A 141212-nucleotide genomic window follows, 5' to 3' on the forward strand; every position below is an offset into this window, starting at 1 on the left:
CAGTGGCTTATGACTTGATCTGGTAGAACTGTAGTGGCAGGCAACATTTTTTTTCTCTTTACAGGGGTTACTGGCACCTCCACTGGCACAGGAGTAAGGCACGCTCCTCTGCCTTCCAGGCACTTCCAGTGCAAAGACATCACTTGATTCATCTTCCTTACTGACCCTTTCCTCAACAGTCCACAGGGCTTAACTGGTGAAGACACCGCGGTGTCTACGTCCAAGTCCCATTGCACACACTCACTCTGCAGTCCCAGTTTCAAGTTCACAGGCTGCGCCCCCCCACTGTGAGTGGGCACATCCAAGGACTCCAGCAGTTCCCCCCTCTCCGTCTGCCTTAATGGTACGCCCCACCCGTGGGTTCCCGGGCGGCGGAAGTGAGTGGTGGGGGGGCGGGACCCGTTGCTCCGGGTAACGGAAGTGTGGAGGCGGCTAGTTGAGCGGGCTTTTTTGGAAGTTCGTGGCGGCGGGCAAGCTGAGGTGAGGGTACAGAGGGGCTTCGCGCGCTGCAGAGGCGGTGGGACTCAGCCCCGGGAGGGAGCGGGTCTGGGAGGGCGCCCCTTCCGCGGTGGCGTTCTGGCGTTTTCCCGGACCTGGGAGGGTCGCCGTGCCCCGCTGTCCCCGCGTGCCCCGGGGCTTTCGCGGCTCCCTGCTCCCAGGCGCCGTGCACTCACGGCCTTCCCGTTAAAGTCTTCCTCTCCGTCGGGGTTCTGCCCTGCGTCTGAGAAATTTCTCTTAACCCCGTGTCACCTTTGTGGTTCGGTCCCAGCCCACTTCGCTGGCTGCCTCGTGTTTTTTCGTTATTTGTGTTTCCTTCTTGCTCTCCGGGCAGTTTCCCTTTGGGGGCTCCTTGATAAGGAATCTGCTGTACGCACAGGGGCTTCACAGCCACCTGTCTGTCTCCGGTTTTAGGGCGAATTTAGAGAGGTATCTGCTGAAATATGAGGAGTTTAGCATATTCCCCTTAGGGCTAGGCGTCTCTTTTGGTCGGGAGGCCTTTTCTGCATCTTTTAGGACCACCCAGGCCCTAACAGGAGGTAATAGGTGAAAGGATGGGATGTGGGGTCTAGAGCTAGACAGACTTAGGTTTCAGTTGTATCTCTGCCACTTACTAGCCTTCTAACCGTAGGGAAGTTTCTCAGACTTTCTGAATCCCAAAAGATCTTTATCTAATTGGGGGTAATAACACCAACCTCATAGAGTAGGGGTGAGGATCAAAGTAATGCATGTAAAGTGTAAACAGGGTCTTGCCTGTTGTGGTGGTTCGATAGTTCATTTGTTCAGCAAATACTTATTGGACTCCCTATTATGAGCTAGGCTAAGTACTGGAGGGTCAGTGATAAAACCAGACAAGCCCCTCCAACCCACCCCGCCCTCGCCCTCCTGGAGTTTGTAGTAGTGTGGGAGATAGAATTCTTAATCTAATAATTCTTAATCTAATAATAATATAATGTTAAAAGTGTGGTTTTGGAAAGAGCCGTTCCAGTTGCCTTGAAAGGATGTAGAAGGGGAGCGTTTAACCTCGACTGAGCTTCTAAGGATGTGTAGATTGAGCTGAGATCTGACGGATTTGTAGGAATTGACAATAAAAGATTGGTGAGCAAGGGATGAAAGGAGGTGTATTTATGGAAGTTCCAGTTAGAAAATCATATGTAAGGGTCTGTGGCAGAATGAAGTTGAGGGTTTGAAGGACTGAAAGTAATTGAGTGTGCTGGAGTATAGAGTGATGAGTGGGGGGTTAGTCACGAACCAGACTTTTTTATCCTGACTTCAGGATTTTGAACTGATAGGACAGCAGTGGAAAGCCACTGAAGAGTTTTGGGGTTGTTTTGTTTGTTTGTTTTTTGCTTTTTAGGGCTACACCCGCCACATATGGAGGTTCCCAGGCTAGGGGTCTAATCAGAGCTGTAGCTGCAGGCCTACACCACAGCCATAGCAGCACAGGATCTGAGCCTTATCTTTAACCTACATGACAGCTCACAGCAACACCGTATCCTTAACCCACTGTATCCTTAACCCACTGAGCGAGGCCAGGGATCGAACCCGCAGCCACATGGTTTGTAGTCGGATTTGTTTCTGCTGCGCCACAACAGGAACTCCCAGTGACAAGTTTCAAGATGGGGATGAAAATGGAGAAGGGAGGATATGGCACGTAATCTGATTTGTGTTTCAAAAACGTTTTAGCTGCTGTGTGGGGGACAAGAGAGGAAGCTGTGCAGTAGTTCAGGTGCGAGATGTTGGTGGCTTTGGAGTGATGTGGTAGTAGTGGGTCTCAGAAAGAAGTGACCTTGAGAGATGTTTGGGGGTAATATTTGACAAGGTTTGTTAGTGGGTGTAGGGGATGAAGGTGAAGTGGTTAAGAATGTTGCCCAGGTTTCTGGTTTCAGCAGCTGAGTGGATTGATGGTGCAATTTATAGAGATGGGAAACAGGAGGAAATAGAGGAGGAGCAGGTTTTCTTTCCTCCAGGCTGCTTTTCTCCCTTCCCATAATACTTCCATAGCTACTCACTAAGTCCTATCCACCTAATGTGCTTCCCTGTCACCTTTTCCTTTCCACTCCGCAGGGTTGCACCCTAACACAGGCCTTTGTCACTACACTCAGATTGCCCCCAGTAACCTCTGAGCCTCTGCTCTTCCTCCTTACATCTTGCCTACTTTTTTTATTTTATTTTATTTTTGCCTTTTAGGGCCATACCCGCAGCATATGGAAGTTCCCAGGCTAGGGGTTGAATCAGAGCTGCAGCTGCCGGCCTACGCCACAGCCACAGCCACGCCAGACCCAAGCTGCATCTGCGACCTACACCACAGCTCAAGGCAACGCTGGATCCTTAACCCACTGAGCAAGGCCAGCGATCAAACCTGGGTCCTCATGGATGCTAGTCAGATTCATTACCTGCTGAGCCACGACGGGAGCTCCAACACCTTCCCTACTTTAATCTGCACATTGATACCGTATTCACTTTCCTCAAATATCCTTTTAATCTTGTCAGATTCTTTTTTACTCCAAAAACTTTCGCTATTATCTGTTACTTACAGAATAAAATCTTAAATTCCTTAAACTGACGTTTAAGTTCTTGTACAGTTTATTCTCAGCCTTTCTTTCCAGATTTCCTACTCACTAATCCCCTCCTTGACTGCTGTACTTCAGTTTACTCATTTTCCCTAAGTAAGTTTTTCAAATTCACTTCTGGATGTCTTTCTCCATGGTATGCTCCTTCCCAATAATGTATACCATTTGGTTATCTTGACTTTCTGAACGTAATCTTTAAGTTCCAGTTCAAGCTTTCCTCTGCTGAGAAGCCTTCTTGATTTATTTCTTGGCCTTGTTAAATTCTCGTTTGTTTTTATATCATTTACTTGTTATAAATGCATTTACAGTGCTGTTTATTTGTCAAATATTCCTTTATTATGTTATAATCTTATTATATGTTGATAATAATTTGTTATATGTTTGCTGTACTGTTAAATGACAGATTTGTTCTAGGCAGGATGCTAAGTAGATGCTAAAAAAATTGGATAAGGAGTTCCCTTCGTGGCGCAGTGGTTAACGAATCCGACTAGGAACCATGAGGTTTCGGGTTCGGTCCCTGGCCTTGCTCAGTGGGTTAACGATCCGGTGTTGCCGTGAGCTGTGGTGTAGGTTGCAGACGCGGCTCGGATCCCGCGTTGCTGTGGCTCTGGCGTAGGCCGGTGGCTACAGCTCGGATTAGACCCCTAGCCTGGGAACCTTCATATGCCGCGGGAGCGGCCCAAGAAATAGCAAAAAAGACAAAAAAAAAAAAAAAAAAAAAAAAAAATTGGATAAAAATGTGGGCAAAAGTTATGAAACCACTTGCTTACAACACAGCTTTCTAATAAGGAAATTCCAGGAAATTGTCAAGATTATTTTGATTCGGTTAAGGCAGTCCTTAGCCTATTGAACACCCACTGCATACATTGTAATATGTATCAGATACTCAGCAGGTAGAGGAGGGAAAAAATCAAACTCTTTGCTTCTGGAAGTTTCATCTAGCTCTGACATTTCCCCCTTACAGTTCCTTGAGGTGAGCAACAATGGACCAGAAAATTTTATCTCTAGCAACAGAAAAAACAGCAGACAGACTGCAGGCGTTTCTTCAAACCCTGAGAGAAGATGATGTGAGTATTAGGACCATGTTCTGCCAAAAGCAAATGTCAAGCATGATGACAAATTCAAGGGACATGTTAGAAAAATTAATTCTGTCATTTCGTCTACCCCATACTCTCCTTAGGAGACAAGGATTTATTTGATAACAACTCACAGATATAAGGAAATGGGAAGAGGAGGAGAAATGTATATATTTATACTATATATATACACACACGCATACATACACATATATATATAAAGAACTAGGAAATTATGTATATACTTAGAACAATCCTATTTGAAGATAATATCCAGCCTGTAGTTATTGATGGGAGATGTTAGATTTGCCCGTTGATGCTTCTTGTCTTTTTTTTTTTTTTTTTTAGGGCTTCTTTTTTTTTAAGGACCTCTACCGTTGCATCTGGAGGTTCCCAGGCTAGGGGTTGAATCAGAACTGTAGCTGCCAGCCTACACCACAGCCATAGCTATAGCCTGGCAACTTAGGATCTGAGCCACATCTGCGACCTACACCACACACAGCTAGCTCACAACGATGCCAGATCTTTTAACCCACTGAGCAAGGCCAGGGATCAAACCCACATCCTCATGGATACTCATCTGGTTCGTTACTCTGAGCCATGAAGAGAACTTCTGATGTTTCTTTATGTCTTTCCTTAGAGAAGCTAAATTCTTAAGCAGTAAAATATTTTGATATTATTATAAAAGCAAAAACCAATCCATGGTGTGTCTTCACTATATAGGATTATAAAATGGGACAATAATTACCTACATGTTAGGCTGTTTATTCTTTCTAATCCTACTCTCTTGATAATATTCTTTTCTTCATAACTGATTTCAGCTTATTCAGATTCCTAACATGGAAAATAATCCCTCAAGATTAATTTTAAACATAAATATGTATGTATAGACAGGTTAAGACCTTGAGTGTTTTTGTTTTTTTGTCTTTTTTGCCATTTCTTGGGCCGCTCCTGTGGCATATGGAGGTTCCCAGCCTAGGGGTCCAATCAGAGCCATAGCCGCCGGCCTACACCAGAGCCACAGCAATGCAGGATCCGAGCTGCGTCTGCGACGTACACCACAGCTCATGGCAACGCTAGATTCTTAACCCACCGAGCAAGGCCAGGGCTTGAACCTGCAACCTCCTGGTTCCTAGTCGGATTCGTTAACCACTGAGCCACAGTGGGAACTCCTTGAGTGTTGTTTTTAAGGAAATTTTTATATGCTAGTTTTGTGATCATTGAAGTTAGGTGTATCTTAATATTTGTTATCTGACACTAATTGGTAATTGATGTAGGGATGTGCTCTGATTTTTCTTTTCTTTGAAATTATCCAGAAACTGCTTTTGTGACATTTTTTGAAACAGCCATTGCATGAATTGCAGGTCAGATCATCCTATAGACAATTTAAAATTTGAAACCAGCTTTCAATTTATGTATTTATTTAGAATTTATATTTTACCTGCTTCCTAAAGGAATTTGAGAAGACTTTACCATTACAGTATAAAATAAGCACAAATAAGAACCAGGACAAAATCAATGATAGATGCTATAAATTACTTCTCTGATTGATGCTCATCACAAAAAAAAAAATCCTATCTTGGCTTTCGTGAGGATGAAATGAGATAATGTATGCATCTGATATCTAATAGATTCAGTGGGCATCCAGTAGACACTGAATAAATGTTAGGAAAGTTCCTTCAGCTCTTTCTGGTTTTAAGTTTCTTTGCCCATATCAACACAGTCCTCAACATTTTCTGTTTTGTTAACATTTCCTTTAAAAGTTTTATACCTCAGAGTGAACACAGTGCTCATGTGTGTTCTGCATGGGAGTAGAGGGGTACTGATATTTCCTTCAATCTTCTATTAATGCAGAATCAACTTTTTGGCAGCAATGTCATATTTTTGTTTCATTGCTCTTAAAAACAACTAAAAACCCTAAGTCATTTTTGCACATGGGCTAAATTTCCTTCATCTCTGACTATAATTAGTTTTTAGAACCCCCATTAAAATTTTTATTTATTTTATTTATTCTTTTTTAGAGCTATACCCGCAGCATATGGAAGTTCCCAGGCTAGGGGGCAAATCATAGCTGCCGCCGGCCTACATCACAGCCACAGCAACACGGGATCTGAGCCACTTGTGCGACCGATGCCACAGCTCACGGCAATGCCAGATCCTTACTTAACCCACTGCGTGAGGCCTGGGATCAAACCTGCATCCTCATGGATACTAGTCAGGTTCGTTACCGCTGAGCCACGACAGGATCTCCCCACATTAAAATTTTTTCTTTAAGTCTGTTATTTATCTTTTTAGATTAATTTCATTTCACTCCATCAAGATCCTTCTTTTCTGTCCTGATTCTGTTGACCGTTGTGTTAATCATCTTTTTATATCCTTGCAAATTTGATAAGCATTCCAGCAAAATGTACATTCAATGCATTTGATAAAATGTCCATAATTTTTCTTAGAATAAAAAATTATAAAACAGTAAGGAAGACCATGATGAAGACTGACATATTCAGCAATGGGAAAATTTACATTCAAGGATTTAGAGAGAATGGAAGAATCTAAAAAGGACTGCTAATATAAAAGGGGAAGTTACTAAAGTGGAGAACAGAAAACCAGTAGATCAAATTAATGCATCAGAATCATGGTTCTTTGAAAAAATAGGAAGACAGTGGAGTAAACACAAATATTCTAAATAAGAAATGACAGGAGTTCCCTGGTGGCTCAGTGGGTTAAGGATCCAGTGTTAACACTGCTGTGGTGTGGGCTTGATCTCTGGCCCAGGAACTTCATATGCTGAGGGTGGCCAAAAAAAAAAAAAAAAAAGACAAGGAGGAAGTAACTGTTAATACATAGAGAAATCTCAAAAAATACTAAGAGACTTCTACTCTGCAAGTGTCTAATATATAGAGATATAAATTTGAGAATCTAGAGAAAGTGGTTCTTAGGAATGTACAGCTTAATAAAATTGACTCAGTTTGAGATGGAAAGCTTAACCAGATCAATTTCCATAGAAGAAAAGAAGAATTATCAAGCAATTTACACAAAAACACCAGGCCCAGGTAGGTATAGTTTCAGAGGAGACTTCTACCAAACCTTTCAACATCAGAGGTAAAAGGTAGCGTCCCAATACTATGTAAGTTGCTTTAGAGCATGTATAGTATGTAAGGAAATGTACATACTAGGGAAAACTTCCAGATGCTTGCTATGAAGTATAGCGCTGATACCCTACACCTGGGAAGGGGGAGCTGGGGTGGGGGTGGGGGCTTCCATTGGTTAAATCTGGGACTCTTTGAACATCACATAATGAGACTTTTATCTGAAAGGCCCTCCTTTCCCCTCTTGGCATAACTGGCTGTTTCTCATCCTCCACGTCTCTGGAGATGTCATCTACCTCAGGGACACTCTCTCCCTCACTACGCTGTCTGGAGTTCGCTTCCCTCCTCAGTTACCGTCTATCCTGGCCGTTCGTTTCCTTTACAGAAATGGTTTTTCTGCATCATTTTTCCTCCTGCTCTACTGTAAACTGAGTCAAATGATCATGTCCATCTTGTGTCCCTAATGCCTAGGAAGAAGAACATGTTCCAAGAGTATTTGTTGAGTGAATGTGTATCCCCCGAAACATAGCTCGATACTTAGTGGTGATTAAATACTTAATAAATATTTGCAGAATGAATGTGTGGAGACATTTTAGTCTTGACAGGCCAACCTCATATTAAGATCTACCCTGCTGCATGTAAATAAACATGTTATTTGTGATACCTCGAGTCTCCGAAGGATGGGAACCCGACAGTTGAGGGGTTTTTACATTGGGGGTTAAGGTTGTTTGGTTGGGGAAATTGTTACCTGGGCCTGGAGCTTTTTCTTTCCTTGTTTGCAGCTGGCTAATCTCCTACAGAATCAGGCCGTGAAAGGAAGAGCTGCTGGAGCCCTCCTGAGAGCCATCTTCAAAGGTAATAGTAACACCACTTCTGTCTCTCTGGGGTCATTGGTGTATTTGTTAACTCATGGCCCCCATTGCTGCCTTTCTTACTGTTTGAAGCCCCACTGAGACTTTTCTCTTTGGGGGATTTTACAGAATCAGCTAAGGCAGCAATCAACCGCTGGTCTTGTGGACTTAAATAATTTTGCTGAAGGGGATTGAAGTGGCTACTTGAGATTGTATTGCTGGTTTTGGAGCCTGTAAAGGATGCATTTCTAAAATCTGCCTTGGTTTACTTGTGCTTTTAAAATTGTGGAGAAGAAAATAGTTTAATACTTAATCTGTGCTTAGCAAGAGCCTAGGGAGCTCTGGGTTTTAATGAAATGGAGTATCGTAGATGATTTATATAGGGATTCTTAATTCCCAGTGGGGCATATTTGTTTCTGTATCTTGGATAATACACATACTAAAAAATTCACCCCTTTAAAGTGCACAATTTTTGAAATTCAGATATAATTGACATACAATTCACCTACTTAAAATATTTTCTTGGAGTTCCCATCATGGTTTAGGATAACGAATTCAGCTAGTGTCCATGAGAGGATGCAGGTTCGATCCCTGGCCTCTCTCAGTGGGTTAAGGATCCAACATTGCTGTGAGCTGTGGTGTAGGCCAGCAGCTGCAGCTCCGATTTGGCCCCTAGCCTGGGAACTTTCATATGCCTCGGGTGAGGCCCTAAAAAGACCAAAAAAAATATATTTTTGGGGAGTATTACCTATAAGCAAGATTATGTCATCTGTGAATAGATATAATTTTACTTTTTTTTCTGTTTAGATGCCTTTTATTTCTTTTTCTTTTTCTTTTTTTTTTTTAATTGGGTTGTTTTTTTTTTTTGTTATTGAGTTCTGTGATCTGTTTGTATATTTTGGAAATTAACGTCTTGCTAGTTGCAACATTCTAGTATTTTTTTTTTTTTTTTTTTTTTTTGTTGTTGTTGTTGTTGCTATTTCTTGGGCCGCTCCCGTGGCATATGGAGGTTCCCAGGCTAGGGGTTGAATCGGAGCTGTAGCCACCGGCCTACGCCAGAGCCACAGCAACACGGGATCCGAGCCGCGTCTGCAACCTACACCACAGCTCACGGCAACGCCGGATCGTTAACCCACTGAGCAAGGGCAGGGACCGAACCGGCAACCTCATGGTTCCTAGTCGGATTCGTTAACCACTGCACCACGACGGGAACTCCTATTTCTTTTTCTTACCTAATTACCCTGATTGGAACCTTCAGTACATCATTGAATAGAAACGGTGACAGTGAGCATCCTTGTCTTGTTCCTGATCTTAGGCAAAAATCAATTATTTATTATTGAGTATGATACTAGCTGCGGGGTTTTCATGGATGCCCTTTATCAGGTTAAGGAAGTCCCTCTATTCCTAGTTTGTTGAGTGTTTTTTAACATGAAAGTGTATTGGAATTTTCAAATGCTTTTTCTGTGTCTGCTGACATGATCGTGTGGTTTTTATCCTTTATTTTATTTATGTGGTATATTACATTGATTTTCATACATGAACCAATCTTGTAGTCTTGGGTTAAGTCCACTTTGTCATAGGGTATAATTCTTATATGTTGCTGGATTCAGTTGGCTAGTATTTTGCTGAAGGTTTTTGCATCTGTAGTCACAAGGATATTGGTCCATGGTTTTCTTAGGATGCTCTTTTATGGTTTTGATATAAAGATAATATTGGCCTCGTAGAATAAGTTGGAAAGTATTCCCTCCCCTTCTGTTTTTTTTTGGGGGGGAAGAGTCTGTTAATTCTTTAAATGTTTGGTGAATTCCCCAGTGAAGCTATCTGGTTCTGGGCCTTCTTTGTGGAAAAGTTTTGTTTGCTAATTTAGTCTCTTTATCTATAAATCTGTTGAGATTTGCTGTTATCTTTTTGAGTGAATTTGGATAGTTTGTTTCTTTCTAGGGATTTATCCATTTCATACAAGTTATCTAATTTATTGGTATACAGTTGTTCATTGTATTCCTTTATTCTTTTTATTTCTGTAACATTGGTAGTAATGCTCCTCTTTGGTTCCTGATTTTAGTAATTTGATTCTTCTCCCCTTTTTCAGTCTAAGGATTTTTCAATTTCGTTGATCTTTTCAAAGAAAAATATTTAGTTTCCTTATTTTTCTCTATTCTTGTATTCACTATTTCATTTATGTCTGATTTTACTTTGATATTCTTTTCATTTGCTTTGAATTTAGTTCTTTTTACAATTTCTTACAGTGGGTGATTGGGTTATTGATTTGAGACCTTTTTTAATATAGGCATTTGCATCTATAGGTTTTCTTTTAAGCACTGCTGTCACTGTATTGGATAACTTTTGGAATGTGTTGTTTTCATTTATCTCAAGGTATTTTTCTCATTTCCCTGTGTTTTCTTCTTTGACCCACTGGTATTTAAAATTATGTTAATTTCCATATATTTGTGAATTTTCCAGATTTCCTCTGTTATTGATTTCTAGTTTCATTTTACTGTGGTCACAGAACATAAATGGTATATGATTACAGTCCTTTTAAATTTATTGAGAATTTTTTTATGGCCTAATGTGTGGTTTAATCCTGGAGAATGCTCCCTGTGCACTTGAATGTGTCTTCTGCTTTTGTTGTGTATAGTGTTCTGTGTAGCTGTGTTAGATCTAATATGTTGTTTGGGTCTATTTCCTTGTTGATCTTTTTTTTTTTTTTCTTTTTTCTTTTTCCTTTGCACTTGTGGCACCTGCAAGTTCCTGGGCCAGTGATCAAATCCAAGCCACAGCTTTGACCTACACTGCAGAGACAAACTGGACCATTAACCAACTGTACCACATTGGGAGCTCCTTACTTGTTGATCTTCCTTTTTGTTTGTTTGTTTTTTGTTTTGTTTTGCTTTTTAGGGCCACACCCGTGGCATATGAAGGTTCCCAGGCCAGGGGTCTAATGGGAGCTACAAATAGACCCCTGCTAGTCTATACCACAGCCACAGCAACTCAGGGTCCAAGCTGCATCTGTGACCTACACCACAGCTCACCGAAACGTCGGCTTCTTAACCCACTGAATGAGGCCAGGGATCCAACCCATAATTTCATGGTTCCTAGTTGCATTCATTTCTGCTGTGCCATGACAGGAACTCCCCTTGTTGATCTTCTAATTATTCTATTGATTATTGAAAGTGTGATGTTGAAGTCTCCAATTGTTGAATTTTCTATTCTTTCAGTTTTATCATTTGTTGCTTTGTGTATTTTGGATTGCTTTTATTAGGTGCTTATATGTTTATAATTGTTATGTTTTAATTCATTTATTATTATAAAGTGCCCCTTTATTCCCTTTAAGGTCTTTTTTTCCCTGATATTGTATAGCTACATCAGGTTTCTTTGATTACTATTTCCATGGTATGTTTTTTCCCATCCTTTAATTTTCAAACTATTTGTGATTTTGAATCTAAATTGTGTCTCTGGTTGAGGGCATAATTGGATTTTAAGAAATCTGTTTCACCCCCAATCTTTGCCTTTTGATTGGAGTGTCTAATCCCTTTACATTTACTGTAATTGCTGATAAGGTAGGATTTACATCTGCTCTTTTGCTGTTTGTTTTCTTTATGTTGTGTCTTTTTGTTCTTCTGTTACTGCCTTATATATTATGTGTTAAGTAGATATTTTCTAGTGAACTTAATTCTTTTGTCACCTTTTGTACTATATTTTGAGTTATCAGTGCTTGCCTTGGTGATTACAACTGATGTGCTAATTTATAACAATCTAGTTCAGATTAATACCAACTTAGATTTAATAGTTAGAAAACTTTGCTCTACTTCATTCTCCATCTTCCTCCTTTGTGCTATTATTGTCATACAAATTACATCTTTACACATTTGTTTCCATCAACACAAATTTATAGTTTTCGCTTTAGGCGGTGTCTTATTAAAATCAGCTAGGAGAAAAAATAATCACAAATGAAAAGCATGGAAGTTCCCTGGTGGCTCAGTGGGTTAAGGACCCAGCATTGTCACTGCTGTGGCTTGGGCTGCTGCTGTGGCACAGGTTCAGTTCCTGTCCCAGGAACCTCTGCATGTCATGGGTGTGGCCAAAAATAAGTACATTTACACTGACTTTTATATTTTCCTATGTAGTTACCTTTAGTGTTGTTCTCCATTTCATGTGGATTTAAGGTACTGTTTGGTTTCCTTTCATTCCAACCTGAAAGACTCCCTTTAGGGCAGGTCTTCTAGCAGCAAATTCTCTTATTTATGTAGAGTTCTTGGTTGACACTCTTTTAGCATGTCAACTATGTTATCCCAGTTCCTCCTGTTCCTCAGTGATGTTTTTAGTGAGAAATCAGCTGTTAATCCTATTGGGTACAGGTGTGTTACTTTCCTCATGTTGCTTTCAAAGTTGTCTTTTTGTCTTAGGCTTTTTTTAAGTGTATAGTTCAGTGGCACTAAACACAATTGCCCTGTCTAGTACTTCCAGTATTATGTTTGAATAAAGTGGCAGATGTGGGCATCCTTGTATTTTTCCTGGTCTTATGGAAAGGCTTTCAGTCTTTACTCATTGAGTATGCTGTTAACTGTGGGTTTTTCACATGTAGTGTTTTTTTTGTTTTTTCTTAATGATGAGATGTCTTTGATTTTGGTACTTTGCAATGGTATGCTTAAGTGTGAATCTCTTGGGTTTATCCTGCTTGAAGTTCATTGAGCTTCTTGAATGTGTAGATTAGTGTTCTCATTAACGTTGGGAAGTTTTTGGCCATTCCTTCTCCTTTTCTTCTCCTTTCTGTCTTTCCTCTCCTTCTGGGACTTTAATTACATCTATGTTGGTACTCATGATAGTATCCTGAAGGTCTCTGAAACTCTGTTCGCTTTTTTCCTTTTTCATTTTTCCCCTCAGACTGGATAATATCAATTGTTCTATCTTCAAGTTCTTGGATTCTTCCTTCTACCAGGTCTGATCTCCTATTGAGCACTTACAGTGGATTTTTCATTTCAGTTGTTGTACTTTTTAATTCCAGAATTTTTACTTGGTTCTTTTTTATAATTTCCATCTCTTTATATCTTTATATTAATATTCTCTACTTGGTGAGACACCATCCTTCCCCCCCCCCCTGCTTTTTAGGGCACCACCTGCAGCATATGGAAGTTCCCAGGCTAGGGGTCAAATTGGAGCTACAGCTGCTGGCCTGCACCACAGCCACAGCAACACGGAATCTGAGCTAACCATAGCTCACAGCAACACAGATCCTTAAGACACTGGGCAAGGCCAGGGATTGAATCCACATGCATCCTCATGGATACTAGTTGGATTTGTTTCCATTGTGCTACAGCAAGGACTCCGGTGAGACACCATTCTTATGTTTTCCTTTAGTTCTTTAAACATGGTTTCCTTTTGTTCTTTGAACATATTTTAAATAGCTGATTTCAAATCTTTGTCTAGTAAATGTAATATCTGGGCTTTCAAAGACAGTTTCTGTTGGTTCTTTTTTTTTCCTGTGTATAAGCCATGCTCTTGTTTCCCTGTGTGTCTTATTTTTTGTTTTCATTGAAAACTGGACATTTTAAATACTGTTTTGTGGAAATTCTGGAAAGCAGATACAGTTTTCCTCCCCCAGATCTGTTTTTGCTGTTCTGGTGTTCCTTTTGTTTTGATGGCTCTTCTGAACTAATTTTGTAAAATACGTATTGTTTGTTATGTAGGGGCAATGTTCTGTGTGTCCACTGAGATTTCTTCTTGGTTAGCTTTGTGGTCAGCTAATGATTTGGCAGAGATATCCTTTTTTTTTGTTGTTGTTGTTGTTGTTGTTGTTGTTGTTGTTGTTGTTGTTGTTGTTGTTGTTGCTATTTCTTGGGCCGCTCCCGTGGCATATGGAGGTTCCCAGGCTAGGCGTTGAATCGGAGCTGTAGCCACCGGCCTACGCCAGAGCCACAGCAACGCGGGATCCGAGCTGCGTCTGCAACCTACACCACAGCTCACGGCAACACCGGATCGTTAACCCACTGAGCAAGGGCAGGGACCGAACCCGCAACCTCATGGTTCCTAGTCGGATTCATTAACCACTGCGCCACGACGGGAACTCCTCAGAGATATCCTTTAATGCCTGGAACCAGTGAGTTTCCTAGCCTTTGCTAAGGGGCCCTTGCCTGTCAGGGGCACATCTTCAATTCTCAGGCAGGTACTTCATGACTCCTCCTTAGCCTCTCTGCTGTGCAGAGCCTAAAAGTCAGCCAGAGGTGAGAGGTGAGAGAGCATCCTCTCGGGTGTTGCCCAGCCACACACACAGCCTTGTCCTCGTGCACAGCCCTGAGTGTTTGTATGGCTTTCTAGATTCCCAAGAGTATGATAGATTATTTCAGAGTTCTTATGCACATATTCTTCACGGTTTCCTTAAATTTTTTGGTCACCTTGTTGCTTACCCAACTGTCATTGCTGTCAAGGTAGCTGAAATAGGAATCAGTTGCAACTCATCCAGACAGAGGTCCCTGGTAAAAGGCTAATTGTAGCTAAGTTACATCACATAAAGACAAGCTTTGCTTGTGAAAATTTCTAGAGGATAGCTAGACATTTATCCGGGAATTGGGCTTTGGCGGAGCTCCAGTCGTAATCTGCCAGGCTGATGGCTTTTACCATGAGTGTGAACTGTTGGTTTTAAAGACTGCTGGGTTGGTAGGGGTGGGGTAGGAAGGGGAATAGGACATGTTAAAACACCACAAAGCTTGTTGTTCTTTCTGAGATTCAGCTGTTTATCTTAAGTAAACTCTTCCTGGATTACTGCAAGTCTTTGGTTAATTTCCAAGTTTGTTTTCACTATTCTTTTCAGTGTTCTTTTTTTTATGGAGGAGAGCATTTTCTGAGGTCTTTATGACTCCCATTCCTGCTGGCATCACTCGGTGATGATGTTTCGAAATATGTTAAAAAAAAGCACTTGCTTTGGGTTATTGGATCCCAGAAAAGCTGTAAGATATATATTAGGTTTTCCTTCTTCTGCACCTATGAAATTATTTTAAAAATTAATGTCATAGGTAGAAGTAGGAAAGGTGGTATTTCAGTTTTCCGTCTAAAATATTTTTCAAAGCTCCTAAATACTGCTGTTCCAAACACCATAGTTATCAGTAATTTGATAATTCTGTATCTATTCAACTACAAAGCTGCTTGTTTTTCCTACTTGCCCTTCGACCTTGTAAGACTTTTCCCTTTTCTTTTTCTTTGTTTCTGTACCACCTGTTTAAAACAATAGGTTCCCCCTGTTCTGAGGAAGCTGGAGCTCTTAGGAGACTTAAGATATACAGTTGTTGTATCCGGTTATTGGAATCAGGGGATTTGCAGAAAGAAGTCTCATCTGAAATTATAGGAATACTAATGCTGGAGGTGAGATGAAAAACAGAAACTTTTTTGGTGTTGGGTGGATTTTGGGGGTGTTTGTAATTTGTTGAGGGAGGGAAACTTAAATGTGCCTAACCTAGCATGGTTCCTATTTATAAATCAGAACTACTGTTATAAAACAAAATAGTTGATGAATGAAACCACCTCAATGTTTACATTACGTTTTGATATCATGGCCATGTATCTCTTTGAAGAGGTGATATATTTGAAAACATCTGGGAAGTGGTGGAGGACTTTTAAAATTAAAAGTTTACACCAGAGCAGAATGATTCCCTGAACCATTTATAGGACCAAGCAAAAGACTATTTCTTGGAAAGAGATATCAAATATTTCAGTTTCTACTTAACATTTTTTTAATCCCATGTACTTGTAGGTTCACAATTTTCCTGGACCATCATTGGTTGAATTAGCCAATGAATTTGTTGGTGCTATCAAAGAGGGCAACCTAACAAATGGAAAATCTTTGGAGCTATTACCCATCATTCTCACTGCGCTTGCTACCGAAAAGGCTTATGGAAAAGGTAATTTTCTTTCAATCTTAGTGGCTTTTTCTCTCTTTACTTAATCAAATTATTTCTCAGTATATTTTGTATTTCTAGGTGAACTAAGTGGGGAAGACTATAAGAAGCAGTTGATTAAGACCCTCTGTTCTGTCAGGTGAGTATTTCTCATTAATATGTAGAGCTTTCTCAGGACTACGAGTAACCAAAAATAGAATTACAGTTTGTTTCAGGAATTTATATCATTGAAGCTTTTTTTTTTTTTTGCTTTTTTAGGGCCAAACTTACAGCATATGGAAGTTCCCAGACTAGAGGTCGAATCAGAGCTACAGCTGCTGGCCTACACCACAGCTCATGGCAACACCGTATCCTTAAGCCAGTGAGTGAGCCCAGGGATCATACTGCATCCTCATGGATCCTAGTCATGTTCGTTAACCACTGAGCCACGAAGGGAACTCTGTGTGTGTGTGTGTGTGTGTGTGTTTGTGTGTGTTTAGGGCTGCACGACATGTGTAGATTCCCAGGCTTAGGGTGGAATCGGAGCTATAGCTGCTGGCCTACACCACAGCTACAGCAACGCAGGATCCAAGCCTTGTCTGTGGCCTACACCGAAGTTCACGACAACACTGCATCCTTAATCCATTGAGTGAGGCCAGAGATCAAACCTTCGTCCTCAAGGATACTAGTCAGACTTGTTTCTGCTGAGCCATGGCAGGAGCTCCCTTGCTGAAGTTTTTATTCCATTTTTTTGTTTACGATGTACCACTATAAAACTGTTTAATCCTTGATGAGTTTTTGTGAGATTTACTGTATTTTCTGTTCTAAGACTGTACATATAATGTCTACTTATTTATCTATGTTAACATAGCAATTTAGTCTTATAGCATTATTTGGAGTCCCAAGGTCCCTAAGACTGGAAAGTCACTATGCTTCTATCTTTTATGCTTTTTTTGTAAGTGATAATTATATCTTTAAAGCAGAAATATGAGAATCTGCAAAGACTAAGGAAAGACTACATCGTACAAGAAATTTCTTGTACATGAACATTTCAACACAGAAATTAATGCTCAACTTAAGCATACAATAATAGAGATAAGTAAGTTGAGGTTTGTCAAATATGTATAGTCAGTGAAATAAAAAGAATACTAAGTTATATAATACCGTGATCACACTTCAGTATGTTAAAAAGAACTAGAAGGGCATACCCAAGATTATCAAAACCAGAGGTAACTGCTTTTGTGGTTCCTTGCATAAGATCTCTTACAGAAATAATTTTAGGCATGTATCAGCACATGTATATTTATCTACTCATTTATTTTTAATTATACAAAAGAGTCCATTCATAACATTGTATATACCTTGCATTTTTCATTTAACACAACTGTTCATGTCAGCCTGTACCACTTTGCATCATTCTTTTTAATAGTTCCATATATTCTGTTGTATTATTTGGCTAATTCCAGTTGTTGCATTATTTATTTTTGCCAGTAAATAATATTTGGTTATTTGGGAATTCCTATTGTGGCTCAGTGGGTTTAGGACCCGATGTTGTCCCTGTGAGAATATGGGTTCGATCTTTGGCCTTGATCAGTGTATTAAGGATCCAGCATTGCCATAAGCTCTGGCACAGGTTGCAGATGTGACTCAGGTCCAGTATTGCTGTGGCTGAGGTATAGGCCATAGCTGCAGCTCCAATTCGACCCCTGGCCCGGAACTTCCATATGCTGCAGGTGCAGTTGTGAAAAGAAAAAAAATCTTGGTTATTTGGTTTTTTGCTGTTATAAAAATTATTGCTGGAGTTCCAGTTCCCTGGTGGCCTAGCAGTTAAGGACCCAGCAGGACCCAGCATTGTCACTGCTGTGGCTTGGATACAGTCCCTGGCCTGGGAGCTTCCACATGCTTTGGGTGTGGCCGAAATAATAAAAAAGGGTTGCAGTGACCCTCTTTATGTATCCATACTTATATATCTAGGTGACCTTTATTTTTTATTTTATTTTTTGTCTTTCTCTTTTCTAGGGCTGCACCCGTGGCAAGTAGAGATTCCCAGGTGAGGGGTCTAATTGGAGCTGTAGCCACTGGCCTACACCACAGCTCACAGCAACGCCGGATCCTTAACCCACTAAGCAAGGCCAGGGATCGAACCTGCAACTTCATGGTTCCTAGTCAGATTTGTTAACCAGTGAGCCATGACAGGAACTCCTAGGTGACCTTTTATAAGCGTGTACATGGGATATATTTCTAATAGTAAGTTGGGTGGGTCTATGGTTATGTGCATTCTTATTTATTTATTTTTATTTTTTATTTTTATTTATTTATTTATTTTGGTCTTTTTGCCTTTTCTAGGGCCACTTCCAGCGGCATATGGAGGTTCCCAGCCTAGGGGTCTAATTGGAGCTGTAGCCGCTGGCCTACGCCGGAGCCACAGCCACGCCAGATCTGAGCCACGTCTGTGACCTACACCACAGCTCGCGGCAACGCCGGATCGTTAACCCACTGAGCAAGGGCAGGGACCGAACCCGCAACCTCATGGTTCCTAGTCGGATTCGTTAACCACTGCGCCACAACGGGAACTCCGGTTATGTGCATTTTTAAAGATGATAAGTAGTTGATAAGACTGTCAACTTGTCTTCCCAAAAGGGTCATCGCATTTGTGTACTTCCCCTAAAACAGTATGTAGAATGTTTCCCAAGATATCACCAGCATTGCATATCAACAGACTTTGATTTTGCCAGTCTGACAGGTTAAAAGCTGTTATTTCCTTGTTTTCAGTGTCATTTCTGTGGTCTTGTTTCCCAGTGGTACTGAATCAAACTTAAAATGGCCCTAATTTTTTTCCTCCTTACTAATTTTACAAAATAATATGTAAATAAGTTAAAAATGACAAAGTTTCTTTGTCATTTTCTTTCATCAGATGGGATCTTCAGTATGTAATCCAGCTCACCTCCATGTTCAAGTAAGCATCATCATTCCGTTTTCTTTTTATATCCTGCTGTGAGAACTTACCTTCTAGAAACTGAAGTGTAGCAAGCTCAGTACCACTCTCCCCCGAGTAAGAGTATTGGTACCTCTTTTCTGTTACAGGATTTCCCTCCACTCTTTTTTACTTTAATTTCCCTTTCTTTTTTTCTTAATTTCTTATTTAAAGTGTAACTTTGTGATTTTTTTTTTTCCCCAAGATAACTTAGCTTAGGTAAGGTTATTGGTCCCCTTTATTTTATTTTTACCAAAGATAAGCCAACATTTAATGAGGGCAAATAAAGTCACACTTCAGGTGGACACAGGGCTTCCTTACAATGCCCCTTGAGTCTCAGTCTGTCTCTCTCTTCCCTCTCTCCTGCCCCAGCACTCCTGTTGTCTGTTCCTTTTTTCTTATCTTGCCTTTTAGTTTCTGGTGTCTCACTTTTTGCAACGGATTTGCTCTGTTCTTCTCCTCCATTTTTCTTTTCTGCTTTTCTTTTTTCTTTTCTTTGCTCCTGTCGATTATACTCCAAGAAAATAACAAAATGGGAAATTGCATTGTAATGGGAACTGGAGTTTAGCAGATGAGACCATAGAAAAGTAAGAGGCAACTGCAGAAATAAAATTAGAGTTGCAGTTTTTGAAGAAATAATGATGCCAACAGCATAAAGCGATCTTGTTCAGAGGAAGAATTATCCTAGTTTTTCCTTTTGTTGGGGAATTGTGAGGTGAACCACATTTTCAGCTACTGACATGAGTCTTAATAGATGTTCTCTTTTCCTGGCTCAAGTATTGGTCCCCTTTAGGTAAGGCTATTGGCCTCTAATATTTCCATTAGAGACATATCAAAAGAGGTAGTTATAATATTCTAACATCTCCCAAGTCAGGCTCTCACCTTTGGAATGTTGGATCCACAGGGATGTTCCCCTGACTGCAGAAGAGATGGAATTTGTGGTGGAAAAAGTGTTGAGCATGTTCTCCAAGTTGAATCTTCAAGAAATACCACCTTTGGTCTATCAGCTTCTGGTGCTCACCTCAAAGGTATAAATAAAAAATTATTTCTTCTCAGTTCTAGTAAAATGACTAGTTGGCACTATTCGGCTTATTCATATTGTTGGTTTACATACCAGAGCATAGATGCTTTCATTTCATATATAATAATTTGATCTAGTAAAAAGATCATGGTCCTCAGCCAAAGTAAACATACGTTCTCTCTTACAGTACCACATTTTGTATGTGTGTGTGTGGTCGTAAAATCGATAAAGATGGAGTTCCCGTCGTGGCGCAGTGGTTAATGAATTCGACTAGGAACCATGAGGTTGTCGGTCCCTGGCCTTGCTCAGTGGGTTAAGGATCCAGCGTTGCTGTGAACTGTGGTGTAGGTTGCAGATGCAGCTCAGATCCTGTGTTTCTGTGTCTCTGGTGTAGGCCAGTGGTTACAGCTCTGATTCGACCCCTAGCCTGGGAACCTCCATATGCCGCGGGAGCGGCCCTAGAAAAAGCAAAAAAAAAAAAAAAAAGCGATACAGATATCAGAAAGGGTGGACTCTAGGCCCCTTAAAGTCTGACATTAAGATGTATTTCAAGCTCAGTTTCAACATGAAAGTATTCTTTAAATTCTTAGTGTGATTCTAGGTTATAATTTATTTAAATTCATGCTTGAGGAATTCCCTGCTGGTCTGGTGGTTAGGATTTGGCACTTGCACCACTGCAACCCAGGTTCATTCCCTGGTCTGGGAACTGAGATCCCACATCAAGCCACTGCGTGCTGTGGTAAAAAAAATAAAAAGAAAAAAGAAAAGAAAGAAAAAGAAAAAAATTCATACTTGAAAATTCTTTAAGCTGAAAAGCACTTTAAGTTCAACTTGTCCTTTATGGGGAGAGCTTACTTATGTACTTTTTTTTAGGGATGCCGAAAGAGGGTTTTGGACGGAATCATAGCTTTTTTCAGCAAGCTGGATAAGCAGCACAGTGAGGAGGAGAGTGGTGATGAGTGAGTAATTCAGAAATGAAATCAGTTTTCCAAATTCTCATTGTTGATCTAACCCTTCAGCCTCTATCTTCACCTCAGCATGGGTTTCCCTGGTCCTCTTAGCTGCTCAGTAATGAAATTATAAAAGTATAGTATAGTGCAGTCTCTTCAACTCTTTCATTTTAATCTTTCAGGAAAATAGCAATAATTGTTTTGTAAGTTGTGAGCTTAAAAGCTATTTATTAAGTGTCGGGAACTCTTGAGCGTTCCTGTCATGGCGCAGCGGAAATGAACCTGACTAGGAACCATGAGGTTGTGGGTTTGAGCCCTAGCCTTGCTCAGCGGGTTAAGGATCCAGCATTGCTGTGAGCTGTGGTGTAGGCTGGCAGCTGTAGCTCTGATTAGACCCCTAGCCTGGGAACTTCCATGTGCTCTAGGTGCAGCCCTAAAAAGGAAAAAAAAAAAAAAAAAAAAGTGTCAGAAACTCTTTGGTCCTGGGACTACGGTGATGAATCACTCAGACAAGGTCCTTGCTGTCATGGAGCTTAAGTTTTAGTGAGAAGAGAAAATAAAGTAAGCAACAAGAAAAAGATTCCTGTGGAAGATGCTGTGCAGATATTTCAAATGGATGATGTGGTAATGACAGCATAGCTAATTGAGATTGGGTGGTCAGAGAAGATCTCTCTGAGAATGTGCTGTTTTAACTGAAGCCTGCATGATAAGAGCCACCAATGTAGGTCAGGGAAAACAATATTCTCTGTTGGTGGAACAGTGAGTACAAAGGCAGGACACAGCATAGTGTGACTGAAAAAGAGGATTTTTTTGAAGCAAATATTTCTACAGTGCTCATTCTGTGCCAGGTGCTGTTCTGAGCACTTTAAACCTTACAGCAACCCTATTTTGCCTCTATTTTATGCATGTGGAAGCCAAGGCACAAAGAAATTAAAAGATTACCCAAGGTTATATAGTCATAAATTGGTGAACCTAGGATTTGAATTCAGGCAGTTTGACTGCACAATTCAGGCTTTTAATCCTATTTCAGTTTACTGCTTCTAATCTAGAATAACTTTTAGTTATTTGGCTTGAACAGTTGATTAGAAGGTAGTCTTGTATACAGAGTTAGGAAAGACTGACGGAAAAGCTGGTTTAGGGGAAAATAAGCTCATTTTTGCCCATGTACGTTTGAGATGTATATTAGTATCCCATGTGGAGGGATGATCAGGCAGTCTAGGGTTTTAGGGAGAGGCCAGGACTGGAGATACAGAGTAGAAGGGACTAAAGCCTTTGGACTGGATAGGGTCACTGAGGGAACACGTGAGGAGAACGAGATCCAAGACCGAGCTCAGAGGCATTCTGCTGTTTAAAGGGCGGATGAGCCAGCAAAAATAATTAAGAGGCCAATGACAATGCCCTAGAAACTAAGGCTTTAATTAAGATGGGACTTGATTATTGGTTTTGACAGTATAGAGGTCATTTGTAACCCTTGCAAGAATAAGCAAATAGCGTTGGAAGGGAGGTTAGGGAGGGGGCAGAAGCCTGTTGAACTGGATTGAGCTGGAAAGAGGTAAAGAAGTGGAAATAATGACTATAGACGTTCTTTCAAGAAGTTTTGTAAAAAAGGAGCAGAAAATGAAGCGGTAGATGTCGTACTTTCTGCCTGCCTCTGGTGATCGTGTTAGTTCAGCTTATGTTTTTCTGTTTGTTCATATGAGCATATGCACTATGGTCTCTTGCTCAAACCATAGCTCCTACCTTTCCATTGAATCTTTTAGGCTGTTGGATCTTGTTACCGTGCCATCAGGTGAACTTCGTCATGTGGAAGGCACCGTTATTCTACACATTGTGTTTGCCATCAAATTGGACTGTGAACTAGGCAGAGAACTACTGAAACACTTAAAGGTAGCACCAAACTCTTAATTATCCAGGATCTCTCTACGAAACAGGAATGTTTGAGCTCAGACCTCTTTTATGCTTGCTATTGACAGGAAATGACATAGAAATATTGTAAAATGACCTTGGGTCTAGAGGATCTCTTTGAAGATATATGACGTCACTACATTCTTAAGTTCTATTTTAAAATCATACCTTAAATGTTCTAGTTTAAAAAGAAAAAAAAAGATGAAGACTGTTCAGGAAACTCAAAATTTAATCTTAACTCCATCATTATCTTAAGTGAGCTTCAGTCTTGACCTCTGTTTTCCTATTTGTGAATCAGGGAAATTGCCTATATCTAGTAGTATCTTAGGGTGTTTCTTGAAGCCAAGTCATTTGTCATTAAATATTTGTGAATATAAAAAAATAACTTTTTAAGTATTTTGTTACATTTACCTTATCTTACTTTCTCTCAAGTATATATATTTTTTCTGAACCATTGAAGAAATTGACACTTCATTGCTTGAATACTTCCATATATGTCTCCTAAGAATAAGGATTAATACATTTTAATTGAATTTTTTGAAGCTTCCAGCCCAGTTTTCTTGGGTCTCACGTCTGATTTGTCTGATTGTTTCCTTATGATTAGATTCAATTTAAACCTTGTTGGCAAGAATGGTAAGTGATGTATACTCTATCTTATAGGGATCACCCAATTTTCTCTAACGGGCCAGATACCATTCTTAGGCTTTGCAGGCAATGTGGTCTCTGTCACTGCTGCTCTGCTCCACTGTTGTAAGCAAGAAAGTAACCAGAGACAGCACGTACGTGAATGAGTGTGGCTGTATGCCATCGAAACTAGATGGGCACTGAAATTTGGATTTTATTTAATTTTCATGTGTTACAAGAATATTATTCTTACTTTGATTTTTTTCCCCCCTCAGCAATTAAAAATGTGAAAACCAGTCTTAGCTCCTGGGCTGTACAAGAATAGGTGATGGGCTAGATTTGACCCAGAGTCTGTAGGTTGCCAACCACTATTCTATTAGGGTACATTAGAAGGCTCATAGTATTAGGCAGTCTTAGCCAAATCATTTGGTTAAGACAATGACCATCAGTTTTCTTTATTGCAGAGATATACATTTCCCTTTGTAATTAGGAAGTAATCCATGGGATCATTCATAATTTGGGATCATGGGAAAATCCTTTTCCTCAGCAACTTTTCACAGAGTAGATTTTGTTTTCTCATCTACTGATGATTCTTGGCCTAAATCAGTAATTATACTGGGAGTTGCAAGACGGGTTTTAATTCTGTCATTCCTTCTACGTTATTAGCTAGTTTTCTGCTGTGAAGAGAGCCTCCCCTCTATTTTTTTTGGATATTGTCATGCAACAATGAACCTTTTAAAATTCATGGTACTCGTATGCAGTACTCAAAGGGACCCATATTTGGACAGCTGGGCCCTTCAGGTTGGTTTATGTGTCCTTCTGACATGACCCCATTAGTTTTTGAGCACTTTGGTGGCATAAGCTCTCCAAGACCCACCTTTGCTTTTCTTGCCCCATCCTGGTATCTCCAAAAAGCCTTGGGTCCCTTTTGTAGGAAAGGATGTTTTAAAGCCCATGATGTGGGAGCTAGTCTTTTAAGCTCCTTTATCTTGTCTTTATCTGTTCACTCTTTTTTATTTAAGTTTATAGTCACTATTATTGGTCTTTTCAAAGAACCAGCTTTGTATTTGTTTACCATTTTATTTTTGTTTGTTGGTTTTCTATTTTATTCATCTTTGATTTTAGATTTATTTTTTTTTTCTTTTGTTTCTTGGCTATCATTTCTTTTATGGCTCAAAGACCTTTTTTTTTTTTTTTTAAACTTTGTTTTTGGTGTTATATACCTAAGAAATCTTTAATCCAAAGTCTTGATGATTTTTGGCTATATCTCTTTTTAAAAGTTTTATAGTTTTAGCTCTTAGGTTTCTGATCCATTTAAGGACCTGTTTAAGTAAGCTGTGTTATACTTTTAAGATGTAAGTAATGATTCCTTTTTGGTTTATCTGTTCTAGGCAGGACAGCAAGGAGATTTCAGTAGTAATATATGTCCTTTCAGCATTGCCCTCTTGCTCTCTGTGACAAGGGTACAGAGGTTTGAGGAACAGGTATTTATGAAACTATGGTTTCTTCTGTAGTTGATAAAGGGTACAAGAGCCTCTTTTTTTAATCCTTTTCTAAACTATTCCTCTCCCATCCTACCAGCAGCAAATTCCCCTATAAGACATGTAGGCCCGCACTGTTTTCTGGGGGCTGCTTAAAAACATCTTCAGATACTTGGTTTATACCTCCATTCCCTGTTGTGTGGTAAGCCAGGTGGTGAGATAGATGGGAATAAGAGTGGAAGCATCACACAGTCCATGTAGCAAAATTGGGAAGTGTCGCTGGGTGTTCACAGCAGTTTTATTATGTTGCTGCTTTTTAAGACATTGTCCCTAACGGGGTTGAAATTAATGGGACTAGGTTATTTGCAAGAATGAAAATGTAAAGTCCTTTACCCTTTTTCTCACATGTGTTTCCTAGGTTGTGGGTAATATTAGTGCTGATTTTTAGCTTTTTTTCTCTCAAAGAAGGCCTGTCTTCAACTCTTTTAAGTTCCCACTGAAAGTCATAATTTTCGAATCATATTTGTTTAGTGAGACCGTTGTCATAGGGATGTGAGTGTATGGCAGCGAGTAGGAATAGTTACAGGGTTAAGGGTCTATATAGAGTACAGGCTATCATTTTTTGCTTCATTTTCCTATTTTTTGCATTATGTTAGGTGTTTGACCTTTTAAAGTCTTCGGTTATAAAAAACTTCAAGGATCTTCAGCTTCTCCAAGGCTCAAAATTTCTTCAGAATCTGGTTCCTCATAGATGTTGTGTTTCAACTATGATATTGGAAGTGGTAAAGAATAGGTAAGTTCATGACCCATGCCCCTAGTAGGTTCATAATGTATTTAATGTCAGAAAATGTGATATGGTACTATACTTACAGCCCATCAGAAAACTGATGACTACACCTGTTGCCTCACATATTAAGGTTTAAATCTCTTAAAATTGGTCAACCAAGCTTTCCTGTATCAGAAAATCCTTGAATCCCAAAGGTCTGATTTCTTGGCCACCTTCGTCGTAAGAATACAAAACTGAAGCATGTACCTTTGCTCCTTTCACAATACTTTAACTCTTTATGACCTGAGTCTTCATTGGCTCTTTAGGTGAGTGGAAAACAAAGTGTTATTTACTTTGGACTGATGGAATTGAATTAGCAGTTTAATGTTTGCTGTTGTATTTCAGAATATACATTCACTATTCTAACAGTCTTTACTGTGCCATGCTTTGTCTGTGGTTCGTCTGCATGGTTTGCTACGTTCAGCTCCGTTGATAGACTTTGTGTATACCTGCAAGTAGTTGGAGGTGCAAAATATTAATATACTAGGGGAAAAAAATCACCTGTGAACCAATACAACTCCCAGGTTATACTTACTCCTCTGTTTACCAACTGTGTTTGCACTCTTCCTTGTTAGGTAGACATTTGTAGCAAACCCACTGTAACTGTGTCTTCCCTCCAAGATGGGAACCTTAGCACACAGCATACACTTTTTCTCCACTTCCTTCCTGTTAAGATTATTATTAACAAACACTGCTTTAGACTGTGCAATTTTACCGTTTTCTACGCTTATATCTATCTTTTGAATCTCATACTTTCCACTTAGAAATATACCTTATATATGTGATTTTCGCAGTAATTCTTTCTGATAGGGTTTACAGATAGTAAACTTTGCATATCTGAAAATGTCTTTGTTTTTTGTTCTTCCACTTGAACAATAATAGTTGGAGCATGTATAAGATTCTATGTTGGAGTTCCTGTTGTGGCGCAGTGGGAACGAATCTGACTGGTATCCCTGAGGCTGCGGGTTCAATCCCTGGCCTTGCTCAGTGGATCGGGGATCTGGCGTTGCTATGAGCTGTGGTGTAGGCTGGCAGCTGTATCTCCAATTCAACCCCTATCCTGGGACCCTCCATATGCTGCCCATGCAGCCCTAAAAAGCAAAAAATAAAAAATAAAAAGATTCTATGTTTGTAATCAGTTTTCATTGTCTTTTTGCATCTAGAATTGCTGATGAAAAGTCTGATGATTATCTGATTCTTGTATTATTTTAGATAATCTGTTATTTTCTTCATGGGAAAGTTAAGACTTTGTTTTTTATCCTTGACATTCTGAAATTTAGCGCAATTTATGTAAGTAACTTTTCAGTTTATTTCTGCTTTTTGTATTTGTGTCATTTTATGTCAAGGTCTACAAAAATCCCTTACTTTTCTCAGTAATTATTTCTTCAGCTCTGCCCCTTTTATTCTTATGTCCATCTGTAGTTTTTCACTCTAACTGTTGAATTTTTTTTACTTATAAAATTGTTTTTTGTTTCAGTTTTTTTATAGTAGTTTATTTTTTGTTTCACGCTACAGTATTTTTTCTTGATTCATTGACTTTATTTTCAAAATCTTCTGTTTGTTTCATTAATCTTTTCCCTTAGGGATTAATTCTCTTTCTTTAACTTTGGTGCTTTTATGGTGGAATTATTTTCTTGTATTTGGTATTTATTGGTTGTCTCCTTATTGGTTTGTGGTGTTCCCATTAGTTTGTCGCTGAGTGCCGTATCTATTTAGCATATTCTACCTCTGTCGTTTGAGGATAGTGGTAGGATATACAAAGGGCACAGGGTGTGGGGCCTTCCTAATCCTCCAGCACGTTGTCATCTTCTCAGAGTGCCATTCTGCCTCTCAGGCCCAAGCTCCTCTGTGCACAGGGAAGCCTCATGGTTGAGCCTTCTTGGTATAAACTGCAGGTACATGGGAGTCTTGGAGAAAAAGAGAAGGCTGCTGTGTACCGGACTTTTCATGCTGAGGTGTCCCAACCATCACCACAAAAATTTCCCCAGGGTTCCTTGGAATTCACAATATATCTGCCCTTGGTATCTGCTTTTATAGGCAGTCCTTCATTTTGCACTGTGTTCTGGGGCTTCCTCTTTCATTCTTATATTCCTTGCACTTTTTAAGGATTCTTCCTAATTTCTAGTCAGTCGAAAACACCTTATTTTTCCACATTGTCATGTATATATACACATATAAACACACACACACACACACACACACACACAGGCGTGTGTATCTTTTCTGTCATTTGTAGGTATTTGGGGTGGGAAGAATGGCACATGTGCTCAGTCTGTTAAATCTTGACCTCAGATCTCCAGAGTGTGACTATTAAAATCTCTCAAAATGTCATGAGAATCTATTTACAACAACCTCCTTCGTTCTTTATAGTGTTGCATTTTAATTTGTTGCTACTTATAGGTAGATATAATGATATAAAGGTTATTATGAACATACCATTTCTACTGTAGTGGGTAACATTAAGTGGTATAAAATCACCAACGAGTCTACTGCTTTACAAAAGGTTATTTCTAGTTTTAGCTCATGCTTTTGAAACCCACTCATTCATCAGTTTATACTCTAAAAATGAATATATAAATATCCCTACTATAAATATTTACTCTATGCCAGCTTTGTGCTAGGCCACAGAGGTAAAAATATGACTACAATGTGCCCTCCACCACAGAGAATCTCAGTCTAGAGAGGGAAGCAAACTTATAAGCATATATATAATATGAGTGTTGTTCGTGTCAGGAGGGGAATAGATGAAGCAGCAGTTCTAGTCTGAAACTCTCTAATGTTCAGCACATTGAAATATTCCAGTTTCTTCGAATGTTTTTTACTATTGTATAGTTTCTGGATTTCCTCAGGGTTCTCTCAGTGAGATTCCTTGCCTACTATTCCTATGACTGTACATCTAGGAATTCAGGATTTTGCTAGATAAGGCTACATGAAGAGAAGAACTTCATATGGAGTGTTGGTTATCCAGGTCAGGTCTATAATGGGAAGGTATCTTACTAAGTTTTTCTTCGTAATTAATCTTTGTTTTCTTGCAGTGTTCATAGTTGGGATCATGTTACTCAGGGCCTGGTGGAACTCGGCTTCATTTTAATGGACTCCTATGGCCCAAAGAAGATTCTTGATGGAAAAGCTATTGACACCAGCTCAGGTCTTTCTAGAGTGTCTAACCAGCATGCCTGTAAGCTGGGAGCCAATATCCTGTTGGAAACTTTCAAGGTAAGACTCTAGTTTGGCAACCATTTCCTAATTTTGTTAAATTACAAATAGGGCATTAACCTGAGAGTTTAGGAGACAGGGCAGTTTAAGAATGTAGTAGTCTCCCAGAACAGAGATTGGGGTAGTAATTGAAATGTTATACACCCAGTTTAATGGAATGCTTATTTTCTCACTATAACAATTTTCCATTTACTCTAATTTCTGTTCTTTGGGACTATTTCTTAGAAATTTAAATATAAGTTAGCTTCCTCATGGCTTTCTCTTCTTCCTCCAAGCAGTGAAATTATTTCTGGGTTTAATTCCCTTATATAAAAAATAATCTTTAATTTTTTGTCTTTTTAGGGCTGTACCCGCGGCATATGGAGGTTCCCAGGCTAGGGGTCTAATCGTAACTGTACCTGCTGGCCTATTCTGCAGCTACAGTAACTCCAGATCCAAGCTGCATCTGTGACCTATACCGCAGCTCACGGCAATCCTGGATCCTTAACCCACTGAGCGAGACCAAGGATCAAACCCTTAACCTCATGGTTCCTGGTCGGATTCGTTTCCACTGCACCACGAGGGGAACTCCCAAAAAATAATCTGTTAGATCACAGTAGTACATCAAGCTTGAAGAATCATGCTATGGATTCATTGTTTTTGAAGAATCCAAAATGGGAATTTATAATGTTTTAATTCATTGCCATATTACAACTGTCATCTCAATCTTAATTTCTGAAATAGCTTTAAAAAATCATTTCCTTTCAAGTGAAAAAAAAATCATATCTGAGGCTAAACAAATTTGCTGTACTAGTGATTTCTCTAAGTAACAGTCTTCACATTCAGTTGTTCAGTGTATCTATACACTGAAAGTGTCTGCTGAAAATTTGGAGGCCAATTTAAAGGTAAATCTAGTGGATTTTTTTTTTTTTTTTTGGTGGGGGGGCCCACATGTGGCATATGGAAGATCCCAGGCTAGGGGTTGAATTGGAGCTGCAGCTGCCTGCCTTCACCATAGCTACAGCAGCGCAGGATCCAAGCCATATCTGTGACCTATGCCACAGCTCACAGCAATGCTGGATCCTTAACCCACTAAGCGGGCCAAGGATCAAACCCTTATGGATATTAGTTTTGTTACCACTGAGCCACAACAAGAACTAATGTTTTGATCCAGAAATGTGAAGTGAACGCCATGTCCTTAAGTGTTGTAAGTGTGTAGATACATATGCCTCTTCTTAATAGTAATCTAATTAGAAACATTCTTAGAATAAGAGTTTTTAATAGTTTTTGTTTCTAAATTAGTCTTTTTTAAAACTAAGAAGATTCCACTTGATTTCACACAGATGTTGGCTTTATCAGGGTATCTGTAGAACATATAGTTTACTAATAATCTAATTATTAATCTGAGGTCTGGAAGAAATTAGTCTGTACCTCAGAGTAATGATGTTCAGGTAAGAAATGTAGCTAAAATTCAAGTAAAAATTCAGGTCTTTTAGGCAACTCCTCTGCTTCTAGAAACTGAAGAAGCGGTTGGTGAATATAGATTTTTAGGAATTTTCATAGGCTTTTACATTTTAAATTAAATTTGTGCTTACTATCAAATATGGATGTTGGCGTATAATGGGTACCTAAGTAGAATTATTTCTGTTTGATGCTGGGCCTTATATGTAGTTTCATGTGGTCCTCTTTTAGGCTCATAAATGTTTGCCCTGCTAATGAATTGTCTGAGCACTGAATGAGGGTAGAATTGAGTGATGTTTTCCAGATGATTCACACTATTATTTGTCTTTGAAATAAGTTTTCACAGTTTTACCCACATTCAAACTGTTCTTCATGCTGCCTAACACGCATTGATAAAATTGTAAGCTGAAACTCACCAAGGAATATTTTATTGGTTCTTCTGTTCTTTTTAGATCCATGAGATGATCAGACAAGAAATTCTAGAGCAAGTCCTGAACAGGGTTATTACCAGAGCATCGTCCCCGATCAGTCGCTTCTTAGGTATTGAATTTGGAAAAGGTGGATCAGCTTGTCAGGAGTATGTTCATTTAAATGTCAGAATGCTTTCGGTCCTAGGAAAAAAATTAATACATAATATTAAAAGTAATTTTATAAAAGATACTTTATAAAGTCTCTGATTATGATGCCAGTGAAACATAAATGCATTTATATTGTCTGGTTGTCAGGAAGGAATGAAGCGTAAAGAGTGAAACTTCTCTCGCATCAACATTCCCTCTTTTTTGTTTTCATACCTCTCAAGTGAGTGCTGTCCTCCTGCCACCACTAATGGACCTCCCATTCTCTTGACCCTTGATATTTTGACTTCAGTACTGGTTTCTTTGGTGACCTCTGAATTCTTTGCTCTTTTCACACGTATCTCCTAACGCCTCAATCCACTGGTCTTAACTTGGTCATCAGCATTCTTAGGTTCTCTGTCATTCTACACTGTTTGCAACTCCCCTGACGCTTTCTTAGGTAGATTCTCTGATAATTGTAATAGTTTACATCTTATGCTTGTGACCAGTTTTTCTTTTTCCTTTTCTCTCTTCTACCCTTAAATATCAGGGTTCTTCAAAGCTCTGTAGCTGACATTTTATTCTACTTTTTTCTTTCTTTACAGCTTAATGGACATATAATTGAAGTACAGTTATGTCCACATATTTAAAGTACGAAAGTTTGGTGGCTTTCACATGTATGCACCTGTGAAATGGGAACCATCCCCACAGTCAAAATGAACGTTTTCCTGATGCCTCTTTAGTTTGCTCTCCATCTTCTCTCCCTCCTCACTTCATCTCTAGTGTGGTTTGCTTTCTCTCAGTATGAATTAAATGCCATCTTAAAAATTTTATATAAATGGAATCCTTCCGTATGCACTCCCTTTTTGGTTGTGGTGTTCTGGGTTCTTTCACTTGGCATAATTCTTTTGAGATTTTTCAGTGAGCATCGCATGTATCAGTAGTTGACTTCTTTTTATTGTTAGTAATATTTCCTAATAATGAATATAACCACAATTTATTTGTCCACTCACCTGTGAATAGGTCTTTAGATTGTTTCTAGTTTGGGGCTATCATGAATAAAGCTGCTGTAAACATGGATGTGTAAGTCTTTCTGAAGACATATGCTTTCATTTCTATATAGAAACGCAGTGTCATAGAATGGGTACCCCATATGGTAGGTGTATGTTTAATAGTTTAAGAAACTGCTAGACTAGTTTCCAAAGTGGTTGTACCACTTTATATTCCTATCAGCAGTGTTTGTAGTTGACAAACTCTTTTTTTAGGGGAGCAGGGGGCATGGATATAACAGTTGATTTATTTCTTAGTAATGGCATCACTGAGGGGAAGAAGAAAGTGAGTATGGGGGAAATCAAATCCCTTTGTGGGAAGAGGCTCAAGCTGCCCAGATCCCTTGTTCCCTCCACACTTTGGGCGAGTGGGCGAGTAAAAGGGAAGAAGCAGGGGGTGATTGTTCAAGCTGAGTCAGCAAACGTACTGGTGGGTTATAGCCTGGGCCTGTGGAGAGAGGCCTCTGAGTGAATGCAAGTGATATACAAGTGACAACTGTCTATCATTTGAATATCATCTTTTTTAAATGTCCGCTCAAATCTTTTGTCTGTTTTTAAAAATTGAGTTGTTTGCCTTTTCATTATTGAGTTGTATGGCTTATTTATATATTCTAAATACAGGTTCTTTGTCCGATAAATGTTTTGTAAATGTTTTCTCCCAATCCGTGGGTTTTTTTTTAACTCAATAAGTTTTATTATATTTATAGTTGTACAATGACCATCACAACTCAATTTTATGGCATTTCCATCCCGAACCCCCAGCCTATCCCTCCCCCCACCCCAACCTGTCTCTTTTGGTAACCGTAACTTTTTCAAAGTCAATGAGTCATTTTCTCTTCTGCAAAGAAGTTCGTTGTATCTTTTTTTAGACTCCACATATAAGTGATAGCATATGATGTTTGTGCCGCACTGTCTGATTAACTTGACTTAGCACGATAATTTCTAGCTCCATCCATATTGCTACAAACATCATTATTTCATTCCTTTTTATGGCCGAGTAATATTCCATTGAGTATATATGTATGACATATTCTTACTCCACTCCTCGGTCAACTGACATTTGGGTTGCTTCCACATCTCGGTCAACTGACATTTAGGTTGCTTTCACATCTTGGCGATTGTATACAGTGCTGCAATGAACACTGGGGTATGTGTACATTTTTGAGTCATGGTTTTCTCTGGATAGATGCCCAGGAGTGGGAGTGGTGGATCAAATGGTAATTCCATTTTTAGTTTTTTGAGGAATCTCCATACTGGTTTCCATAGTGGTTGCACCAATTTACATTCCCTCCAACAGTGTAAGAGGATTTTTTTCCACACCCTCTCCAGCACTTTTTGTTTGTAGATTTTTTGACGATGGCCATTCTGGCTGGTGTAAGGTGGTACCTCACAGTAGTTATGGTTTGCATTTCTCTAATAATTAGTGATGTTGAACATTTTTTCATGTGTTTTTTGGCCGTCTCTATGTCTTCTTTAGAGAACTGTTTAGATCTCTGCCCATTTTTTGATGGGGTTGTTTATATTTTTTGGTATTGAGCTGCAGAAGGTGTTTATAAATTTTGGAGATTAATCCCTTGTCATTCACTTCATTTGCAAATATTTTCTCCCATTCTGTGGATTGTCTTTTTGTTTTGTTTTGGGTTTCCTTTGCTGTGCAGAAACTTTTAAGTTTAATTAGATCCCATTGTATTTATTGTCATTACTCTAGGAGTAATGCTGTGGATTTGAGAAGATAATTGCTGTGGTTTATGTCAGTGTTCAGCCTGTGTTTTCCTCTAAGAGTTTTATAGTGTCTGGTCTTATATCTAGGTCTTTAATCCATTTTGAGTTTATTTTTGTGTCTGGTGTTAGGGATGTTCTCATTTCATTCTTTTACATGTAGCTGTCCAGTTTTCCCAGCACCACTTATTTAAGGGGCTGTCTTTTCTCCATCATATTTTCTTGCCTCCTTTGTCATAGATTAGTTGACTGTAGGTATGTGGGTTTAATCCTGGGCTCTCTATCCTGTTCCACTGATCTACGTTTCTGTCTTTGTGCCAGTGCCATACTGTTTTGATGACCAGCTTTGTAGTGTAGTCTAAAGTCAGGGAACCTGATTCATCCAGCTCCATTTGTCTTTCTCCGGATGGCTTTGGCTATACTGGGTCTTCTGTGCTTACAAACAAACTAAAATATTTTCTTCTGGTTCTGGAGTTCCCGTCGTGGCACAGTGGTTAACGAATCCGACTAGGAACCATGATGAGGTTGTGGGTTCAATCCCTGCCCTTGCTTAGTGGGTTAAGGATCTGGCATTGCCATGAGCTGTGGTGTAGGTTGCAGATGCGGCTCGGATCCTGTGTTGCTGTGGCTCTGGCGTAGGCCGTTGGCTACAGCTCTGATTCGACCCCTAACCTGGGAACCTTCATATGCCGCGAGAGCAGCCCAAGAAATGGCAAAAAGACAAAAAAAAATTTTTTCTTGTGGTTCTGGACCCAACAATGTTCTTGGTAATTTGATAGGGATTGCATTGAATCTGTAGATTGCCTTGGGTGGTATAGTCATTTTGACAATATTGATTCTTCCAACCCAAGAGCATGGTTATGTCTTTCCATCTGTTTGTGGCATCTTTGATTTTGTTCATCAGCGTCTTACAGTTTTCAGAGTACAGGTCTTTTGTCTCTTTAGGTAGGTGTATTCCTAGGTGTTTTATTCTTTTTGATGTGATGGTAAATGGGATCGTTTCCCTAATTTCTCTTTCTGATCTTTTGTTGTTAGTATCTAGAAATGCAGTGCCTTTCTGTGTATCCTGCAACTTTACCAAATTCGTTGATGAGCTCTAACAGTTTTCTGGTAGCATCTTTAGGATTTTCTAGGTATAGATCATGTCATCTGCAGATAGTGATAGGTTTACTTCTTTCTTTCCAATTTGGATTCTTTTTATTTCTTTTTCTTCTCTGATTGCTGTGACTAGGACTTCCAAAACTATATTGAATAGTAGTGAAAGTGGACATACTTGTCTTATCCCTGATCTCGGCAGGAATTCTTTCACCTTTTCACCATTGAGAATGATGTTAGCTGTGGGTTTGTCATGTATAGCCTTTATTATGTTGAGGTAGGTTCCCTCTATGCCCATTTTCTGAAGGGTTTTTATCAGAAATGGGTGTTGGATTTTGCCAAAGGCTTTTTCTGCATCTATTGAGAGGATCATATGGTTTTTATTCTTCAGTTTGTTAATGTGGTGTATCACACTGATGGATTTGTGGATATTGAAGAACCCTTGCATCCCTGGCATGAATCCCACTTGATCCTGATGTACAATCCTTTTAATGTATTGTTGGATGGGGTTTGCTAGTATTTTGTTGAGGATTTTTGCATCTATGTTCATCAGTGAAATTGGCCTGTGATTTTCTTTTTTTTGTGGCGCCTTTGTCTGGTTTTGGTATCAGGGTGCTGGTGGCCTTATAGAATGAGTTTGGGAGTGTTCCTTCCTCTGCAATTTTTTGGAATCATTTCAAAAGGATAGTTGTTGGCTCTTTAAATGTTTGATAGAATTTGCCTGTGAAACCATTTGGTCCTGGACTTTTGTTTGTTGAAAGTTTGTGTTTTTTGGTTTTTTTTTTGTTTTTTTGCTTTCTAAGGCTGCGCTCGTGGCATATAGAGGTTCACAGACTAGGGGTTGAATTGGAGCTGCAGCTGCCAGCCTACACCACAGCCATAGCAGTGTGGTATCTGAGCTGTGTCCGCAACCTACACCACTGCTCATGGCAACACGGGATCCCCAACCCACTGAGTGAGGCCAGGGATCAAACCCACATCCTCATGGATACTAGTCAGATTCGTTTCCACTACGCCACAATGGGAACTCCTGTTGGAAATTTTATAATCAGTTTCAGTTTCAGAACTTGTGATTGTTCTGTTCATCTTTTCTGTTTCATCTTGGTTTAGTCTTGAAAGATTGTACTTTTCTAAGAATTTGTCCATTTCTTCTAGGTTGTCCATTTTATTGGCATGTAGTCACTTGTAGTAGTCTCTTATGATCCTTTGTGTTTCTGTGATGGCTGTTGTAACTTCTTTTTCATTTCTAATTTTATTGATTTGAGTCCTCTCTTTTTTTTCTTGATTGGTCTGGCTAAGGGTTTATCAATTTTGTTGATCTTTTCAAAGAACCACCTTTTAGTTTCATTGATCTTTTCTATGGTTTTCTTCATTTCTATTTCATTTATTGCTGCTCTAATCTTTATGATTTCTTCCGCTAACTTTGAGTTTCGGCTCTTCTCTCTCTGGTTGCTTTAGGTATAAAGTTAGGTTGTTTATCTGAGCTTTTTCTAGTTTCCTGAGGTAGCCTTGTATTCCTGTAAACTTCCCTCTTAGAACTGTTTTTGCTGCATTCCATAGGTTTTGGATTATTGTGTCTTTGTTGTCATTTGCTTCTAGGTAATTTTTAATTTCTTCTCTGATTTCTTCAGTGATGCATTGGTTGTTTAGTAGCATATTGTTTTGTCTCCACGTGTTTGTATTTTTTGCAATTTTTTTTCTCTTTGTCTTTAATTTTGGTCAGTTTGATTAATATGTGTTTTGGGGTGTTTCTCTTTGGGTTTATTTTATATGGTGCTCATTGTGCTTCCTGGATTTGAGTGAGTGATTCCTTTCCCATAATAGGGAAGTTTTTGGCTGTTACCTCTTAAAATAAAATATTGTCTCTGGCCCTTTCTCTTTCTTCTCCTTCTGGCACCCCTATAATACGGATATTGGTGCATCTAAAAGTTGTCCCAGGAGTTCCTGTCGTGGCTCAGCAGAAACGAATCCGACTAGGAACCATGAGGTTGTGGGTTCGATCCCTGGCCTGGCTCAGTAGGTTAAGGATCCAGCATTGCCATGAGCTGTGTGGCGTAGGTCACACACGTGGCTCGGATCCCACGTTGCTGTGGCTTTGGTGTAGGCTGGCAGCTGTAGCTCCGATCAGACCCCTAGCCTGGGAACCTCCACATGCCTCTAGTGCAGCCCTAAAAAAAAATAAATAAATAAAAATAAAAGTTGTCCCAGAGTTCTCCTGTCTTCATTTCTTTGCAGTCTTTTTTCTCTCTTCTGTTCCACGTCAGTGATTTCCACCAGTCTATCTTGCACCTTGCTTATTTGTTCTTCTGCCTCCTCTATTCTGCTATTGGTTGCTTTTAATGAATTTTTTATTTCAGTTATTGTGTTTTGCATCTCTGCTTGCTTAATCTTTGCTCAGTGTTTCTTGCTCAGCCTTTTGTATCTCTGCTTGCTTAGTCTTTTCTCAGTGTTTCTTGCTCAGCCTTTGCTTCCAGTTGGTTTCCATGATCTTGAATTATCTTTACTATCATCAGTCTAATGTCTTCAGGTCACTTAGCTATTTTTCTGTTTTTTTTTTTTTTTTTCTTGCTCCCTTATGAGTCATAATTTTCTGCCTTTTCATTTTGTATAGATTTTTGCTGTGGTCTCCTTTTTGCAGACAATAGAATTGTAGCCTCTCTTGCTTCTGATGTCTGTCCCCCTTGTGACTGAAGTTGGTACAGGGGCTTGCTATAGGCTTCCTGACAGGAAGGACTGGTCCTGCCCACTGGATTCTTATCCCTCTGGTGGGTGGGGCTTTGTCTCTGGGTGAGATTAGAGGGCTGTGTGCCTTGGGGTCTTCAGGCAGCCTGTTTGCTGATGGGTGGTGTTGTGTTCCCACCTGGTTTGTTCCCACCTGGGGCTTCTCAGTCCTGATGGGTGGGGCCATGTTTTTCCAAAGTGGTCATCTCTAGAGGAGCTCACACTGATGATTATTCCAGAGACCTTTGCTTCCAATGTCCTTCCCCACAGTGAACCACAGTCACCCCGTTTTCCCAGGGATTCTCCAAGAACCGCAGTCAGATCTGAACCAGATCCCTTTGGAATCTCTGATTTGCCCTGGGACCCAGTGCCCATGAAAGCCTGTGTGCACCTTTCAAGAATGGGGTCTCTGTGTTCCCCAGTCCCATGGGGGTCCTGTGCACAAGCCCCTCTGGCCCTCAACACCAAATGCTCTAGGGGTTCCTTCTTCCCAGTGCCAGATCCCCAGGCATGGGCACTGGACATGGACCTTGGAACTCTCACTCCTGAGGTTGAGCCTCTGTGATATAGTTACTTTCCAGTCTGTGGCCTGCCCACCCTGTGGATATGGGGTTTCTTATATCGTATAATCATTCCTCCGACTGTCTTTTTTTTTTTTTAACTCAGTGAATTTTACTATGTTTGTAGTTGTACAACCATCATCACATCCCAATTTTACAACATTCCCATCCCTCCACCCCTCAACATGTCTCCCTGGGAAACCATAAGTTTTTCAAAGTCTGTAAGTCAGTTTCTGTTCTTCAAATAGGTTTGTTGTGTCCTTTTTTTAGATTCCACATACAAGTGATAGCATATGATATTTGTGTCTCATCATCTAACTTCACTTAGCATGATAATTTCTAGGTCCATCCATGTTGCTGCAAATGCCATTATTTCATTCCTTTTTATGGCTGGGTAATATTCTGTCGAATATATGCACCACATCTTCTTTATCCACTCCTCTGTCAGTGGACATTTAGGTTGCTTCTGTGTCTTGGCTATTGCATAGAGTGCTGCAGTGAATATTGGAGTACATGTCCCTCCTACCGTCTTTTTTTTTCTGCCTTTTCTAGGGCCACACCCATGGCATATGGAGGTTCCCAGGCTAGGGGTCCAATTGGAACTGTAGCCACCAGCCTACACCACAGCCACAGCAACTTGGGATCTGAGCCATGTCTGCAACCTACACCACAGCTCACGACAACACCAGATCCTTAACCTACTGAGCAAGGCCAGAAATTGAACCTGCATCCCCAGGGGTCCTAGTCAGGTTGCTTAGCTGCTGAGCCACAAAGGGAACTCCCCTCCTACCGTCTTGATGCAGCCTTCTTTTTGTCTTCCTGAGTAAGATATCTTTCCTGGTTGTAGGATATCTGTTTGGTTGAAGGTTGTTCAGCACTTGGATGTAATTGTGTTGCTTTTATGAGAGAAGGTACACTCCAGTCCTCCTCCTCTACCATCTTAATCTCGTCTCCCCCCGCATCACTGTTTCTTGACTGCTCTTCCTTTGTTTCTTCCCCTGTCTGTGGTTTGACTTTAATTTTTGTAGCAGTGTCATATGAAGAGCAAAATAAATTTCTTTCTTGCTGCACCTGCATGTGGAAGTTCCTAGGCCAGGGATCAAACCTGTCCCACAGTAGTAACCGAGCCACAGCAGTGACAATGCCAGATCCTTAATCCCTAAGCCACCAAGGAACTCCCAAGAGCACATATTTTTAATTTATCTGTTAACGGTTCATCAGTTTCTTTGTATAGTTCTTGCTTTTTATGTCATGTATTAAAACCTTTGCCAAACCCAAGATCACTACAATTTTCTCCTATGTTTTCTACTAGAAGCTTTACGGTTTCAGTTCCTATACTTAGATCTGTGACACGTTTTTGGTAAATTTTGTATATGGTGTGAGGTAACAGGGTTCACTTTTTTGCTTGTGGCTAGCTGGTTGGTTCAGCACAATTTTATGATGATTACCTTTTCTTCATTGAGTACCATGGCATTGTTACTGAAACCACTACCATATGTGTGTGGGTCTATTTTATTTTATTTTTTTGCTTTTTCTTAGGGCTGCACCCACGGCATATGGAGGTTCCCAGGCTAGGGGTCTAATTGGAGCTATAGCTGTCGGCCTGTGCCACAGCCACAGAAACGCAGGATCCGAGCTGTGTCTGCAGGGTACACCACAGCTTGTGGTAACGGCGGATCCTTAGCCCACTGAACGAGGCCAGGGATTGAACCTGCAACCTCATGGTTCCTAGTCGGATTTGTTTTTGCTGCGCCATGACAGGAGCTCAATGTGGATTTATTTTAAGAATGTCTTCTGTTCCAATGAACTGCGTGTCTCTTCGTGTCTTGATTACTGTAGCTTTATATTGAGACTTAAAATATTGTAAAAATTCTTTAACTTTGTTCGTTTTCAAAATGGTTTTGTCTATTCTAGGTCTTTTGCATTTCCAAATAAATTTTCTAATCAGTAAGTTTTTTAAAACGTCTGCTCAAGTTTTCGTGGAGATTGCCTCACATCTGTGAATTGATTTGGGAGAGAACTGGCATCTTAACAATATTGAGCCTTCTAACTGATGAACACAACATATCTCTCCTTTTATTTAGATCTGTCTTCAGTTTCAGCAGTGTTTTGTAGTTTTCAGTGTATGGAACTTGCATATCTTTTGTCAGTTTAGCTCTAAGTAATTCATTTTTTTAGACACAGTTATAAGTGGCATTTTAAAAAAAATTCAATTTCTGATTATTTGCTACCATGTAGAAATAGTTGCATTTTTAATATTGACCTTATATTCTGCAGCCATGCTAAGCCCACTTACTAGTTGTAGTAGCTTTTTGGCAATTCATTAGGATTTTCTACATAGAAATCATATCATCTGTAAATCTAGACATTCCTCATATCAGTAATTTGTCTTTTTTCTTTTTCTTTTTTTTTTTTTCCTTTTCTAGGGCCACTTCCCGCGGCATATGGAGGTTCCCAGGCAAGGGGTCTAATCAGAGCTGTAGCCGCCGGCCTACGCCACAGCCACAGCAACAGCAACACGGGGTCCGAGCCACATCTGTGATCTACACCACAGCTCATGGCAATGCCGGATCGTTAACCCACCGAGCAAGGCCAGGGATCGAACCCACCACCTCATGGTTTCTAGTCAGGTTCGTTAACCACTACGCCACGGCGGGAACTCCTTCTTTTTTCTTTTTCAATCTGGCTTAGAAGCTTGTCAATTTTCCTAATTTTCCAGAAATAAGATTTTAGTTTGAATTTTCTCAGTTGCTTTTTGTTTTCAACTTCACCAGATTCTGCTTTTTATTACTTCTTTTGCTTGCTTTGGGTTTATCTTGCTGTTTTAAGTGGTTGGAAAAAAATCAAAAGAAGAATTGATACATGAAAATGTTAGTTTTCAGAGTTCATAAAATACAGTATTATTGGAATGCAGCCATGCTCAATTGTTCATGTGTTGTCTATCTTGCTTATACATACACTGTACCAGCAGAGTTGAGTTGTGACACATACCACATGGCCCCTTACGCCTAAAAAGTTATTGTATGGCCTTTGTTAGAAAAAAATGTGCCAGGAGTTCCCGTCGTGGCGCAGTGGTTAACGAATCCGACTAGGAACCATGAGGTTGCGGGTTCGGTCCCTGCCCTTGCTCAGTGGGTTAACGATCCGGTGTTGCCGTGAGCTGTGGTGTAGGTTGCAGATGCGGCTCGGATCCCGCGTTGCTGTGGCTCTGGCGTAGGCGGGTGGCTACAGCTCCGATTCGACCCCTAGCCTGGGAACCTCCATATGCCGCGGGAGCGGCCCAAGAAATAGCAACAACAACAACAACAACAAAAAAGACAAAAGACAAAAAAAAAAAAAAAGTGCCATCTTCTGGTCTATTATATTTTACCTAGATAATTCATATTGCTATTTTTTCCTTCCTGATGTATGAAGGTTCCTTTTGTTTGTGTGAAGAGTTTTGGCTACAAATTCCATTCTTTTAATAGAAGTTGGGCTATTCAGGTTACCTGAATCTTCTGAGTGAACTTTGGTAATTTATGTCTTTCAAGGAATTTGACCATTTCATCTTAGCAAATTTATTATGACGAAGTTGTTCAGAATATTCCTTTTTATGTCTCCAGGATCTCTATTTATGTTCCCTTTCTTACTGCTGAAAGTCGTTATTTGCATCTTCTCTCTTTTTCCTGATGAGTCTAACAAGAGATTTATCAGTTTTATTGATTTTTCTCCAAGAATCAGTTTTTGGTTTCATAAAATTTCTCTGCTTTTTCCTGTTTTCAGTTTTACCAATTTGTGCTCTTTTTTGTTTCCTTTCTGCTGCTTACTTTGGGTTTAATCTGTGCTTTCTTGGGTTAAAAGCTTATGTCATTAATTTGAGGCCTTTGTTTCTTTTCAATACAAGCATTAAACTGTAAATTTCCCTCTAAACATTGCTTTAGCTGCATCCCATAAATTTTATTTTTATTCCATCCAGTCACTCAATTTCCCACGTGATTTGTTCTGTAACCTGTGCATTATTTAGAAGTGTTTTGTTTAGTTTTCAAGGATTTGGATTTTCCAGATTTCCTGTTATTGATTTTTATTTGTTACTTTAAAACATACTTTATATGATGTGACGTTTTAAAAATTTGTTGGAACTTATTTTATTCTTAGAATATGGTCCATTTTGATAAATACTCTACATGTTATTGAAAATAATATGTGTTCTGTTGTTAGGTAGTTTTCTATATCACTGAAGTCAGATTATTCAAGTCTTCCATATTCTTGCTGATTTTCTAATTTTTCTGTTAACTATTAAGAAAGGAGTGTTGACAGAGAACTGTGTTCAATATCCTGTGATAAGCCATAAAGGAAAAGAATATGAGAAAGAATATATATGTATAAGTGAGTCACTTTGCTGTACAACAGAAATTAACACAACATTGTAAATCAACTATACTTTAATAAAGTTAAAAAAAAAAGAGGAATTCCCGTTGTGGCGCAGTGGTTAACGAATCCGACTAGGAACCATGAGGTTGCGGGTTCGATCCCTGCCCTTGCTCAGTGGGTTAAGGATCCAGCGTTGCTGTGAGCTGTGGTGAAGGTTGCAGACGCAGCTTGGATCCTGCGTTGCTGTGGCTCTGGCATAGGCCGGTGGCTCCAGCTCCGATACAACCCCTAGCCTGGGAACTTCCATATGCCGCTGGAGCGGCCCAAGAAATAGCAAAAAGACGAAAAAAGAAAAGAAAAAAAAAGGAGTGTCGAAATTTCTGACTTCGTATTTATAGAAATGTCTATTTCTTTCAGTTCTATCAGTTTTTGCTTCAGGTATTTTAAAACTGTTACTGGGGCATCCATTTAGGATTGTAATGTCTCTTGGTTAATGGATCCACTAATTGTTATGAAATGACCTTTTCGTTCTTGGTAATATTCTTTACTCTGAAGTCTACTTTGATATTAATATAACTTCTTCAGCTTTGTTTTGATCAGTATTAACATGGTATATTTTTTGCATCTTTTTAGTTTTAACTATTTATGTCTTTATAGTTATAAGTAATGTACAATTTTATTTTGCCTTTTTTTTTTTTTTTGGTTGCACCCATGACATGTAGACATTTCCTGGCCAGGGACTGAATCTGCACCAGAGCTGTGACCCAGCTTGCTATAGTGACAACACTGGAACCTTAATCCACAGTGCCACACAACCACTCCTCGTGTTACTTTTTAGAAGACATTTTCACTGGGCATAGAATTCTGGATTAACATTTTTTTCTTTTTAGTACTTTGAAGATTTTAAGATTGCTCAACCGTCTTTGGGCTTTCATCATTTCCAGTGAAAAGGCTGCTTTCACTCTCATCTTGGGTCCTTTATATGTTTTTTCTTTTTAGATTTTCTCTTTTTCAGTGGTTTTATGCAATTTGATTATGTGCTTTAGGGTAGTTTCCTTCGTGCTTCTTGTGGTTGGGGTTTGTCAGCCTTCTTGGATCTCTTAAGTTATGGTTTTCATCAAGTTTGAAAATTCTGAAGGTATTTTTTCTTCAAAATTTGTTTTATGTCATCTTCATCCTTACCTTTTTTTTTTTGTCTTTTTTTTTTTTTTTGTCTTTTGTTGTTGTTGCTATTTCTTGGGCCGCTCCCGCGGCATATGGAGGTTCCCAGGCTAGGGGTTGAATCGGACTGTAGCCACCGGCCTACGCCAGAGCCACAGCAACACGGGATCCGAGCTGCGTCTGCAACCTACACCACAGCTCACAGCAACGCCGGATCGTTAACCCACTGAGCAAGGGCAGGGACCGAACCCGCAACCTCATGGTTCCTAGTCGGATTCGTTAACCACTGCGCCATGACGGGAACTCCCCATCCTTACCTTTATAGTTAACATGGGTTACCTATGGGTTACTTTCTCTCTCTCTCTCTCTCACATGCAGAGGCTTCTGGGACTCTGCTTACACATATGTTAAGTAGCCTTAAGTTGTCATGCAGTTCACAGATGACCTCTTTTTCATCTTTTTTACTCTGTGTTTTATCTTAGTTTATATTGCTATAAATGCAGATTCCCAGATCTTCTGCTTTTGATCTCATCCAATAAAATTTCATTTTTAGACGTTTGATTTGTCTTTCATATCTTCCCTCCCTCTTGTTATCATGCCTCCCTGACCTTCTTGAACATGACATGTATTTATTTTGGTTCTTTTAATGTCCTTCTCTACTAATTCTATCACTTCTGATCTGTTTTTATTGGTGTACTTCCTCTTCATCTTGAGTTGTGTTTTCCTGCTTCTTTGCATCAATAATTTTTGATAGGGTGGCAGACACTGTGAATTTCACATTGTTGGTTTGCTGGATTTTTTTCTTGTCTTTTCTATAGGGCCGTACCCGAGGCATATAAGGGTCCAATTGGGGCTATAGCTGCCAGCCTACGCCAGAGCCACAGCAATGCAGGATCCCAGCCATGTCTGCGACCTATACCACAGCTCACGGCAACGCCGAATCCTTAGCCCACTGAGCAAGGCCAGGGATCAAAGCCGAAACCTCATGGTTCCTCGTTGGATTATTTAACCACTGAGCCATGACGGGAACTCCTGGATTTTTTTTTCTTCAATATTCTTGAGCTTTAAATTTTGGGGGGAGTTCCCATTGCAGCTCAGTGGTAATGAACCCGAGTAGTATTCATGAGGACACAGGCTTGATCCCTGGCCTTGCTCAGTGGGTTAAAGGATCTGGTGTGGTATAGGTTGCAGACAGGCTTGGATCCCATGTTGCCGTGGCTGTGGTGTAGGCCAGTGGCTACAGCTACAATTCAGCCCATAGTCTGGGAATTTCTACAGCCCATATACCTCAGGTGCGGCCCTTAAAAAAAAAAAAAAATTTTTTTTTTCTTTTTTGAAAGCATTTAACCCTTTTGATGATTGTGTTTGTGTTGTATTAGGTAAGACCAGACAACCTTTAATCTAGGCCTAATTTGGTTCTACAACTAAAGCAGTGCCTTTCTGAATATTCATCCTTGTATATTATGAGGTGTCTCCACTGTGGTTGTTGTAAATGTGGATTATTTCCTGTCCTCTTTGACCTCTGAGAATGGATTTGCCTGCTCCTTGACAGCAATTCTTCCCTCGGCTTCAGGTAGTTTTCTCACACACATGCACTGACAAGCACGCAGCTGACATACAAGGGTAGCTCCCTGTACATCTCCAGCATGCTTTCCATACAGCGCTCTGTCCTGTAAATTCTCGCTGTCTTGGCTTTCCTGAATTCTCACCTCTGTCCCTTTGGCTCAGGAAGACTACTGGATTCTGAGTTTCCCCTCTCTGTGATGCTGCCTAGAAACTCTCTGGGTGGTAAAATGGGCCAGTTATAAGACTCCTCGTTTATTTTCCTTTCCTCAGGGATCATTGTCTGTAGTGCTTTTTGTCTAGTGCCTAAAAAGTATTGTTTCATATACTTTGGCTTATAGATGTTTAAAGTGGGAAGATAAATCTGGTCACTGTTACTCCATAAAAAGTGTCTGTTCTCTTTTTATGTTTTTTTACTTGTAGATATCATACCTGTTCTCACGATTTCAGTTATTTTCGTGGACTTTTGTGGGCATGGCTCCCAAATCTTTATGTCAAGACTCTCCTCTTTCCTTAGTTTCAAATCTTTCATTCCTGCTAAATGATTATTTCCATTTAGTTTTCCTTTCTTTCCTTTTATTTCAAATGTAGTATAGTTTCCCTTAAACAAATTCCCCTTTCCATTGTCCCTATTTCTGTTATCTGAAATGCAACTCTCGGAGTCCCAGAGCCTGAAATTCCTTCTAATATTCTAAAATGCACTTGGTACCTAAGTGTCATCTTTTTTCCCCCCTCATAATGTTGTCTTTTTTATACCCTCCTCCCACACACACCTATTGCCTGTAACCTTGCATGTAGACTACTGCCACAGCTTCCGAACTGGTTTCCCTGCTTTCTTTTCTCTCTGTAGCAATTCATTTGCATGTTGCTACCAGATCAGTATTGCTGAAATAACACTCGGTCACTCAGAAATCACCAATACCTTCTTTTGTAAATTATCAGCTCTTTATCTTGGTATTTAAAGTCCTTGACGATTTGATCCAACCCACCTTTCCAACATTAGCTTCCGTAATTTACTTTCCTGAATCCTTCCCCCTATGTCCACTGAGTTCCCCACCATCCTCTGAGAATGCCTTACACTCATCTTTCCTGTTCTCTTACTCATACTCTTCCCTTTCCAGGTGGTAGTCCTTTCCAGTTCTCCGTGCATCTAAATGTTACCCATGTTGTAGAATCCAGCTGAAGTTCCTTCTCTTTGCTCTCCTAAAGCAACTCACAATGATCTCTTCTTTTGAACTCCTTTTTTAAACTCTTTTCTTTACCTTTTGCTAGATAATAAACTATGTTTGGAATTATTAGATATTTGATATCCTTATATTATTCTTTCATTCTTTTAAAATATTTTTTTCTTGACTTCCAACTAAATTAATATTCTTGAAGGAAAAGAGACCATGTTTTTCACTTTTATATATTCCTTATAGGACCATATTATGCTTGCACATAGTAAAAATTCATAAAAAAGTATTGATTTATTTCAACTTGGAAATAAGACAGTGTGTGCTGCTTGTTCAGGCAGTATATAATAGGTTTCTTCCTTTCCTTTAGACTTTAATTTTTGTAGTCCTATACTATTGCTGGAAGAAATTTTAAAGTATCACTAAAATTTCATTGACCTTAAAAGTATTAGGATCAGTAAAAATCTGTATTGCAGTGTACTTGAATTATTTGAGAAACAAAAAATTTTTACTATTTCTTTCCCCATATTTATGTTACTTTACTTGAAACCCTTAGTTATTTGAGGCAACTGATTCTAGATTTTGTTTTTCAGACCTGCTTTCAGATATCATCGTGCATTCACCCTTAGTTCTTCAGAGTTGTTCTTCTAAAATCACAGAAACTTTTGACTATCTGTCCTTCCTGCCCCTTCAGACTGTACAGGGGCTGCTGAAGGCAGTGCAGGTAAGTCTTCTGACTCCTAAGGAGCTTTGCCACAGCAGAAGTGGAACTGTCTAGTAGAAGTCCAATGTGTTTCTTCATAAACATGATATCTGTTTCCCTTCACTGTAAAACACAAAACTGAATTAAAAGGGCAGGAGCACTGAGCTAGACCCTGTGTTCCAAGTTTACCCCCTTCATAGTATTATTATTCTCTCTCATTTGGTTCATTTCAGTGAACCAAAGTTAGTGAAGTAATTGAAAGGCTCTTAGAAATTTTTTTGTTTGTTTGTTTGTTTTTTAGGGTCGCACCCATGGCATGTGGAGGTTCCCAGGCTAGGGATCGAATTGGAGCTGTAGCTGCCAGCCTACACCACAGCCACAGCAATGCTAGATCCAAGCTGCGTCTGCGACCTACAGCACAGCTCACGGCTACGCCAGATCCTTAATCCACTGAGTGAGGCCAGGGATCGAACCCTCGACCTATGGTTCCTAGTTAGATTCATTTCCACTGAGCCACGACGGGAACCCCAGAAAATTGTTAATTGAGGACAATAGATTGAAAAGTATTCACGACTAGCTCCAGTTCAGCATTTCAAAGTATAAGGTTGTCCTTATTACTATTAAGTGTAATAAACATTGCAGCATGTTTTTAAAACAGAGCCGTATTTTGATATATAAGCCAGTGGTAATGGGCTAAGGCTAATAAACAAATTATTCTCTTTACCTACTGATTCTTCCTCTTTCAGCCCCTTCTCAAGGTCAGCATGTCAATGAGAGACTCCTTGATACTTGTTCTTCGGAAATCTATGTTTGCCAGGTGTGTAGCACCTCATGAGACCCTAGGAAGCGATGCTTTCTAATAATATTTAAAGTCCTCTCCGTTTTCGTCTCTAGTACAACCTGTTCACAGCAGCCATCCAAATTCCTAACCTAAGCTAGAGTTGATCATCTCCTAAAGATATTATGAGATGAGTAATATGTGAGACTCATTTGTTACTTTAGGGTAAGATAGCAGATTAATATCACCTGTTATAATACACTCCCAACTAGTAGCTAGCCATATGCCTTATCTCTTTCTAGAACTGACAGTTTTTTGTTAGTCCTCATGCAAAAGCATATCTAATAGGCCAAGGCTGTACATTGTAGCATCTACAACATGAATTAACCATTGAGCCTCAGTGAGATGAGTGTATCCTTTATCTGGATGGACGCACCAAACTCTGTACTCCTCTTTGAAAAGGGGAAGTGCTCCTTCAGACACAGAAAAAAATCAACAATTTCTTTTGCTATTTCGTACTTATATTGAGTTATCAACCCATTGTACAGCCTTTCAGAACTCTTGTTCTCATTTACCACATGGACTTACCAGTAGGACAGAAAAAAGTATAGTGTCTTGAGGTTAAGTAGATAACGAAGAATTCAACTGAATTCCTGTGCTTCTAATTGCTGTGAACAGCTATGCCTTGTTTTGAGTACATAATCAATTTATTTTGCTCTGTGCTTCATTTCCCTCTTCTGGGCAGAATTAACTGGATTTTTCTGACCCAGAAGCCTGTTCCTGTGAAATCAGTACTGTTTGGTAACTTGTTCTCTGTCTATTCCTGAGCTAGCCAACTTGGTGCCCGAAAATCTGCAGTTGCTGGGTTTTTGCTGCTCCTGAAGAACTTTAAAGTTTTAGGCAGCTTGTCGTCTTCTCAGTGCAGTCAGTCTATTGGTGTTAGCCAGGTAAGGATTTTCTCACACCAGCTTATAGTGTGTGCACGAATGCAGCAGTTGCTGATGTACAGGCTGTTTTCTTTTACTCTTGTCTGGTTATATACATGATCCTGAACCTGAGGGTCTCATGATGATGGTGGTGGTGGTGATGATGATATCAGCTAACACTTATTAATTGCAGATTTTTTGTGCATTAAACTGCTTTTTAATACGGTAGCCACTAGCCTTCAGGTGGCTGTTGAACTAAACATAGATTGAAATGTGGCTAGTTCAAATTGAAGACTTAGTGTGAGGATAAAAGAATATAAAGTATCTAGTAATTTTTATTTTGATTACATTTTGAGATATTTTGGCTGTGTTGGGTTAAGTAAAATTAATTTCACCAGTTTCTTTTATTTTCTTTTTCTTTTTTTTTGGTCTTTGCTATTTCTTTGGGCTGCTCCCTCAGCATATGGAGGCTCCCAGGCTAGGGGTCGAATTGGAGCTGTAGCCACCAGCCTACGCCAGAGCCACAGCAACGTGGGATCCGAGCCACGTCTGCAACCGACACCACAGCTCATGGCAACGCCGGATCGTTAACCCACTGAGCAAGGGCAGGGACCGAACCCGCAACCTCATGGTTCCTAGTCGGATTCGTTAACCACTGCGCCATGACGGGAACTCCTCTTTTACTTTTCTTTATTTAGCTACTAGAAAATTTAATACTACATTATGTGGCTTGTATTTTTTATTTGTATCATGTTTCTTTTGGACAGCACTGTGCTAGACAGTATGCTAAGTTCTTCACATTTATTTTCTCATTTAATCGTCACAGCAATCTTCTGAGGCTAGATAACTGTTATTTTTCCCTATTTTAATAGTGTATTTACTTTGCACCTTTTTTTTTTTTTCTTTTCTTTTTTTTTTTTTTAAGGGCTGCACCATGGCGCATGGAAGTTCGCAGGCTAGGGGTCAGATCTGAGCTGCAGTGGCCAGTCTACACAACAGCCATAGCAACACCAGATCTGAGCCACGTCTGTGACCTGCACTGCAGCCCATGGCAACACCAGATCTTTAACCCACTGAGTGGGTCCAGGGATCAAACTCAAGTCCTCATGGATGATAGTTGGGTTCATTACTACTAAGCCACAATGGGAACTCCTACTTTGCATTTCTATTAAATCCTATAATCTGAGAAAACAAAACTTTTTACGGTAATTAAATAAGAGTGATATTATCATGGCCTCGTAATGATTACCACTTCTGCCTCAGTCCTGAGTTTTGGCATGTGGGGAAAGCTAAGTGTAAGCTCTTTTTACCCTCTTAATGAAAGCTACTTAACTGTGGTAACATACATGAGAACTGGCCTCCCTTCCTTTCAGGTCCATGTGGATGTCCACAGCCGTTACAATTCTGTTGCCAATGAAACCTTTTGCCTTGAGATCATGGATAGTTTAAGGAGATGCTTAGGTCAGCAGGCTGATGTTCGACTCATGCTTTATGAGGTAAGTTGATGTAGTACTCCCCCCCTCACACTAATCCTTTTAATTTTAATAATTTTTTTCTGACTATAAAAGTACAGTAGGTATGCTCTTATTTAATGCAGTTAGGACCAGTAGTTAGTGAGGAATCGAAAGGAATAGTTACATGTTTTATTTTAATTTGAAATATTTAAATGTACTAATTTTTTTTTCTTTTTTTTTTTTCTTTTAGGGCCACACCCACAGCATATGGAGGCTCCCAGGCCAGGGGTCAAATCAGAGCTGTAGCTGCTGGCCACAGCCACAGCCATGCCAGATCTGAGCTGTTTCTGTGACCTGCACCACAGCTCACGGCAACACCAGATCCTAACCCACTGAGCAAGGCCAGGGATCAAACTTGCATCCTCATGGATGATAGATTTGTTTTCGCTGTGCCATGATGGGAACTCCTAAATATTCTATTAATTTACTTGTCTTTCGGAGTTCTCACTGTAGCAATGCAGTTAAGAATCTGACTGCAGCAGCTTGGGTCGCTGTGGAAGCACAGGTTCGACCCCCAGCCCAGCACAGTGGTTTAAAGGATCCAGCGTTGCTGCATCTATGGCATAGGTCACAGATGTGGCTTAGATTCAGTTCCTGGCCCAGAAACTTTTGTTTGCTGCAGGTACGGCCATTAAAACAAAAAATTTACCAATCTTTTGTTTTAAGGCCAAGTTCTTTTGCTTTTGTGAATGAATCTGACATTTGGAACTTACTGTCTCTTAAACAAGCCATAACCTTAATTTTATGCCTATAATTTCAAGTTTTGTTTACCTAAAGCAGGATAGAAACTTTAAGACACTTTAGATATAGTCTTAGTACAGAAGTCTTCTAGATATATTCGCTTTTTTCCCTAACTTTTTTTTGGCTACGCTGACGGGCATGAAGAAGTTCCTGATCCAGGGATGGAGTCCACGCCACAGCAGCAACCTGGGCCACTTCAGTGACAAGATCCAGCTCCTTAACCTTCTGTGCCACAAGGGAACTCCTCCTAACTTTTTAGAATTGTGTTACCCTTAATTCATCAGAAATTGGTTTTAGAGATTTACTTTTATTAAGACTTCCCAAAACATTCAACTTAGTTTTTATAAAAGCAGGTTTTTTCATTTTGCACTTGGTTTTCAAGAGTTTACAGAATATCTGATTAGATCACATAATTATAATGACAGCAAATGAGTGGAACAAATATAACTACTTGTACTTAGGATATAATCCAGCCAGAGGGAACGAAAGTGTGCAGTCATGGAGGATTACACTGCAGTCTCTAGCATTTAGCACGGGGGTACTTCAGCATACATATTTCATAGGGTGGAGAGCATTAGATAATCTAGCAAGCAGATAAGTGGAAGTCATTTCAGAGAACAGCTGTTATAAAAGAATGAGGGCCTCAGCATCCCTGACTGTAAAGGAGAAAAATACTCCACAGCTATAGAAGTGACCTGATGTCTAAAAATGGTGAGGATTATGGTCAGTTTATAAGCCAGTTCTCAGTGATCAGAGAGCCCTCTTTAGCTTAGGCAAATAAGTTAAATTTTCTGAATCGTTTCTCTCTCTAGCAAATACAGTCTCCATCTTTTTCAAAGAACCACGAACAGAGTAAAACATACGTAGGATTATTTTAAGGCTATGATTGTCCAAATCACTAGTATCCTTGAGAAAGGGCTTATTTGTCCTTTACTTGATTCCTCTTAGGGCTTCTATGATGTCCTTCGAAGGAATTCTCAGCTGGCTAATTCAGTCATGCAAACTCTGCTCTCACAGGTAAAATATTTTTTGTGTATAATGGGGCATTAAGAGGCAATTGTCATTTTTTGTACTTTTCAAAATATGAAATAATTCCACAGGCACATTGTGAACATGGATGGGGTATGCAATGCTGTTTCAAGTTCTTTTATTTTAATCACCACTTATCTACCTACCGTATTGCCATCATCTGACAGTTACCCCTCTCAGTTAACAGTCTACATCCTAAGTCAGAAGAGCATTTGGAAGAACTGTTTGTACAAAGGTCATCAGCAGCTGTTTTTGTTATGTTTATTTCTGAAAGAAGAAAAAGTGAGATCTGGAACAAATATAGCAAAATGATTGACTTTGTTAAATCTCGGTGACATTGATGAGTGTCTATTGGGTTATTTTCTGCACCTCTCAGTTAAAAAAATTTTTAAATTATGAAATACTTGACTATCAAGATTAGAAGAATTCAGTTGGAGAATGATGTAAAGACTTTTTTACTCTCAATATTTATTCGTTAAGCATTTGTTTGAATGGGTTTTTTTGTTTGTGTGTTTGGGGTTTTTTTGTCTTTTTAGGGCCACACCTGCAGCATATGGAAGTTTTCAGGCTAGGGGCTGAATCTGATCTGCAGCTGCCAGCCTACACCACAGCCACAGCAACGCCGGATCCAAGTCATATCTGCGACCTACACCCCAGCTCATGGCAACGCCCGATCCTTTACCCTCTGAGCAAGGCCAGGGATCCAACCTGCATTCTCATGGATACTAGTCAGGCTTGTCACCGCAGAGCCACAGTGGGAACTCTTGAATGTTATATTGACAGGTTTTTTTTTTTTTTTTTTTTTTGTCTTTTGTCTTTTGTCTTTACAGGGCTGCACCCGCGGCATATGGAGGTTCCCAGGCTAGGGGGTCTAATTGGAGCTGTAGCCGCTGGCCTACGCCAGAGCCACAGCAGTGGCAGATCCGATTCGCGTCTTCGACCTACACCACAGCTCATGGCAACACTGGATCCTTAACCCACTGAGTGAGGTCAGGGATCGAACCCGAAACCTCATGGATCCTAGTCAGATTCGTTTCTGCTGCGCCGCAGCGGGAACCCCTATATTGACAGTTTTATTGAGGTATAATTCCCATACCATACAATTCACCCATGTAAAGAATACAACTGATTAGTTTTTCGTATATTCATAGAGTTGTGCGGCTGTCACCACAATCAATTTTAGAACATTTTACCACCTCAGAGAAAACCCCATACCATTTAGTTAGACATTTATATAAATGGATCATACAATGTATGGATTTGTGTGACTGGCTTCTTTCACTTAGCATGGTGTTTTCAGGGGTTATCTATGTTGTAGTGTGTCTCAGTACTCCCTTTTATTCATTACATGAATCTTTATATGTTGAGAGAGTTCAAGATACAATTATGTACTAATAGTAATAACAACAGTCCCCAATGTTCAGCATTTACAGAGAGCAAAGCAATTTATGAAGCACTGTATGGTAGATGATTTCATTTAGTCCTCACAAAACCCTGTGAAATAAGAATTGTTACCTCCATTTTACAGATTTATATTTTTAAGGCTATGAGAGATTATTAAATAATATAATTTGTCCAAGGTCACAGAGTTAATAAATGGCAGAGTTGGGATTTGAACCCAGATCTTGTGGCTCAAGAGCCCAAGCATGTGTTTCTCCTATGGGGTGGAGTAAGCTTCTTGGATCCGTAAATTGATGCTTGTCACCATATTTGAGAAGTGTCCACTCAGTATCTAATCAACTATTTTTTTCTCTCCTCCTTTCTCTCCTTTCCTTCTGGGACTTCAGTGGTAAAGCCTCATATTATTCTGTAGATCCCTGAGACTTGTCTCATTTTTTCCTCAGTGTTTTTACACTATTCAAATTTGATATTTTCTCATAATCTATCTTCAAGTTTATTTACTGTTCTGCCGTTTCAGGTCTGTTGTTTTATTCTTGAATTTATGTTAAATGTTATCAAATAACATTTTTTAATTTATAGAAATGACCATGTGGTTTTTCTCCGTTAATCTGTTACTGTGATGAATTGTATGGTTTGATTTTTTTATTTTTTGCATGCCGGGGATAAACCCAAATTGACTAGGATATATTACTTTTTGCACACACTGGTGGGTTGAGTTTTCATTTAGGACTTTTACATATATGTTTATAAGAGGGAATGACCTATAATTTTCATTTCTCAGCTTCCTTGGTTTAGTCTGAGCTTAGTAAAATGATTGGGAATGTTCCCTCTTTTTCTAGTTTAGGTAAAATTTGAAATTGTCTCTTTATTTCTCTTATTCCATTTTTTTCCTTACTTGTTTCAAAGTTATATACTTTCTTTAAACTTTAAATGGTTGGCTTTTGATTTTTCAGACCATATAAGTAGTGTGAATTCAAGCCCAATCTACATTTGGAGACTAGCTTGTTAGAAAGTCCCAGAGGAGACTTTTTTTCCCCTGTCACCTAATGTCAAGGGTCGGTTAGGTAGGTACATAGCCCTACCCGCAGAGATGCATATCTTCCTCTATGTGGTAGATTTATTTTTTTAGTTTTGTCTGCTAATGACGTCTATTTCCTTTTGAGAATTCGAGCTTTATGTGAGGGTCTCTGATACCACCTCCACCCCGTGGTGGCCTAGGCTTTGTTTTTAATTTCATTATTCTTTTTCTACTTGACTATCATCTTAGCTCTCTATTTAAAAACTTATCTATATAAAGATTTTAATGCAGTGTTTCTCTCATTCTGTGTGTAGGAGGGTTTCTCTGAACCCAAGTCCACTATGTTGCTGTAAATGGAACTTCTCTCTCCTTCCTTCCTGCTCCTTCGCCCTCTTTCTTTTTTTATGTCTTTGTGATAATTCTGCTGAACAACCTTTGTTTGAAAATAAGGTCTTGGATGTGTAGAAATTATTGAAAGGTCCTATGCTATTCATCAAAAGCTTTTCAGTGGGCCTTGGACTTGATCCTACATACAAGATATATCCTGTTAGTTGTATCTTTCAAACCATAATGATCAGTCCATCCACATTCGCACATTTAATAAGAATCACAGAGTATGACTGAAGACATAGAGCAGTGCCTCCCAACTCAGGTTAGTATGTAGACCAGTAAAATTCTTTAGACTCTAAAAGTGAAAAAGGGAAGCAATAACTAAGATTTTTTAAGTTGAAGTATAGCTGATTTACAATGTTGTGTTAGTTTCTGGTGTACAGCAAAGTGATTCAGTTTTATATATATATATATATCCTCTTCCATATTCCATTATGATTTATTACAGAATATTGAATATAGTTCCCTGTGTTGTCTAGTAAGACTTTTTCTGTTTCACAGTTTGTATCTACTAACCCCGAACTCCTAAGTTATCCCTCCCACACCCTCTTTCCCCTGGAATAACTGTTAAGTTTGTTTTTATGTTGTTTGTCTCTTTCTGCTTTGTAAATGAATTCATTTGTATCTTTTTTTTTTTTGTCTTTTTAGGGCTACACTTGGGGCATATGGAAGTTTCCAGACTAGGGGTCAAATTGGAGCAGTAGCTGCTGGCCTATGTCACAGCCACAGCAATGCCAGATTGAGCCTCATTTGCAACCTACGCTGCAGCTTGTGGCAACACCAGATCCTTAACCCACTCAACGAGGCCAGGGATCAAACCCGAATCCTCATAGAGCCACAACAGGAATTTCTGTATCATATTTTAGATTCCACATATAAGTGACATTGTATGGGTTCCCATTGTGGCTCAGCAGGTTAAGAACCCGACTAGTATCTATAAGAATGCAGATTGGATCCCTGGCCTCACTCAGTGGGTTAAGGATCTAGTAACTGCCGTGAGCTGTGGTGCAGGTCACAGATATGACTTGGATCTGGCATTGCTGTGGCTGGGGTGTAGGCCAGCAGCTAACACTCCAATTCGACCCCTAGCCTGGGAACTTACATAGGCCACAGGTGCGGCCCCTTAAAAAATAAAAGTAAAAAACAAGTGACATCATATGGTATTTGTTTTTCTCTGGCTTACTTCACTTATTATGAAAATCTCTAGGTCCATCCATGTTGCTACAAGTGGCATTATTTCATTTCTTTTTATGGCTGAGTTAACATTTTTTTGAGCTCTGTTATGTGGCAAGTAGTATTTGAAGCTCTTTACGTGTGTTAGCATGTTTAATTGCGATATATATTTACACATTTGTATTAAAATCTCCTAATTTCACAGATGAGGAGCCAAGGTATAGACACCTTTATTGACTTAGTGTGTGGTTGTGGGGGTATTGGATTCAGCCATTCTGACTCTAGAGCCTGTGCGCTTTTTCTTTCTTTTGCTTTTTCTTTCTTTTTTTTTTTTTTTTTTTTTGCCATGCGGTCATGGCATGTGGAAGTTCTTGGGCCAGGGATCGAACCCGCACCACAGCAGCAAAGCTGCCATGACAGTGCCTTAACCCACTGTGCCACAAGAGAACTCCAAAGCATTCTTGTATTGTGTGTGTGTGTGTGTGTGTGTGAGTTTAGGGCAACACCTGCAGCATATGGAAGTTCCCAGGCTAGGGGTTGAATCAGAGCTGCAGCCACAGCAACGCCAGATCCAAGCCATGTCTACAACCTACACCACAGCTCATGGCAATCCCAGATCCTTTATCCACTGAGCGAGACCAGAGATTGAAGGGATACTAGTTGGGTTTGAGTCTGTTCCAAATGATTGATTATTCTCCTTATTGTAGATCATATTTTTCTGGTTCTTTGCATGTCTTATAATTTTTTGGATTAGTGTTTAAATTTTATTTTATATTGGTGTATACTTGATTTATAATGTTGTATTAGTTTCAAGGTACAGCATATTTTCAAGTGTACAGCAAAGTGATTCATTTATACATATATACATATATGCATTTTTTCAGGTTCTTTTCCCAGATAGGTTATTAATGAATTTTGAGTAGAGTTCCCTGTTGTGCAGTAGGTCCTTGTTTTCTATTTATTTTACATATAATAGTATATATATGTTTATCTCAAAGTCCTAATTTATCCCTCTTCCCGTTTCCCATTTTGTAACCATAAGTTTGTTTTCTAGCCTGTGAATCTGTTTCTGTTTTGTAAATATGTTCATTTGTTATCATAGAGCATAAATTGTTAACCATCAAGCTGTATCAAAAGTGCTGATTGCCAGAGTTCCTGTCGTGGCACAGTGGTTAACGAATCCGACTAGGAACCATGAGGTTGCGGGTTTGGTACCTGGCCTTGCTCAGTGGGTTAAAGGATCTGGCATTGCCGTGAGCTGTGGTGTAGGTTGCAGATGCAGCTCGGATCCCACGTTGCTGTGGCTCTGGCGTAGGCTGGCAGCTACAGCTCCGATTAGACCCCTAGCCTGGGAACCTCCACATGCCGCGGGAGCGGCCCAAGAAATAGCAAAAAGACAAAAAAAAAAAAAAAAAAAAAAGAGTGAAAAGCATTCATGAGCCATGGTGTTTTTTTCCATAAAATACACAGTTAAAACAATTCTATGAGCCAGAACCTGATGTGCTGCCACCTCTGAAATTCGAAGCTTGTGTTCTGACCCAAGGAGATCAGATCTCTCTACAAGAACCACTGGTAAGACTTTTTTCCTCCTTCTATAACCACTATTTTTACTCATAAGTACGAACATCAGCCCCGTTGATATGGTTTATCGTCAGAGTTACCTTCCCTGTGAAGCTCTCTTCCTGGTACTGTCAATGAATTTTTATTCTTAACTCTTCCCTGCGTATCTTTTCTGACCCATTATCACCTTGGTTCTGTTAATGAGGTATCTGTATGTCAGTACTTTACTAAATCAAGGCATTCATCATTTCACCCGAGGAGCGTTTTATTTCCTGTTGGTGGCTCTTTGATTGCATATACTAAGTAAATAAGCTTTAGAATGGGGAGAAAGATGTTAACCAAGAGCAGATGAACCCAGGGGACCTGTTTCATTAGTCTGGAGTATATTATTTAGGCTGAGATAGAACTGGCATCCTGTTGAACCTTCAGAGGAAGTAGGACAGGTTGATTTTCTGTTCTAGTTGTCTGCCATCAAAAAGACAGAAAAGATAAAAACTGAAACTCCCTCATCCCAAGTGACTTACAATTGAGATATCCTCAGCCTAGATCAGAGATGCTATGTTGGTTTCCCAGAGATTCCCTCAATTTAAGAACCCTTATCTTTAGAATAGCCTCTGGGATGCAGAGGAGCTAGAGAAGATTTAGGTTCACACCCTGGCTCCATGATATTTGTACCAGATCAGAGATAGCACATCTAATAACTGCATTGGTTGCCTGTCAGCTACTTATGAAGCCAGTGCCTTAGGAAAGGCCAGAAAACAATGCCTCTGTTAATAGTTCAGTTATTCTTTTCCTAATTTTGTTAATCCAGATTGGCTTAATTTGTGATGCTAATGAATGACTTACTTTAGCCTTTAGATAAGGATTATTTGGTGATTATCAACAGTTTCATGGGTTATCTTTTAACAAGAATATTCAGTTGTTACTTTCTTCTACAGGATTATCTGCTATGTTGTATTCAGCACTGTTTGGCCTGGTATAAGAGTAGAGTGATGCCCCTACAGCAAGAAGAGGAGGAAGAAGAAGAAGGATTCTATCAAGACTTAGATGACATGTTGGAATCTATTACTAGTAGAATGATTAAGAGTGAATTAGAGGACTTTGAACTGGTAATTGCCAAGTCTCAGCTCTGTTGAGTAATGGAAGTTTTTAGTAGCTTATTAATTTTATTTTGTGTCTCTTAGGACAAGTCAGCAGATTTTTCTCAGAGCACTAGTACTGGCATCAAAAATAATATCTGTGCTTCTCTTGTTATGGGAGTTTGTGAGGTTCTAATAGAATATAATTTCTCCATAAGTAATTTCAGGTAAGGTATAGTTATGACTGTGCTTGCAGTTTGATGAATTATTCATTTTGTGTGTGTGTGTGTGTGTGTGTGTGTGTGTGTGAGAGAGAGAGAGAGAGTTTAATTAACAATATGCTAGGTACGAACACACCACAGACCATGACACCATTTCTTACATGGACATCTAGCCTGAGACCAAACTCTGCCCTTTCTACTAGGAAACACCAAAACGTATACCACACAAGTTGGTGAATTTTGTTTTGCCAGTAGCCTTTAATTTATTCAAAGTTCTACAGATCCTGAACTCAGGAACTCCTGATTTTAGTAGAGAAATTTTGATTGGTGGTCATATTAAACTTTGGTTCTCTTCAGTGGGCACTGCAATGACTGGTGTAAATATGGGAAGAAAAGAAATAACCCAGATAGGAGTTCCCGTCGTGGCGCAGTGGTTAATGAACCCAACTAGGAACCATGAGGTTGCGGGTTCAATCCCTGCCCTTGCTCAGTGGGTTGACGATCCGGCTTTGCTGTGAGCTGTGGTGTAGGTTGCAGACACGGCTCGGATCCCGTGTTGCTGTGGCTCTGGCATAGGCTGGCAGATACAGCTCCGATTCGACCCCTAGCCTGGGAACCTCCATATGCCGCGGGAGCGGCCCAAGAAATAGCAAAAAAAAAAAAAAAAGAAATAACCCAGATAGATTGTTTTGACCTGGGAGTGCTGTGTGAAGATCCATTCACTGGCGATGTTGGGTCTAAACTATGACATCTAAAGAAGCAGTGTGATTGCCTTATTACTATGTATGAAAGTAGACCACAGTGTTCTGATGCTTGTCCTTGGTGGTCTCTTTTTCCTTTTACACAGTAAGAACAAGTTTGAGAAGATTCTGAGCTTATTTATGTGTTACAAGAAACTCGCTGACATCCTTAATGAAAAAGCTGGTAAAGGCAAAACTAAAGTGGCCAACAAAACAAATGATAGTTTTTTGTCCATGAAATTTGTGTCTGATCTTCTCACTGCTCTTTTCAGGTAAGGTTCTAACACAGTCCTTAAACACAGCAGTGCAGTGAAGATAAAAACACCTACTGAGAGTTACTGATAGTCGTTTGGATTCACAATCCTAACATATTATACAGTAAGAAGCAAGTCAGGAGGTTCGCAGTTTTCTTAAAATGAAAGCAGAGAAATCCTACGTGGGCATTTAAAGAGATACCTTGAATTATTAAAGGAAAAATGAGTAACAAGGAACTCATGAATGGAAAGAGGGATGAATCCCAACAGTGTGTTGTAAGAAAATCTACCTAAGTAACTCGAACAGCCTAACACATAAAAAGAGAAGGGGAAAAAAAAAAAACCCATGTGATTTAAAAAAAACCAAAGGATTGGTTCCTGCTTTGGTGCACTGGGTTAAGGACCCAGCATTGGCACAGCTGTGTCTCAGATGCAGTCCTTTGCCCAGGAACTTCCATATGCAATGGGTGCGTCAAAAAACAAAAACAAAACAAACCCTAAAGGAACATGGAGTCTTCTTGTGGGCTCAGTGGGTTAAGGATCTGGGGTTGTCACAGTTGTGGCATGGCTTTCATCCCTGGTATGGGAACTTCCGCATGCTGTGGGCATTGCCAAAAAAGGGGAAAAAACAAACAAAAACAAAACAAAAAAAACCCCAGAGGAACAATAACAAAAAAGCCACTAAAGAAAAAGTTAAGTTTATCAAAGTTAAAGGATTGGAGGAGGGGGAGAGAGTGCGATAACTCTGAGAATGGTACAGCCATGGCAGTGATTCTGCAGCGGGCTGCCTAGAATCTATCAATTAAAGCTTGCTGGGGGCTCCTATTCTGAACAGTCCCTAGAAAACCTAATCCCAGGTCCCACTGGCAGTAGGGGAATCTCCTCCTCTCTCTTTTTCTCTCTGTAGGGACAGTGCCCAAAGTCACGAGGAGAGCCTCTCTGTTCTGAGGTCCAGCACTGAGTTTATGCGCTATGCAGTGGGTGTAGCCCTGCACAAGGTACAGCAGCTAAAGGAAACCGGGCACGTGAGTGGCCCTGATGGCCACAACCCAGAGAAGGTCTTTCAGAACCTCTGTGACATAACTCGGTAAGTCACATGCCCTTAGAAATGTGTTCCACTAGTTGCGAGTCTCCAAGAGAGGAAAGTAGGGTGGGGACGAAGGGAGTCTGAGGTTGGGCATGCCCTAAAGTAAAAGCGCAGTCACTAATAACGATACTTTTCCTAGTCCTGTTTTGGTGTGGATTGTTAATCACATACAAAATGTTATTCTATTACCAGGAAAAAAGAGGGGTGTTACATAATGACTGAATCATTTGTCAAAAAGATGTAACAGTTTTGAGCATACATGCACCTAACAGCAGAGCTTCAAAACGCTTGGGAAAAAATGGTTAGAACTGAAGGAGAAATACACAAATAATCTACCCCTCTCAGTAATCAATAGAATTAGATTAAAAAGTCAGGAAAGACATGAAGGACATTAACAACACTATCATCCAGCTTGACTTAATCGACGTATATAGAACATGCAGTAAGTTTCAAAATCCATATTTCTTTCATGTGTGCATGGTACATTCATCATGATGGACCATATTGGGGGCCATAAAACAAACAACAATTATTTTTCTTTTTACAGCCACACCTGCAGCATATGGAAGTTCCTGGGCCAGAGGTTGAATCAGATCTTCAGTTGTGGCCTATGCCACAGCCATGCAACACTGATCCAAGCTGCATCTACAACCTACTGCACAGCTTTTGGCAACACTGGATCCTTAACCCACTGAGCAAGGCCAGGGATCAAACCTGCATCCTCAGAGACAACATTAGGTCCTTAACCTGCTGAGCCACAAAGGGAACTCCAGACTTTTTTTTTAAAGGGCCGCACCTGTGGCATATGGAGGTTCCCAGGCTAGGAGTCTAATCGGAGCTGTTGCTGCTGGCTTATGCCCGAGCCACAGCAACACTAGATCCAAGCTGCGTCTTCGACCTACACCACAGCTCACAGCAATGCCAGATCCTTAACCCACTAAGCAAGGCCAGGGATCGAACCTGCAGCCTCCCAGTTCATAGATTCGTTTCCACTGAGCCATGGCGGGAACTCCAAGGGAACTCAAGACTTAACGAATTTTAGAAATTGGTATCAGGGAGTTCGCGTTGTGGTGCAGCAGAAATGAATCTGACTAGTATCTATGAGGATGCGGGTTCATTCCCTGGCTTTGCTTAGTAGTGAGTTAACGATCACCGTGTTGCTGTGAGCCGTGGTGTAGGACGCAGACACTGCATGGATTCTGTGCTGCTGTGGCTGTGGTGTAGGCTGGCAGCTACAGCTCCGATTCAACTCCTAGCCTGGGAACTTAGATATGTCGCAGGTTCGGCCCTTAAAAAAAAAAATTTGAGGAGTTCCCTTCGTGGCACAGTGGTTAACAAATCTGACTAGGAACCCTGAGGTTGTGGGTTCAATCCCTGCCCTTGCTCAGTGGGTTAACGATCCGGCGTTGCCGTGAGCTGTGGTGTAGGTCACAGATGAGGCTCAGATCCCGCGTTGCTGTGGCTCTGACGTAGGCCGGTGGCTCCGGCTCTGATTTGACCCCTAGCCTGGGAACTTCCATATGCCACGGGAGCGGCCCAAAGAAATGGCAAAAAGACAAAAAAAAAAAAAAAAAATTTATATCAGTATGTTTGCTGACCACAACAGAATTAAACAAGAAAGCAGTAACAGGAGTTGCCGTTGTGGCTCAGCAAGTTGAGAACCTGACGTGGTGTCCATGAGGATCCTGGGGTTCGATCCCTGGCCTTGCTCAGTGGGTTAAGGATTGGTGTTGCTGCAAGCTGTGACTTAGGCCGACAGCTGCAACTCCGATTTGACCCCTAGGAGCAGATCAAAATGAGAGTAAGCAAAAGAAAGGAAATAATAAAGGCAAAGTGGAATCGTTGAAAATAAAAACAGAAAACAGTAGAGAAAATGAATCAGAGCAAAAGCTGGTTCATAGATCAATAAACTTAAACCTTTTCCAGACTGTTCAGGAAAAGAGAGAAGATACAAATTATAAATATTGGGTATATGAGGAAGAGGGGACATCACTACTGATTCTACAAATGTGAAAAATTCATGATATCAGAATGTTAACTTTATGCCAGTACACTTGATAACTTAAATGGACAAATTTCTTTAAAGCCTACTCAAGAAGAAATAGGTAGCCTGAGTAATCATATCTCTATTAAAGAAATTGCATTTGTGATTTAAAATTTTCCCTCCACTGGTGAATTATACCAAATGTTTTAGTAAGTATTACCAATTACACAGACTTTCCCAGAAAAGAGAGAAGGGAGGAGGGAACAGTCCCCACTCGTTTTATGAGGAGGCTGATGTAATTACCTTGGTACCCGATGATAGCCTGGTAACCATAGTATATAAAGAAATTTCTAACTTGTTAAGAAAACAACTGAAATAAAAAATGGGTAAAATATTTGAACAGACACTTTACCAAAGATGCGCAGGTGGGCACAAAAGGATGATGAGTTCCTATCGTGGCGCAGTGGAAATGAACCTCACTGGGAACCATGAGGTTGCGGGTTCAATCCCTAGCCTTGCTCTGTGGGTAAGAATCCAGCATTGCCGTGAGCCATGGTGCAGGTTGAAGACATGGCTCAGATCTGGCGTTGTTGTGGCTCGGGCATAGGCCGGTGGCTACAGCTCCGATTAGACCCCTAGCCTGGGAACCTCCATATGCCGAGGGTGTGGCCCTAAAAAGGAAAAAAAAAACAAAAACAGAAAAGGATGATCAACATAATCTTTAGGTAAATGCAAATCAAAATCACAATGAGATATCACTAACACCCCATTAATATGCTGAAACAAAAATACCAGGAGTTCCTGTCGTGGCACAGTGGTTAACGAATCTGACTAGGAACCATGAGGTTGCGGGTTCGATCCCTGGCCTCGCTCAGTGGGTTCAGGATCCGGCGTTGCAATGAGCTGTGGTGTAGGTTGCAGACGCGGCTTGCTTGGATCCTGCGTTGCTGTGGCTCTGGTGTAGGCTGGTGGCTCTGATTATTCTCCTATCCTGGGAATCGCCATATGCTGCGGAAGCGGTCCTAGAAAAGGCAAAAAGACAAAAAAAAAAAAAAAAAAAAATACTCACCATGCCAGGTGTTCTCATGGGTGTGGAGGAGTCTGAACTCTTAGGCAGTGTTGGTGGAAATGTAAAATGATGCATCCGCTTTTGAAAAAAGTCAAGCACACACCTACCACCCGATACACTTGTTCCACTCTTAGGTTTTTACCCAGAAAGAATGCAAGCAGATATCCACATAAAGGTTTGTATATGGCAGCTTTATCTGTAATAGCTGAATTTGGAAACAGCCAAAGAGTCTTTTGATGGATAAATTGGTGAATGGGTGAGCTGAGGTATATCCCTACTCAGCAATAAAACGGGTCCAATTAGAACATACCCAGCAACATAGATGAGTCTCAAAAGCATATGCCGTGAGCAAAGCCAGGCTCTGAAGGCTGCATAATGAATGATACCACTTTTATGTACTTTGTAAACAGTAAAACCATAGGGACAGGAAACAGATCAGTGGTTGCTTAGAAAACCACGGGGAAAGAATTGACTGCAAAGGAGCATGAGGGAACTTTGGGGATGATGGAAGTATCTTGATTGTGGGAATGAGTGTACAGCTGTGTAGGGTAGTCAGAATTCTTAGACCCATACATCTACAGAATCAGAATTTCAGTGTATGTAAATTGTACCTCAGTAAACCTGACTTTAAAAATATTGTTTTTTCCCAGGGTCTTGCTTTGGAGATACACTTCAATTCCTACTTCAGTGGAAGAGTTAGGGAAGAAAGAGAAAGGAAAGAGTATCTCACTGCTGTGCTTGGAGGGTTTGCAGAAGATATTCAGTGTCGTGCTGCAGTTCTACCAGCCCCAGATTCATCATTTCCTCAGGGCTCTGGGTGGGCATTTCAATGTTGATACATTGGCTTGAGCTGAGTTTCTCTTTCATAACCAAATCGTGTGTGTGTGTGTGTCTGTCTGTCTGTCTGTCTGTGTTTTGGGCCACACCTGTGGTGTGGAAGTTCCCAGGCTAGGGGTCGAATCAGAGCTATAGCTGCTGACCTATATCACAGCCATAGCCACGCAGGATCAGAGCTGCATCTGCAACCTACACCACAGCTCATGGCAATGCCAGATCCTTAACCCACTGAGTGAGGCTGGGAATCAAACCTGTATCCTCATGGATACTAGTCAGATTTGTTTCCACTGAGCCACAACGGGAACACCTTAAACAAAACTGTTGATTCTGTTTGTTAACCTACCAGAGGACACCTGAGAACAATCCTAATGTTGCTAAGGAGTGACATCTAGTGGATTTAGAGTTGGCACTTAACTGGATTACATTTAACCACAGTTACTAGAAAATGGAGTACAATATTAAGAAATTGCAGAATGTTAGGAATATAATTAAGTTTGTCTTCAGACTTTTCTGGTCTTCTAAAATTTTAGCTATGAACAGGCAATTTAAAAAAACCCATTTCAAAGAAGATAGAGTTCTTTTCCTTTCTTAGATGCCTCAGATAAGGAGGAAGAAGAGGTGGAAGTCAGCATCACTCAGAGAGCAGCATTCCAGATCCGGCAGTTTCAGGTGAGGGTCCTTGGAAAGGAGCTGCAGCAGGGCCAGCAGTGAGCAGGTAGGACTGGGGTCTTCTGGATCATCATCCAGGCAGCCAGACGGAACTCTTAGAATGAAAGATGATGCATTTAAAAGGATACCAGGCAGGATGTCTACGAGGCCACCCCAATCTGCAGTGCTCCTTGCCTCTGAGAATCACTGAGTTGATATTAAGAGGTAACCAGGAGCCCATTGAAGTATGAACTATAATTTGTCCTTGTCAGCCAGATTGCATAAAGCCTGGGCAAGGAAGCCTATTTAATTTCTAACCACTGGTTGTCACACTCTCCGGATCTTTTACCACAGAAAATATCTTTAATAAATAATTTTAAAGTTCCCATTATGTGCCAGCGACTGTTCCAGGTGCTGGAGATACAGCAGGGAATAAGAGAGAAAACCCTACCCTCACAGAGCTTACACTATAGTGGGAAGAGATCGACAGACAAAATAGAGAGTGTATGAGGTGGTAGGAGAGGAACAGAGAAAAGGAAAACAGGGAAGGTGTGTGGGGAACGCCAGCACTGGGACGTGGTCTAACCCTGGGCTCAGTGGATGGGCTTCAGGACTTTCGGAACTACCCCATCCTGGGTGCACTGTTCATTCCTGATGTACATTTGGCAGTGGATTGGAGGAGAACGAGTCCATAGCTTTCAGGAGAAAGCTCAGATTTACCATCCAAAATAGGATAGGAAACTACCTGTTCAATCTAAGTTTATTTTCCGATTTTATCCTCTTGGATTTTTGGTATTTTTTGAATCCTTTCTGTCCCAGCGTTAGGACTCTCTGCTAAGTGTCTCTACTTCCTGCTAGTAACATGTCTGGTAATGTTTCTGTATATGCTTTTCCTTTCTCAGAGGGCCTTGTTAAACATACTCAGCAGCCAGGAGGAAGACTTTAATAGCAAAGAAGCCTTCCTACTAGTCACTGTTCTCTCCAGCTTGTCCAAGCTACTGGAGCCCTCCTCCCCTCAGGTAAGACTACCACTCATTCAGTCCCACCTCGCATCCCTCAGAAGGCAGGAAGTGCTATGTCTTAAAGTATATACCTAAATGTCCTCTTGAAGTTTGGCTTTTTTTTTTTTTTTTTTTTTTGTCTTTTTGGTGCCAAACCTGCAGTATATATAAGTTCCCAGGCTAGGGGTCGGATCAGAGCTGCAGCCGCCAGCCTACACCACGGCAGCACGGGATCTGAGCCTCCTCTTCGACCTACACCACAGCTCACGGCAACGGCAGATCCTTAACCCACTGAGCAAGGGCAGAGAGCAAATGTGCAACCTCATGGATACTAGTCAGATTTGTTTCCAGTGAGCCATAACAGGAACTCCTCGCTGTTTTTTGGCCACACATATGGCAGTTCTCAGGCTAGGGATAGATCTTTAACCTGCTGAGCCACCAAGAAACTCCGAGTTCTGACTTATTTAAAATAATATATTCAGTTATGCTCCTGAATTAATATAAGATCTATAAGATGTATGCTTCCCTACATAGTGTTTCTACTGTGACATAATTACAGTTTTTGTTTGGCCATTGTCAAGGGTAAACAGTAAACACTATAGAAAATAAAATCCTGTTTATCTCTACACACTTCAACCTTAACCTTTGTTGTAATTCCCCTTATGGCTCAGTGGGTAGCAAACCCGACTAGCATCCATGAGGATGCAGTTTTGATCCCAGGCCTCAATCAGTGTGTTAAGGATCCAGCATTGCTGTGAGCTGCGGTGTAGGTTGCAGACATGGCTCAGATCTGGCATTGCTGTGGCTGTGGTGTAGCTCCGATTCCACGCCTAGCCTGGGACCCTCCATATGCCGCAGGTACAGCCCTAAAAAACAAAAAAACTAAAAGAAAAACCAGACTTCAGGAGTTCTTGTCGTGGCTCAGCCGTTAACGAATCTGACTGGCATCCGTGAGTACAAAGGTTCGATTCCTGGCCTCACTCGGTGGGCTAAGGATCGGGTGTTGCTGTGAGCTGTGGTGTAGGTCAGCAGCTACAGTTCCAGTTCAGCCCCTAACCTGGGACCCTCCATATGCCACAGGTGCAGCCCTAAAAAAGCAAAACAAAAACAGCCTTAACCTGTGTTTTTCTCCATTCTTGGTGCTTTCTTTTCTAAGGTGAAAGTATGTTAATTACCAAGATAGCTGACATTCAGCAGTTGGCTTTCTCATCATGGTGGCAGGTACTGACTTTGAGAGAGATTCAGCAAAAGGTGCTAAGTCAGAAAGCAGGGTCAGTTCTGCCAAGATAGGTTTTAGGTACATGTGTATGGGTCTTTCCACACAGAAAGTATGTACCCACATGAGCCTTCCTGCTGTGTCGCCGTGGGATCGGCGGTGTCTCTGCAGTGCCAGGATGCAGGTTTTATGCCCGGCCCAGCCACAGTGGGTTGAAGGATCCGGTACTATTCGCACCTGTGACTTGGCTCTGATCCCCGGCCCAGGAACTCCATATGCCATAGGGTGGCCAAAAAAGAAGAGAGAGAGAGGGACCACATTTTGTAGGTCTGTTCCATTCAGGAGTAATTTCCCTATAGGATAATAAAGAGTATCCTTGAGAGCCTAGGGCTTTGTGGTCCTTCGACAGCTACTTCCTGATCTGTGAGGAGACAAGTTGGAGTGTGAGCTCTTGCTTTAGGAAGAGTTAGCCAGACCATAGCCTGGTGTGTTATGGTGTCGAGCACTGAAAAGCAGACTAGTTTTTTTTCCATGTGGCCCAAAGAAAGTCCCTTTTCTGCTTGTTTCATCGTAGATCGAAACAAGATATCTCCACTTTTCTTTCATCTGCATTCTTTCATGTTGCTGCTTTTGCTGCAGGGGGCCCAGAGCTAGGAAAGAAACACAGAGAATTGGAACTTAGGGACATCTGAGGAAAAATAGATTTGGAAGGGCTAATATAAACAGGACATTTTTTTAAATTTAATTTTCACCATCCACTCCTCATAACTTCAGGTAAGTCTATTAAAAAAATTTTTTTTTCCTATTCTTTTTTGGCTGCCTCACGGCATATGGAGTTCCTGGGCTAGGGATCAGATCTAAGCCATGGTTGCAACCTAAGGCATAGCTTTCGCAGCACCAGATCCTTAAGCCACTGTGCTGGGCCAGAGATCAAACCTGTGTTCCAGCGCTCCTGAGACGCTGCCAATTCCGTGGCACCACAGTGGGAACTCTCTAAGATTTTTTAATTTAATTTTGAATGGGTAATAAAAGTCCTATGATTTGGAAACCAGAAATTATAAGAAGATTTATAGGAAATGGTCTCCCTCCTTTTCGTGTTCTCCATCTGTTCCGTTCTTTTTCTCCCAAATAATAAATACCTTCTTTTAGTTTCTTATGTAAAGAGTTGTTTTATTCCTGTATAGCAATATGAATATAGATTCTTATTCCCAACCCTACCTCTCTTCACACAAAAGCTTGTTCAGTGTCCTGTTTTATTTATATAAGTTCACAGAGAACTTTCAATTCGTTAGACTCTGAATTTCTTTTCCCCCAACGGATCAAAAACTGAATTTTCACTGGTCGTTTTACACTTGAGTATCACTGCACTGCAGTGCCTCTGTGGCTGAAAGCCCGTGCCAAAGAACCACCGAAGCAGAAAGCCGATTGTGCATCTGGCGGTGCAGGACCTATTGTCCCAGACCTTATGCCCACCCGAACTCTGATTGTTGCCTTTTTTCCTTTTCCTTTCCTGCTTCCTTCTAACCTCCTGTGGTTTCTTGGCTCCTGAAAGTTAATTCAGCTATCTCTGTGGTCAGGATCTTACTCTCTTGCCCATCTCTGTCAGCTTACTATCCTTAAAGATGTCTCAACTGCACAGAAGCTGGGGCATGGAAAGGGAAAAAAGTGCTTTAGCCCCAGACTGGATAGGGGCAGAGGGAACACAGAGGTAAGAGCCTAGACAGGACCTTTGGCCATTAGTGAGGGCGTAGACATTGCAAATTCAGTCATAGGCTGCATTTAAGACAAGTATCAAGTCTTCTCATAATTTTGGATTGACTTTTGTCCTGTTTTTAGTAGATTACCACTGTAGATCTAGGCATGTGTTGCCTGGATGATTTGCTTAGACCTGGAAAAGCCTAGGGCTCTTTCAGTCTGACAGCACCTCCATCTGTCTTTTGACATGTTTCTATAATATCTAAATGATCTCTAGTTTGTGCAGATGTTATCCTGGACATCCAAGATTTGCAAGGAAAACAGCTGGGGTAAGTTTCTTGGCGTGTTTCCTTTTAGGCTTTATATAAAGTCACTCCCACCAAACAGCGTTTAGAAAATTATACCTTCACCAGAGCAGCCAAAATGAAAGAACACACAATACCAGTACCCAAGAGTTGGAAAGAATATAGTGCACTTGAACTTCTCATTCACTGCTGCTGGAAGGGCGAGTCGGTATAACACTCTGGAAGATTGTTCAGCAACATCTGACTGCTAAAATTAAGCATATGCATATGATCCAGCCCCTCCACTCCCAGCAAAAGTAGATGGAAGAATTCTCACAGCAGCACCTTCTCATAGGCAAAGTTAAACCCAGGTGTTTATCCACAGTAGAATGGATAAAGGAATTGTGCTGTGTAGTCACAGTGCAATACTGCACAGCAGTGAAAGTGAACAGAGTCCTCTAACACATAACAGAGGAATCTCACAGACGTAGTGTTGACCAAACAACAACAGACGCAGAAAGAGTACTTGCTATGCAATTCCATTTAGATAAGGTTCAAAATCAGACAAAACTAGGTGTGGGGTTACAAGTCAGAATAACTGTTTCCTTGGTAGGATGATGAGGGGGATCCGGCTGCTGGTAGGGTTCTGTTTCTTGACCTGTGTGCTAGTGTTGCAGTGAGAGTGATAGCAGTAAGGGGAAGTGTCTCCCTTCTTGGGGGCTTGTGGACACAGCGCAGCACAGGGGTCTCACGCCTGAAACGTGACTGGCTATATGTTCCAGTGAGGCTCCCCAACCTTCTAAAAGACTGACTAGATTATAACATCTTAATTTTCTTTCCTTCCTACTCGTAGAGGATGCCTCATTTTGCAAGGGCTTGATGAATTTGCTCTTCAGCCTCCATGTTTTGTGTAAGAGTCCTGTCACCCTGCTGCGTGACCTATCCCAGGATATCCACGGGCATCTTGGAGACATAGACCAGGTACCAGCGTGAGCCTTCAGTACAGCCCCTGAGTTGGGGAAATAGGCCAGGGGACAGCCTCACTGTCATGACATCCCACCTGTCTTTCCTTCCCCAGGATGTAGAAGTGGAGAAAACAAACCACTTTGCAATGGTGAATTTGAGAACAGCTGCCCCTACAGTCTGTGTAAGTGTTGATCTTGGACCCTTGGGCAATAGCCTTGTCATACTTTGCATTTTACTTCCTGTGTGGAGTGAATTACAGTGGCTCACATCCTGCGGCCTGTAACCATGGCAGGTGGCCATGGTTATTGTATTATACCAGCAGCCAGGTGCAGTGAGCCATGGCAGGCATTTTTTTTCTTTCACAGCTAGTTGTTCTGAGTCAAGCTGAGAAGGTCCTAGAAGAAGTGGACTGGCTTATAACCAAGCTTAAGGGACAAGTGAGCCAAGAAATCACACCAGGTAAGATGAGTCGGGGGGGGGGTGGTTCCAGGAATTGTGATCGAAGCAAAGCCATGGAGGCCCACATGAAGGCAGAGGCCCTGAGCTCTATGTGTTCATCGGTTTGTTGGTGCTGGATTTCCAAAGGAACGAAAGAAGTAGGAGGCAGTGTGGCTTATGACAACACAGTTATGAAGAGATTCTGCCTGACGAATTACCTGCTCATTTTCCCTACAGGATTCCTAGTTAATGATGTTCAGTTGGTTTCTAAATCTCACCTGAACTAGAAAACAAGGCCACTTGGGTTTGAATGTGCCATTTTCATTTCCCTTCAGAAGAGGCCTCTTCTCAGACAACTCTCCCAAGTCATCCCATTGAGAAAGCCATCATCATACAACTGGGAACTCTGCTTACCTTTTTCCATGAGCTAGTGCAGACGGCTCTGCCATCGGGCAGCTGTGTGGAAACCTTGTTAAAGGACCTTTGCAAGATGTACACCATCCTCACAGCACTTGTCAGATACGTGAGTATTGGAGAACTGGTCATCACCCCCATCCTGCCCCACCTAGCAGGCCACTACCCACTGCTGCAGAAAGCCCCTGTGCTGAGCTCTCGCCTGCATCTCTGCAAGTCATGGTTCCATCAGGAGGTGGCAGGTGTCTCCACCGGCCTGGAAAAAACAGTTGATGGCATAATTCTAAATCTGTTTTTAGAGGCCCTTATTTCCTTTGCATATTAAGTATGTGGCATCCAATTGAGAGTGCAGCTATAGAGGAGTTCCTGTTGGTGGCTCTTCAGGTTAAGAACCCGACTAGTATCCATGAGGATGTGGGTTCGATCCCTGGCCTCACTCAGTGAGTTAAGGATCTGGCTGAGATCTGGTGTGGCTGCGGCATGAGCCGGCAGCTGCAGCTCCAATTTGCAGTTCCCAGACCCCTAGCCTGGGAACTTCCATATGCTGCAGGTATGATCCTAAAAAGACCAAAACAAGCAAACAAAAACTACAGATTTAATTTGATATTTAATCAGAATTTAATTGGATTCCAGTTGCACAAAAAATTAGGCTATTTCAAAGCAGTCTGGGCACTGAAAAGGTGTTTGTTCCTTTAACAGGAAGGTGTTATGCCTTGCAGGTCAGGTAACTAGGGCAGGGAGTAAGTTTATTTTTAAAAAATTCAAAGCAGACGTACCCTTGAGTTTAGGTTACTGCTTCTTAGAATCTATTAACAGAAACTTTCTTTGTACTTGGCAATATTTTATTTTCAACAGACATCCAAAGAGTGTTAAGAACCTGGTGATTTAGTTCTGACTCTAGTGATGATTTGCATTAAATACTTAGACACAGACAACCCAAGAAAGATGCTGGACCACCTTACACCACATACTCAAACAGCAGTGCAGCTATTTCTGTAAAGCTGTAGCTCTGGCTGTGTGGTGTGGCCATTAAGCTTCTGTGGTAGAAATACTGAGAACCTTCAAAATTGACACCTTTTTTTTTTTTAAGGAAAAATAGCAAAGTCATTGGTTTAAAGCAATAAACTGCACAAGTCAGAAATAGGAGCCCTTTTCGCCTTCTGTCTGGGAAGCTTTTGAAGCTTAGAGGAGGAAGAAGAGGAATCCTTAAGTCTAGGATTTTCCGTGAATATGGTAGCTTGTTTTATTTTCCCTCTCCCCTTAGTAGTAAGTCACACTCCATTTGCTCAGAGTCACCTACCTATGGTTTCATGGGACATTTATATAAGTTGACATGCCAATCTTGGAACCTCTTATTAGTATCTCCAGGTGTGTCAGCGGTCTGGAGGAATTCCGAAAAATATGGAAAAGCTGGTGAGTTGAGAATGCCTTTCCTAGGAATGGGGGAAACATCTTATTCCTACAATTACATTGGTTTCCTTCTCCTTTGCTGCAGGTGAAGCTCTCAGGTTCACATCTGACCCCTCTGTGCTATTCTTTCATTTCCTACATGCAGGTAAGTGAGTCAGAGCCTGCATCAAAATGTATCTTCAAGTGAGAACAGACCCCTCACATTCCCAGGCGACGGCCAGGCCACTTGAGCTGAGCATACATGAAGTTTGTTCCCTGTTTACCATAAGCCAGAGGTGCCCATTTGAGAACAAGCCAAGGCAGGAGGAAATCTTTATATATATAAGACAAATGAAAGTTTGATTTAGAGAAAACACATTTGATGTTTGCACTTGGAGCCGGGAAGAAACAAGCATGCTTGGGTTCAGCGAGCTGGTTTATTTCTGGATGATTCCACATCCATGCCGTCGGGTATCCTTTGGGGATGTGAGTGAAGCCGCAGCGAGCATAGCGAGGACGAATGAAGTGACGCACGGATGGTGCTTCACACAACACCAGGCAAGCGTCTCTACCTGTCACCTCTTCTAGTAAGATGAACGTAGTCTCACAGCAGCGTTTCCCAGACTGAGCTTTGGAATGTTCTGCCAAATGGTAATGTTAGTTATTTAAAAAGCCAAGGACAGATAGCAAATTAAGAGGCAAAGTTGTGACCCAAACCTGGGTACTTTGACTCTGCAACAGGGGTCAGCAAACTTTCTCTGCAAAGGGCTAGATGGTAAGCGCGTTTAGGTTTTGCAGGTCATATAGTTGGTGTCATGACTAAACTCTGTTGTTGAAAGTAGCCATGGTCAGTATACAAATGAATGAGCTTGGCTGTGTTCAGTAGCAGTTTTCTTTTGGGGGAGAGGAGGGGGCCATGGCATACAGCAGCGTAATGTGGGAGCTCAGCTAGGGATTGAACCCCGGCTGCAGCATTGAAAGTGCCAAGTCCTAACCACTACACCACCAGGGAACTCCCCAAACTTTTTTTCATTCAAAACAAGCAGTTTGGCTGGATTTGGCCTATAGGTTGTAGTTACCCAACCCCTCTGCTCTAGGATCATACTTGATTCTTGCTGACATGTAAAATGTTGGAAGGTTTTGGGGTTTTGCGTTCGACCCAGGTCTCAAGCATTTGCTTCTACATATCACCAGGCACCTTCTAGACTATTTTTTCCTGTATTACACAAAAACCTGGATATTTCTTCCCTTCTCTATCCATACTTAGAGCCATACTTGACAAGTCAGCTGATCCACAGGCATTTTTTCTTTGTTAGAGAGCCCATGGTTCCATTAACTCCAACTTTTATCTAGAAGTCTGGGTTGCATTTGCCAATCTTTCAGATCTATTTATTCTCTCGTAGCCCCTTCTTTTTTCCCCATAGTCTCGGATCTTAATAGGAAGAAAGCAATGAAAGCCATTGCTCAAAACTGTCTACCTTTAAGAGATGCTTCTCTCCTAGCTGCAGTTTAGTCCTGCCTGAACCAGCAGAAATGGGCAGTAGATGGGGTTGATTTGGTGAGTTTCAGTGAGGGCCCATCTTGGGTACAACCTTTAGGAAGACGGCTTACTTCTCATTTGTTCACAGTTCTATGGCTGTTTCTCTGCCCCTCCTTTAAAAAGTCTTTACCCTCTACCCTGCCTTCCAAGGCCAAGAATAGGTTTCTTCAGACCAGCCTCTCTGGGGTTCCTGCATTTTCTTATTTTCCAGAACATGCCGTGTGAACCATGTTCCTGCCTCTCATGTGGCGCCAGTAAAATAATTTCTCCATTTGCAAGTCTATTTTTCTTTTACTTGGAGCCTGACATGTTCCATTCTTTGAGAGCATAGAACTCCCCTTCAGGAAGAAGGTTCTTCTCTGTGTACCTCACACTTGGGTAGTTTTTCTCCCCTGTTTCTCCTGATTCATGTCTCAGTTCTCTTCTGCCTCATCAGAATCCTGTACCTCTTGGTTCCTTTCTCTAGGAGCTCTTTATTCTCTGGGAAACAAGTGTTCCTGTGACCTTTAAACCCTCCTGGAGCACATAACCACTTGTCATGTAGGACGGATGGCTCCGGGAACAGCCTCTCCAGCGTCCTCTCCTCTAGGCACCCCTTTAGCTAACTCCCCAGTAGGGAAACCCCTATCCCTGCTACCACCTTGCCAGCCCCCACTTTCCCAGCCCTTCTGTGCCTCGCTGTGCCCTGGGCTGGCTGATATAATAGTGGTTCACTTTCATGTGCCAATGCGAAGAGCAAGACTGTAAACCTCCCAACAACAAAAACTACAAAGATACTATCTGGGGATTATGGAGTGTCACAGGATGTCCCCACCTTCCAGCATCTGCTGCAGGACAGTCTCTTCACCCAGACTTTGTAGTCACCTTACTAGAAAATTGCCACCGGGCTGCAGAAAAATCTTCAGGAATGAGAGAATTTGTTGTTGTTTCTTTAGAACAAGAAGAGTAAGAGCCTAAAACATACGGGAGAAAAGAAGGAGAAAGCCGCTGCGGGTGCCTCGGCCGTGGTAAGCCGCTGCCGGTGGTCACTCGGGTGTGACTGCGGGAGTCTGCAGGGGACTGGGCTACGGGAAAGAGGCCCCAGGCTATGTGGTCCATTTATACCAAATGTCCAGAGAAGGCAGATCTCAAAAGGCAGATTCGTGGTTGCCTAGACTGGGGAGTGGGGTGGCAGTGGGTTGTTGGAAAAACTGCAAAGGTGCCTGCCAGGACGGGTACAGGGTTTCTTTGAGGGGGGAGATGTGAAAATGATCGAAAATTGATTATGGTGATGGTTGTACAACTCTCTCAATGAACTGTACAATGTAAATGGGTAAATTGTATGGTGTGTGAATTGTATCTCAGTAAAGCTGGGAAAAAAATATTTCTGTATGGCTGCTTCCTTAGCTCATGGAATTTATGTTCAGATGGCACATCTTTTTTCCTCTGAACGAAAAAACATATGCTTTATTCACGAAGTATCAGAAAGTCTTGAGCTCTTTCTTTAAAAATAGAGATAGCTTAGGGATGACCACTGGGGAAGAAGTGGTTTTACGGACAGTGAGTGCGTGCCAGGGTGTGAAGGGTTGGGCGGCTGCAGGAAGTGGGTTGTCTGGTGTACTGCAGACACACTTTAATGCAACAGTTCCTCTTCTAGGGTATAGAATTTGCAAAGACGTATGTATAGAATAGTCCTAGCAATGTTGTAAGTAAAAGTGAAATACTGGGAAAACTAAGATACCCACTAATAGAGGACTGGCTGAAAGGACTTGGAGTACATTTCTACCATAGAATACTATGTAGACATGAAAAAGTACAAACCTAAATGTTCAGACATAGAGTTCTCTCCAAAGGAGTTCCCACTGTGGCTCAATGGAAACAAATCTAACTAGTATCCATGAGGATGCAGGTTCAATCCCTGGCCTCACTCTTGGGCTAAGGATCCGAGATTGCTGTGAGCTGTGGTGTAGACCAGCAGCTGTAGCTCTGATTCAGCTGCTAGCCTGGGAACCATCCTATGCTGCAGGTGTGGCCCTAAAAAGCAAAAAAATATTATAAAAAAATAAATATAAACATGTCTGTATGCCTAAAAAGGGATCTACAAATTAAAATTCAAGTTGAGAGAAAAGAGATTATCCTGGCAGTGAAGATGAATATGAGACCAGAGAGGGGAAATAGCTCATTGCTGTAAGAATGTTAAGTCAGAGAGGCAACCAAGTATCTACAAATCGTCCTTCCCTCAGCCAGTCTCTAGGTAATACTTAGGAAATATACATGGGAGGGTTTGTTGCTGTCTCCAATGGCATGTAGGTCTCTTAATGGTTAAACTGTCTGAACAGTCTTAATTACTCATATTTAAGTAAAACTGCATTTGAATGGATTAGCTTTTCCCCAAAGCCGTGAGCCACATCTGCTATGGACAGTTCAGAGGACTTCAAAAAATCCCTAAACCCAAAATTTAGGTCTTCTCTTCTTTGCTCTATAGGCCAGAGTTCTTCGGGAAACCAAGCCGATCCCTAATCTCATCTTTGCCATCGAACAGTATGAAAAATTTCTCATCCACCTTTCTAAGAGATCCAAGGTAAACATACTCTTGTTGTTTTCTACCGATTGCATTTGCCTCTTGCAAGGACCTGGCAAACTGAAACAGCATGACTGTAGTGGAAAAAAAACCTAGTTCTGTTTCTTCGCTGTTTCTGATCTCATGGCCTGAAGCCTACCATTCGTGCAAGGAAACTGATGGAAAAGAAAGTTAGCCCTTTGGCGTTTCTGTTGTGACTCTGCTGGTTAAGAACCCAACTAGTATCCATGAGGATGCGGTTCAATCCCTGGCCACACAGTGGGCTGAGGATTCAGCATTGCTGCAAGCTGCTGCATAAGTTGCAGACGTGGCTCAGATCTGGTGTTGCTGTGGCTGTGGTGCAGGCTGGCAGCTGCAGCTCCAATTCGACCCCTAGTCTGGGAATTTCCATATGCCGCAGGTACAGCCCTAAAAGGCCAAAAAAAAAAAAAAAAAAAAGGGGGGGGCTCTTTAGGCAGGCACTGCAGGGTTTGTTGGAGATGGCCTAGGCCTTCATGGGCAGGCTCAGTCATCAGTCGGTAGGAAAACGTGCCTGTGTTCATGATCCTATCACAGGTGAACCTGATGCAGCACATAAAGCTCAGCACCTCCCGAGACTTCAAGATCAAAGGGAACATCCTGGACATGGTTCTTCGAGAGGATGAGGATGAAAATGAAGAGGTCAGTGCCTGCTTCTGACTGGAGTGCAGTTAGCCCCAGCTACCCTTCCCAGCTGGTTATTAGTAGCTGCTCTGTGAACATCCAGATTAATGGAGGGGCAGCGACCACAAGGAAAGGGCCAGAAAGCAGTCAAAGGTGACACTGAGGAGTGTCAAGAGAGGTGTTGTGAAGGCTGAACCTTGATGCCCAGGCTTGAGTACACTGTGGGAAGACATTTCCAGAAAGAAGGTGATGAAAACGAGGTCTTACTGTGGGTCTTCCCTCTGGGATCTTTTGAACCATTGGAAAATTAGGAGCTCAAGCCCTGTGAAACTGTTTTACTTCCTCTCTACCCCACCCTCATTCAAAGTAGGGCCCCCCTGTCATCAGCTCAGGTGGTCATGACAGTTTCTTATCCTCCTTTCTCCTCTGCTGAGACTAAAGGGAGCAGAGCAGCCGCCTAGCACACTGTGAGCCCTGCAGCATCTTGGACGCAGGTGTTTCCTTACCTAGAGTTTCCATCACCTGTCTGTCCAGAAAAGGAGGAGCAGATCAGTGCTCCACTCCATTTCAAAGTGGAAGTTCACATAAAACATCCTCAGTTTGCTAGCATTTCACAACCAGAACCTATGTTCTTTAATTTACACTCCAGGTCGTAAAGCACCTGGCCCCACCCTTCCCTCTGCCCCTGGGCACCTGAGTTCAGGGGAGTCTAGCATTTTGAGGCCCCTTCTCTGCCTGCCTGTCCCCATGTATCTATCCCCCCAGGTCAAACAGTCCAAAGGAAAGGGGTCACCACCACCTTCCTCTTTTGCCGAGGTCCCCCCATCGCCAGCCTAACTACCTGCCACGAGTGGCAGAGGGGCGAGAGCATGACTCACACAGGCTTTGATGAGAAGATAAAGGATTTCTGTTTTTATTTCCACGGCCTTTGAGCAGGTTGATCACATTAGAGCATGACCTCTCTCCCTTCTAGGGTACCTCATCAGAGCATGAGGGACAGAACAAAGAACCAGCCAAGAAGAAAAGGAGAAAAGAAATGAAATGCCTGAGTTAATGGGAACTTTGGGGCTTCTGCTTGCTTTTTACCCAATAAGCAAAAACGCCCCCTTGTCCTACAGCCTGCACCAAGGTTGGCATCTTGGTTCTGAACCCACTGAACTCAACTGCACCTTCAGTTGGAGGCAGTCGTTCTTGGCGGGTCCCACTACTGAAAAAGGACTGGCCTAAGGCCAGCCATTCTGCCAAAAGCACAGCTGAAAGCCTGAGTTTAGAGCCTGCACCGCCCCAATGAAGCTCCACGGGAGCAAATTCAGAGCCTCCAGGCAGAGCTATGGTCCAGGCTGGCTTCGTTTTTCCAAGGAGCCTTTGGTGAGTTCAATTATCTGGTAAATATCCAGTGCTTCACCTGGAAAACAGTGCAAATTTGTTAGGATGCTTTCTCAACACTGTGCTCAGAGCTAAGTGAGAAGAGGAGCATCATGTTAAAAAGGATGGAAGTGCTCAGAGAGGTTGCCAGGCATGGTAACAGTACATGTGGGAGGGTCTGCTTTCTTCTGGTACACGTTTGTTCTATATACATTTTAAATAGAAACTTTGTGATTTACTTGTTGGACATTGAAAGCACCATTTTTTAATGTAAGTTTGCACTTTGACTTTATACAATAAATCTTGAAGTATTTCTGTTGTAATTGAAGAGGAAAGAGAATAGATGGGAGAACAGCTTGCCAGAAACGCATCCCTTTGTGTTTGGACGTCATGTTCACTTTAGACCCAGGACACGTTAGAAACGGATCACACCCTCTGGTGCCCCAGGCCTCCTGTTGTTCAAGACTACTTTCTAGTCAGCCTCATGGCCTACACGTAACAAGGAACAAACATGTTGTGCTCACCCTGGGGAATCCCGTATCTCTTTTCCATCCCAGTTGGGTTGGAAGGGGTTTTACAATCCATGGTCACTTCCTTCCTGAGGCACTGGTCAATATCAACTGCACTGAAAAAGGCGACTGACTGGGGCAAGTCATTCAGACCCAGCTTGTAGGCAAACATGCACCTGAAAGAGAACCATCTCTCAGTCACGTCCCTGTCGTGAGCAGAGAAATGACCCAGTATCCCTTCCAGCAGGGCCTCCCTGCACCCAACTTATGTGTTCACTTAGTGAAGAAGGCTGAAGGGCCAGCACTGCCCTCCGTCCAGCAGCCAGATGCCTCCCACTGTGACACTAACATGCAGTTATAGACTCAAAACACACCTTTTTTCCAGCTTGGTACACTGTATTGATATAAAGAATTTCTTTCAATTATTGGGCCAGAGTTTGAATTTGAGGCCTTTTGTTATCTTTATTAAAACCTTACTTACCCATTAATCAGGACAGATCAACATGAAACTGTAATATCATTTAGTTCAATTGTATAAACTAAGAATACAAGAAAATACAACTAAATATAAAAAAGTATAGAATACGGAGTTCCCGTCGTGGCGCAGTGGTTAACGAATCCGACTAGGAACCATGAGGTTGTGGGTTCGGTCCCTGCCCTTGCTCAGTGAGTTAAGGATCCGGCATTGCCGTGAGCTGTGGTGTAGGTTGCAGACGCGGCTCAGATCCCGTGTTGCTGTGGCTCTGGCGTAGGCTGGTGGCTACAGGTCCGATTAGACCCCTAGCCTGGGAACCTCCACATGCCACAGGAGCGGCCCAAGAAATAGCAAAAAGACAAAAAAAAAAAAAAAAAAAAGTATAGAATACTATTAAAATCACATTTGAGTTTCCCCATGAACAATGGTTTCTCTTCTGCTGGTAAAGAGAATAACAAACTCTTGGCACTTAAGAATTAGTGGTTACATATTAAGGAAAATATCTCAATTTCCTATGAATTGAGAAACTGAGATAAGAGGTGGAACATCTATTTGTGGAGAGATGAACATTCAGATCATGCTTAGCCTGGTCTAAGCCCCACACGCCTGGCATAACGGCCAGAGTTACCTGGTCAAGAGGTTGGTGACCTGCAGGGCAAGGGCGGCACGGTAGCGGTCCTCCTCCCGCACCAGGTAGCGAACCTCGTCATGGATGCTGATGCAGAAGCGCCCATCAATGGCAAATTCCTCGAACAGCCACTTCATGGCCACCAGCATGAGGTGTAAGTAGTCCACAGCTGAGCTTTGCACCACCCAGTTCACGCGGCTGGTCATAAACTGGAGGGAAGGTGGGCACAGGCGAGAAGGCCACACGCCGGTTCATGTCCTGAGTAGGAGGTGGTACAGGCCCTCCCCGTGCCTCCCTCCCCAGGTTCCCAGGGCAGCCAGACAGATACCTCCCCCTGGACAGTGGAGGGCTCCAGGGCTCGGCTGATGCGGCAGCCCAGCACCGGCGTACGTGGCGTGTCAGACGTGGCAATGCTCTCCAGCTTATTGAACATTTCTGACTCTGTGCCCCCCGTCCACGCTCGTTCAGCAACCACCTCCCACTTCTTCCGTCGTGACCTGAGGGACCAGAACAGAGAGAGGACAAGCCTGGTCTTTCAGTGCCTCAGCTAAAAACAAAGCATCCCAGCTGTCCTGGAGCCAACCCGGACCCTCCCTCCAGCTTAACACTCAGCAGGCACTCACTTTCTCGAAGCTTCTCTCTGGATCTTGCGCAGGTCCTGCAGGGAAATCCAGCCGTCCTCGGTCCTGTCCACAGGGAGGTCCAGTTCCCTCACCAGCCACTCGCCCTCATCTGACAGCCGATACCTGGGGGGGCAGCGTCACAACTGATTCCTGGGGGAGGCCTCCTCTGTGCCAAACCCCAGGCTGGAGGATTCAATACCACCTCCCTCCACTTCCACAACACCCCTGGGGTCATGCTGTCCCTCCAGGCTCAACTTCAGAGGAGGAGAGGCTCAGGCTAAGCAACCTGCTGGTATCACACAGCCAGGGAGAGGCAGAGCCTAGACAAAAACCCAGGATGTTGTGCTACCCCAGTAAAGGACAGACTTGAACACAAAGGTCATTGCCATTACTATTGCCTTAATGCCTTAGAACCTGTGTTGCTGAGTGACCCCCAGGTGGCCTGCACTAGTTGAGGAGGCAGTAAGGGCTCCCACCCCAGACTGGGGGGAGGGCAGACAGAAGGGGCTGCTCTTTGAAGGGGAGAGGCCCGTTAGAGGAGCAGGGGATAGAACACAGGACCAGGCCTGGCTGAGCCTTCCCAGTCCCACTGCCCCCAGACTCCCAACCTCAGCCCAACTTCAGACATCACCAGACTTGTCCCCTAAAGGCTCTGGAGCTATGTCACTCCTCTGCTCAAAGATGTAGGGTCTCAGTCCAGACGCCTCTCTGAAGCCTTCAAAGGCGCTCTACAACTAAGGCCCTGCCTCCTTGAGCGCACACTGCCCCCCGCCCCACTGGACAGTGCCGGCCCCCTCTTCTGTTACTACACCATTATGACCTAACTCTTCGTCTTTCACCAGGAGATCAGGCTCCCTCCTAGGAGACTCCTAAGGCCCTGAGCACACGAGGTACCATCGGAGGAAGCAAACTGGAGCCCTGGGAAGGCTTCCTCCTCTGCTAATGTCAGTCTAAAACCTCTGGTGTTCCTCAGGCTCTCCCATCAGCAGCCTTTTACTACACCGACCGCTTCGGCTCACTCTCATTCCCTGCAGGCTTATGAGTGCAACCCCCACACTGCTGTTTATTCTGCACAACCAGAGCTACCGACCAGCTGCTGCTGGGTGACAACATAAAAGTACAGCTTTAACCCCATGAAGAAAACTGTTAAGCAAACAAACATCACAACCTGAAGACAAACCAGCCAGGAGCTAGGTCACAGGGGCCTGGAGGGAGAGGGGCCGGGTGAGGGGTCAGATAATGGGAAGAGATAACCCTGGGGGTCGTAAAAGCCAGCCTGCGGCCCTGGGGGTAACTGGATGGGGGTGGCACCCTCACCGGCGGAGGCCCTTGGTGACCGCATACATCTGCTGGGCCTTCTCGGCTGCCTCCTGCCGTGTGAGCCGGTGGTTGAACTGCATCAGCAGGCGCTCCGCAAAGGGCTGCCCCGCCCCGTAGATGCGGCCGTAGTTGAAGATCTTGGCGTGCTCACGGCTGATGCCCACCGTGGCAGCTGTCTTACTGTGCAGGTCGGTGCCCCTGCTCTTCCTGCCCTGCAGTGTCATCCACCCAAAGGCTGTGCAACCTGGAGGGCAGGGCAGGGGTGAACGAGGCGACTTCAGAACCCCACCCAGCGAGGCTTCAGGCTGCCTCCACTCCAGCCCCGGCTCCTGCTCACCGTGCATGCCGGCAAAGTGGGCATCTCCGAGCACAGCTGCGATCCACAGCTCCTGAGAGTCCACGTCAGCTCCCACGAGGACGTAGCCAGGTGGGGCCTGCACCATGGCCTTCAGCTCACTGCCCACACGGTCAGGCTGCCGGAAGAGTGAGGTCAGGCCCTCAGGGAGACTCCTCCCACCCAGGCCTGGACTCCAGTCACCATTCGAGACTGCACGCTGGGCCCTTCCCAGGGGAATGGTTTTAGGGAATGCCAGGGAGCACTGCCCCAAAGGCCACAATTCCAGGGCTGGCCACCTGGCAGCAGTGTGGGTGACAGGTGAAGAGCCCCTGCTCCACGCCTGACTCTATACACAGCCCCTCTAGGCCCACAATAGCTGTGTTTATCATTCCTTGTCAACGGCTGGCCGGGAGCAGGTGCCTAGAACGTGTCTGCTGAAGAAATGGGTAAGCTGTGAAGCTAGACTTGAACTCGAATTGAGTCCTGCCTGACCCAGGTCTTAGGTCCCTTTCTGTGCTCCTCAGAGTAAAAGCCCTGTGCGACTCCAGTTTCTAGACACACAGGAGAGGAAGGGCAGGACCAGAGGTACAGAGGGCACGTACCCGGGCATTGCTGGCAGTAAGCCACGTGGGCTCCACCGCACGTCGGGTGATGGTGCCAGCAGTCACCACCTGCGGCAGGATGGCCCCGTAGCGGCCTTCCTCATCAAAGGCTGGATGCCTGGTGGGGGGTGGGGGTGAGAAGAACGTGAGTCTCAGCAACAGCTTGCTCTGGTCCCGGGACCCGCCCCACTCGGTTTTCCTACCCCCACAACCACAGGCTGGCCATACCTGGTCACAGCACGGGGCAGAGCTGACCTGGGCAGCCACACCACCATCTGGGAGCTGTGGGGACAGAGAGGTTGCTCAGCACAGCCGTGAGGAGAAGAATCCATTCCCCGTCACCACACGGCTCTCCTCAGCCCAGCTTGCGTGGCCTCAGCCCTTCTGACTCGGGTTGGGCCCTGATGCAGCCAAGGTCTGAGTGCCAGCATTAACCACCCTGTAAAATAAGGCATCTGGGAACTGGCCAGGTATCTGAGGCAGCTTCTGCCCCTATCCTGGCGTGTCCAGGAGGCATCCGACATCAGTCCTGCCACCACCACCTCTTTCACGCTCAGGACAGACTTCACCAGCTTGTCAGAAGCGTGTGCTGCCGGCAGCCACAACTGCCCTGAAACCAGCCTTCAATCCATTTGCCAGGACCTGGCACCCAGCCCCCAACAGAGCTTACAGTCTGGCAGCCCTCCACAGGAGGGGCCACCGAGGCCCTATGGTAGCACTCTGTATAGAACAGGGAACTAAAGCTGGAGAGGGAAGGAGACTTGCCTGTGGTCCCCTGGCACCAGGACCGCAAACAGCTGGGCCTCTGGACCACAGCTGGGCCGTCCTTCTGGGGCCGCACGGGCTGTCAGGGGCCCCCTGGGGCTGTGCTAACTGGGCCATGTCTCTGCCCACACGGTGGCCCACCTGATACGTTTATGGGCATTCCTCCAGAAAGAAATCATTTTGTTGATTTCCAAGGCACGGGGCCCACTGGCGCCTCCTGGGCCAGCCTGCAGGGTGCCATCCTCCATCTTGGGCAGGAAGTCTTTGGCAAAGGGGCTGCCCACATTGTAGCTGTTCCCATCCTGAGAAGAACAGAGGGAGTAGGGCTGGAGGCACATGGCAGACCCCCAGCTGGGGAGCCAGTGTTCTGCACACCCGGGCTCTGCCCACCACCGACACACACAAACACACACACAGAAACCTGGTTCCCTTCACAGGAACAGCCCTCAGTCAACAGACCCCATCATGTACCAGATGTAGTGCCAACACCCGACGTGCCCAATGTCACTTAAGTCCACCACCAGGCCCCTCACCACCCAATTTTCAGAAGGAAAACAAGGGCTCAGAGAGACGGCAACCTGGGTCTGAGATCACACTCCGCCCCACTACCACCGGCACTCCTGCAAAAAGGCGCTCTCCAAGTGAGTCATGGGGGTTACTGTGTGCCTGGGGCACAGCGAGGACACCGTGGAACATGGCGCAAACCGGAACACGCACCTTATGAGGCAACTTGAAGAACCAGCAGCCGGGGACATCCACCTCGTTGTAAGGCCCATTGCCATGGTGATGAGCTGGCCGGCTGGCTTGGGGGCTGCCCGTAGCAGTCTGTGGGGGCCACACACCCACATCAGGCCCTGCTCCAGCACCTGCATTCAGCGAGGGCCACGGGGGGCGGGAAACGGGCCTGAAACGGCGAGCAGGGAGACGACGGGACGGCCACGAGGCCCCAGGCTTCCTCCCGGGCCTCCAACAAAGGCAAGGAGCACCTGTCACCCAGCCCCCCAATCCAAGACTGTGGGAACTCCATGGAGGGAAAGAGCGACATGGGTGCAAGGGGGAGCCCTGCCACCCAGCACCCACCCAGAGGACCCTGAGCAGGCGCCCCGCTCACCAGAGCTGGGGGTTGACCCGGATCTGCCGCTCGCAGCTTCTCCAACGTGGCCTCAGCCTCCACTTCTAAGCAGCCCAGTTCTTCCACCTGGATGGGCCCAGGTCCCAAGGGGATGAAGCAGGGGGCTAAGTCAGCCCAAGTCCACCAGCCCCTCCCTCCAACATACAGACGGCCCAGGATGGCCGGGATGAGCAGCCTGGCACGTCCAGTCTCCCCCAACCCCACCGCTGCCCCTCGGGCCTCACCGTCTGCCACACGGTGCCGCTGTCGGTGAGCAGGAACTCCTCAGCCAGGCCTGCCTCCTGCAGCTCCGGCTGCTGCCTGCCCTGCTCAAGACAGTGCTTCCTGTACAGGGACTCGATGGCTCTGTGCAGAGAACAGCAGCCGCTGAGTACGGGGTGTCCCTGCAGGCCAGGTAGCTCGCTGGGACCTTCCACGATCCCCGTTTTTTGTCCTCAGAATCAGCTCTGAGGCACCCATGGACAGCACTTTTCTTAGTTCACAGACAGGGGGACAAATTGAAGATGATAGCACATGGGTGGCAGGGTGGGTTTCGAGGCCTGGGCCGACTCGAATCTAAGCATCTCTCACCCAGAGCCACTGCCGCCTCAGGAAAAACTCCAGCAAAGTGGGGCCAGGTCAGGGCCAGACCTGCCCCCCTCCCCACAGGCTGCCCTCAACCCGCTGTCCATCCTTCAGCTCAAAAGGGCAGGTGGATCCCTGTCCCTCTGCCCACAGGCCCCATGCAGGGGGGTCACGCTGCCCCGCAGAGCCAGGATTCTCAATTCTGGGCCACCTGAAGAGCGCCAGGGCTTCTCCACAACCCCCGCCTGTCAAAGCTCAAGGGCTGAGATCTCAGACAATAAACTCATCTCCCTAGGCCTTTGTTTTGCCAACTCTAAAAGGAAGACCATGGGGTTCCCGTCGTGGAGCAGCGGAAACAAATCCGACTAGGAACCATGAGGTTGCGGGTTTGATCCCTGGCCTTGCTCAGTGGGTTAAGGATCTAGCGTTGCCGTGAGCTGTGGTGTAGGTCGCAGACGTGGCTCGGATCTGGCGTGGCTGTGGCTCCGGAGTAGGCCAGTGGCTACAGCTCTGATTAGACCCCTAGCCTGGGAACTTCGATATACCGCAGGTGCAGCTCTAAAAGGACCAAAAGACAAAAAGACAAAAATAAATAAGTAAATAATAAAAAAAAATTTTAAAAATAAAAGGAAGACCAGCATCCTGCCTCATGGGGCTGCTTGGGGAGCAGACAAGAGGAGTACTGTAAAAGGTTCGTACCCAGGACACAGTCAGCGCTCAATAGCTTATACTCAAAAAGACGGGCACAGGGAGTTCCCATCATGGCCCAGTGAAAACGAATCTGACTAGTATCCATGAGGACATGGGTTTGATCCCTGGCCTCGCTCAGTGGATTAACTGTCATGAACTGTGGTGTAGGTCACAGACATGGCTCGGATCCCAGGTTGCTGTGGCTGTGGTATAGGCCGGCAGCTGTGATTCCGATTCAACCCCTAGCCTGGGAACCTCCATATGCCATGGGTGCAGCCCTAAAAAGACCAAAACGGGGTGGGGGGAGGCAGGGCACAACATCCCCCCTTGTCACTTCCAACAGCCCTCCCTCTCCAGGTTCCTGTGAAGGAAACTGGCCCACCCACACCAAGCTCCCTGTTCGCCTGAGCTGAGTCTCTCCAGCAAGGGGAGGGGATTCCTAGAATGGAGCCACTTGCTCCTGAGCCAGCGCCTTACGTGTAGGGACAGGGCACTGCTGTTGATGCTGGGGCCATGCCCGGCACCTTGGCCAGGTTGTCCCGCCGCCCAGGCACCAGGTACCCCCAGCCGTGCTGCTCTGAGTAGTGCAGAGGGAAGCCGTCCCAAGTCAGCGCCATGAGCTTCGGCGTGATGCGCATCTGGAGACTGAGGAGACTGGGGCCCGGCGTCCATGCGGGGTCATCCAGCCGGGGGCAGAGCTTCCGATACCACCTGCACCCCCAAAGAGAGCAGTGTCACGGGGGGGGGGGCACCAAGGGGACACTACACAATGGTGACGATGACCGTGTGATGGCAAGGAAGGCGTTGTCTCCTGTGACTGCGCCCCACCCACTCTCTGGGACGCCAAAGCCTTCTGTATGACCTCAGCCTACAGTCACATCCCCTCCTCTTGGGATGCAGCCAGGAACCCCACGGAATCCAAGAGAATTCAAATATCCCAAAAGGAAAAAGCCTATGTCAGTGTCCCTGTTCTGCTCAGAAGCCAGGACCCACAAACACAGCCCAGGGCTGCGCTTCTCCTAAGCTCCTCTTTATGCAGGGAAACTGACCAAAGGAGCCCATGTGCCCTCCTACCTGCTCTGCAGACGCACCAGGGTCTTCAGAGCTCTGACTCGCACGTGCTGCTCACCAGAGTCAACACAAGGCTGAGGCAAGTGAGGCACTCAGCGCACAAGAACTGGCACCCTGCTGTGCACACTGGCTGCCCCTACTTTCTCATCTCTGCCACCCTCTGGGGTCTGAATGAAGGGTCACCTCCTCAAGGAAGCCGCCCTGGATTTCTCCAGGCAGAGTTAGGTACTGCCTTAGCACTGATCACTCTTCTGTCTCATCATGGATATAAATACCAGTGGCTCTGGCTGGTCTGCACAACCAACTCCTCCCAGGGAGCAGCTACTGGAAAGGAGTTAACGGCCCTATTTGTAACCTCGGTGACTTCTGTGAGGCCCAGCACACAGCAGTTGCTTAGGGCGCTTGTACTGAGTCAGTCAAATGACCCAGAGCTCAGAGAAAACTAGTGAGAGCAGGACTAAAAGACGGCAGGGACAAAGGGTGCAGGTCAAGGAGGGCCCATCTGTACACCAACCCTGCGCTGGGGCCCAGAATAGGCATGTCCCAGAGGGAAGGGAGCGCCAAGGGAGGCCTGTGGACCTGCTGGGTGACAGGGCTCACCCTGGGTGTCCAGGAAGGTGCTGGGGCCGCTTGGGCAGGAGCTCCGTGGTCCCCCTCAGCTGCTCCAAGCGGGTGCGGGCCATGACATCTTGCTGAAACTCCTCCTCCTCGCTGGGGGGGCCGGGGTCTGCACGGGGGCAGGAGAGGGGGGGATGATCAGGACCAGGGAGGGATCTTGCAGGTGACCGACTCACCTCTGGAAGGCTGGAGGGACCCAGGACCCACTCCTGCACCCCTCCTGCCATATTCCCTACCTTCCTGTTCCTTGGGATCACCCGGGGCCCCAGCCCCCTCGATGGGCAACTTGCTGGCTGTGGCCGGCTCCTTCCTCTTCAGCTTCTTTGCCTTCTTTTGCTTAAACTCCTGCAGGTCCCACTCCAGGTCCCAGAGCCAGGGATCTTCCTTGTACCTGCACAGCCAGTCCCCCAGGGCAGACTAAGGCCAAGCCCAAGGCCAGCACTCCACCTGCCTGTCCCCTGCAGGGATCCTGCCACCCAAGGCCTGGCTACCTCTCTCCCGAGAGCAGCTGGCAGGCATCGTTGGCCAGGTCCATCAGCGACTTCTTCATTTCCCGCTGGAGCTCCTCGTAGGTGCTCTGGGCCTCCGCCAGGTAACGCTCCCAGTTTTGGTTGACAGGCAGGTAGGAGACGCCCATCTCCAACATGCCAGCCAGAGTCACTGGGTGGGGACACCTTGAGGACAAGCACCAGGGCTGCCATAAATGACCACAAGAGGCCAGGCTTTGGCCTAATCCTGGAGCCAAGCTGCCAAGCCTCAACCCAAGCACCCACGTGTCAGAGAGACAGGGGATTAAGCCCCACTCTACCACCTCCCAGCCGAGAACCCTAGGTAAGCACTGCATCTCTCTGAGCCCAAGCTGCTTCATCTCTAAGATGCAAACAATGTCATCCTGTCCTCGGGGGTAATGTGGGAATAACAGATCACAAAAACCAAGGAGCTGCCATTTGCCCAGTAACGACTAAGCACCAGGTGCTGTGCTAACATCCCCATACATAGAAGAGCCCATACAAGAACCTCACAGCCGGAATAATCAGGGTATTTGGGTGTGTTTCACAGATAAGAACACCAAGGCCCAGACAAACCAAGTAACCTTGGCCAAGGTCAAATGAGCTGGATAGGACAGTCAAGACCAGAACCAGATCTGGCTGACACTTTTGACTCTGACCAACCACATCATAAGACTAATTCACCAGCAAACATGACCAAGACGGAAGTGAAGCCCTTAGCACAAGATCTAGGTTCAAAGGGGGCACCTGGCAAACCAGGACCACGCATCTGAAACAAGTACAGCCTCATCCCCCTCCCACCCAGGGCCTCTGCAGAAACCCCAGAGTCCAAGGCCCAGAAGGCCACCACTGGCCAGAGTGGCTCCCTTCACCCGCCCAGGAAAGCTAGGGCCCCCGCCTGGTTACAGCAGGCCCAGGGAGCAGGAACCCCAACCCCAGGGGCCCCAGAGGGGCACTTCCTCACCTTTCCAAGAAGAGTGGCAGCTGCTGCTGGAAAACCTCAAAGGTGGCCCACACATCCTGGGCACAGTACCGCATCAGGTCCTGGCACAGGTGACAGGAAGGCGCTGGGTGGGCAGCCGTCCCACTGCCACCGCCAGTCACAGGGTCAGGTCTGGAAGCCACACTCCCCAGGGTCGCTAGGGGTCTGCCAGAGCCCATGTCCCCAGAGCCCCTCTCCATCGCCATACCTGGAAGTTCTCACGGATGTCCTTCATGTTGCCCTTGACAAACAGCTCGCGAGGCTCCTTCTCCAGGGGAGGCCCCCCCACATAGAGGTGGTGTACATCTGCCAGATTATTGACACTGCTGATGTCCAGCCAGTCCCAGGATGAGATCTGGAAGCCAGAGCAAGGAACACAGCAGATGAGTTTGGCCTCAAGCCAGACAGAAGGCCAGTAAGGGGGTCCCAATGCCCCCCCGCTCGGTCCCCCAGGGTGTTCTCACCACTGGGCCGTTGGCTTTGCTCTGGGACTTGTGGCCCCGCTGTGGGGGGGTCCGGGCCTTGTGCTTGCCCTGCCTGGCTGCCATCCACAGACTGCGCTGGAAGCTGCTCAGCCCGGAGATGGCCATGTGCATGCTCATGGTGTCCAGGAAGCGCATGCGGGAGCCCTGAGGAGGAGAGGCTGCAGCTCAGCGGCCGGCCCATCGCTGCCACTTTGGTGCTTTAGCAACTGGCCCCTCCCAGCACACAGCCTTCACACCCGCTGGTCCCTCCACCTGTGAGGGCCCTGCCCTCTCAAATCCTTGCCACCCACCCCCCTCTTTTTTTTTTTGCTTTTTAGGGCCGCACCCACAGCACATGGAGGTTCCCAGGCTAGGGGTCTAATTGGAGCTAGAGCTGCCAGCCTACACCACAGCTCACGGCAACACCAGATCCTTAACCCACTGAGCGAGGCCAGGGATCGAACCAGGCTCCTCATAGATACTGGTCCGGTTCATTTCTGCTGCACCACACCGGAACTGCAAATTGTTGCCACCCTTGAAAGAACAGGCCTGGCTCGGACCCAGCACACAATCCTTCCCAGCATCTAGCAAGAGCTCTCGGGACCAGAGTGGCCACAACAGGCCTTCTGAGCTATCAGGCTCGGCCCTCACAGGCTCTGGGGCCCTGGGAGTCTGCGCTTCAGCAGCCCCGCCAAAGCCTAAGGCTGCTCTCACCTGCCCTGCCCTTCTCCAAGGGCACTTTCCAGAGAATTAACAATTGCCATAACCACACACCAGACGTGGTTCTGAGCGTCCAATGTGTGTATTGTTCAAACTGTCCCAGCCACCCTATGAGGCGGTTTCTGCTATTTCCCTCTTTCTACAAGCCAGGACACTGAGGTTCAGGGATGGCTAAGAAGCTCAGGCTGCTCACCAACGGGCGAGGCAGAATGAGAAGCCAGGCTGCGCGGCCTAGAGCCTCCAAAGACCCACGCGAAGCTCGAAAATGCCACACATAAATGCAGGCCATTGGCACTCTGTGGCAACTCAGGTCCTGTGCCAGGCACAGCCAAGTGACAGAACAGCTGGGCCTAGGCACACAGGAAAGGCTGCTCAACAGGGGGCCCTGCAGCTACCACAAAGGCGACGGAGGCCTCGGCCTGGAAACGCAGCGCCCTCCCAGCCCCTGAGACAGGCTCTCAGCCCAGAACCTGCATTGGGCCCCGGGACCCATACCTGGATCAGGTACTGCTCCCTGACATGCGCTCGGTCGAAGCAAACGTTGTGCCCCACCACCAACCGCTCCTGCCACTCGCGCTGTGGGGGGCCGCTGGCACCAGCAGGGACCTCCAGGGGAATGAGGTCAGCCGGCGACAGCTGGCTGGTCCAAGAGTAACGCTCTTCCACCAGCCGCCGGCTGCACCAGGAATACCTGAGGATAGTAAGAGGCAGGCAGTTTGGGCACGGAGGCCTTAAGGTTCTGCTCCCCAACCCCCACTGCACACCTGCTGCCACATGCAGGTCCTGCACTAGCAGCTGGGGACACACGTGAGACCAGGGGGCTGGGCGGGGCCTGAAGGGGCCTGAGTTCAGAGCGGAAGGAGTTACAGATGCTTCTTTACTTTTCAACTGCCACAGACAGACAGGGAGCTAAGTGCCAAAGGGCCGGGTGTCCCAGCCAGGCGTCCAGCCTGGGCCCCCCAAGGTGTCTGTGAGGTCCAGGGTTCACCAAGTTTGGGCCTGGCCCTGAGGCATCTTAGAACATTCTTGACTCCGCGTGTCTATGATCTCAAAGCAGCCAATGTTCAAAGTGCCAGCAAAGGAGAGAGACAATTATAATAGAACCCAAAGTGGAATTTTGTAATTCAAAGTGACAAAAAAAAAAAAAAAAAAAGACAAATGCTGCACACACGTATAGGATGACTCATCTGACACCTGGAAAGAATTGGAAGGACAAAGAGCAAATCACACACCTTGAAGGTGTTGTGCCTCTAAGCAACCACCCTCAGTGAGAGACCAGGGAAAGTGCCAGAATGGAGGAAGCATGTGCACACGGGCTAGGAAATACGTGCTGGGCCGGCGGGGGCAGGGGGACGACGGGGATAGGGCTGACACGGATTCAGGAAAAGGCTGAAATTGGCTCCAGATCCACCAGGCCAAGTGTGGGGCAATGGCCCACAGATCATGCCAAAGGGTCAAAGCCACTCAGTATCAAAGTGAGTGACGAGGCCACATGTGGTGACACAGTGGCCACCACAGCTTTGAGGGAGCCCCCCTGCTCCCCTTACACAGGGGAGGAGGATTATCTGCCTCAACGCTTATGACAAAAAATTCGTTTCTTCGGGGAAGGGCCTAGCAGCAAAAAAAAAAAAAAAAAAAAAAAAGGTTCCCAGTTTTAAACCTAATAAACCCTAACTCATACTCCAAATGGTAGGAATACACTAAGGGACTCAAGCTGAAACCTCCTCCCTTTTCAATTCAGCGTGTCAAGGTCCTTAAAAACAACACAGAAGGATGAAGAATGGCAAATACTGGAGGCCAGGGTGATGACAGGAACTTTGGGTGTGATAAAAAGCCAGACTGGGGTCAAGCTCTAGGGCTGCAGCTATGCATGAGAACCACCTTGTTAAAGTGACTTGTGATTTAAAAAAAAAAAAAAAAAAAAAAAAAAAAAAAAAAAAAAAGAGGCCAAAACACAAACACCTCTGGCAAATTGAAGATGAGTTAGAACCACTGCCATTCATACTGCACTTTCCCTGTGACTCGTCCATCAGCACTGACAGCTTGTGCAATGTCCCTCTGGTCTGATGACCAAAGCCCTGACCAGCAGCCTTGGGGAAGTTGCCCTATGGGCTTCTCCTTCCCAATGGAAACCGCGGCCTGCTCTGGAGCCTCACGTTCCCCAGCCCCGTGGCAAGGATGTGCCCAGAGGAAGAGTGGGCTGCTGGCAGGGACCCATCGGGCACCAACCCACCCCCACCCCACCCCAGCTCCCAGGAAGGCCCCACACGAGCCCACTCCTCAGCAATGACCTCTGCCGCCAGGCAGACCCAGCAGTGCCCCTGGTACCACTGGCAAGAAATGGAATGAGAATGAGAGGAGGGTGGGAGGGAAAGGGAGAGAAAACTGAAAGAGGTGAAAAGTTAGTCGAGGAAGAAGGAGGCAGCGAAAAGAAAAAGGGGACTTTGGGTAAAGTGGCCCCAAATGACCAAAAGTTCAAAAGACAAGTCCTTCTTGTCACTGGTTCCCTCATTTCCTTTCAGCCACCACAGCCTACTGCATCTCCTCAAATGATGGACAGCATTCCCTCTATTCTGACCATCGAGTTACACAGTAAGCACTGAGAGTCTCATCTTAACTGCAACTAAATCAATGAGGAATCATCTAGTTTTTCTCTTTTCAGCCATTAATGCCTACCTTATCTATTTAGCCATGTTTTCACCATTTTCAACTGCATATTTAACATTTCGCAGCTTTCTTTACAAAGATGTAGCTTCCAATAGGAATAAAGAAACTGCCAACTTTTTTTGCTGGCCATGCCTGAAAGCATTAAGGTTGTAAATAGTATTTTAATCCTGGAATGAAGAATAAAAAAAGGGGAGAAACAGTACTGCCATCATTGTTTGAAAAAGAAACGTGGGTAGCACTTTAGAAAAGTTATTTTAAAAAGGAAAGAGATGGGATATACCTTTGAGGGACCAAAATGCCTGCACCAATGCCTTGGGAGGCTGGGGAAAGGAAACACTGTTTCTCAAATGGGGGGGGGTGTTACCTGGGGGGAGGGAAGGATTTGGAAACACTGAAGGGGGCGGGGTTTAGTCTGGCATTCAAGGGAACAGCTGGGGATGCTAAGCCTCTTACACTGCCTGGGACACTGCCGCAAAAGGGAGGTTTCTCTTGCTCAAAAGAACCATTAGCATCCCCAGATAGAAACACAGTCCAATGTCTCGGGCCAACTTCTCAGGAAGCCATAAGGCACCAAATCAAGGTGATCTCAAGTGGTCTCCCAGTCAGTTTCAAGTCCAGCACTCCACTGTGATTCTGTGCAGAGCCCCTGTCACCACCTGACCTTTGCTTGGGTGTCCTTTACCACCCACCTGCCCACCAGAAAGTAAGCTCTGTACAAGCTGGGGTCCAACTTATTTTAGCTCACTGCTGAATTCACAATCCCTGGAAAAGCGCCTATCAGACACATCGTTGGAGCTCAGCAAATGTTCCCTGAACCAAACTATTAAGCTGGGCCCCCCACGTGTGCTGAAGTCCCCAACCCCAGCCCCTACTCACCAGGCCGAGGGGGATATGGCCACCGCCAATGTGGGGCAAGTTCCCTCTGCCAAGCAGACCTCCACGTCGAACACCAGGGCCCGCTCCTCGGGGATGGCCACGGGTTCGGCCTCCCCCGCGGGGCCGTACCGGGTCCACCCCTCCGCCCAGGCCCAGCTCGAGGGCCGGGGGGGCAGCTGGGCCTGCAAGAGGGAGTTGGCCGCCTCCAGGTAGGGCAGGCTCTGCTTCTGGGCCAGGAGGCGGAAGTGCTGGTCCAGGTTGCCCCCGTAGAGGGGCGGCAGGCGCAGCTCCACGTCCGGCAAGGGCGAGGCCGGCTGCCCCCAGAGCCCGTGCTTCTGCAGGTGCTCGACGCTGCGGCGCACCGCGGCCTCGCCGGGCATCTCCCCGCCGCGCCCGAAGATTTGCTCGTGGAGCCCTCTCGAGAGCATCTGGATGTGCAGTGGGTTGTGCCGCAGCTGCCCGTCCTCCGAGGAGGGCACCTGCGGCGGCTGCGGCGGCGGCTGCCCGTCGCTGGGGACGGGGACGGGGGCGGAGCTGAAGCCCCAACGCCCTGGAGCTGGAACCGGCCCTGGCCCGACGCTGGCGCCGGCCACCTTCCTCCAGAGCAGGCGGCTCATGGTTGGTGCAGGGAGCCCCCCGCTGGGAGTCAGGACACCTGGCTTTGGGCTCCAGCTTGGCAGCTTTTACTGGCGGGAAGACGTGGAGGGAGACACGTCCCGTCTCTCTTTTCCTGTCAGTGAAACGGTCCTGATCATGCCTGCCTTCCACCCAACAAATCCTAAAGGAGACAGACGACAGTGTTAACTTATGAAATGCCCAACACGTGCTACATTAACAACCATCGCTCTTAAGCACTTGCTGCGTCTCAGGCAGTGTGCCAGGCGCCTTTGGGTACATTTTCTCAGTTAATCATCAGACAACCTTGAGAAGGATCAGTATCCCTCCAGAGGAAAACTGGGGCTCACATGGGTTCACTGGGGAAGATGAAGGTTAGTGGCTAAGAGCGCAGACTCTGAACAGGTTTGAATCCCGGCTCCGGCTCCTAGGAGACCTATGACCTTGGGCAAGCTTCTTAGGCCCCGGTTCCCGACTCTTTGAAATGGGGTTATGAGTTCTACCAGCCATACAGACAGCTTTTCGGGTGACACAGGGCGACCAGGTCGGGCAGCCCAGCCCTGGGCAAATGCTCGGCTAACGGTGGCTGCCATTACCGTGACCGCCGCAGCCCGAGGCCCTAGCGCCTCTAGGAGCCAGCGCGCGGATTCGAACCCGTCCGGGGAGGCCGCCGTCCCGCGGGGTCCCCACCCACGCCCGGGCCGGGGCCCAGCGGGCCGAAGGAGCCCGGCAGGTGGCGTCGGCAGAGGCCCCCGGCGCTCCCGGCCGCCAGCCCGCCTGAGCCCGGCGGCAGCGCCGCGGTGCGCCCTGGGACGAGCCTCCGCCCAGCTCAAGGCCGCGCTCCCTTCGCCACCGCTCAGCGACCCGACCTCCCCTCAGCGCCGACCCTCCGGAAACCTCAGTCCACCCGGAGCTTCTCAGTCGGCGGCTGCCGACCCCAGGCCAGAGACGCGGCGTCTCCCCTCGCGCGGCCTTTGCAGCCTCGGCGTGGCCTGTGGCTTCCACCCGACCAGTCCGCCTCGCTGGCAGCCGCAACTTCCCGTCTGCGTCCCGCTCGGTCCCGCGGCTACCCCGAGAGGCAGGCGGGAGACTCCCAGTGCGACCAATAGGAGAGTCACAAATGGACCGGTCCGCCCGTGGGGGGGGAATAGGACTTCCGGGTGGGCTCTCCCTACGGAACTCTGGGAATCAAGGTCCAACCTCCCCCGCTCAAGAAGCAGGTGGGTTGGTCCCAGGCAAGACAGTAGGCGGTAAAAATATAGTTTAGGCTGTCCAAAGAGTAACAGCAAGCGGGCGGCCGCGTGGCCTAATGGATAAGGCGTCTGACTTCGGATCAGAAGATTGCAGGTTCGAGTCCTGCCGCGGTCGGAAGCTCAGCTACCCTTTTTGATTTGCACCTTCCTAGGTATTTAGCCAGGACCGCACGAGACGCTGTTACCAATTACTACAGTTCACTGACGTCTGGAAACACCCAGATCTGGGGAAGTACGGGTCCCCATCCACCACGCCCCGTACGTCGGTGCGAAATTGCTCCTCTGCGTGGGGAAGCCGCAGTACGGTTCTAACAGTCATCTGCCGTGCGTGTACCTCCACGAAGGTAAAGCTGGCGGGCATCCTAAGCCGAGGCACTGGTTTCAAATCATTAGATGTGTCGGAATGGTGGAAATTGGCACCTGAGGCAGACCCTTCCTCTCCCCGTCTGGGGCAATTCTGACGGTACAAACGCTACCTTTCACCGAACCGGAATCTGCAACCGGATATTAAGCCCTCGCCCCAGCGCGGGGAGCTGCCCTCCAGTCTTTGCGGTCTCCTGTCCGCGCATCCCGCTGATAAACTGTCAAGTACTACTCAGATTAAGCCCCATGTGAAAGGGAGAACCTGGATCCTGGAGACACAGCTACGAAGATTTGGAAAGTGAGGCTAAGAGCGATCTGAGACAGACCTGAGGACACACAGCTGATGAGGGTCAACACTGAGGCCTCACCGAAAGTCAGTCCCCACCTTCCAGCCCGTGCCTGTGCCAGGACACCAGGATCTGACAACGGCCTTCAGTATTTTTCAGCGGTGCGGTTTGGAGATACCCAGGAAAACACACTCCCCACCTGTCCTGCGGACACAACCCACCCAGAAAGGCAGAGAAAACCCCAGGAAAAGGTCTGTGAAGGCCTCACAGTAGCATTACTCTAGATCCTTCCGTAGACCACCAGGGAACTCCCTCCCTTTATTTTTAAGTATGAAATATTGTTTACACGTTGCAATTCATACATTTTTTTTTTTTTTTTTTTTTTTTTTTTTGCTTTTTAGGGCCACACCTGCAGCAAATGGATGGAAGTTCCCAGGCTAGGGATCTAATCGGAACTACAGCTGCCGGCCTACACCACAGCCACAGCAACGCGGAATCCCAGCCGCATCTGCCACCTACACCACAGCTCACAGGCAACGCCAGATCCTTAACCCGCTGAACGACATCAGGGACCAAACCCGCAACCTCATGGTTCCTAGTCGGATTCGTTTCCACTGCGCCACTACGGGAACTCCAAGATATATTTAATATACACAGAAAAGTACTTTTATTTGGTTCTTTCTCTTGGCAAAAATTACACTCAACTGAAAATTCAGCATTTTATAATCTGGGTTTTTCTTGTCGCTTAACCATGTTACCACTGATATTTTTTACAAAATGCCAAGACAAGGCTTAACTCAGGGAGTCCCTAAGTGGGGAAAACATTTTCATTATTTCCTCTAATCTTTTTCTGCGATTTAGCATTTCCTTCAATTATGAGGTTAGGTGAGCAGCCGCAGTAGGGTTAGCAGTACCCGAGACTTTGCCCCTGAGTGCAAACACAGATATTCCCATAAAACATTACAGTTGCTGCAGATTGTTCACGCTCATCTGTACTGCAAAACAGAAGTGTGTTAGGCTGCTCCTAGGCCTCCTTTTAAAATGAGTTAACCAAAAATTACATCACCTTTGTGTTCTTTCTAATGTTTCATTATCTTTGATTTCCTTTGTATGCATTTAAAAACATTGTTCTCAGGAGTTTGCATCGTGGTGTGGTGGAAACGAATCTTACTAGGAACCACGAGGTTGCGAATACAATCCATGAGCTGTGGTGTAGGTTGCAGACGCAGCTCAGATCTGGTGTTGCTGTGGCTGTGGCATAGGCTGGCAGCAACAGCTCCTCCAATTAGACCCCTAGCCTGGGAACTTCCATATGCTGTGGATGCGGCCCTAAAAAAAACCAAAAAAACCCCGTATTATTCTTAAGGAGTTTCCGTTGTGAGTGACTCAGCGGTAACAAACCTGACTATTATCCTTGAGGACTCAGGCTAGATCCCTGGCCCCACTCAGTGGGTTAAGGATCTGGAGTTGCCCCGAGCTGTGGTGTAGGTTGCAGATGAGGCTTGGATCCAGTGTTGCTGTGCTGTAGGCCCGCAGCTGCAGTTCCAATTAGACCCCTATCCAGATAAAGGGCAAAAACAAACAAACAAGGATTATTCTTAGAAGATGTCTATGGCTCAAAAAAGCTAGGTTCCCCTTGCCTAACTGAATGTCATTCCTGGGGACACTGTTGCTGGGCCTGCATGATATCTACTAGGAGAAGAGCCCCCCTCCCTCTAGGTTCAGTGCCAGGAAATACCCATTGACATGCCTGCCCCTCCCAGAAGGCTAATTCAGGCCAGTCTGGTACCCTAGCCCTGGAATTAGAATCTTTAGCAAGGGCAAAAGTGATAGACACTGGTACCTACTTTGAGAGGGTATCCAGAGGCATGAGCCATTCCTGCCCAGCTGCCTGCTGGTGGTACCTGAGAAGCCACATACATTTCCCTACAATTCCCTTGACCTCTCCTTCCACATAGCAAGAGACCAATTCACTAATACAATCCATGACCAATTCACTAGGAACCCCCTGTCCTAATCAAAACACTCTGTATTTTCTTGCAAAGCATGTACTTCAGTTGGAACAAAAGCTGACTTTTCGTTTATTTATTTTTATGGCCACAAAAAATTCTCCAGCAAGGGATTGAATCTGAGTCACAGCTGCGACCTACACTACAGGCTGCAGCAACCACCAGATCTTTTCATCCACTGCCCCGGGGATCGAACCTGTGCCTCTGCAGTGACCTGAGCTGCTACAGTCAAATTCTTAACCTACTGTGCCAAGGCGGGAACTCCAAAAGCAGATTTTTAAAAAATCTCCCCTTCTACTGCTGTCAATTCCTGGGAAGACAGACCTGTGTCTCACTGGAAGCTCTAGGGCCTGGCTGGAGCTTGGTAACAACCAGCACTTACTAGATGTCAGGTGCTGGCATCTAAACTAATGAATCCTGGAGTGCCTGTTGTGGCTCAGCAGTAATGAACTCGACTAGTATCCACAAAGATGTGGGTTCGATACCTGGCCTTGCTCAGTGGGTTAAGGATCCAGCACTGTCGTGAGCTGTGGTGTAGGTCACAGACACGCTTGGATCCCGTGTTGCTGTGGCTGTGGCTGTGGCTGTGGCTGTGGTGTAGGCCGGCAGCCATAGCTCTGATTCAATTCCTAGCCTGGGAACTTCCATATGCCGCACTTGCGGTGCTAAAAAAAAAATTAAATTAAATTTACATCTTAATTAATCCTCACATTGACCACAGGATAGAGACATTGTTATTATCCTCTTTCACTGATGAAGAAACTGAGGCACAGAATGGTGAAGGAGGGAAGCTGAAATCCTACAGCAGTAAGTAGTAGAGTGTCCCCAAGATGTGAACCCAGGGAGAACTGCTCTGGGGCAAGGATTTCAATAGCCCCATTAGACAGGAAACACCCATGACCCCTGAAAGCCGAGGACGCTGCTCCAAAGCCATGTGCCAGACATGGGCTGGTGCTAGAGATGCAGGCTGGTGCAGACTCTGCATCACCGCTGCTGACTCAGGGACTCTCTGGTCACAGCCTGCTCCTCCTGGGTCCCTCTGGTGAGCTCACCTCCTGACCATTTTCTGTCACATTTGCCAAGCCCAGCTTCAGCAGTTTCTGCCTAGGAGAGAAAATATCACTGCTCTGCCTTTATCAAAAGCTACCACTGCCAAATGAACCCAGCTAAATGCTTTAGAGTGCCGTCTCCTTTAATCTGCTCAATAACGCCTTCAGTACTCTTGGTACATGGGTACTATTTTTATTCCTTTTTTTGGGGGGGGGGCGTCTTTTTAGGCCCACACCCAAGGCATATGGAGGTTCCCAGGCCAGGGGTCAAATCAGAGTTGTAGCTGCTGGTTTACGTCACAGCCACAGCAACGTGGTGTCCGAGCCACATCTGCAACCTACACCACAGCTCACAGCAACTCCAAATCCTCAGCTGACTGATTGAGACCAGAGATCGAACCCACGTCCTCATGGATGCAAGTCTGGTTCATTACTGCTGAGCCACGATGGAAATTCCTATTATTCCATTTTGCAGAGGATAAAAGAAAGTCTCTGTTAACAAGTATGAGGTTGGCTCACTCAAAAATCACACAGCAAGTCCAGGGCCTGGATTAGGACCCAAACATCGTATGATTTCAAACCCACCAGCCATTTCTGCAAGACCATTAAACACCCCACAGGGGAGAAAGCCAGTTTGAGGAGACAGAAAACCAACCCTGATCCCGGGTTTGCTACTGGTCCACATAAGATCCCAGGTCACACTAATAGCTGCCCCTCTGATATTTGTCAGAAAACAACATTCAAGTTTACTAATATTTGTCATGAGACTTCCTCCTTTGTGCTTGACCAGTGGGACCCCCCCCCCAAGGGAGCTGAACAAGAGGAACAGGAAGAAGAAGGGGAAGTCTTGTAACCAAATAGTATTTACTTTGCAGATCATAAATCTCCTCATCCGTAAAATGGGGCAGTTAAAGCACCAACACCATGGAGTTGCTCTGAGGGTCAAATGACTTCACCGTGTAGGAGTTCCTATCGTGGCTCAGTGGTGAGGAACCTGACTAGTATCCGTGAGGACTCGGGTTCAATCCCTGGCATCACTCAGTGGCTTAAGGATTCAGTGTTGCTGTGAACTGTGGTGTAGGTCACAGATGTGGCTCAGATCCAGTGTTGCCGTGGCTTGTAGTGTAGTTGGCAGCTCCAATTAGACCCCCAGACTGGGAACTTCCATATGCTGCAGATGTGGGCCCTAAAAGACCAAAGGAAAAAAAATTCTCTGTGTAAAGCACTGAGAACGGTAATTGGCCCAGAGCAACCACTCACAAAATAGCAGGTGTGATAATTCTTATGTCAGCACCTCCATAAAAGCTGTGCCTGTGCTACACCTCTAGGGTGTTTGTCCCTGAAATAACCAGACCTGCGCTACTGGGCTTCAGAAGGTAGAAGGCAACAATCTCTTTTGAGCTGTTTCTAGCACAAACACGTGAAAAGGGGGGGAGCGCATTTGGGGTCAGCTTCTGCCATTCCAGGTCTCGGTCTACACATAGGGGATCAAACTGGGATGTGTGTGCAATTCGGGAGGAGAGGCATAACCTATTTTCAAAATACGCTTCATAATTCAGAAGGATAATGGTTTATGTCAGGCTCATGTCATCTGAGGGGAAAGAAGGAATAGATGGAAGTGCAAATCATTTTGAGATGAGAAGCTTCCTACCTGGAAGAGACAGTGCCCCGTCCCATTTGTGTGTCCCTAGCATGAAACCTGACACACAGAGGTGGCTCTTTATTGCCCTGACTCCTGGCCAGGGCTGAGGAGCTGACTCAGTCCCCACAGCCAGGGACTGGGCTTATTAGTGAAGCCACGTCTATCAGGCATTCCACCCAAAAAATGAACAGTATCTCTTTCATATCGTCAAAGAGTCAGTCAATGCTGACATTTCCAATGGCAAGAGTCCCTTTTTGCTTTAGCTCCTCTGGGTTGGATTTCCAGTTGCTTGTGATGGAAAGAACTTTCAGGGAATGCTCATTAAATATTTGCTGAACACATGATTGAGCTTTTTTGTATATATCTTAAGCTAAATTTCACTGAAGTAAATTTCACTGAGGTAAGACCAGGCCATGCATAAGATCCTTTCATTTGCAAGGTGCCCTGCAGTTTGCAGTTTGCAAGCTGCTGTAATTTCACCTTAGCTCCACAACAATTTATAATACTGGAAATATCTCTGATACAGAGAAGTATTTTCGAAGAAAACTTGGAGTTCCTACTGTAGCTCAGTGGGTTACAAAACTGACTAGTATCCATGAGGATGTGGGTTTGATCCCTGGCCTTGCTCAGTGGGTTAAGGATCTGGTGTTGCTGTGAGCTGTGGTGTAGGTCACAGATGAAGTTCAGATTTGGTGTTGCTGTAGCTGTGGTGTAGGCCAGTGGCTACATCTCCAATTTGACCCCTAGCCTGGGAACCTCCATATGCCTTGGGTGCAGCCCTAAAAAGACAATGATGATAATAATAATAATAATAAAAGAAAACTTGGAGTTCCTACTGTGTCTCAGTGGGTTACAAAACTGGCTATTATCCATGAAGATATGCTGTGGCTATGGTGCAGGCCAGCAGCTGTAGCTCTGATTCAGCTCCTAGCCTGGGAACTTCCATATGCTGCAGGTGTTGCCCTGAAAAGCAAAAAGAAAAGAAAAGAAAACTTGATTTATTTCTATCGTAAATTGAAAACTACCACATTATAAATTTGAATACATATAATATAAACTTTATATATTAAATATACATTGAATAGAGAATTTAACATATACAATTTATTTATTTTTGCCTTTTAGGGCCATGTCTACGACCTACAGCACAGCTCATGGCAATGCCAGATCCTTAACCCACTGAGCAAATCTGGGGATGGAACCTGCATCCTCATGGATACTGGTTGGGTTCATTACTGCTGAGCCACAATGGGAACTTCTTAATATATAAAATTTATAAATAACAACACCAGAAAGAAATTTAACCAGTTTACAAAAATCCATACCTGAAAATAAGTCCCTCCATCAGAAGAATGAAACGTTTTGAATAGTATATAATAAGGAGACATTCAGTTACTGTATCTTAGTTTAAGATAAAGATGAAGTTCTCCGTCAAAAAGACAACTTCATTTTTGGAGTTCCTGTCATGGCACAGCAGAAACGAATCCGACTAGGAACCATGAGGTTGCGGGTTCGGTCCCTGGCCTTGCTCAGTGGGTTAAGGATCCCGCATTGCCGTGAGCTGTGGTGTAGGTTGCAGACGCGACTCGGATCTGGCGTTGCTGTGGCTCTGGGTGGGGGTGGGGTAGACCCGGGGGGCGGGGGGGTAGACCCCTAGCCTGGGAACCTCCATATGCCGCGGGTGCGGCCCTAAAAAGACAAAAAAAAAAAAAAAAAAAAGACAACTTCATTTTTGAAATGATGTTAATCAACCCCAACCATCTCAATCTACACCAAAAAGGTGACTGAACTGCCTTCTACAAAATACATTTGCATACTTATTCTCCACATTTTTAGCAAATGCCGATTTACGGAAGTGACATTTCTACAAATCACGGAAAAAAAGTCCCCACCAGCATCCATCCTGGGGGCCATGTCATCAGTGCAGTCTATCTCTCCAGACAGAGAAGGGCAGAACCCTCAGTTCCTGAAGCAGTGAAATATCCCAGGGCTCTGGCCAGAGCTTGGGGCCTGTTTCACCAGCGGCAAAACTTCGATCCCAAGTCCTCATCTATTAGAGCCTGGCCAGGCCCGGCTTTGCCAACAGCGCCCCCTGCGGATGAGCATAGCACTGCCCACCCAACCTTGACCGACAGCGCCTGCCAGAGATGGTTAAGTGGGTTCCTAGCAATTCGTTTGCCAAAGTTTTTGCTTGTCTTTTTGCCTTTTCTAGGGCCACTCCCGCGGCATATGGGAGTGAGCAGCACAGGGTCCTGCCAGGAGGCTCCGAGGGCCTGCTAGGCCCAAAGCCCCACTCCCCCAGGGAACTGGCTGAGTGCTCCCCTAACCACAGCCGTCTGGACTCAGGCATGAGGTACCTGAGCCAAGGTAGCTCTGCACCAGCCAGATTTGGAAGAGACTAAACATCAATGAAGTGAGGCCTAATCAACAGAGGTGATCTAAACCAGATGACCAAGAATATTGATTGCATGTTCTTTCAGGACGTGTGAGGGGGCCACGGCCATTCTCATCTAAGAACACGAGAGGCCCAAGGTCACCAGAACTACTGCTGCACTGCTGCTCATCATGTGGTGATGAGCCTGGCAGGCCGCCCCAGCCTCAGAGCACTACACTGATGCAAAGTTCCAGGCATGGCTGTGATGGTTGCTTAGCTAGAGGGCCAGCCCTTCCAAAGGTTTGTAAAAACCCAATTCCCTGTACTGAGCCCTTTTGTATTAAAATACCTAGTAGTTCCCATTATGGCACAGCAGAAATGAACCTGACTAGTATCCATGAGGATGCAGGTTCAATCCCCAGCCTCCCTCAGTGGGTTAAGGATCCAGCGTTGCCACGAGCTGTGGTATAGGCTGCAGACGCGGCTTGGATCCCACATTGCTGTGGCTGTGGTGCAGGCCAGCAACTGCAGCTCCAATTCGACCCTTAGCCTGGAACTTCCATATACTGTGGGTGCGGCCCTAAAAAAATAAAAATAAAATATCTGGAAAAGTCTCTGTCTCCTGAAACTGAATGTTGATTGATACCAAGACCCTCCTCTAGGCTCCCTCTGCCCCCTGTGGTACGGATCACATGGCTGTGGTAGTTTAAATCCTACCCCCATCTACCCAGCTATGAGCTCAGCAAGAGCTGTGTCTGGTCTCTTCTACATCCTCAGCACCTAGAACAGGGCAGGAAGCGCCCCATCAATATTTGTTGCATGAACCAAGGAATCTCCCCAGTGAGAATAAATTCTTTTTTTTGGCCACACCTCCAGCATGCAGTAGTTCCCAGGCCAGGGATCGAACCCACACCCCAGGAGTGACAACACTGGGTCCTTAATGCACTGAGCTACCAGGGAACTCCATGAATAAATTCTCATTCACCTTTCTATCCATCATGTCATTCCAAGTTCAGAGCAAGAACTAGGAAACACTGGTTATTTCAAGCAAAACAAGATGTGGGAGTTCCTGTGTGGCTCAGTGGGTTAGGGATCTGGTGTTGTCACTGCTGTGGCCCGGCTTCAATTCCTGGTCTGGGAACTACTATGTGCTGAAGGCACAATTGGAAAGAAAAAAAAAAGAGAGAGAGAGAGAAAGAGAGAGGAGTTTCCATCGTGGCACAGCAGAAATGAATCCAACTCATAACCATGAGGTTCTGGGTTCAATCCCTGGCCTCTCTCAGTGGGTTAAGTCTCCAGTGTTGCTGTGAGCTTTGGTGTAGGTCACAGACAGGGCTTGGATTTGGCGTTGCTCTGGTGTAGGCCGGCGGCTATATCTCTGATTAGACCCCTAGCCTAGGAACCTCCACATGCTGCAGGTGCAGCCCTTTTGTGTTTTAGCAAAAGGAAGGAAGGGGGAAAGAAACCGCCCAAAAAACAAGCAACAAACCAACCGAGATGTGGTTCAGACCTTTGCTAGCGTGAATAAAGATGGCTGGAAGGGCTGGCAGAGGGGGTATCAGCAGGTGACTTACTTCAAGGTCACTCTACTGTGGCTGGGATCTGGAGCCAGATTCTAGGGGAAAGGAAGCCACTGTTGCCACGGCTACCACTGTTGCTGCCACCACAATGTAAATCCAGTGACTAGAGAGTGACACATCGAGTTGGGCTGTGACAACAGTCTTGGTAGCCAGAGCGGGCAGGTCTGTGCCAAGGCCACAGGAAGGCAGCCCCTGCCTCTCTCTGGCCTCTCAGATCTCTCAGAGTGAACTGCCCAGGCAGAATATAAATCACCCCAGAACCTAGGCTGCAAGAGCATCAGGGAAATGCCCACGGGCTTTCAGCGTTGAAGGCAGGGGCTGTTTCCTCATTGCCCTCAGCCTGGCCCATGGTCTGAGAACAAGGGCTCATTGAGGTTTCTGGCTAAGTTCTGCAACAGCTTCTGCAGGTCCCCAGGAATGGGGATCCAGGAGAGGGACTGCCTGGCTACCCTTAAAAACTGCCAGCAAATGAAGTTCCCACTGCTATGCAGTGGAAATGAAACCAACTAGCATCCATGAAGATGTGGGTTCGATCCCTGGCCTCATTGAGTAGGTTAAGGATACAGTGTTGCCATGAGCTGTGGTATAGGTTGAAGACGCAGCTCGGATCTGGTGTTGCTGTGGCTGTGGCTTAGGCCGGTGGCTACAGCTCCAATTAGACCCCTAGCCTTGGAACCTCCATATGCCGCAGATATGGCCCTAAAAAGACCAAAAAAAAAAAAAAAAAAAAAAACCTGCCAGCAAACTCCCCCCAATTTCTGACCCCTACTTACTTGGAGTTGAGAGGGAAGAGTGGCTGAATGCCAGACCTGGGACCTGAAGCACCTCAGCTCAGAGACCAGCAGCATCTTGGAAAGCAGGGGACACAAGCTGGCAGGAGGGCAGGCTGACCAGGCAGACGAGGAACTCTGGGGACCTTGCTGAGGAAGCCTGGTGGCTCCAGACAAGGGGTGTGCCTGGTGTGGGGGGCCCTGGGCAAAGCGAGGAGCCCCAGGAAACCACAGAGAGAGAAGGCAGAGACCAGCTGCCCCTTCTTGGGTTTGCGGAGAAACGCAGTGACTCCCAGCAGGAACCCAAGGGAAAAGTATGTCTCCGCTTCAAAGGTCAGAGGGCAACAGTGGCTGCCCGGACCCTCTGGCACAGGGCTCCTCGCTCCTCAACTATCCAGGTGGGTGGGATTTGGCTGTTCTGGCTCAGCACCTCCTGCATAGGTCGGGGTGGGTCTGGTCCATTTGGCAGCCCACAGCTGGCAGAGGGCAGACTGTGACCACCCGTCCAGGTGCCCTGACTCCCTGCCAGTCCTGGGTCTGTTGGGCTATGGAGAGATGTAGGGACAGGGGAGGCCACGATCAGGCCAGACTCCCTGGATGGGAATTGAAGCCCCAGCAGGTGAGGGTAGAAAGGAGAGGGTGTGGTGGAAGCTGCCGACACAGAACAGCCCCAGTCAGGACCCTCCACACCCTGGCACCCAGGTCACCCGTGCTCCTCCCGGGGTTCAGCTGCTGAGGACAGAGGGGGAGGAGAGGCAGGTGCCCCTGGGCCAGACCAGAGCAGCAAACCCCAGCTCGTGGTCCTCTCCTCGGCCTCCCCTCCACCCTGGAGGTCCTCAGGGGAGAGGCAGAGGCTCTTTGTCTTCCCAGAAATGCCAGACACCATCAATGCCTCCCAGGGGCAGGGACCAGGGGTTGACTTTTCACTTTAATCCTGCCATAGCTTTTGAATTTTGAAGGTGAACTTGTTACTGTTCAAAAACAATACATTAGGAGCTCCCGCAGTGGCGCAGCAGTAACGAACCCAGCTAGGATCCATGAGAACACAGGTTCAATCCCTGGCCTCGCTCAGTGGGTTAAGGACCCAGTGGTGCCATGAGCTGTGGTGTAGGTCGCAGATGCGGGTCGGATCCCACATTGCTGTGGCTGTGGTGGAGGCTGGCAGTTGTAGCTCTGATTCGACCCCTAGCCAGGGAACTCCCATATGCCACAGGTGCAGCCCTAAAAAGACAAAAAACAAACAAAAATACATTAAACTTTAAAAAAGAAAAAGAAAGGAGTTCCCATTGTAGCTCAGCAGGTTAAGAACCCAACAAGCATCCGTGAGGATGCAGGTTCCATTCCTGCCTCCCTCAGCAGGTTAGGGATCCCATGTTGCCATTAGCGGCAGCGTAGGTCATGGATGTGGCTCGGATCTGGCATTGCTGTGGCTGTGGTGTAGACTGGCAGCTGCAACTCCAATTCGACCCCTAGTCTGGGAACTTCCGTTTGCTATAGGTGTGGAGGAAGGGTGGGGAGAGGAAGAAGGAAAGAAAGAAAAGAGAAAGAAGTCATTCCTCTCCTCCATTTCTTCTCCACTTCCTTGGTTTGACACATATTCAACTTGACTGCAGGGGACAGTTAAGTCTTCATGATTCTTCTGGAAGGACCCTCTGTGTAACTGCTCCCCTCCACCCTGTGCATGCACCCCACCACCCACAGGTGGTCTGTAAAAGCTCAGCCACACCTTGACCACAGAGACTGATCTACAGGTGGCAGGTGAGCCAAAGGGAACCCATAAGGCTCTTTGCTTGGGATTTTTCTTTTTCTTTTTCTTTTCTTTCTTTCTTTTTTTTTTTTTCTTATCTAGGGCTGCACTTGAGGCATATGGAAGTTCCCAGACTGGAGGTCGAATATAGAGCTATAGCTGCCGGCTTATACCACAGCCACAGCAATGCCAGATCTGAGCCATGTCTGCGACCTACACCACAGCTCACGGCAATGCCGGATCGTTAATCCACTGAGCAAGGGCAGGGACCGAACCTGCAACCTCATGGTTCCTAGTTGGATTCATTAACCACTGCACCACGACGGGAACTCCGGATTTTTTTTTTAAACAGTGGTTAGAAGAGTCAGGTCTCCAACCTGCTGCAGCCATGCACCTGTGGTGAGGTGGCAGCTGGTCTGACCTGCAGAGAGGAAAGGAGAGCCAGATCGGAACTCGATGACATCAGGTTCCGGGCGTCCCTTCCCCAGCTTCAGTTTGGCTGTGTCAGCCAATCAACTCCCCCTTTGTCTGCCAAAACAAGTTTGAATCAGATTTCTGTTGCTTGTAGCCAAAAGAATCCTAAGTGATTGGCCTTCCCCTCAGTAAAAACAAGGGGCTAGACCAGCTGGTCTGTGGGGGTCCTGGTGACTTTGGCATCTGGGGTCCCAAGGCCCGTGCCATCATGCCCAGGAGTGAGTGGGGGTCTGGCCTGGATGTGACATAGCCCAATCCCTCAGTGTCAGGCAGAATGGCTCATTCTTGGGACACTGCATTCAGGGGAATGGGCCAAATGAAGAAAAGGCATTTGGCCCCCTTCTCTGGCCCGTCCTGCCATCACCTGCCCTGCTGCTGGGCCAGCCAGCTCAGGGGGTGTGGGCAGACAACCAGATCCTCTTTGGGTAAGGAGGCAGCCGAGGTTACTGCAGCTGAACCTCACAAGTGCCCGATGAGGCCATGACTTTGCCCTTCAAGAGATGAGAACGCTGAGGCCCAGCGGTTTCTAGTACAATTTACGTGAGGTCACAGGATTGAGGCAGGATTCAAACTCATTGTTTTCACAGACCTCCCCTTGGCCTTGCCACAGGCTCTGCTGCTCTTTGGGGCAGCCCCTTAGGCCCAACAGGGTCTCTAGCCAGACCCACCTGGAAAGGAAGAGAAAACCTACAATTTTCTTCTCTTCTTCTTTTTGTCTTTTTAGAGCTGCACCCACGGCATGTGGAGGTTTCCAGGCTAGGGGTTGAATCAGAGCTGAAGCTGCCAGTCTACACCAAAGCCACTGCAACAAGGGATATGACCTATACCACAGCTCACAGCAACGCCAGATCCTTAACCCACTGAGAAAGGTCAGGGATCAAACCTACATCCTCATGGATGTTAGCTTCATTTCTGCTGAGCCACGATGGGAACTCCACACAAATTTCTTCAAACCCAGAGGCACTGAAGTGGCTCTGACTCCACAGACATCAGCATGATGCAACAAACAGAAAGGCTTGAGCCCGAGGTAGGCTGCATAGAGCACTATGGGGCCTCAGCAGCAGACCTCTGAGAACCACCACTGCTCATCTGCAATATGGGGAGAAAAGCAGCCTTTGCCTCCCACACAGCTAGGGGAGCCCTCAGGTGTGGGAGCTTCAGGGTGAGGAGAGCTCTGGCTCTCATCACAGTTCTGTGCGCCCTGCGGGGAGAGCTGTAGCCTCCCATATGCCCCAGCCAGCCCATGCCCAGGGCTACCTCCTGGGACCAGCTAGGTGGCTTCCACTTTCACTCTGCATGAAGGACCAGAGCAGCAAATGGCATTAACAGGGGAGGTGAAAACATAACCACCGCCCACCAACTCTGCTTTTTTTTTTTTTTTAAGTAACCAATATTTTGTCTGTTTACCACCTCCCCCCACCCCCGACAAAACCAAAAAACCTACACATTTCTTATAGAAATTTTTTTTTTCTTTTTTGGCCTCACCCTTGCAGCACATGGAAGTTCCCAGAGCAGGGATCGAATCCAAGCCAAAGCTGCCACCTACACCACAGCTGTAACCTACACCACAGCTGCTGCCATATACAGGTGTAACCTACACCTATGCAATACAGGTGTAACTATGCAATACAGGTGTAAGCTATACCACAGCTGCTGCAACACAGCTTAACTGTGATCCTTAACTCACTGTGCAGGGCCGAGTATTGAACCCATGCTGTTGCAGAGACAATGCCAGATCCTTAACCCACTGCACAAGAGCAGGAACTCCTGATTGTAGAAATTTTAGAAAACATAGCTTGTTTTTTGTTTTTTGGGTTTTTTTTGTTTGTTTGTTTTTGTTTTTTTTTTTGGCTATGCCTGAGACACGTGGAACTTCCTGGGCCAGGGATTGAACCCGCACCACAGGAGCAACCCAAGCCACTGCAGTGATAGCATCAGATCCTAAAACCACTGTGCCACAAGACAACTCCATAGAAAATATATCTGAATCAATATACAATCCATACTCATTATTCATAGGATATGTGTTTGTGAATTCACTTATTCTCTAAAATTCATCTGTGACCCCAAAATCAATATGTGGTGTGATTTCCACAATACTGAACACAGGCAGAGCCTGTGGCGCCCTGGGGTTTCCAGCTGAGGTCCAAAAAGGCAGCATTTTCCCTTCTTTTTTCTTTTTCTTTTTTTTGTTTTTGTTTTTGTTTTTGTTTTTCAGGCCTGCCCCCAAGACATATGGAAGTTCCCAGACCAGGGGTCAAATTGGAGCTGCAGCTGCTGGCCTACACCACAGCCACAGCAATGCAGGATCCGAGCCACCTCTTCGACCTACACCACAGCTCACGGCAACACCGGATCCTTCACCCATTGAGCAAGGCCAGGGATCGAACCTGCATCCTCAACGATACCAGTCGGATTCGTTTCTGCTGAGCGCCGCGACAGGAACTCTGAATTTTGCCTTCTTGTTTCATCTCTCCGACCACAAACAAATGTCCTTTTGGCGGTTTACTCAGGGCCACCTTTTTTTGTTTGTTTTCACATGTATGCACTTTTTGTGGGTGATTTCGTTCTCTAACGTGACCCGCAAGCATAGCGGTGAGTGAAAGACTGTCTGGTGTTCTAAGTGGAGCCACTTAGGCTGCCATGGGCCTTAAGGAGAAAATACCTGTGTTAGATTAGCTTGGTTCGTAGTGCTGCTAACCCTGAGTGCAACGTTAATGAACCTACGATACACAGTAAAGAAGATACCTTGATGTAGAAACATCCCCCAAACAAGTTTCTATAATCACCTACTGATTCATCCAGGAAGAAGATGAGGATCTGAGGCTGGCAGGAACCTAACCCATGTTGCTCTAGGAACGCTAGTTCAGCCTTTGCTAGTCCCCGTTCCCATGGGACTTTATAGAGCATGCGTGCTAAATGACGCAAATCACCCGTTCATTAATCTGGACGGATGCTGTGATATTCAGCCCAATGAAAACTGAAGGTTGCAGAGTACGAAGTTTAGGATGATCCTATAGTATAAAAAAGGATCCTATACTGTAAAAAGTACAATAAACAAATAAAGCAATGTTTAAAAACAACAACAACTCCCACCTGTGTGTTCTGTGGTTGGTGGAACATGGAGAAGAGAGCGGAGAGATTCAACCTGGCTTTCCTGGGTGGAGGGAGAACCAGGAGGCAGCGGGGGGAACGGGACGAGGATGGGGGAGGGGATGGATTGACGACGAGGTTTTTTCTTTGTACACTTCTGCCTTATTATGACAGGCATGTGTCACTTTTTTTTTTTTTTCCATTTTATGGCCTTGCCCGGGGCATACAGAAGTTTCTGGGCCAAGGACTGAATCCCAGCCACAGTTGCACCAACGCTGGATCCTCTAACCCACTGTGCTGGGCCAGGGATCCAACTAACTCAAACCTCCGCAGTGACCAGAGCCGCTGTTGCGGTCAGATTCTGTTTTTTGGGTTTGTTTGTTTTTTTTTTTTTTAGGGCCGCACCACCCTTAGTACATGGAAGTTCCAGGCTAGGTGTCGAATCAGATCTACAGCTGCCAGCCTACACCACAGCCGCACCAGATCCAAGCCGCATCTGTGACCTACACCGCAGCTCACGACAACGCTGGATCCTTAACCCACTGAGCGAGGCCGGGGATCGAACCCTCATCCTCATGGATCCTAATCAGATTCTTTTCTGCTGAGCCACAACAGGAACTCCCTGCAGTCAGATTCTTAACCCACTGCTCCAGGCAGGAACTCTGTAACTTCTGAAAGTTTCCTACCGCAGACAAAAAGCAGTTAAATCCTCTCTCCTGGCAGCGCCCCCTTGTGGGTACAGATGGAATGACTGTGACAATAGTGCTCCTCACTCCTGCAGGTGTTGTTGCCCCCCACCCCAGTCTCACCCCTCAGTACTCCTCAGAGCCTCTGGGGACATGTCATATGGGTTCAGGGACAAGTTGCACAGTTTGTCAACCCACTGAGGTCTGTCTGCATTGTCAGCTGGCCCCCAGCACACACCCTGAGCACCTGTCTCCCTGAATGGGAAGATGGAGGGAGGCCATTCCCAAGATCACAGGGAACTGTGACTCACGGTCAGAGCTTGTGGCTAAAATCAGGGTTCTCAGCGCTGTGTGACTCTGATGAGTTATGCAACCTCACCGGCCCTCGGGTTCCTCATCTGTAGGATGGGGATGCCAGTGGCACCTGTGCATCAAAATCAAAGCAAACTGGGAGCTCCGGGCTGTGGTGCAGTGGGTTAAGGACCTGGCATTGCCACAGCTGTGGCATAGGTCACTGCTGTGGCTCGGATTAGACCCCTGGCCTGGGAACTTCCATATGTGGTGGGCATGGCCCAAAAGAGACAGAAAGAAAAGAAAAAAAAAATCAGAGCAAACTGCTTGGAGAGGGCTTTGTGGAGTTCCCTTGTGGCACAGAAGGTTAAGGATTTGGCATTGTCTCTGTGGCAGCTTGGGTCACTGCTATGGCATAGGTTCAGTCCCTGGCCCAGGAACTTCCACATACCACAGGCTCGGCCATAAGAAAAAAACAAACGGCTTGGCAAATACCTGGCCCCTTGTAAAGTCCATGGAAATGAGCTATTAGCATTGTTATTACAGAATTTATAAACTTTCAGAAGATTCCTGTGATGTTGTGACTTGTAAGAGATGTACATTTGGCTCTTATCTATGGATCCCGGCTCAAGACTCCCCAAACCCTAGGATTTTCCTGAGCAATAAAAGCAAGGGGAGGAGTTCGCTTTGTGGCGCAGTGGTTAACGAATCCGACTAGGAACCATGAGGTTGCGGGTTCGGTCCCTAACCTTGCTCAGTGTGTTAAGGATCCAGTGTTGCCGTGAGCTGTGGTGTAGGTCACAGATGCGGCTCTGATCCCGCATTGCTGTGGCTCCAGCATAGGCCAGCAGCTACAGCTCCGATTGGACCCCTAGCCTGGGAACCTCCATATGCTGCAGGAGCGGCCCTAGAAAAGGAAAAAAAAAAAAAAAAAAAAAAAGGAGCAACTTTTGTTCTAATATTTAGTCTCTTAGTCCTCAGTTTCTGAAATCATTTCAGAGTCAGAAGAGTGAAATGGGCATCTTATTATTCATAAGCTCCTTTCCACCACAACTGTTTCATGTTAATGAGGGACATTTGGAAATCCTCTAAAGATGGGGGGCCAGTTGCCAGAGGAACTAACCTGGAAGAGAAGGGTGGAACTTTCTGTCTCCCTCTGTGACCATCAGGGAATAGAGAGATGGAATTAACCACTTGCGGTCAATGAGTGAATCAAACATGCCTACGTCATGGAGCCACCATAAAAAGCCAAAAGGACAGTAAGTCGGTGAACCAGAACCCTCCCACAGGCTACCATGCCGGGCCTCCAACTCCTCAAACTCTAAGAGGACAGAAGTTCCTTTGTTCAGGACCTTGCCCTACGTATCTCTTCATCCAGTAATTGATTCATATCCTTTAATACCCTTTGTAATACACCAGTAGTCTAGTGAATAAACTAGTTTCCTGAGTTCTGTGAGTTGCTCTAGCAAATCAATCGAACCCAAAGTGGCAAAAACCTCTGATTTATAGCCACCTGATCAGAAGCCCAGGTGGCGCCTCGGACTTGCACCCAGCATCTGAAGTCGAAGGTGGTCTTGGGAGACTGAGGGCTTAACCTGTGGAATCTGATGCTCTCTGGGTGGAAGACATTAGAACTGATCTGAATTATAGGACCTTCGGCTGGAGTCCGACAGTCGCTTGGAGATATGGGGAGACCCCTACACATGCTAGAGTTGGGGACCAGAGTTTTGGGTGGCAGGAAGGTGAAGCAAGAATTGTAGTTCCCAAAGGTCACATGAGAGCAGCCTTCTGGTTATAAGCGCTATTGGTCTACAAGGCCAGCCCAGACTGTCTGCATCCCACTTAGACCCAGGTTGCCTTTGCCATGCCTGCCCCCAGTAGCAACCAACCAACAGAGAATCTGAACCTTTCCTAAGCCCATAATAACCCATAGATGATGATCACTGAGGATGCTTTGGTGCATGTACTTTTTCTTCTTTTTTTGCTTTTTAGGGCCATACCCCGCAGCATATGGAGGTTCCCAGGCCAGGGGTTGAATCAGAGCCCCAGCTGCCAGCCTACACCACAGCCACAGCACCATGGGATCTAAGCCGCATCTGTGACACACAGCTCACCACAACACCGGATCCTTAACCCACTGAACGAGGCCAGAGATCGAACATGCATCCTCGTGGATCCTAGTCAGGTACGCTAACCACTGAGCCATGAAGGGAACTCTGGTGTGTGTACTTCTTGAAGTTGCTACATGCGTAATTTTCAGTTCATGTAGTGGACATTCTCCCCCTGTCTTTCACCTGACACTACAGAGTGATTCTTTGCTTGCTTGCTTGCTTGCTTGCTTGCTTCCTTCCTTCTTTCTTTCTTTCTTTCTTTCAGCAAGAAAGCAAAGTCTTTTTTACAGGAAAGCAAATAGCTTCCAGGACAGCTGGGAGCCAAGAGAAGAGCCCACCCATTGTCCTATAGGGGTTTTGATCCCTTAAAGAGGAGGTTACCAATGTGGGGTCCAAAAAGATGTGGTTTTCTCCCATTGGCCTTGCCCAATTACCTGTATCAGTCCTTATCCAATAGGGGTCTTAGGGGTGGAAATGTCCTGTAAGTCTCATGGTTTCTTTGCCCTTCTCTTCCCGTAAATGGGGTCACAGGGGGTTAGGGATTAATGTCCATACTGTAGGTACACTCCCTACAGTAAACAAGGCCTGTGGGGATGTTACTCCCTGGAGCCCTTAAGTCACAAATGTTCATCAATGGCCATATCAAAGAATGCTTCAAAGCCCCTGCTCCTACACTGACTATCCCAGTTAGTGTTCTGCCTCGATCCCCTCTTCTAGGGATGGAGACTAACTGCGGTGGTGGGGGGGGGAACAGAATGATTCTTATTCTGTGGTTGCCTATAATCATTTACACAGGAATATCTGTGACTGCCTGGACCCTTGGCTGTTTTCCATTGATCTCTCACTCCACTGAGCTTTCCTCACTCCAGATGGTTTATGTGGATCTTCGGGCTCTGCCAAGGTGATGACTAACTGGTTAGCAGGGCTGGGAGCTGCCCCTGTGGCCCAGAAGGTTGGCATCACTGCGTTTCAGTTTAGCTGAAACTCAAACACCCACGGACGCCACCTGCCCAGGCTGCTGGCAACATGGCCCTGATTTATGCCACAAGAATCTCTGCTGATCTAGAACCAGCCGATCTCTAGAACAAAAGGCCTTAGGCAGAGGACAATAGGCCATGGGGGAGAGAGGCCTCATGATTCGTTCTAGCTTGGAGTGAAGTGATGCCCACTGCTGGCCCTGGCTGGCCGCATTGCAGGGGCAGGACAGGGAAAATGCAAAAGAACGGAGTCTCCCTCCGAAAGCAGGCTGAAGTCAGGGCCAGCGTCAGCCTGGAGCGGTCCAAGTTTCCAGGGTGAATGCGGGACTTGATGGCTAAAAGGAGACGGTGGCAGATTTCTGAGCATGTGTGAGGTGGGGATTGGTGGGTGTGGATCAGGAAATGACAGCAGGACCCTCAGGGAGTGAGGGACCGCACTAGGCTTCAGGGAAGGATGGCAGCGGGGTTGGGGAGGGGGAACAAGAGAGTCCAGTGACCTGGAGACCAGGGAAGACCTATGCACTTAGACTGCATACGTTAGCAGGTGGATGGGGATGATCTTTGCTTTTTTTTTTTTTTAGGGCCCCCCCACAGCATATGGAAGTTCCCAGGCTAGGGTTGAATCGGAGCTACAACTGCCAGACTACATCCCTGCCACAGCAACGCCAGATCCGAGCCGCATCTGTGACCTACACTGCCCCTCATGGCAACGCCGGATCCTTAACTCACTGAGCGAGGCCAGGAATCAAACCCGTGTCCTCATGGATACTAGTTGGACTTGTTTCCACTGTGCTATGACGGAAATTCCCTGGGGATGGTCTTTGCAGTGTGATCATCCCTCTCTCTCCAGCCCCAACTGGTCCCAGCAGGCTGGGGTTCACCTGCCAAGATGGGAAATGGGGCTGGGATGCAGCTCGTCTGTAGGCTGAACTGGGTTCCCCCAAATTCGTAGGTTAAAATCCTAACTCCAAGTACCTCAGAATGTGTCTACATTTGGAGACAGAGTCTTTTTAAAAAGTGACATAAAAAAAGTAATATCTGGGGAGTTCCCGTCGTGGCGCAGTGGTTAACGAATCCGACTAGGAACCATGAGGTTGCGGGTTCGGTCCCTGCCCTTGCTCAGTGGGTTAACGATCCGGCATTGCCGTGAGCTGTGGTGTAGGTTGCAGACGCGGCTCGGATCCCGCGTTGCTGTGGCTCTGGTGTAGGCCAGTGGCTACAGCTCCGATTCAACCCCTAGCCTGGGAACCTCCATATGCCTCAGGAGCGGCCCAAGAAATAGCAACAACAACAACAACAACAACAAAAAGACGACAAAAAAAAAAAAAAAAAAAAAAGTAATATCTGGACTGGGAGTTCCCTGGAGGTTTACTGGTTAGGACTTGGCACTTTCACGGCTGCAGCCAGGGTTCAGTCCCTGGGCTGGAAACTGAGATTCCCACATCAGGCCACAAAAAAGTGCAGAAAAAAACCCAAAAACCAAAAACCAACCAAACAAAAAAAACTGAACAAAACTATAATTCAAAAAGATGGATATGGAATTCCCATTGTGGTTCAACAGGAATGAACCTGACTAATATCCATGAGGATGAGGGTATGATCCCTGGCCTCACTCATTGGGTTACGGATCCAGCACTGCCATGAGCTGTGGTGTAGGTCACAGACACGGCTCTAATCTGGTGTTGCTTTGGCTGAGGTGTAGGCCGGCAGATGCAGCTCTGATTTGCCTCCTAGCCTGGGAACCTCCGTACACCATGGGTGCAGCCCTAAGAAGACAAAAAAAAGATACATGCACCCCTATGTTCATAGCAGCACTATTCACAATAGCCAAGACGTGGAAACAACCTAAATGTCCATCAAGAGAAGAATGGATAGAAAAGATGTGATAAAAATATACGTGGAATATTTCTCAGCCATAAAAGAGAACAAAATAATTCCATTTGCAATAACATAGATGGGATTAGAGATTATCATACTAAGTGAAGTAAGTCTGACAGAGAAAGACAATTACTACACGATGTCGCTTATATGCGGAATTTAAAATATGACACAAATGGACTTTTATGAAACAGAAAGAGCCTCACAGACATGGAGAGTCATAGACTTTTTTTTTTCTTTTTCAGGCCACACCTGCGGCATATGGAAGTTCCCAGGCTAGGGGTGGAATCAGCTAGGTTTGCCTCCTGAGCCAGGGCCCCCGTGGACAGTTGTGCAGGTTGTGTACTGCTTTACTCCAGGGGGTGCCATTCATATGTGCTCCGGTCCTTCTCCTCAGGGTTGCATGTTGCAGAAGGAAGCGAAGCATGTCAGAACCCTTAGGGGAGGAGGAATGTCATTTTATGTATGTAGGTATGTATTTTTGGTCTTTTTAGGGCCGCACTCAAGGCATATGGAGGTTCCCGGGTTAGGGGTCCAATCAGAGCTACAGCTGCCGGCCTACACCATGGCCATAGCAACATGGGATCCAAGTCAAGTCTGTGACCTACATCACAGCTCAAGGCAAAGCCAGATCCCTGACCCACTGAGCGAGGCCAGCGATCAAACCCACATCCTCATGGATACTAGTTGGATTCATTTTCACTGTGCTACAACGGGAACTTGCTCTCTGATCACCTTTTAACAGACATAAACATCTCCTTCTCTCCCCGATCAGTTGCACACATCGCTAAGCATCAAGATCTTCTCCACAGACCCTATCAGAAGAGAAGATTTAGTCCACCTTTACTCTCCGGAGTTGTATTGCCTAAAGAGTGCAGGATTTCATTTTTCTAAAAAGGAAATTTTATCCCAATATTGGATGTACTTTTTATTTATTTATTTATTTATTTATTGTTATTATTATTTTGTCTTTTTGTTTTTTAGGGCCACACCCACGGCATATGGAGGTTCCCAGACTAGGGGTCGAATCAGAGCTGTAGCCACCAGCCTACGCCAGAGCCTCAGCAACATGGGATCCAAGCCACGTCTTCGACCTACACCACAATTCATGGCAACGCAGGATCCTTAACCCACTGAGTGAGGCCGGGGATTGAACCCGAAACCTCATGGTTCCTAGTTGGATTCATTTCTGCTGTGCCACAACAGGAACTCCTGGATGTACTTTTTTAAATGACATTCCTGGCATTCCCACTGTGGCTCAGCAGAAATGAATCTGACTAGCGTCCATGAGGACTCAGGTTTGATCCCTGGCCTCGCTCAGTGGGTTAAGGATCCTGCGTTGCCATGAGCTGTGGTGTAGGTCGAAGATGCGGCTTGGATCCCATGTTGCTGTGGCCATGGTGTAGACCGGCAGCTGTAGCTCTGATTGGACCCCTAACCCGGGAACCTCCATATGCCTTGAGTGCGGCCCTAAAAAGACCAAAAATACATACCTACATACATAAAATGACATTCCTCCTCCCCTAAGGTTCTGACATGCTTCGCTTCCTTCTGCAACATGCAACCCTGAGGAGAAGGACCGGAGCACATATGAATGGCACCCCCTGGAGTAAAGCAGTACACAACCTGCACAACTGTCCACGGGGGCCCTGGCTCAGGAGGCAAACCTAGCTGAACACAGTTGCTCCTCAAATGATCAAAGCTACACTGCCACAGGGTGGGGACCACAGTTGCCAAGGCAGGCAGAGATATCTGCAGAGAGGCAGAGTGCCTGCCAGACTCCTTCTGAAGCCAAAGCAAGGACCTGAAAACTCCTTGTTTCAGACCTAAGGGAGGGATCCAGGCCTCGGCTGGCATCCCTGGCCTAAGCAGAAGGTACCTTCAATCACCAAAAGGGGAGAAGAGGGAGCCAAGTCATAGGGACTTTGCAGAGAATCAGGGAGAAGGAGAAAGCAAAGGAGAAGGAGACCAGCAGCCCGTTAAGGGCTAAAATCAGGAGGGGCGTGTGCAGGCTGGGCGCATAACACAGGCTTTATTTGTTATTTTTATTTTTTGCTTTTTAGGGCCGCACCTGCAGCATATGGAAGTTTCCAGACTAGAGGTTGAATCGGAGCTTCAGCTGCCGGCCTACACCACAGCCACAGCCACACCAGATCTGAGCCACATCGGCTACCTACACCACAACCCACGGGGCAACGCCAGATCCTTAACCCACTGAGCGAGGTCGAGGATTGAACCCATGTCCTCATGGATACCAGCTGAGCTACAATGAGAACTCCAAAACACAGGCTTTAAAAACACAATTTAGGAGTTCCCGACATGGTGCAGCAGCAACGAATCTGACTGGGAACCATGAGGTTGAGGGCTTGATCCCTAGCCTCGCTCAGTGGGTTGGGGATCCGGTGTTGCCATGAGCTGCGGTGTAGGTCGCAGACCCGGCTCGGATCTGGCATTGCTGTGGTTGTGGTGTAGGCCAGCAGCTGTAACTCTGATTCGTCTCCTAGCCTGGGAACCTTCCATATGCTGCAGGTATGGCCCTAAAATGCCAAAAAACAAACAAACGGACAAAAATACAGTTCATCCGAAGCCCCAGTTGAACTATAGCCTGAGGGGATCCCTGTCCCATTCACCCACCCTCTTGGCTCTGCTTACCCACTTCCAACAACAGGGAGCTCACTACCTTAGCAGGAAGCCCATTTCCTGTTTGGGCAGATCAAGTTACTGAAATCTCCGATTTGTGAGATTATTCGTGAGATTAGTGTGGCCTGAGAGTGGGGCTGTGGCTATAATAAAAGCTGGCATCTAACACGGATTGATCAACTGCATACAAGCATTATCCTCAGCGCTTTCTAACAATATCCCATTTAATCCTTTCAATAACCTCCCCAAAGAGAGAACACCACCACCCTCATTCTACAGGTATGAAAATTCAAGTGCAAAAAAGCTATCGGTGGCCCAAAGGCCCACAGCATATCGCGTGGGGAGTGGAGATGAGAACGGGGACTCTGAGAAGGCTGGTGTCAGGCTCGGGGTCCCCAGCCGTGCTGTTGGCAGCTCCAGCCTCCTCCTTGGCAGGTGCCACAGTGGTCAACGCACATCTCCCTGGTGATGCCAGGAAAGGCTCTGGGGTTGGTCACCCTGCTCCACTGTACTGTGGCTTCTGCTTGGCTGCTCAGCTGGGGTGTGGGGGGATGTCTTCAGTGAGGCTTTGGGACTGGTTGGTGCCATCTGCCTGCCCATCCCTGGGGTGTTTTTCTTTGTTTGTGTTTTGTTTTGTTAGTCTTTTTAGGGCCACACCTGCTGCCTATGGAAGTTCCCAGGCTAGGGGTCAAATCGGAGCTGCAGCTGACAGCCTACACCACAGCCACAGCAATGTGGGATCCCAGCAGCATCTGTGACTTACACTGAAGCTCACAGCACCACCAGATCCTTAATCCATTGAGTGAGGCCAGGGATTGAACCTGCGTCCTCATGGATACTAGTTGAATTCTTAACCTACTGAACTATGATGGGAACTCCTTTCCTGGGGGGGTTGGGCCTCCACCTAGCATTCAGGTCCTTCACTGTCCTGGCTTGTCATCCTTCCTGTGGTGAACCCTGCTACGGTGCTGTCAACCTAGAGCCTGGCCCTGGCCTGGGGCATGAATTAGTCAGATTTCTCCAGAGAAATACAACCAATAGTATATGTGTATAGAGAGAGAGACAGAGACAGAGACAGAGACAGAGAGGAACTACACATGTGAGAGAGAGGGAGAGTAAGAGAGTGAGATAGTAGAGTTCCTGTCATGGCTCAGTGGCAACAAACCCAACTAGTATCCATGAGGACGCAGGTTCAATCCCTGGCCTCGCTCAGTGGGTTAAGGATCTGGTGTTGCTGTGAGCTTCGGTGTAAGTCACAGATGCAGCTGGGATTCCGCATTGCTGTGGCTGTGGTGTAGGCCCACAGCTGCAGCTCTGATTTGACTCTTAGCCTGGGAAGTTCCATATGCCATGTGTTGGGCCCTAAAAAGTCCAAAAAAAAAAAAAAATGAGAGAGAGAGAGCGAGCGAGCAATCTGTTTATATAGATATGGGGGCTAGCAAGTCTGAAATCCACAGAGCAGGCTGGAGACCCAGGAAAGAGTTGTTGCTACAATCTTGAGTCCAATGCAGCGTGGAGGCAGAATTCCTTCCTCTTCAGGGGACCTCAGTCTTTTTCTCTTAAGGCCTTCAACTGATTGGACAAGGCCCACACAAACCATAGAGGATAATTTGCATTACCCAAAGCCCACTGATTTAAATATTAATCACATCTTTAAAAAAACATCTTCACAGAAGTTCCCGTTGTGGCTCAGCAGTAACGCACCCAGCTAGTACCCATGAAGATGGGGGTTTGATCCTTGGCCTTGCTCAATGGGTTAAAGATCTGGTGTTGTGGCTGTGGTGTAGGCTGGCAGCTGTAGGTCCCATTCGGCCCCTAGCCTGGGACTCTCCATGTGATGCACATGCGGCCCTTAAGAACCAAAAAAAAAAACTTTTTCGCTGCAGCATCTAGACTGGTATTTGACCATGCAACCAGGCACCAAGCCTAGTCAAGTTTTGAGACACAAAATTAACCATCACAGGGCAGTTCTGGCTTCTGGGTGCACCTTCGATGGACAAGCATCCCCTTAGTCTTTTCTTTCCAGGCAGAACCCCTCCCCCCTGCCCTAGGCCCTGCTGTTTCCACAGCCTGAGGACAAAAGTCCCCAAAGGCCTGACCACTCTGTCAGTCAAAGCCCCTTTTAAATTAAGAAGCCATCTTTGGTCAGCTTTCTCCAAAACCAGACTTCAAGGTAAGAGTGCATGGGCTATGGACGTGCTCCAGCAGAAGGGGGAAGGGAGTGAGGGAAGCAGGACAGGGAAGGGGCAGAAGCCCAGCAAACATGGGATTTCCAGCAAAGTCCTAGCCTCAGCCTATTCCTGAAGAAGGCCCTGGGGTGTGAGTTATACCCCAAAGCTTGTCCTTTGTAGTCCTGGTCAAGACATCATGGGAATTCTCATCATGGCTAAGCAGTCACAAACCCAACTAGTATCCGTGAGGATGGGGGTTCGATCCCTGGCCTTGCTCAGTGGGTTAAGGATCTGGCATTGCTGTGAGCTGTGGTGTAGGTCACAGATGTGGTTCGGATCCTGTGTTGCTGTGGCTGTTTAGTGACAAGGTTTTTTTCTCCAAAACACCATGTGAGGAGGTTTCTGTGCAATAATTCAAAGACTCCTGTTGCCGTCTCTGAAAGAGAGATGCCAGAATTTGCCATGGGAGTAATGAAAAGAGGCAAAATTCTGCACAGTGTTTGTTTCAGCAGCATCTTATCCCTAGAAGTGTGCAGCTTTCCGGGACATCAAATGTTGCCCGTGTCTTCTGAATTTAGATGCTGAGAATGTGGAGATGAATACGACACGATTTTTTCCCTCCCTGGGCTCAGAGTCATGTGGGGGAAACAGATGAGTTGACTCGCAGTAAAGTCTGATAAATGCTGGTTGGATTTCGGAGTTCCCGTCATGGCTCAGTGGTTAACGAATCCAACTAGGAACCATGGGGTTGCAGGTTCAATCCCTGGCCTTGCTCAGTGGGTTGAAGATCCGGCGTTGCCGTGATCTGTGGTGTAGACTGCAGATGCGGCTGGGTTCTGGTGTAGGCTGGCGGCTGCAGCTCTGATTCAACCCCTAGCCTGGGAACCTCCATATGCCATGGGTGCGGCCCAAGAAATGGCAAGAAGACAAAAAAAAAAAAAAAGTGCTGGCTGGGTTTTTTTTTAATGGACATTTGGATAATATGAACAGGAAATTGGACAATGGAAAACTATTGTCAAGAGGCAGTTTAACCTAGGAGTTCCCGCTATGGCGCAACAGGATTGGCAACATGTCTGCAGCACTAGGACGCAGGTTTGATCTTGGGCTGGCACAGTGTTTAAAGGATCCAGCGTTGCCACAGCTGCAGCATTGGTTGCAACTGAGGCTTGGATATGATCCCTGGCCCAGGAATTCTATATGCCGCAGGGAAGCTGAAAAAGAAAACAAAAGGAATTCCCGCTGTGGCACAGCGGAAACAAATCCGACTAGGAACCATGAGGTTGCAGGCTTGATCCCTGGTCTCACTCAGTGGGTTGAGGGTCCAGCGTTGCCATGAGCTGTGGTGTAGTTCGTAGACGCAGCTCAGATTTGGCATTGCTGTGGCTGTGGCATAGGCCGGCGGCTACAGCTCCGATTCGACCCCTAGCCTAGGAATCTCCATGTGCTGCAGGTGTGGTCCTAAAAAGCAAAAAAATAAAAACAAAAATAATAAAATAATTAATAGTAAATAAACTGGAAGAGTTGAATTTTTTAAATAAATAAATAAATTGGTATAACTGAAACAGTATGGAAGTTCCTTAAAAAACCAAAAATAGGAGTTCCCGTTGTGGTGCAGTGGTTGACAAATCTGACTAGGAACCATGAGGTTGCAGGTTCGCTCCCTGACCTTGCTCAGTGGGTTAAGGGTCTGGCGTTGCCGTGAGCTGTGGTGTAAGTCGCAGGTGCGGCTTGGATCTGGCGTTGCTGTGGCTCTGGCATAGGCTGGCGGCTTCAGCTCTGATTAGACCCCTAGCCTGGGAACCTCCATATGCCGCAGGTGCGGCCCTAGAAAAGGCAAAAAGAAAAAAAAAAGAAAAAAAAAAAAAAAAAAGAAAATAGAACTACCATATGATCCAGCAATCCCACTCTTAGGCATATATTCGGAGAAAGTCCTAATTTGAAAAGATACATTACATGCACCTCAATGTTCACTGCAGCACTATGTACAATAGCTAAGACAGGGAAGCAACCTAAATGTCCATTGACAGAGGAGTGGATGAGGAAGATGTGGTACATATACACCATGCAATATTACTCAGCCATAAAAAAGAATGAAATAATGCTATTTGCAGCAACATGGATGGACCTAGAGATTATCATACAGAGTGAAGTCAGACAGAGAAAGGCAAACATCTTGTGATATCACTTATATGTGGAATCTTAAAAAAAATGATACAAATGAACTTATTTACAAAACAGAAACAGACTCACAGGCTTCAAAAACAAATGTAGCGTTACCAAAGGGGACAAGTGGGGGGAGGGATAGATGAGGGGTTTGGGATTGGCATATGCACACTACATATATGTGGAATGGATGGTCAATGCGGACCTGCTGTAGAGCACAGGAAACTTTACTCAGTACTGGGTGATAACTTGTATGGGAAAAGAAGTTGGAAAAAAATGGATATGTGTACATGTATAACATCATACAGCAGAAATCAACACAACATTATACATCAACCATACATCAATAAAACTTTAAAAATGGGAAAAAAGGAGTTCCCACTGTGGCTCAGCAGAAACGAACCCAACTAGTATCCTTGAGGCTGTGGGTTCGATCCCTGGCCGCACTCAGTGGCAAAGGATCTGGTGTTGCCATGAGCTGTGGTATAGGTTGCAGACGCAGCTCCAATTTGACCCCTGGCCTGGGAACTTCCACATACCTAGGATTTGGCCCTAAAAAAAAAAAAAAAGAAAAGAAAATAGGAAAAAAGAACTTGAACTCTGGCTTCACATCCTGATTTAGTCACTGACTACCTGTGACTTGGGGTAAATTACTTAATCTCTGTTCCCTGGTTTCCTCATCTGTTGAATGAGGCAAGTCAGAGCCTCTGTGGCATATGGATGGTTGTAAAGATTAATCATGAGGCGCTTAGGGGGTTGCCGTCGTGGCTCAGTGGTTAACGAATCCAACTAGGGACCATGAGGCTGCGGGTTCGATCCCTGGCTTTGCTCAGTAGGTTAATGATCCCGAGTTGCTGTGGGCTGTGGTGTAGGTCACAGATGGGGCTCAGATCCTGCACTGCTGTGGCTGTGGTGTAGGCTGGTGGCTACAGGTCCAATTCGACCCCCTAGCCTGGGAACCTCCATATGCTGCGGGTATGGCCCTAAAAAGACAAAAGAAAAAAAAATCATGAAGCGCTTAGAATACAACCCACATATTGTAAGTGGGTACAACATGCCCACTCAGTTAGCTCTTAGCAAATTCTCACCCTGTGAACAAATCTGGAAAAGGCAAATCCTAAGCTATTACCAAGGTGAACCACTAAGTGCACCATTCTGAGCTGGTTACGTACAGGATGGTAAGTTGTGCTTGTCACAACCGCCACACGGTGGCGCCCTGCAGCTGGCTCAACAGAAGCACTCTTGCCAGGTCCTCAGGAGGGCCATTTTGGTGAGATGTGCCCACTGCCAGGTGCTGCCCACGTGGGAGGGCACATGGGGGAGGATGGCGGGGCTTGGCAGGAGGAATCTGGGCCAGGGAGCTGGCAGTGGCAGGGAACAGAATCCTACTCGAGGCAGGCCAACGGAAAGGGGCTCATTGCAAGACTCCTGCCAGGGAGGGCAGAAGCCCCCATGAGAAGGTCTAGGGCACCCTCTCTCTCTCTCTCTGGAGCCCCATGGCTTTTCCTCCTGGCCTTGCTATGTATCTGCTCCATTCTCCTCTCCACTTCTCTGCTCCCTCATCGCCTGTGCTGGCACAGCACTGACTCCATCAGGCCACTTTGGACCCTCCCAGCCCCGTCTCACTTCAGTGCTCAGGAGAGCCTCAGGGTGGGCCAGTGATTTAGTCCCAGTGGGCCGGTGGCTATACCTGATAGAGTCAATGGATTGGCAGGAGGAGAAGAAAATGCAGGAGAGGCAGACATGGCCCCGCAGGCTCAGCTGGTCTTTTATCAAAAGAAGATAGGTCTGGGTCAGAAGATTTTATGGAGCAGGTGACATCTGCCTGGAATCTAAAAAATACTCAAGAAAGAAGAGTAGGAGCTCCCTGGTGGCTGAGCCGGTTAAGGATTCAGTGTTGTCACTGCTTTGGCTTGGGTTGCTGCTGTGTGGGTTCAATCCCTGGCCCCGGACAAGGCCAAAAACAAAAACAAAAACAAAAAAAAAGAGAGAGAGAGAGAGAAAGACAAGAGTATTACAGGCAGAAAAACTGCAAGTGGGCACAGAGGCAGGAAGTGGGTGGCATGAGAGTCTGAGAAATGAAGACACCTGGAATGGTGGGAGTGTTGGGGACACAGAAAAGGGAGACACTGTTCAGGTCACAGGGGAGCATGTATGCCTCCCAAGAACTTGGGATTTTATCCTGAAAGTAGTAGACCCCACTGTAGGTTTTTAAGCAAAGGGTGTGGATGGCATATTGGAGGGGGCTGAGTTCTGAAGTGGAGCCCTGGCTAATAAGGAGACCTCTGAAATCATCCAGGTGCAAGAGGAGAGGCGGGGCTAAGGTGGCACACACCTGAAGCAGAATCTTGGCTCTAGCAATTTCCAGCTGTGTGACTTTCAGCAAGTTACCTATCCTGAGTTTTGTCCCCAGAAGCATACAGTAGAAACCTAGCATAAATTTACTGAATGAATGTCAAGAGCCTATCAGAATTTATGGCAGATTGAAAGCAGAAGATCATGCCTGGGTGGACAGAGAGGCTTCTACCATTGGAGGTATGAGCCTGGGTTGGGTGGGGAGATGAATCTCAAGACTCTCCAAAGAGACTTGCCAAGGCGGTGGGGGAGGGAGTAGGATAGACTGGGAGTTTGGGGTTAATAGGTGCCAACTATTGCATTTCAAATGGATAGACATGGGAGTTCCTGTTGTGGTGCAGCAGAAACGAATCCACCAGGAACCATGAGGTTGCGAGTTCGATCGCTGGCCTCACTCAGTGGGTTCAAGATCTGGCGTTGCCATGAGCTGTGCTGTAGGTGGAAGACGCAGCTTGGATCTGGCGTTGCTGTGGCTCTGGCGTAGGCTGGCATCTACAGCTTCAATTAGACCACTTAGCCGGAGAACCTCTATATGCCATGGGTGTGGCCCTAAAAAGACAAAAAGATAAATAAATAAATAAATAAATAAATAAATAAATAAATAAATAATAAAATGGATAGACAATAAGTCCGTACTGTATAGTAGAGGGAGCTCTATCCAATTGCCTGGGATAGACCATGATGGAAAATAATATTAAGTCAAGAATACGTATGACAGAGACACTGCTGCTGTACAGCAGAAATTGGCACAACATTGTAAATCAACTATACTTCAATTAACAAAAACAAAAACTCTCCCAAACCTAGGCTTCCCCTGAAAATCCCTTTTTCCTCTTGTCCATCCCTCATTCACCTTTGGAGAAAGAGATCCTCAGACCTAATGAGAAAGGCTTTTTTTAGTTTTCTGAGCTTATACACATCTGAGAATGACTCTGGTTGAAAGAGAAACTGCAGAGGTGGGGAGGGTGAGCTGGAAGAAGAATGACACTGCCATGGGGACAAGGGGTACAGCTTGCCTGCACAGCTTTCCAAGAACCCTGGGAAATGTCCCAAGCCTGCCTGATCCACCTCAGTCTCCATGGGACCTTCCCTAAGGAAGCCAGGACAGCAGAGGCCCCAGGCCCAGGGAGAAGAGGAGAGCTTAGGCTTGCAGACTGGCTGTCTTACTGATGTCCCCATCACCTGAGAGCCTTTTTCCTGACGGATAAGAGGGCCCCATGTTCATGAGCAGATAATCTGCGTGCAGGCTGAGAGGCCCAGAATAGACAGGAGTGGGAAGAGATGCCCAGCTCTCATTAGGCCATTGCATCTCTGTCCCCTCTAACCATGCTCTCAACAATCAGGCCGAGGCCCAGCGGATCTGCAGGCATATTCCTGTCCCGGCCGCAGTGCGCCTGTACTTTTCAGAAACCCCCGCCAGAGGGCGCTGCTAGACAGCGCGCAGGCCCGCGCACTGGAGGGCGGCGAGGTCAGAACCGTCAACAGGAGGACCCCGGACTCGAGGAAAGGACGGAAGGAGGGCAGGTTAGGAGCCGGGAACATCCTCAGGAACTCCTGTGTCCTGCAAGAGTCGTATGGCCAGGTCTTGTGGGGGGGAGGTGCATGGGCCTCGAGTCTGTAAGTGGGATGGTCAGGCAGCATCGTGCAAGCCCCAGCAGAGACGCCAGAGGGCGCCAGCGTGGACTCCCCCGCTGTCCATCTAAGCCGCCGATGGTTCCCCCAATTCTCCGCTCCCTACTCTTCCGCTGTCCGGGGCCGAAGGTCCCCGAAGTCGTGGGGCCTCGGAGGCGGGGACTGTGCAGAGGAGGCTGTTCTCTCGTGCTCTTCCTCTGCGCCGGACAGCCTTTCTCCTGCTCGGCCCTCCCACGCCTGCCCCGCCCATGGTCTCTTGCACCATGTACCCCTCGAGTCCTCCTCCCAGGAAGGGCATAACGAACCTCAAACTGGACAGGACAGGTCGAACCAGAGGTCTAAGTGACCTCTAGGGCCGGGTGTCGATATTCACTCTGGACTCAGTGACTCCATGATCCCCGAGTAGGAGAGTAGAATGGGGGCGGCACGAAAAGAACCTTCAGAAAAGATACGCTAATAGCAATCGACCCTCCCCCTGGCTTCCCGTCTGGAAACTTGATGTTTTTTCTGTAGGTTGAAGTGGGATGCTCAGTCTCTCCTAGGCTTTTCCAGGCTCAGAGAGCGAACAATTCCATACAGGACCTGAGGACGCTCACGGAGGGCATTCCGCAGGGCGCAGAGGTCAGAGCTGGATCCCAAGGCTTGAGCCACCGAGCTGAGTTCCTGGAGGGGCTCATGTGCTCTCTGTCTCCCGAGTCCTGAGGCAGGAGGGGTGAGGCCGCTGGGGAGGCCAGCCCTGGCACCAGCCCTGGCACCCCTGGAGCCTGGAAGTCATGCCCAAGACCAGAGCATCTCTTGTCCTTTCCTCAGTGAGCTGCGAGAAGAGCTGTCATGCTCAGAGGATTGGCCTTTGAGGGCACCGTGGGGCACATGCTGGGCCCAGGACAGGGCTGGTGCACCCGCTGCTGTGCATCGCTCCTAAAACTAAACCACCTTTTTTTCATGCCCTTAACTCAGGAGAGATTTGAACCAGCTGGAAGCTGGGGGCCTCGGTCTGGAGGAAAGAGAGGAAGGGAAATTCAGGCTGCAATATAGCAGGAAGGGTGGATAGATCTGAGGGCATGTGCGGCTGACTGGTCCCCCTACCCACATTCCTGCGGGCCTTGGCTAGTGCCTCCTCAAAAGCTGCCCAGTGGGCAGACACCAGGGTTTGGGCAGGCCCCTGGGTGAGGGCATGCAGGCTGGGCCAGAGTCAGCAAGAATTGTGTAGGCCTGCACCTGTGCCCAGTCCCTCCAGACTGGGCAAGACCCAACTAATCCCCTGTGGACTCCACCGTGGTCTCCAAAATGGGCAGCAGAAAAGCCGGAGTGGAGACGGGAGGGGGCTGAGGGCGTCCGGGTTTGGCGGGCGCCTCAATGGGCGGCAGGGGCCAGAGCAGCGGCCTAATGGATTCAGGCCTGCCCAGCGGAGGCGCACCCGCCCGCCCAACTTCTCAATAGCGGACAATGGAGTCCCGGGGTGACCTGAACAAAGAATTTGGAAGTAGTTAAACTGCAGAACACGTTCTGGTCCTGGGTGCCTCCTTTCAAAAAGAGCGCAGGGAGAAGAAAAGAAAGCCCTGGGGGGTGGAGGGGGGGAGAAAATGCCCAGGGGAAAAGTTGGTAGGTCGCCCTGGTTGCCGCCAGCTACCAGACGCCGGGAATTCAATAGGAAATGGGGGGAGGAGGAGTGGCCCAAGGCTTCAGGACCGAAAGGGAGAAGCTAAGAAAGTTCTCCCAGAGATGGGTAGGGTTCCCCCGCAGGGCTGAGCCTTTGACCAGAGCTGGGACCCTGGCCCCAGGCTCTCACCCTGGGAGGCTAGGAGAAGCTTCTCTTGGGCTCCGCATAATGGGGAGGGACTGAGCCCTGCCCCTGTTCTCCAGTGGAGATCCCGAAGGCACTCTCTCCCTGGGTCCCTGTGTGTAGCCCTGCACCTCACTGAGTCCCTCCAAGGCTCCTCTAACAGGACCCCTCTGGACAAGTCACCCTCTCAGATCCCTTCCCTAGTGCATGTTTTTGTTTTTCTTTCTCCAGCCATTTCAGGAAGGCTGAGTGCCCTCCGCTCATCCCACCCCACTCGACCAGCAAGGAGATTATTCTAATGCAAATAGTCTCTCTCGTTTTTCTTTTCAAGTCAGGCCTCTAGGTGTAGAAATTAAGGGCAATTATTTCTATCTCATGTTTTTCTGAACTTTCTCATTTTTCCTACAACGAACAGTCACAAGATGGAAGATGGAGAAATCAGTTAGAAAAGCAGTCAGTTACACTGGTGTCAGACCAATTTAGAAAAGGAGATGCTGGAGAGGTTAGGGGACCAAAAGAGTAAACAAACGACAGAAAAAAAAAAAAAGGTAATGGGGGGCAAATTCTCTTTCTCTCTAGTCCCCTCCTCAAGTTGTTTAGGAAAGAGAAAAATAGGAAAGAAGAAAAGAGCTGGGGTGCTTTGGGGAGGCAAGTGCCTTTAGAATCGGAGAGAGCTCGCCCCAGACAGGCAGCGCTCTCTCCTACGGGAGGCGCTTGTTTGCAAAGGGTTAATAGCGTTGCTCGTGAACTTGGCCTGTCTGGCTGGCTCGTGATGGATGGTGAAACCCGCTGACAAGTTCAGCCGGAGGGACCTCCCCTGCTGTGGCGGCGGGAGAAACACACAAGCAGAGGGGACCCGGGGCGAGCAGTCAGGGCGCGCGGGGGAAGCCAGTGGGTTCGGTGACACGACAAGGCGCGCTACTCTGCTTTCCCCCCTCGGCTCCCTCCTCTCCTTGGCCGCTCGCCTCCTTCCCTGGAACTTGCCGACATCACTGTGGAGCACCAAAGTTTCCCGAGGCTCCGCGCTGGGTGTCCCAGAATCTCCTGCCGACCCCTGTGAGCAACACTCGCAAGGGGAGCAGGGCGCCGGGAGCCAACTTCTTGGGAGGCCGAGTTCAGCATTTGGACAGCGGCTCCGGGACGCCTTCGGTCAAGCGCTTCGAGTTTGCAGGCGCACAGCCCAGGGCCGGGAGGGGCGACGGCGGTGGCCCTGGGCCTTGGAGAGAGGCAAGGCTCAGACTGGAGGGCACCCCCTCGTTCTTCACGGGACACGTTTCCCCAAACTAAAATATCCTTTCTGAGCTCACACGGGGGCTCTGGGATCGGCCGGTCCAGCGTGGACATACCCCAGCCTAACCGACACTGGAGCAGGGGAAAAGGTTAAACGTCCCCTTTCAGCCCAGAGAGTAGGTGCCCCCCATCCTCCCAGCTCTCCATTCTCCCCAAAGCTTTCTCCCCGGATTCCTGAGCCAGAGCTGCCAGCGAGGCTGCCCACCCGCTGCTGCCAGGGTGCCGGTGGCTCCGGGCGAGCCTGGCGGCGCGGCGGGAACGGAGGGCTCGAATGGCGCTGCGACTCCCCAGAAAAAGCTGTGAGGCTAGCGGGGCGGGGGAAGGGAGGCCCGGGGTGCGAGGCCGGGCGCCCCTCGCGCTTGCCTCCGCCCCCTCCCTTCCGCACTGGTCCGGCCGAGAGGAGGGGCGGGGAGAGCCGCGCTGACGTCACTGCGGGCCGTGCCCGCCCGAGAAGGCGGCGCTGAGAGCGGCTCAGAGCCGGGAGAAGCCGCGCACCGCCAGGAGCCCGAGCCGCCGCTGCCGTGCCTGCCACCCGCCGTTCCCGGCCGTGCATCCGCGGGGCCGGGGCGCCTGGAGAGCGGCGGGAGCCGGGCCTGAGCCTGGGAACGCGCCAGATCTGGGGCCGCGGAGCCGCTCTCCCCGCAGCCGCCCCACCCCCGCCGCTACCTTGCGGGCCCCCGGCCCCGTTCCCGGTCCGTAAGTGCCACTGCCCGCTGTGTTTCAGTGAGGCTGGGGAGCAGGGGATAGGGCGCCAAGGCGGTAACCTCGCCTGGGGCAGCGTCAGGGAGCTGATCTGGATGCAGAGCGGGGGCTGGGGCGTCCCCTTGGGCAGCAGCAGCGGCTCTCAGCTCCCCGTTGCCGCCGGGCGGGGTGAGGAGCGCGCTCTGACTGCGGGTGGAAGGCGGGATCAGCCTCTGGGGCCGGACCCACCATCCCCTACAAATCCTCAAGGCCAAGGTCAAGGGTCATGGGGCAGCGGAAAGCGCCCAGAGGTGAGGACTTTGGGTGTGCGGAGAGGAGAGGGGCGCGGGGGGCCGATGGAAGTTGTGGGACGGCCGACGGGTTTGGCATAAAGGAAATGTTTCCAAAGTGAGGTTCCCCTTAGTCCCTCCCCCTCCCTCCTCTCAGCCCCTGACTTTCCCCTTCCTTCTTATCCTCTCCCCCACCAAAGAAAGAAAGAAAGAGAGAGAGAAAAAGAAAAAAGAAAGTGGCTTCCTGAAAAAAAATTTTTAAGAAATAATGCAACACACAGCACCCACTCTAGACAAGATTTATGGCACACTTTCCCCTTCTGTAATGGGAAGTTGTTGGGAAATCCTTTCTACTCTGCTCCTCTCTCTATGCCTCAGAACAGGCCTCTTGGATCTGTTCGAGGGTGTCTCTGCAGGCTCCTCCAGCCCAGACTCCAGTAAGCCTGAAAAGAATGAGGGTGGCAGTGGAGGCTGAGGCTGTGGGGAAGGGCTTCTGTGGGAGAAGGCTGGGTGGGTCCAGGCTGGTTCCCAGCAAAGCAGGGAGGTAGCAGAAGCTGGGAGTCGTTCCAGGTCAGACACGGGAATGGGGTGTGTATCCAGAAATACACAGTCCAATTGTTTGTGACTGGAGAGAAAGGAAGATGCTGGGGCTGAAAGGGAGCCCCCCTTCTGAGCCCTTCATACCCTGAAGGAGGTGGTTTCTCTAGCTATGCACAGGGAGAGAATGGAGTGTGTGGATCTGGCTTTCAATCAAGGAACGGAGGCCAGAATATAGGATAGGCTGGCACTGAGGTGGTGGTATCATGCTAATCTCCACCACACGAGTCTCTATGTCAGCTGTTGGGGACCCCAGCAGAGGGGTGCTGCTCTACCCATGCCTCTTCAGGAGGGGTCTTTCCCAGTTCCTGCCTAGCCTGTGTCTCCCCAGAGCCCACACCCTGGATGCCTAAGCCTTCCTGAGGAAAGGGAGGCTGGATGTGGGAGCCATGGAGCGCACCCCAGCCTAGCTGGTCATGTGTATGTGAAGGTGGATGAGGAGGCCCCAGGGGCCCAGGGTGCAAGGAGCTGAGTCCACCTGAGCTAGCCCAGTGCTGGACTTTCAGATCTAGACAATTGGAAGATCAGCTCAATCAAAGCTTGAGCCTGAGGAAGGAGCAAGAGCGAGGGAGGGAGCAGTGGGCAAAGGGCACTTTTGGACTTGGCCTAGGTTGGGCCAGAGACACAGTCTTCTAATGAAGGGCCAGCAAGGCTCCAGAAAGGGGTGCTGGTTCCAGGCTGAATGTCAGGCCCCATGGCTGCATCTGCTTGGGCTGGAGCTGGGGCAGCTCCATCCATCTCAGGCTCCCATTCTCTGGGTCATGGCAGCCTAGTAGCAGAATCACTGGTCCTGCACAAGGCTTTTGGCTAGGGTCAGAACTGCCCCCTCACCCTCTATCTAACCTGTTAACTCATTGTGTTAGAAACAGGGGTGGGGTGGGCCACACCCCTGTGGTTGCTAGGGCCATTTCGCTGAGTTGTGCAACCACCAAGAGGAAAGAGGAACTTGAGCCAAAGCCACATCTGGAGCCCAAGCAGTTGAGATTGCCAGTGGGTACCAGAGCACCTGTGTGCATGTGTACATGCACAGGGAAGGTATCTGCAACCTGCCTTAGACCAGCTGCCAGATGAGTGTTTGGGCCAAGTGTGGGAGGAGGGGTTTTCAGGGTCTGGGAATCTGAAGGCTTACAAGGCACATGTGTGGCTGGAGCACGAATGGGCACTTCTGTAAATACAGGTGTTGGGGGGAGCTCAGGATCCCCTCTGTCCTTTGGTGAAGATTCAAATATGAAAAATGAGGTACCTGGCCCTCCTTGGAGGTGCCTGGGAGAGAAGACACCTTGTGGGGAGCCACCTGTCAACATGGTTCTCTCTACAGCTACTGTCCTTTTCCTCTGCTAGCTGCTGGTACCACTGGAGCTGGATTTGGGACTGTGAGGAGGAGGCTGAGGAATGGTGGGGCAAAGGAAGTGGGTGGCCAGCGGCTCTCAGCACCATGGCCAGGGGCAGCCACCCACTAGCACTTTGGTTTCTGCACCCAGGACCCAGACAGCACAGACTGCTTTCTGGTAACCTTGGGGCCCAGTACTGGGGCCCATGGCCAAGGCCAGGGGCTTCACATGGGACAGAGCACATAGATGCCATTCCCAGCTCAATGTGCAGATGAGAGAGTGATCTCTGGCCAGGCCTGATCAGGTTCTTCCCACTAGGGTTTGCAACCAGCTTGCCCAACAGCCTATCACCTCCGCTGGCAGTGGCCAGCCCCATACAATGCAGCTCCACCCAGCATCAACCTGGACCATCTCCTGGGCTCCCAATTAAGCTGTGCATGGAGGCCAGCCACCAGCCCACAGAGACTACAGTCTACACTGACCCACCAGAGCAGCCTTCTCCCTGAAGCTTATGCCCCCAAGGTCGGATTTCACTGTGGCTTCCTTCCTGACAGTAGCACTAGGATGGCAGGGTACTGCAGGTGGAGATGTTGCTCATTCTGGAGTGATCCCGTTCAAGCAGGGCATGGGACCGTGGCTGGCCGGCCTCACTTGCTCCCTGCCAAAGGACTCGGTTTCCCAAAAACGGTAACAGAAACGTGGCCCTGCTGACAGTGGCCTCTTGCTCCTGAACTCAATCCAAATCGAGCTTTTAATTCTTTTTCCCAGAGCCCCCACCCGCCCTCAGCTTGCCAGTCGGGCCTCCGGCGCCGCTGTTACCGTGAGCCTCGCCGAGGAGCCATTTTGTGCAGCATCCTGCTTAAATCACACTCCGAGGGGCTCCTTCTTCGCTCTCTCTCTTCCCCCACGCTCCCTCTCTCTCCTCCCTGTCTCGCAGGTGAACAGTGCTTCTCCGCCCTCTCCTGCCTCCGCAGCCCCACCCTTCCCACCCAGCATGGCCCTGGAGGACTAGGGCTCTGGAGGCCACCCACACACGCACACCAAGAAGGGGAGACAGTGCAGGTTCCTGGAGCTGCAGGAGGAGGGGAAGCAAGGGGCGCCTCCCAATTATGGTAATCCTTTGGAATTAACTGTCTCGGGCCCAAATTCGGGTGGTTCCTTCCCCAGGGCTACTGTCAGCCTCTCTCTGCTTCTCCACCGTTGTGGCTCTGTCTAGGTTTTGTTCGCTTTCTGCAAAACGGGATGTGTGTGCAAAATGGGATTTGGAGAGAGATATGTAAATGCCAGGTCTGGTCTGGCATAAGCTGCCTGGGATGGGAGTGGGATGCAAGCTGCCTTGGATTTATGGTCGGGACAAAAATAGAACAAACCTGAGACAAGCGGTGGGGCAACAGGCGCTTGACAAAATTGAGAACTCGGCAAAATGGAGATGTGTCATTTTTAGGAGGAAAGAGGCGAGAAAGGGATATTGAGAAAAATCATGAAATCCTTTCCAAGCCATCTTTTTTTGCCCTCATCTTTGGGACACATCCTGCAGAGTTTTGCCTGGCTGAGGGTGGCCCAATGCCCCAGGCTCATTCAAATGGACCCTCATGGGTACTCTGCCCAAGCTCTCTGGTGCTTTACTCAGCAGCAGCGGAATTCTGGTTGGAGAAAACTGGTGTGGTGACTGCTGAGAAGTCAAGAATTCAACTGCTTGCTCCATAGCCAAATCTTTCCCTAGCTCTTGGATTAAAATAAATTTTTCTGGGGGCATCTGGGAGCAAAGACTTTTCATATTTAATTTTTTGCCTCCCAGGGATGGCTGGTGTGGAAAGGTGAATCCTAGTGCCCAAGGCTGGAAGGTAGCCACAGCGTCAAGGAGAAAAGGATGATGGCTGTGGTAAGCAGGAAGGGGCGCCCATGGGCCACTCACCTGTGGAAGGCTGCAAATGGGGCCTCCAGGTCTGCCATCAGGTTTAGCTGGGGGTGATTCTGGGTGGCAGCCCCTTCCCCTGTTGAACCACTTGCAGGGAGTAGGCCAGGTGTGTGCTGAGAGCTCTCGAAGAAGAGCTGAGGCAAGGCTTTGTGCTTTCATTTTGCAATGAATTTAACCAACATCCCAGTTCTGGTCTAAGATATCTCCAAGGGGTGGGGTACAATCAGTTGTATCTTCCTAGACTTTCTGAGAGAGGAGAGACCCAGCAGTCTGGTACTGAGGGTTGCATAGCTCAGGAGCCTCTGCGCGCGCCAGGCACGCACTAAAGGGTGGGACACCCACCCACGCGCTCCAGGACATTTAATTCCTCCCTCCCTTCTCACTCAGTCTCTGGTGCGTGGGCTGGGTCTACTGCAAGGTGCTGGGCGTGGGAGAGGGAATGGGAAGTAAAGGTGAAACAACTCCTTCTCTCCATTCTCAGGGCCTCCCAAGTGCGTACTTGGCCACCCTAGAAAGACCTTCGCCACGCCCCACCATGAGCATCCCCAAACCTTGCCACCGAAGCTCCCTAACTGATGGTCTGCGGTGGCACTCAGGCTCCTAGGAGCTTGGGGAAAGGCAGAGGAATGAGGGGAAGGGCCAGACGGTGCGCACCCAGAGGCGCAGCCTTAACGCTTTCGAGAGCAGAGGGGGCGCTCCCTGCCCTCCCAGAGGGGAAGCTGTGAACGCCGAGGCCATTGTAAGGCTGGGTGGTGCGGAGCGCGGGAAGGGGGCTGGGATTTGAATGAGAGCCTGTGATTGGCCGATCCCTGGACTGACGTCACTTCCCCGCGGGGCGATTAGCCTGGGAGAGGAGGGCTGGCGGTCCAGTGCGCTGGGGGCGGCCGGGGCGCCCGAGGCTGCCGGAGCGCACCGCGCGGGTGCCCTCAATGCGCCCCGGGACGCCGTCTGAGCGGGCAGCCGGCGCTGGTGCCTGGACGCACAGATCGGGGAGCAGGGGAGGAACGCTCTAGGAGGGCGAAGGAGGGAAGGATGAAGGGAACTGGGCGGGGGCTGCTGGCCTCGGTTGTAGGAGTCAGTGTGTCGGTGTGTCTGTCGGTCCGCTCTGGCTCTCCGCTTGCGCCCGGGGCTCCGAGAAAGACGCCTGCTCCAGTTTCCGCGCCCGGTGGGCAGCGGCACGTGGGGCCAACGGCGCGGCAGCGGCTGTGGCGAAGGGAGGCCCGTTTCTCTCTTTGGTTATCTAGCTGTATGAGTGCCACAGAGCCGTCATAAAGCTAGATAACCGAAAGTAGAAATGACTCTCACAACTTCTGCGTTTGAGCGCCCGCCCCGCCTGCCGCCCCGGCCCTCATGAGCCAGAGGAACCCAGAGGAAGCCAGTGCCCGCCCAGTGGACTCCAGCTCAGCGGAGCGGCCGCGCCCGGACCAGGTACCTGACCTCGGCTCCCTTTCCCGGGACGCTTTCCGTACCCTGGAGGAACTTGCCAGCTTTCCCCCTACTTCTTCTTTTCCCCGCCCCCACCCCATCCCGCAGCGTCGAAGCTGGAACCCCAATGTGGAGCGGGCCGGGGGAAGGGAGGGGGTTGGGGTTGCAGAAGGGTCGCTGGCGGGGAAGGCGCCAGCCTTCGCCTTCACCCCATAAATCAGGCTGGAACAATCCTCTTCCAGAGTTGCGGACGGGGATTTTGGGATGCAAATGTGATCGAAAAGAGACAGCGGCCGTAGGGGGTGGGAGTGGGGGGAAATGAAAGGGTGGGCAGGGGGCTGCCCTGCCACTAACAATGCGCCCTTTATCGAATTATTCGACGAATCGGCCCCTGAGCGTCATTAGCATACGGCTTGGGGGTTGCCAGAGCCTCGCCCCTCGGTGAGGTCAAGTTCTTGATAATTTGATCACTTTTCACGGGCTCTGGCAGCTGCCTTTGTGTGCAGTTGGGGGGTCTGTGTGCAGCGTGAAGCGGAGCAGAACTGGCGAGGAGTGCGCTCAATGGCAGAGGCCGGGCGGGGGCCTCCTTCCCCGACGGGCCAGCCCTGCCCTGCATACAAACCAAGCGTCGGCGAGCAGGCGGGAGGGCCCTAGCTCACCCTCGAGGCACCTCTGCACCAGCCCTGGCTCGGCCATTCTGCCCGCACCTCCCCAACTTTCCCCAACGGTTAGGGTGCAGGCAGGCTCCCTGCACCTTCCCATTACTCTCCTGCAACCCCCCCCCCCCCACACGCAAGGCAACATAAGATGTATTACAATATCTAGCAAATAAAAAAGCAATTGGGGGAAATCTGCATTCCGTTCCCATGGCAACCCAATGCAGCACACCCGGCCACTCAGGCTCCCAGCCCCTCTTAGCTGATGTGGGGAGTGGGATGCGTCCCTGCTCTCTGCATGGGCATCTGGATCTCACCCAGCACACTGAGCTGGGGTGCCTCTGGAAGTCCTTATCTGCCTCCAGGTCACTTTCCTCCTTGACACCTCAACTTGTCCTGAAGCTCAGGGCTCCCTGGAAGCTTGGGGAACCACCTGGGCTCCCAGAGATGAGTGACTGTAAGGCCCAGCCCTGGACCCTGCCATGCCTCTGGGAAGAAAGGTGCCTCTGTGAGTTCAGACCCCCTGATGGTTGGGGGGAGCTTTCTAGGAACCTAGTTGTGTGAGTGCTATGACAGGCAGGCTGGAATAGACTTGAGCCACCACTCAGACATGACCGTCCATCTCATTTCCCTTTTACACTAGAGGAAACAAATCTGGAGGCCTAAAGTGACTCTTCTGGGGCCTCAGAACTCAGATGTGCAAAACTGGGCCAGGCGTTTTTCCGATCTCTGCCCACTTCATTCTCTAGAGCCTCTCCCTCAGTGATTTATATGGCTGATACCCAGAACCTGCCCAGTCCCCTTTATGAGGGAAACCTTTTTCCATTTTCATTCCTCCAATCCTTTTTTGGGGGGGTGGGGGGGGGCTTTGCCTAACGATTTTCTTTTGAAAATAGGTTATATGTGTAAAAGGCAAAAATTCAAACAGTACAAAAAAGAAATCTATTGACCTGGGGAGGGAAACTATGAGGCTGAGGTGGATAGTGGAGGGAGACTTTTCACTGCATCGTCTTTTGAATTTTGAATCACTCGACTGTATTAGCTATTGAAAAGAAAATTAAAATAAGAAAACAAAAGACCTGGCAGGGAAATTCAGTTGCCCTCCCTCTGCCCCAGTTCTCCTCCCTAGAGATCATCACCAGGTAGAAAGGTTTTCGTGGACCTATGTGGCACTCTTCTCCCTCATTTTAAAAGGCCAGTCTCCCTTTTTCCAGGCAAGAGGCGAGCAAATGATCCAGGAGGCCCTGGGCAGCATCCCCTGGGCGGCCCCTCCCTTCTCGCGCACCTGGGAGCCTGTGCGCTAATTATGACCCCATTTCAGAGGAAACCGGAGCAGCTCTTCCTGCTTCATCACCCAGTGCTCCCTGCCCCCTTTCCCTGCCAGCTGGCCCTGGGTCTGGGGCTTTAAGCTTCCCTTCCCGCCATCCCTATCCCTTGCTATTTTTCAAGAACTAGTCCTTCTAGTAGCCCAGTGGATTTGCAGCCTCACAGCTGTGCCTACACAATTCCTATGAGGTTTTTGTTTTTTAATTAAAAAAAAATTTTAACTGCAGGGTCCCAAACTGGCTGGCCAGTCCTGAAATCTGGGTCGGGGGCAGCAGAGGAGTCTAAGGCAGGGAGAACGCTGTTTTCTTTCCGCTTTCTACGAAATCAAAATCATTGCTGCAAACCTCCGAGTCAGGGAAGGATCAGGCGGGGGGAGGGAGGCTTCCGCCGACAGAGAGCTCCGGAATTCGAATCTCACGGACTCCAACCCACACCCACCAGAAGCGGCCCTTGGGCGACAGGCCAGCTGAACAGATTTGGGCCTCTGGGTACGAAATGCCCATCTCTAACAGAGCCGTGTTCAAGTCCAGTCTGGACACTTGAAGCCAAGGCACAGACTCAAAATCAGTGCCTCACCCCATCAAACCTCGTCTGGCTTGCCCAGGCCCAGAGGAGCAGGCTGGCCTTGAACCCTCTCTACTCTAATTCCTATGCCCCAGGGAGGCCCACCCACAAGCCTCCTCTGGCCACCAGGCTCTCCATCTTTGGGCTTCATTTTTGCCGCAAGTTTCCTCCACCCCACCCCACTCAAAAAGGCTTTAGGGAGCCTGAGAATGCAACTGAAGCTGCAGCTTGGAAGCCAGGAGTGCTTGGGATCTCATAGACGCTCCTCACCTAACCGCTATGGTTTGACATCTAGAAATAACGAGCTCAGTAAGGTCCAGTGGCTCGCCCAAGGTCACCTGCAAGCCACTGGTGGGGCAAGGATCAAGACGGCCACCGTGCTGAGCGAGGCATAAGGGCTCCCTCACTTGTCCACGAACTCCCAACAGTGAACAGCTATAGCACCAGCTGGGCCTCTGCCCTGGCAAATGAAAAGCTGGCATCGCTGGGCGCTGCGGAAAATCAGGCGGCGGCGGGGGCCAGAGGCCTGATCTAGACTGGTCAGAGAGCTCTTCACGGCCGCGGGCCGACCTCCCGGGAAATGGGACCAGAGCGCAGAGGGAGTGAGGCCAGAAGGCCTCCCAGGGCCCAGCCGCGACGCTGAA

The 141212-nt window shown here is 46.4% G+C and overlaps 2 protein-coding genes and 2 non-coding genes across 5 annotated transcripts; 3 read left to right on the forward strand and 1 right to left on the reverse strand.

Moving 5' to 3' along the window:
* On the forward strand, window positions 389-79357 carry FANCI (Fanconi anemia complementation group I). The gene is made up of 38 exons (XM_001926870.6): window positions 389-480; window positions 4036-4138; window positions 8016-8088; window positions 15307-15437; window positions 15826-15973; window positions 16052-16109; window positions 18864-18905; window positions 19828-19951; window positions 20818-20903; window positions 22655-22781; window positions 24815-24907; window positions 25561-25697; window positions 28766-28946; window positions 30839-30926; window positions 46927-47057; window positions 47783-47853; window positions 48647-48761; window positions 50114-50236; window positions 51944-52012; window positions 57477-57578; window positions 58505-58675; window positions 58751-58872; window positions 59714-59878; window positions 60768-60947; window positions 64651-64817; window positions 65430-65506; window positions 66388-66504; window positions 69675-69726; window positions 70535-70662; window positions 70760-70828; window positions 71013-71106; window positions 71421-71608; window positions 72859-72912; window positions 72995-73054; window positions 75364-75435; window positions 76893-76988; window positions 77544-77648; window positions 78604-79357. The coding sequence occupies exons 2-38, from the start codon at window positions 4055-4057 to the stop codon at window positions 78682-78684; spliced, it is 3981 nt and encodes a 1326-aa protein (XP_001926905.3). The 5' UTR covers window positions 389-480; window positions 4036-4054; the 3' UTR covers window positions 78685-79357.
* On the reverse strand, window positions 78515-96532 carry POLG (DNA polymerase gamma, catalytic subunit). 2 transcript variants are annotated; one of them, XM_001927064.5, is made up of 23 exons: window positions 96060-96532; window positions 94548-95325; window positions 91500-91695; window positions 90285-90449; window positions 90029-90175; window positions 89803-89882; window positions 88821-89003; window positions 88566-88720; window positions 88312-88438; window positions 87118-87351; window positions 85611-85731; window positions 85366-85452; window positions 84972-85079; window positions 84396-84556; window positions 83718-83771; window positions 83490-83607; window positions 82888-83023; window positions 82548-82794; window positions 81231-81353; window positions 80936-81104; window positions 80608-80816; window positions 79520-79680; window positions 78515-79035 (listed from the first exon to the last, which is right to left on the reverse strand). In XM_001927064.5, the coding sequence occupies exons 2-23, from the start codon at window positions 95162-95164 to the stop codon at window positions 78959-78961; spliced, it is 3675 nt and encodes a 1224-aa protein (XP_001927099.1). In that variant the 5' UTR covers window positions 95165-95325; window positions 96060-96532; the 3' UTR covers window positions 78515-78958. The 2 variants fall into 2 exon arrangements, 1 of the variants encoding a protein (XP_001927099.1); XR_002345802.1 differs by lacking the exon at window positions 96060-96532 and having other exon boundaries at window positions 80608-80865.
* TRNAR-UCG lies at window positions 96458-96530 on the forward strand. Its single transcript has one exon. It is a non-coding gene; the product is annotated as a tRNA-Arg (tRNA).
* On the forward strand, window positions 137817-137897 carry MIR9-3 (microRNA 9-3). The gene has a single exon (NR_128410.1). It is a non-coding gene; the product is annotated as a microRNA 9-3 (primary transcript).

Source organism: Sus scrofa, chromosome 7 (genome assembly GCF_000003025.6).
Source record: "Sus scrofa isolate TJ Tabasco breed Duroc chromosome 7, Sscrofa11.1, whole genome shotgun sequence".
Classification (NCBI taxonomy): domain Eukaryota; kingdom Metazoa; phylum Chordata; class Mammalia; order Artiodactyla; family Suidae; genus Sus; species Sus scrofa.

Excerpts from the sequence above, each read along its gene's own strand:
- FANCI (XM_001926870.6), top strand. The coding sequence starts at position 4,055 with ATGGACCAGAAAATTTTATCTCTAGCAACAGAAAAAACAGCAGACAGA. Across the intron at positions 18,906-19,827 it reads CAGCTCACCTCCATGTTCAA|GGATGTTCCCCTGACTGCAG; the intron begins GTAAGCATCATC and ends TTGGATCCACAG. Across the intron at positions 77,649-78,603 it reads ATGAGGATGAAAATGAAGAG|GGTACCTCATCAGAGCATGA; the intron begins GTCAGTGCCTGC and ends TCTCCCTTCTAG.
- POLG (XM_001927064.5), bottom strand. The coding sequence starts at position 95,164 with ATGAGCCGCCTGCTCTGGAGGAAGGTGGCCGGCGCCAGCGTCGGGCCA. Across the intron at positions 90,176-90,284 it reads GCAAAGCCAACGGCCCAGTG|ATCTCATCCTGGGACTGGCT; the intron begins GTGAGAACACCC and ends TCTGGCTTCCAG. Across the intron at positions 81,354-82,547 it reads GTCACCAAGGGCCTCCGCCG|GTATCGGCTGTCAGATGAGG; the intron begins GTGAGGGTGCCA and ends CTGCCCCCCCAG.